General features: G+C 38.9%; 5 protein-coding genes across 5 annotated transcripts in view; 3 read left to right on the top strand and 2 right to left on the bottom strand.

The window, feature by feature from the left end:
* Positions 1-723, top strand: part of LOC129563112 (olfactory receptor 4K5-like) — a 972-nt gene extending 249 nt beyond the window's left edge. Inside the window, exon 1 of the mRNA XM_055436769.2 lies at positions 1-723. This exon is cut by the window's left edge and continues 249 nt beyond it. Coding sequence (XP_055292744.2) covers positions 1-723 — 723 coding nt within the window.
* Positions 724-9,526: 8,803 nt separating this feature from the next.
* LOC129562995 (olfactory receptor 4K1-like) lies at positions 9,527-10,462 on the top strand. Its single transcript, XM_055436564.2, has one exon. It carries the CDS (start codon positions 9,527-9,529, stop codon positions 10,460-10,462), a length of 936 nt encoding a protein of 311 aa, XP_055292539.2.
* A 2,469-nt stretch (positions 10,463-12,931) lies between these two features.
* Positions 12,932-13,840, top strand: LOC129563413 (muscarinic acetylcholine receptor M5-like). Its single transcript, XM_055437223.2, has one exon. The coding sequence runs from the start codon at positions 12,932-12,934 to the stop codon at positions 13,838-13,840; it is 909 nt and encodes a 302-aa protein (XP_055293198.2).
* Positions 13,841-29,939: 16,099 nt separating this feature from the next.
* On the bottom strand, positions 29,940-46,380 carry EMC7 (ER membrane protein complex subunit 7). Its single transcript, XM_055435470.2, has 5 exons — positions 46,090-46,380; positions 41,908-42,027; positions 34,453-34,591; positions 32,983-33,063; positions 29,940-30,414 (listed from the first exon to the last, which is right to left on the bottom strand). The coding sequence occupies exons 1-5, from the start codon at positions 46,320-46,322 to the stop codon at positions 30,262-30,264; spliced, it is 726 nt and encodes a 241-aa protein (XP_055291445.1). The 5' UTR covers positions 46,323-46,380; the 3' UTR covers positions 29,940-30,261.
* Positions 46,381-82,873: 36,493 nt separating this feature from the next.
* Positions 82,874-143,972, bottom strand: KATNBL1 (katanin regulatory subunit B1 like 1). Its single transcript, XM_055435469.2, has 10 exons — positions 143,825-143,972; positions 106,550-106,680; positions 105,595-105,635; positions 103,935-104,214; positions 91,171-91,289; positions 90,437-90,487; positions 90,256-90,345; positions 89,837-89,926; positions 87,814-87,907; positions 82,874-86,382 (listed from the first exon to the last, which is right to left on the bottom strand). The coding sequence occupies exons 2-10, from the start codon at positions 106,664-106,666 to the stop codon at positions 86,350-86,352; spliced, it is 915 nt and encodes a 304-aa protein (XP_055291444.1). The 5' UTR covers positions 106,667-106,680; positions 143,825-143,972; the 3' UTR covers positions 82,874-86,349.
* Between the last annotated feature and the right edge of the window lie 207 nt (positions 143,973-144,179).

Below are 144,179 nucleotides of genomic sequence, written 5' to 3'. Positions count from 1 at the left end.
CATTTTCTGAGTGAACACAAGACCATCTCCTTCAGTGGCTGCATAGCTCAGATTTTCTTCATTCACCTTTTCACTGGAGGGGAGATGACGCTACTTGTCTCCATGGCCTACGACAGATACGTAGCCACATGCAAACCCCTGCGCTGTGTCGTCACCATGAGCCGAAGGACGTGCACTGCTCCGGTAATGATCTCCTGGGCTGTGGGCTTGGTGCACACACTAAGCCAGTTGTCATTTACTGTGAATCTGCCTTTTTGTGGGCCCAATGTAGTAGGCAGCTTTTTTTGTGACCTCCCTCGAGTGACCAAACTTGCCTGCCTGGACTCTTACGTCATTGAAATCCTGATTGTAGTCAATAGTGGAATCCTTTCCTTAAGCACTTTCTCACTCTTGGTCAGCTCTTACATCATTATTCTCATCACTGTCTGGTTTAAGTCTGCTGCTGCAATGGCCAAAGCATTTTCTACTCTGGCTGCCCATATTACTGTAGTAATAGTATTCTTTGGACCTTGCATATTCATCTACTTGTGGCCCTTTACCACCTACCCTGTGGATAAAGTTCTTGCCATATTTTATACCACTTTCACTCCCATTCTAAACCCTATTATTTATACATTAAGGAACAAAGATATGAAGACTGCCTTGAGGAAAATTATGACCCATTATTTGAGGCCCAAGAAAATTTCTGAAATGCCAGTAATAGTGAGGAATTCCCTTTATTAAGACCAAATTCATTCAAATTCCACAAATCAATAGTCTGTTTATAAATATTTTCAACCTGCTTGCATGGTATATCTTAACTGTGGTGAAAATAATGAAGAAGATGATTTAGAGATATTTAGTGGATATTAAGTTTTTTCCCTGATATCATCTTAGCAAAAGTTACATATCCAAGAATATGAAAAAAAAATCATGACTACTGGTTCTGGAGATAAGTTATGGGATGGTTGTATATAGATAGCATAGATGCTTTAGTTATAGGTAAATATAAATAGGATGGGAAAAAAGAATGAGTAGCTGATTCTTTGGTGGGGATAACTTTAGACATTTTTAAAAATCTTATGAGTTTCCTAATTTACATGCCTAAGAATCAATATAGGCAAATAGTGTTCAAGAATCTGAAACTGAATTTTCCCATCCAGAGGACAGCAGCTTCACTGATTTAAGATAAGTGCATAAAATTAAGTGAAGATTCTTCAGTTATGAGATTTCTCCTCTAATATCAATTATGCCTATCCCATATTATTTTCCAATAATTAACAGTGCTTTAAAGTATGGAACTAAATATAATTGGAAGTTTACTTTTCAAATATTTAGTGGGCTTTCTCTGATCAGTTAAGGAAATGCCAGTTTCCTCTGAAATTACTAGTTGTAGAAGACAGGAGAATCTTTAAAGCCGACCAATTCAACACTGACTTTTCAGTCTGTTCTATAAGGAGCTGTGCAGCACTCTTTGTATGTGGGCCAAATAAAAAGTTCTTTGTTATAATGATCAATGTTAAACATACATCCTGGTTAGCAATCAGGACCCCACAAATGGATCTCTACCCTGGACTCTGGGGACAGTTAGGAAAATTATTACTGTTGATTAGACCTTCTAATTTTAATTTCCCAAATCTCTCAATTCATACAAGGCAAATAGATTATGGAAATATTAGTCTCTCTTTTATGCTGAGAATGAAAACTCTAATTTTGCACTTTATTGTTTGCTTTTTTAATTTATTGTAGCACTTTATTGTTCAGTTATACATTGTAATGTGAAGGCATTGGTTTTTAGTTTGGGTAAATTGATTTGGTAGGTAATTTTTGACATTGAAATCTATATGCCATATATAACATTGAATTAATCTTAAATTTCTATCTTAATGAACTTCTTGAAATAAAATGCTAAATATTAAGAAATGGAGTCTGAATTCCCAGAGTTAATTTCACAGCAGAAGAAATGTTCATGTCAGAGGACTCCAAATTTTGAATTTTTCCACATGGCCTCACTCACATTGTATGTAAATGAACAAAGTATCTTTACAAGGTCTTGCTCAAAGAGATATAAAGTGCTATCTATATCTCAACTAAGTTTTTGTAAAGAATGTCTGGAAAGCCAGCAATTTTTCTTGTAGTAGAGAAAAACACATTTTGTTCTTAATTCTTTATGTAATCTCTTTACAAGCTGCATATTCCAGGTCCTACCTTTAAATGTGGATGAAGTTCACAACTTTCTTAGCAGTAGATACGATTTCAGATAAGTTAGAAGAATTTCCAGCCAACGTGTGCCAAGAAAAAGAGCAATGGTAATAATTATGTCTGGTGTTTCCTTTCATCAGAAAAGGTAATAAGAAAGGTTAGAAGAAAATTACAAGTATTCCTCTAATAAAAAGTATTTTTCCTTTCTGAAGGAGGGCATGGCAACCCACTCCAATATTCTTGCCTGGAGAATCCCATGGACAGAGGAGCTTGGTGAGCTACAGTTCATAGGGTTGCAAAGAGTTGGACACTACTGGAACGACTTAGCACACACATATTTTTTCCTTAGCTCATTTCCTTTTTTAAAAAAATATGTGTATTTTTGATGTGAACCATTTTTAAAGTTTTTAAAAATGTCGGGAAGTCCTTTCTTTGTCTATTTCTTGACAAAGAAGCTATATGAGTTAACAGTTTAGCAGGAGAAAATCAAACAAAATTTAGTAACATACATACATGTGAGAGACCTGGAAACCTGGGTAACTCACCAAAATGGCTAAAACCTTCACCTAAATACTGCCTGCAGCTAAAGAGAAAAGAGGATGTTGGGGATAGAGATATGGTGAGAGGAAAGCAATTTACATGGAAATACAAAAGCAAATGTTTGGTACACGAATATTTGCTGAGCTGTGCAGAGACAATGGGACACTGAGAAGAATCTTAACAAACACTTTGCTGTGTTCCTCCCAGCTATACACCTAGTTCATATTATAGCTATCAAGGTGACAGTGTGTTGCAATAAGTCACTTCAGTCGTGTCTGACTTTGCAACCCTATGGACTCTAGCCCACCAGGCTCCTCTGTCCATGAGATTTTCCAGGCAAGAATACTGGAGTGGGTTGCTGTGCCCTTCTCCCGGGGATCTTCCCAACCCAGGAATGGAACCCATCCTTCCCAACCCAACAATGGAAACCTGTCTCTGCATTGGCAGGCGGATTATTATTATTATTATAGGCTTCCAGCTGGGAAGCCTATCAAGCTCCCTTCATGAAACAGATCCTGTCTACATTCTTGAGGCAGTTAAAGGGAATATCAAAGTTTCTTCCTGAGTCTTTGCATCTTACTTGTCTTCATCTCAAAATAATTCTCATGCCAAAGAAATATTTTGGGGTAGCAAATTGTGCTTCCCTACAGCTATTTTAACGATAATCATTTTTTCTTTTCCTGCAAGCGAAAGAAACTAATTCTGACCATTCAAAGCGCAAAGTTACTATTATAAGAAGTTAGTATAAAGAAATAAAATGCTGCCTTTTGTATCAGCTCTGAAAGGATCAAACCTTCACCACTGCAGTCACCTGCTGCCAGCGCGCCTGAGAGGCACTCGGAATGGAGAAACACTGGCAGCACGCGATGCTGTGGATGCTACCTCCAGATGGCCAAGATGCCCTTTGAAGGACAATTTTCAATGACCTCAGCTTCTTGTATTTTTCCACACATAGAAAAGCACTAAAAGCATTAATTTGATGTGTCTGTTCCTTTGTAATTAGCAGTAATCTGCTATTTTGTTTGACCACATGTTTTTCTCAGCAAAAGAAATTTGTACTCTGGCTCCTCCCTCACTTCTTCAGACAATTCCTCAGAGCTCTTTGAGACACTGTCTCCTGGGCTGTTCTCCATGCTTTTCTGGTGGCTCCGATGGTAAAGAATCCACCTGCAATGCCGGAGCTTGTGGTTCGATTCCTGGGTTGGTGAGATTCCCTGGAGGAGTGCACAGCAACCCACTCCAGTATTCTTCCCTGGAAAATCCCCATGGACAGAGGTGCCTGGTGGGCTACAGTCCATGAAGTTGCAAAGAGTTGGACTCGACTGAGCAACTAAGCAGAGCACTCCTGGGCTATAGTCTTCAGTAAGGTCCCTGAATAAAATTTAACTCACAACTTTCATGTTGTGCATTTTAATATTAGTCAATGTGTGTCCATATATGGTGTGTCCATATGTTTGGTTTGTAGAAATGTGTGCATGATAATTTTACCAATCTTATACTTCCCTTGTCAGGTTCTTAATCTTACACATATTCATCTATAAAAATAGTGTAATAATTTAATCATTGAATGCATTCCACCACACTAAGATATTATACATCTTTACTCTCAAATTCATGGATACTTGGGTTGTTTCCAGTACCGATCTCTTTCAATCAATGCTGCAGTACATGCCATTGTTCTTGTGTCCTTAGGCATGTGCACATTTTACTCGCGTTTGAGTACACACACACACTTAGCATATACACATGCAAAGTGATAGGAGAAATCTATTTCAATCTCATTCTTTAAAGATGACCATTTAAAACCTACATCTACATCACAACCTTTGGAAATCTAGACAACGTATTATATAAAATACAGTTGAAAAGACTTGTACACTAAAAAATATAGTCACAAACTCAAAGTAGAGAATTATTTTATTTGGTGGGAATGTTTAGGACTCCAAGCCTGGGAGACAGCATCTCAGTAGCTCTGAGATAACTTCTCCAAAGAGGCAGGAGAAGGAATCAGGCTATATACAAGTTTGCGGCAAAGTGGGTAAGCAGTCTGAACATCAAAGACTATTGTTAAGTAGTAAGGAAAACCAGATATCATGGGAAGATGCAAGGCTCAGGCTCACTGAATTCATTGCTTTCATATGCATCTCAGCTATCTAGGGCCAAATTCTGTTTCTAGGTTGTTTACATCCTTAATTCCTTGTTCACCATATGGAGTGGCAGGTGTGGCAAATGGCTATTTCTGGCATCCCCCCAGCTCTTCAGCAATTGCCATGCAGGGTAGGATGGTGGCATCTGCTGGATCACAGGCATTCTGCTCTGTTTTGGGGGCCTTCATCCACATTTGGAGCCCAGAAATCGCTGATGACTCAACATTTCTTATTTATTGATATGACAGGAGATATTTTCATTTCACAGACAGTTGAAATATTTTGGGGGAGAAGTAGATTTTTCATGTAGAAGATATGAGGGTGCCTTAAAATATTTGAAGAGACATTACGTTTAAGTGGGAGTAGGTTTTCTTTATTAAACTACAGATGGTAGAACCAGTTAAGCACTCTAACAATAGACTAAGTGTCCTGTGAAATAGTGGGCTCCTTGTGATTGGAGGAAACCACTCTGAGGCTGGGTGATCATTTGTAAGACAGTATGATTGTTTTCTTGGGCTTCAAAATCAGTGCAGATGGTGACTGCAGCCATGAAATTAAAAGATGCTTGCTCCTTGGAAGAAAAGCTATGACCAACCTAGACAACATATTAAAAAGCAGAGACATTACTTTGCCAACAAAGGTCCATATAGCCAAAGCTATGGTTTTCCCAGTAGTCTTGTATAGATGTGATAGTTGCACCATAAAGAAAGCTGAGTACCGAAGAATTGATGCTTTTGAAATGTGATGTTGGAGAAGACTCTTTAGAGTTTCTTGGAGAGCAAAGAAATCAGACCAGTCAATGCTAAAGGGAATCAGTCCTGAATATTCATTGGAAGGACTGATGTTGAAGCTGAAACTCCAAAACTTTGGCTACCTGATGTGAAGAACTGACTCACTGGAAAAAGATCCTGATCCCTGATGCTGAGAAAGACTGAAGGCAGGAAGAGAAGGGGATGACAGAGGATGAGATGGTTGGATGGCATCACCGACTTGACGGACCTGAGTTTGAACAGGCTCCAGGAGTTTGTGATGGACAGGGAAGCCAGGCGTGCTGCAGTCTATGGGGTCACAAAGAGTCAGACATGACTGTGCAACTGAACTGAACTGGACTGATGATTGTTTTACTGACAGAAAGTTCAGTTCAGTTCAGTTCAGTTCAGTCGCTCGACAGAAAGTTAGGAATTGAAAAATTACTTTGCTGACTAGGAATCAGAGATAAATTATCTTTTGCTTTCATACACACCAACTCGTTGGTAATAAACTTTTTACCTTTCTTTTCCACTCCTAGAAAAATTATTTTGTAAAACATAATTACTCCCACTGTTGGATGACATCAGATCTCTAAAGGGTGACTTCTCACTTCCCCAAAGAAATCAGTTTCCTGGATTGAGGATGGAAAGCTTTATATTGCATTGCCTTAGATATTGTAATTGTATAGTCTAGGACAAGAGGAGCAGAGCCTTCACTACTTCAGGACAAGAACTGAGGGGTATGCTTTTGCACAGCTCAGTTCAGGGACAAGTTTAAATGCATCAAGTCAAGAGTATATTGAAAATATTTTTAATATGAAGGGCAGCCAAGTTGATAATAATAGGATTAATATTTGATAAACAAAAGGAAGTATGATATAACCATTATCTGTCCCTTATATGCCATTTTTTTATGTTTTCTATTCAGAAGATAATTGGCCATTTGTTAAAATGATTATTTGCTATCACAATTTGCCTAGAATGAAGAAGGTGTAACTATATAATGGCCAGTAAGGGTATCCTTTACTGCTTTTGCTCTGCTGTTAGGCATACAGGTAATCAGCTATTGTAAGACAAAATAATGAAAACAAATTTATGCATGTTATGGTTTTGGAGATCTATTAACATAATTTAGAGATGGCTATGGATGTAACATCAACTTCTGTGTCTCAAACTTGGTTTTACACCAAGAATGAGGAAATTCTCCTATAGTGTACTTTGCATTTCGAAAGCATTTCTTCTGAAGTACATTGACAATGAAAAGGTGTATGATTCATTAATAACTTTCTGGTGCTCTGTGCCTAGCCCAAGGAATTGTGAGTGACTTTTATAAACTCCACATATTTCCATAACATAACCGCCTCTGAACTTAGAATTTTAGAGATGAAAATAGCCTTGGAAATAATCTAGTTCTACCTTCCATAGGCAGTCGCGCAGCTGAAAAGTGACAAAAGTTAGTTGTTCTTTTTTTTTTTTTTCACTAATGGGTACTACCTTAAAAATTAAGAAGAAAATGAGATATAGCATTGACCCTAGTCTATTCTACTTGGATTAAGAAATCATAGGGTGGAAAAGATTTTGTAGTTGTTTCCTGTATTTTGAAAAGTGAAATGACAAATCTTATCATCTATTAGATACTTTGTAGAAAATTTGGATATTTTCAGAAAAACTTTTTTAAAAGATGAGACGATCTTTAAAAATTGAATAAATACATGCTGTGATTCATGGGGTCGCGGAGAGTCGGACACGACTGAGCGACTGAACTGAACTGAACTGAACAGGTTATTAACCACTATGCTTTCCCTTCCTCCTCTTCCTTCTCCTCTTCTGCCCCCCTTTTCTCCTCTTCCTCCTACTTATTTTCTTCTTATCTTCATCTCTCTCTCTGCCTTTCTCCCTCTCTCTCTCTTTAATGTTATTCCACTAAATTATCATGATATTTGTCAGGCTTTATCTAGGAGACTGAAAGTTATATGAAGTCCATCATGGCCTCAAATTTTATATGTTTAAAATTAATAACTGTAGCTTTGTAGGCGGAGAAGGCAATGGCAAGCCACTCCAGTACTATTGCCTAGAAAATCCCATGGATGGAAGAGCCTGGTAGGCTGCAGTCCGTGGGGTCGCTAAGGGTCGGACATGACTGAGCGACTTCACTTTCACTTTTCACTTTCACATATTGGAGAAGGAAATGGCAACCCACTCCAGTGTTCTTGCCTGGAGAATCCCACGGACGGGGGAGCCTGGTGGGCTTCCGTCTATGGGGTCACACAGAGTCGGACACGACTGAAGTGACTTAGCAGCAGCAGCTTTGTAGGATCATTTTTAGTTTTAGAAATGGAATTTCTTTCCTTTCCAATGTTTGTTTGTCTCCTTCTCTGCATCGCTCATGTAAATACATGTTCAGAAAAGCCAACACTGGCCCAAATCTTCCACATGGAGAAGAGAATCACATAATGGAAGTTTGTAATGAGGTCAGTTCTTGCCTTTTTAATCTGTTTCTATTCTTGAGTAACTTAAGTTTCCGATTCCCCTTAAAACTAGAGATTGTAAATCAAATGCACTGAGTATTCTTTGAAAGGGTAGAATTTAGTGCCTCAACAATCAGGTTATAATCACATAAATTAAAGCTTCTAACAGTTTAAATATTTTTAATTGGTTAATTTATTGGTTCAGTTTTGCTTTTAAGCTTTTAAATATCTGTTGTATTAGTTATATCTTTCACTGAAGTATACAGGGTGTAGAACTTCAATCAGTATAGTGACAAATTAATACCTATTGTGTTGTGTTGGATACACAGGGCTAAAGCCAAAAATGTCTTCTGATCCACAAGAGGTTGTGCAGGGTTTTCTTCTGGGATCAAATGCCCACATGGTGCCCAATGTAATAAAGCAAAATGTCAAAAATCAATTTAGAGGCTATTAACACATTACTTAAATTTTCTCTTTTGAAAATCTATTATGTGTTCAAAATGTACCACATACAGTCATATAAAATATTTCCAAAAGAACAGACAGATTTTGATAAATCCAGGTGTGTCAGGCATGTTTGGGAAGAGACAAAAGGCAGAGTTGGAAGAGATTGAAGACACATAGGTGACTCATTCACTGCTGGTATTTATGCAGCAGAAGGTGAACTCTGATTAACTATTGTTCAAAGGATGAAAGGAACGTTCTTGATTTTCACAGAAACTTTCAGAGTATTACCATTGCCTCTTCTTTTGACATTGTCACAAATTGCTTCTATTAAGCTTTCTAAAGCACTGTCACTTTATGATTCTGAGTTTGGAGAACATTAATGTAATCCACTGGCATTACATTCAAGGCTAATTGCATCCATGATTTACTCCTAACCTACCATTCCCAACTTCATTTTTACTGTTTCTTAGCACACCCTCCTCCAGCCAAGCCACTGAACTCATGGCTCTCTGAGTATGCCTTTCATGTTTTCACCTTTGTAGCTTTAGTTCTGCTATTCCCCATGCTTAAAATAGCCGTTTCCTTCAGTTTTGGCTAGCAAATTACAAGCTTTTAACTAATTTTAGCTAAAATGATACATACCCCATGATATGTTACCTTACCACTTTGGCATAGTTAATTTCATTTTGCTAATATCTATGGTATTATTTCATCAGGTATTGTTTGCATGTTTCTGATTTTATATTTTTAATTTTAATACAAATATCTTACCTCTCTATGATAGGATCCATATCTAATTATCTTTGTTTCTCACTTCTACTTTCCACAGCAGTCATAGATGTTAAATACTAGTTTATTGACTATTTACATAGTCTCATTAAATTAACTTTTAATTGAAAACTTATCATATTTCTTTGGTATATATACTAGATAAGTGTCAATCATTGTGACATTTTCCTGATTTATTTTATTTAGGTAACAGTAGATTGGAAACATGGCTCACACAAATGAATCAATGATGTCTGAGTTTGTGCTTCTGGGACCCTCTAATTTTTGGGATCTTCAGCTTTTCTTCTTTGCCATCTTCTCAATAGTGTATGTGGCATCAGTTCTGGGCAACATCATGATTATTGTTATTGTTTCCTCTGACGCCCATTTGAACTCTCCTATGTACTTCCTGCTCAGTAATCTTTCTTTCATTGATATCTGCCAATCTAACTTTGCCACCCCCAAGATGCTTGTGGACTTTTTTGTGGAGCACAAAACTATTTCCTTTGAGGGTTGCATGGCCCAAATATTCCTTCTTCACAGTTTCGTTGGGAGTGAGATGATGTTGCTTGTAGCTATGGCGTATGACAGATTTATAGCCATTTGTAAGCCTCTACACTATAGCACAATTATGAATCGAAGACTATGTATAATTTTTGTGTTTATTTCCTGGGCTGTGGGTATTCTTCATTCTGTGAGCCACTTGGCTTTTACAGTGGATCTGCCATTCTGTGGCCCCAATGAGGTAGACAGCTTCTTTTGTGACCTTCCCCTGGTGGTAGAGTTGGCTTGCATGGATACTTACGAAATGGAAATTATGACCCTAACTAACAGTGGCCTGATATCACTGAGCTGTTTTCTGGCTTTAATTATTTCCTACACTGTCATTTTGATCACTGTCCATCACCGTTCCTCCAGTGGATCATCCAAGGCACTTTCTACATTAACTGCCCATATCACGGTGGTCATTCTTTTCTTTGGGCCTTGCATTTATTTTTATATATGGCCTTTTAGCAGACTTTCTCTGGATAAGTTCCTTTCTGTGTTTTACACTGTTTGTACACCCCTGTTGAATCCCATCATCTACTCTCTGAGAAATGAAGATGTTAAATCAGCCATGAGAAAATTGAGAAACCGTCATATGAGCTTCTGGAAAAACTAGGACACACCATGAAGGAACATAAATATGCAATGGAAATGAAAAGCCCCTACTGGATCACAGCATCAAGCCAATTATTTTTGCTAATGACTGGGGTTATTCAATTACAGAATTAGATTTTTTCACCAACTGCAAAGGAATTGAATAAAACCAGTTCTTGGTTTGCTATTTAATTTTGACCACTTTTTCATACTTTATAATTCTAAAGTACAAATTCTCTTGAAAATATTTAGTAACCTTTCAAAATATTTTATAAATAATTTAGAGATTCTAATCTACAAAAAAAGCTATTCATGTTACTAAGTTTGTGATTCTCTTCAATTGAACTTGTGTAATTTTTATGCCTTGTAATCAAAACATGCAAGTAAATTATGTTTCTGTTAGGCTCTATCAACTTATTCATAATATTTTTTCTATAAATTGACATGGTGGAAAAACATTGTTTTAAAACATAGATTTCACCTCACTTGTATACATTTCTTGCATGTTTTTTAGCTTATCTTTTCCTCACGTATTGAAAATTTTTTGTTATTTATAGATTTTCCTATCTGCTGCTATGTCCCAATAAATTTTTTCTGTTTTTTCTAGATTATTTGATATACATATCTATTCATTACAAAACTTTTTCTAGATATTTGTTGCTATCAGCAGCATACTTATCTATTTCCCTAGTCTACTTATTTTTAAGTAGAAAAAGTTAGTTATAATGAGTTCTACATTAGTCATAAAAAATTGCAAATATCTTTGAAATTGTCTGCAAATACATCAGATATAGAATATTTAAATTCACAGAAAAAGTCAATTTCTTATGTACCTAAAACATACAAACGCACAAAAATGACAAAAATTTTTTGGAAACTGGGGATCTATTCTTTCTTATTTCTTGGAAAACAGAAGAGAGAATGTAAAATTCTTGTAATAATGCTTTGCAAGCATGCTAAGTCGCTTCAGTCATGTCCGACTCTTTGCGACACTATGGACTGCGGCTTGCCAGGCTGCTCTGTCCATGGGATTCTTCAGGCAAGAATATTGGAGTGGATTGCCATGCCCTTCTCCAGGGAATCTTCCTGACCCAGGGATTGAACCCAGATCTCTTATTATTTCCTGCATTGGCAATCAGGTTCTTTACCGCTAGCACCACCTGGTAATAAAAGTTTTAAAATCTGTGCTGGAGAAGACTCTTGAGAGTCCTTGGACAGCATGGAGATCAAACCAGTCAATCCTAAAGGAAATCACTCCTGAATATTCATTGGAAGGACTGATGCTGAAGCTGAAGCTCCAATACTTTGGCCACCTGATGTGAAGCACCACATCATTTGAAAAAGACCCTGCTGCTGGGAAAGATTGAGGGCAGAGGAGAAGAGGACAACAGAGGATGAGATGGTTGGACGGCATCACTGACTCAATGGACATGAGTCTGAGCTAACTATGGGAGATAGTGAAGTACAGGGGAGCTTGGCATGCTGCAGTCCATGTGGTCACAAGGAGTCGGATGTGACTTAGCGACTGAACAACAAATTATTGTTTCATTCGCTGGCCAAAGGTTTCTTATGTACTTCTCCCTTTGCCTTATGAAAAAGGCCTTATAACAAAAAGACTAAATGTATTCTACAAAGAAAAAAGTTGCTTAACAGAAAATAGAAAGCCTGCAATTGTCATCACATTGGGTTCAGTATTTTAATTATATTTTAAAACATAACTTAGTGACTATGTGTTTAGATATTAACTCTGCATGATAAATCAGAGCCAGCTGAGTCTTAGATATAGATAGTCTTTTAGAACCATGATACTAATTATTAGCTAAGAATTCTTGGAACTTTAGACTTCAGGTCAAATTCATTTGTACAATATCAAACATGGTAATGTTCCTTTAACATGACTTTTTTTAAAACAAATTTTATATAGTGCTAAAACATTTTAAATATGTAATAAACATTAATGCATTCATGATATTGTTCGTAGTATTTTTTTCCCTTTTAACTCTGACTTGCAGGTGAAAATGGAGAGTTGCCAATAGTACCCTTGAAAAACTGTCATTTAGCTGCTCTGATCCTCAATAGTCAAATACTGAGGTAGAGGAGGGGTAGGTGACACAAGGAAAAATGGAGGTGAGGGAGAACAGTAGGAGAAAGAGGGAAATTAGAATTTGTGAGTGGTCATTTGATTTGGCCAGTTCCTTGTGCTACCAGAGACACATTCTTCCACTTTCTAATCATTGTTGGGTCTACTTGGGATTTTAGTGATTGGGCACAACCTATCACATTGAGTTTGATAAAATAATTCAAAAGTCGAAAAGTTAAAAAAATATTTCGCAAATATGACTGCATTAATTTCCACAAAAGTTTTAGTTTCTTTTTTTAGAAGTCTATCACAAATAAAGTCAAAAGAAAAATTAGGTGACAAGCAGTATTATCCACAGGGGTAATATCTTTAATTTGTAAAGAGGTTTTATAAGTCAGTAAGCAAATATCCATGGCATCCAGTCCCGTCACTGAAGCTGAGAAGAGAAAGTCAGCTCACCAGGCTCTGCTCAGGTCCTGCTTCCGCTGCTCCCGGCCCACCCTGGCCCAGAGGGAAAGGAACCAAGCCTCCTGGTCATCCTTCCGCAGGAGCGCCTCCATCACTGGGAAGCCATCCCAAGCCACCGGCCCAAGCGCTGAGTGGGCCAAAGCCGAGCAGCTAACCACCTGCAGCAGCTACCCCTCCTCAGAAGACGAGGACAAGCCCACCACCGATCCTGTCTTTCAAGTGGTTTACAAGAGTCAGGCCAAGGAGAGCCCAAGGGAAGAGGTAAGTGCTGAAGAGACCAAGCAGACTTTTGTGAATGCTCAAACTGAAAAAAACAACTATGACACCCCAAAATACTTCCTGTCTCCAGCTGCTGCTCATGGGCCCAAGAGTCAGAAGTGGGTGGCCTACAAGTTCCGACTGGTGGTAAAGGCTGAGGGGACCCATGACACCAACAACGGATGCCGCAAGGTAAAAATCATGCCGTGTTCCTTCCCAGTGTCCAAGGACCTCTCAACAAAAGGCCTCGATGCCAACCTCAGCCATCAGATGACCAAACGAAAGAGGATGGTCCTCGTCAAAGAGAGGAAAGCCGCCCAGACCCTGAGTGCGATTCTGCTGGCGTTCATCATCACTTGGACCCCTTACAACATCATGGTCCTCGTTTCCACCTTCTGCGACAAGTGTGTCGCAGTCAGCCTGTGGCACCTGGGCTACTGGTTATGCTATGTGAATAGCACTGTCAACCCCATCTGCTACGCCCTCTGCAACAGAACCTTCAGGAAGACCTTCAAGATGCTGCTGCTCTGCCGATGGAAAAAGAGAAGAGTGGAAGAGAAGTTGTACTGGCAGGGGAACAGCAAGCTCCCCTGAAAATAACAACTCCCCTCAAAGAATAACCACGATCAAGGTCCTCTGAGGATGGGCAGGCTGATTCTGGTTTCCTTTCCAAAAAGACATCTGTCCTTTTGAGTCCCTGAGAACTTTGTAAAGGATCAAGGTCTACTGTGAAAAGGAAGGAGTCACAGCTGCCACAATCGCTGCCATACTGAGTGACCCTTGTCTATGACCAGGACAAGAGTGTCTGACGCCACTGGAGCTTGCCACTGAAGCAGATGGGCAAACTCATGCCCCTTCAGAGGAAGAGGCACCCTGGGCCACAGTGAACAATGGCTGAGGGAGCTCCTGTCCAACCTCCCGCGGGGACAGCGAGAGCAGAAACCTAGTCACAGAGTTTGGTGCAGTATGTCCGTGTCTATGCAGTCGCCTCATCTCAGCGAAAACCAGAAAGACGAAGTCAGTGCCACCTGTTAACAAGAGTGATATTCAGCTGGTTTCCAGGACTCTATTTCTTTATAAACTGATCAGTATTTATTATGCTGCTATTATGTGTTCTGTACTGTGGTGTGTTTTCCTGTTCCTACAACTGAGCAAAGCTCTTGCTCCTCCCTTTCACAACTGATGCCACTTCCTGGTACCCACGGAGGCCAGGCTGGCCCCCACAGAACCACCCTTCCCCTCAGAGTCTCGGGTCTGGAAGGACACTGGAACCGGATCACACCCTGTCCTACAGAGGGGCCTCTATTCTGCTAAGAAAGATCACCAGGTCTCCACAGTCAATTATTTTGCTTTTACCAATGGAAACTTTTTCCTTTTATGCAAACAAATACTATGTATTCTAGTTTGTGCCCTTTTGAACCCATTTACTTAGCTTGTCCTTAGGAAGATTTATTTATGAAAGCCCTTTACTGGGGAAAGACCTTCTCCAGTCTGTTTAATCACAGTTCTCAAATAGTTTTCAGAAGCCTTATATTCTCATTTTTTCACAAAGCAAACCTGAGGCAAAATGTGCAAAACAAATTTGGTTTCCCTCCATGCTTTTGAACTTCCAGTCCTTTTGGTGGGCCCTCATCCAGACCCCCAATTCACACCCAGGCACAAGCAGGTCACTGTGAGGCTTCCAGTCAGAAGTGCTATTTAGAGAGACAGTGTGGGAAAGGCTGTTTAAAAAAAAAACAGATCTTTCAAATCATGGCTCAGAAATGACTGACTTATTCATTCATCTCCAAATTTCCCAAAACAAGAAGCCCAGAAAAATACAGTTGGGGTCCAGTAAAGCTGTCTATGGTCATTAAAAATGACCATGCTTTCTTTAAAAGCAAAAATGTAGGCTATAATAATATATAAAAATAAAGTTATCAACATAGGGAATTCCCTGACGGTCTAATGATTCGGGCTCCATACTTCCACTGCAGGGTGTACAGCTTCAACCCCTGGTCAGGGAACTAACATTCCACATGCCATGCAGTGTGGCCCAAAAGGAAAAAAAATTAATCAACATACATATAAGTATCAGGATTATCAAAAGAAAATTTTTAATTGCAATCTATGTAGATAAATAAACCAAATCTAAGAGTTTCCTTTGATAATTCTAAAAATTAACTAACATGCAAAACATTAAAACAATACAATAGGGCATAAAATTAACAGTCCACAAAGAAAGCAGCAGTATAGCACACAGCAGAGATTTTAAAGTTGAAGCACTTCTGTCAGACAGAAGCTCATATGTAACCTGTCGACTATAGCTGCTGCTGCTGCTGTTAAGGCACGTTAGTCGTGCCCGACTCTGTGCGACCCCATAGACGGCAGCCCACCAGGCTCCCCCGTCCCCGGGATTCTCCAGGCAAGAACACTTGAGTGGGTTGCCATTTCCTTCTCCAATGCGTGAAAGTGAAAAGTGAAAGTGAAGTCGCTCAGTCATGTCTGACTCTTCGTGACCCCATGGACTGTAGCCCACCAGGCCCCTCCATCCATGGGATTTTTCAGGCAAGAGTACTGGAGTGGGTTGCCAGTGCCTTCTCTGGTTGACTATAGCTGCAGTTGTATGTAAAAATCTCTGGACTTCTTTTCACCTAATGTGGGCCAGTTCTTTTTCAGCCTCCTTTGCAAAGGAGATGTAAAAATAGCAGGCTTCATTGTCCTGGGAATTTGGTAAGTAGATATAGGAGAGCTTCAACCTTCCACTGAAGAGTGAATTGTCCTCCTCAAGGGAGTCCCAAGAAGGCTTCACAGAAGTGGAAACCCAGAACTCTCCAGCCCTGTAGGAACTTAATGCTGAGATGGAACATCTTAGAAGCAGTGTAGCTGCTGAGTCTTTCTGAAGGACAGGTTGATGCCTGCCAAGAATTTGATAGAGAATATTAATGAACTGGCTCAGTTCTCCAAGACAGAGGCTCCCAGGTCTATAGGATGCCAACAGGGTGTGAAAACCTGTTCCACCAGCTTTAGATAAACAGTTGATTCTTTTAGTTTAAGGCTTTGACTCCTGACAAAAGTGAAAATCCCTCCAAGAGGATAGTGCTCTGAGCTCATTCACTGTTCACAATAGAGACAGAGATTGCTGCTGCTGCTAAGTCACTTCAGTCGTGTCCGACACTGTGCAACCCCATAGACGGCAGCCCACCAGGCTCCCCCGTCCCTGGGATTCTCCAGGCAAGAGCACTGGAGTGGGTTGCCATTTCCTTCTCCAATGCAGGCAAGTGAAAAGTGAAAGTGAAGTCTCTCAGTTGTATCCAACTCTTAGCGACCCCATGGACTGCAGCCTACCAGGCTCCCCCATCCAAGGGATTTTCCAGGCAAGAGTACTGGAGTGGGGTGCCATTGCCTTCTTCTGAGAGAGAGATTAAGCTAATTCAAACAAAAGGACACAGAATGGAGGGGGAGGGTTGCTGGGGGAACATCTTTCTCACTCCAAAATTGCCTAGAACTTAAACTTTTCAGTTCATCTTTTGTGAAAGTAATTGAGAGGCCTAGGTCTCCTTCAGCATGGGCCTTGGGAGGCAGCCAGTTATGCAGACTACCTATGTCCCTTAAAAAAGACAAAAAGGATGCCTTAAACTACTAGGGGAAGCTCTTTAGAATAGGGTTTCTGGTGGGGTCCTCAGAATGAATAGCTCCAACTGTAAACTATAGAGACCTGACCAGTGGATGGGTGGGGTGTGGGCCGACTTTGGATTTTAGGCCTTCTTATATCCCATCTCCAAAGCTCTGTCTGTGGTAAATTATGTGCAGCCTTGATTAGTTGCCTATTGGTTGCTGCCATGATGCTAATATTGTGGTTTGTTTCTCCTTGGTGTGAATTTGATGGCTTGTCAAGGAATCTGTTTTCAGTACAGTTTTTGGTTAAAGCCTTTTGTCAATATTCCTGGCTTCTGCTTTGTTGCTTTGGTGAATGTCCTTTGAGGGTGATGCTGATGTTTGGCTCTGTCATTGTGAAATCTGTACCTAACCTCTGGCTAGGAAAATACCATTGTCTCCTGTAAATACTGGAATTACAGCAAAGGATGTGGGAACTGGGCTGCTTTCCTGTATTGTACTAGCATTATTCTGGATATTAAAGAAATGTAACCACACAGTAGTCCAAGGCAAAGTGTTAAATAAGAAAATGGTCTCAGTGAGCTTGCTCGATCCATATATGTTAAAAATTACACACATACTCACGTGGCCTGGCCTTTTAGGAGAAGAGGGATTGATATATAATGAGGACACATGTCCCCCTTGTCACCTTTGTGGTTTTCCCCCTTTCCTCTCATTTACCAATAACCAAATTAAGATGAAATAATGCTGACAAAATTCCTATGACTGAAATGCTTCCATTTCCCTCCAGGACAAGGGAGATGAGGCAGGTCAGAATACTGGAGTAGCCTTTCCCTTCTCCAGGAGATCTTCCCAACCTAGGGATAGAACCCAGGTCTCCAGCATTGCAGGTGAATTCTTCACCAGCTGAGCCACAAGGGAAGCCCTTATGGCAAGCTATTTGTTCAAAAGGTCCTCTTCTTACTTTATATGTCCTTTGAACAAGCCTCATGTCACCAGATGCCGTTTAGCTCCTGCTGAGAGCAGTTCTCCAAAGAGTTCAATTCGCAGAGTTCAGCAATGATTTTCTAGAGAGTCATCCTGCATGAATGCATCTCAGTGGTATTCCAGTAATGGAATGGGTACTCATCTCTAACAAACAGCTGCTAATACTCAACCCGTTTATCCCCAATATCACTCACTGGGGAGCTGGTGCTTTTTTTCAGCAATCCCATATGTATCCAAAGACGGGTTTGTAGTCCAACTATCTTCAGTGAAAATTCATGACGCTACTGACCATGGTGTACTAACTACAGGCCAGTGCCCCTCTTGTAGTTTACAGTAGACTATAGTGGGAGACATTATGGCTGGAAGACAGGTTTGACCTGGGATTTGGAGGACTACTCTTCTCCCTGAAAAACTAGATAGCAATGACTGGAAATGTTTTTGTTGGAGCCATTGTACCCAGAAGTACAGCCTATCCTGGAGAGTCAGGGAAAAAAAAAAGAAAAACTATACTAGGTTTTGTTTTATAGTCATTTTTGCGATACAGTGATTAATAAAATAGCATATATTTGCTTAGAAAATTTGGGAAATAAATAAGCAAATAAAAAATTACCAGTAATTCTACTACCCAGAGATAACCTCTGCTCAATATCTAAGGGTCTCTCCTTGTAAACTTTCTGTGTACAGAAACAGATATTTTAAAACACACAGAGCTGCTGAGTACTGTTTGGCAATCTTAATGTTCCTATCTTGCAGGAAATATGACCACTCAAGTTCTTCAAGAGCAGAAAATCATAAGGCTTCAATTAACATGGGGAGCTCCTATCCATAACTAAATGTAGACTAAAAAGAGGTCACTTCTGTCCTTTGTCACCTCTTTTAGATGCACACAAATGCCCCAAACCTTTGTACCCTTTTTTCTTCACCATCTTCTTAGATTTAAGGACCACTATCCAGGCAACCTTACTACTCTTTTCTTTAGTTACTCCTTTGTTTCAGCAAATAATTATTTATCTCTGGGGGAACCATGGGATTACAAAGAGGAATAAGACACTGTCCCTGCCTCCAAGAACACAGACTAACAGCATGAAGGACAGAACAACAGTACAAATAGAATCACACCGATGTCTGGAGGCTTCCAGTGCTCCTCCTCCCCAAGCACATTTTCCCTCTCCAGGCCTCTTTTTTCCCTGCCCTTTGGTGCAGAGAGGGAAACTGGCACCAAAATCTGAACCAGGAGAAGTGGAACACTTATATGACTGAAAAGAGAATGTGAGTGAAGAATAACAAAAGGAAGGTGGATCATACCCAACATTTTACTTAGATGCTCTCAAGTAATTCTTTGGTCTTTTTTTCCCCTCAGTTTGGTTTCCAGGCCTTTCAGAAAGGAGTCTTGCCCTGTCTGGATCTAGCCTAAACTTCCTATTCCATAATCCAATCCCTTTTTAAGGTAGAGGTCAGGTAGGAATGCAGAAGTTAGAGAAGGTACCAGTAGGGTTCTGCAAGGATAGTTTCAAAATCAAATACATACAATCACACACATACTTACATACATAAAACGAAGCAGTGAGGATAGAGAAGAGCCTCAGGTTCAAAGTGGCAGCAGTTGGTTTGGAGTGGGAGGGCTGAGAGCATACTGGGAACTCAGAATCCTCTGAAATGCCTTGAAGAAGAGCATTTTCTTGGACCACCTTTTTACTTCCCTACAGATGCTGCTGCTGTATGTTGCAGCCACCCCAGAACTGTTTCAGTGGAGAAATTTAGTGTCTTCCCATCCCTCCTTGAGGACAGGATTGTTGTATCACTAGTACTGTAACATCCAGGATACCTTAGAATTCAGAGAAGGAAGTCAGGGAAGTAAAAAGGTGGTCCAAGAAAATGAAATTCTATAAGGGTGTAAGCACAGGCATGAAAAGGAACAACAACAAAAAAGGCTCTTATCCAAGCCCTACGGGCATCTGGAAGACTTCTGTCAAGGGTGATTTCCACACTAAGTCCTAAAGAAAATGTAAGAAGTAGACAAGAGAAAGGGGTAGGGGTGAGGTAGAGTTGAGAGGAAAAAATAAAAAAACCCAGAGGTGAGCACACATGTAGAACTTAAAGTGGGGAAATGAAAATTCAAGATTCATGCAGGAAGAAAGTGACAAGAAATGAGTCTGTATGGACCATGGTCAGAGGGTTTATCTTGAAGTCTATGGAGAGTGTACAAGGGATTTTTAATTAGGGGCTGACGCCATCACATTTACCTTTAGGTTTACAGTGTCTGAAGAAAGATCTTTAGTGTCGGAAGCTCTAGGCACCAGAAATTAGGACTAGAACTGCTTTCTCCTGGAAGTCAGTTTCTCTTGACTACACCACCCTCTTCTCTGAGTGTTTGGAAGGAGAGAAGCAAGTGCCCAGACCATGCCAACAGAGGGAGGCAGAGGGCGTGCAAGTGAATAGATGTAAGGCTGTGTATTGATGGTGTGCATGCGAATCTTCAGTCTTTTCAGTTTAGCTTGTAAGAGAAGCACCACAGGAAACGGTTAACAGGATTTGCTCCAGGTTACCAGCTGGTGAGTGTGGGAAAATTTTAACCTTTGTTTCCTCATCTGAAAATTAAAGTGAAAGTGAAGATGCTCAGTTGTGTCCGACTCTTTGCGACCCCATGAACAATAGCCCACCAGGCTCCTCCGTCCGTGGAATTTTCCAGGCAAGAGTACTGGAGTGGATTGCCATTAAGAATATTAATAATTACAGGCTTTCACTGAACACATATGAATAGGGTTAGTATCAATATTAAGTGGGATAATACACGTAAAGTGTTCTAAACAGTTTTAACTTATGAAGTAGATATTTCCTTCATTTTACAGACGAAATCTGTAGTCCATTTTGCATTTGATGAAACTGAGGCTTGGAAAGGTTTCTTTTCTAAGATCATATAATTAGTAAGTGATGAAGCAAGGACATGTGTTCATCCATTCTCCCTTAACTCAGAAAGTTCCTTGTGACCCATTCATTCAAGATGATATGAAGGCAACACAGCCCAATTTTTCACTGACTGAGGGAAAAGAAGGCAGCTTTCAGTAGATCAGAGATAATTTTAGTCAGCTCTGGAAAAGTACATAAGTTAGGACACATGGGAAATAGATGGAAAAACAGTGGAAACAGTGTCAGACTTTGTTTTTTTGGGCTCCAAAATCACTGCAGATGCTGACTGCAGCCATGAAATTAAAAGACGCTTGCTCCTTGGAAGGAAAGTTATGACCAACCTTGATAGTATATTAAAAAGCAGAGACATTACTTTGCCAACCAAGGTCCGTCTAGTCAAGGCAATGGTTTTTCCCGTGGTCATGTATGGATGTGAGAGTTGGACTGTGAAGAAAGCTGATCGCCGAAGAATCGATGCTTTTGAACTGTGGTGTTGGAGAAGACTCTTGAGAGTCCCTTATACTGCAAGGAGATCCAACCAGTCCATTCTAAAGGAGATCAATCCTGGATGTTCATTGGAGGGACTGATGCTAAAGCTGAAACTGCAATACTTTGGCCACCTCATGCGACGAGTTGACTCACTGGAAAAGACTCTGATGCTGGGAAAGGTTGGGGGCGGGAGGAGAAGAGGACGACGGAGAATGAGATGGCTGGATGGCATCACCGACTCTGTGGACATGAGTTTGAGTGTTCTCCGGGAGTTGGTGATGGACAGGGAGGCCTGGCGTGCTGTGATTCATGGGGTCGCGGAGAGTCGGACACGACTGAGCGACTGAACTGAACTGAACTGAACCGAAACTAGCTTAAGTAAAACACATAAACACTATACTAGACAGGAGACCCTGGTTCTATCCCTGGGTTGGGAAGATCTGCTGGAGAAAGGGATAGGCTACCCACTCCAGTATTCTGGCCTGGAGAATTCCACGGACAGAGGAGTCTGGCAGGCTACAATACATAGGGTCGCAAAAGTCGGACACAACTGAGCAACTTTCACTTTCAGACGACATGGCAGAGCTCCATGGAATGTAAGAGAAAGAACACAGCGGCACCAGGAAAGGATCTGAACAAAGACACAGTTCTCAGAATTCATCTTCCACTTCAGCTTGGAACCTGTTTTCTGTAGTGTGTGTGATAAAGAGCTATAAACATCATGCAAATTTATATGTTGCACACTACTTCTTTAATCCCTCAGTTTTCATTTCAAATTCCTAAGAGATAGCCTTTGGCCTAACCTGGATGGCAGGCCCACAAAAGCAGAGCCACACAGTACAAACAGAGCTGCTGGGACGACAGTTCTTTGGATTGCACTCTTTCCCAGGGGACAACCAATTACAGGCATAAGCTGGATGACAAGTCAACAGATGTACATTAAAGGAAAGAAAGCTCCTATTGTCAGAGTTTAGATTTTCCTCTGCCCTTTCCCACTGTCCAATTTTGTTGATTTCTCCATAAAGTATCAATTCTACCATTCCTCACATTCTGAGAATAAAATAATTTACTTTGGGGGATAGGAAGAAGTTTAAGAGACCAGTGCTGTGCTGTGCTGTGCCGAGTTGTGTCTGACTCGTTGCAACCCCATGGACTGAAGCCCACCATGCTCTTCTGTACATGGGAATTATCCAGGTAAGAATAGAGGAGTGGGTTGCCATGCCCTTCTCCAAGGGATCTTCCCAACCCTGGGATCGAACCCAGGTCTCCCACATTGCAGGTGGATTCTTTACCGTCTGAGCCACCAGGGAAACCCAAGAATATTGGAGTGGGTAATCTATCCCTTCTCCAGGGGATCAATTCCCCAGGAATTGAACCAGGGTCTTTCGTATTACAGGGAGATTCTTTAATAGCTGAGCTACCAGGGAAGCCCAAGAGACCAGTAGGTGTATATAAACCCTCCTAAAAGGTGACTTTTGCCCAATTTTTTAAGACTGCCAAAAAAAGTAAATCTCCTGGTCACTGGCACTTCACCATTTTGTTTACCATGCCAAGAAACTCTTCTTCACAAGAAACTAATTCCTTTTTGCTGTATTTAAGTCCATTTTGTTTTTCAGACTTTACCGAGGGGTACACAGTTCATCAGAATTTGCTTTAGAAAGATTATTAAGCATTTGAAAAATCCCCTTAGCACTCTTTACCAAACTAAAAAATTATAGCCACTTTAATCCTTCTTAAAGTATACCTAGTTAATATAGTCAGGAGTCAGTAGAATCATTTGTATAGAAAAGTATGAATATTAATTCCTGGCAGCTTTTCTCTAGACCTGCTCTATGTATCTTACTATAGAGGCTAACACTGGACACAGTACTCTTCAAATCAGATAAATGATAAGTAAGGGGTTAGGGTGCAGATAGTCGGGGAAGGGATTCAAGGGGCTTTCAGTGAATCCCTAAAAGAGCAACAGAATCTCCATAGACTTGAAACGCTGTCCAGCAGCTATTTACTCCCCCAATCTCTGGAGTTACCATGGTCTTTCTCCCAGTTGGGCATCTGTCATGCTCTTTGTGAGCCAGAGTCCTTAGACCATTGATTCTGCTTACCTGTAGCTCAGGATCACCTTCTCTGATCCAGTACCACCCAACTGACTGGCTCAAGTCCCACCCTCAGTCCAACCAGCTGTGGGTGAGAAGACAGGTCCATCCAGGCCTATAGAGAGACAAGTGCAAATGAAATTTTTCTCTTTCCTATGTATGATGCATACAATTTCATAACAGTGATTGCAAGGAAGTTTTCCTCATACATCTTCTCATGGTCCCTTATGAAGCACCTCATAACACTTTTAGAATGAATCCATTTCTTAATCTTCATGCCAAATTTTCATCATTTAATTTTAAATATTTTATAATTTTACTAGTTATTTCAAATGTTTTAAAATATCCAAATATATATAGTAGGAGCTCATTGAGTGGAATTACTTTATATATATATACACATACATATAGATATATATACATACATGGAAAATATTTATTTCAGCATTACCTAAGGAGATATAGATGTGAATCTTCAATTATTACTAGTTAAATTTTAGTGCAAGTAGATGCTTGTCAAAGTTTTCTGTTGTAAGTGCTGTGCACAGCTAGTTTTTTGGCTCTGCCCATTCCTCTTGTTTACCACCTAACATTATTAATTTACTCCTTCATCTTCCCAGGTTTGCCCAGGCTAGCCCAATCCTACCTGACTGAAGGCATTGTGAAAGGTTTCAGTTCTCTATGCTCCCATGATAAAGTTGTTACTGTGGGAAAGGAGACAAGTTAATACTGGGTGCTACTTGGGGGAGGGGGAATTCTTCCCTAAAATAGCTATTTTAGTATTTCATCTTTCTTTTTCAGGACTATTAAAACAATGTTCATAATTTATAGGCAACATATGAATTTCCCAAAATCTACCCTCCTCAAGTTCTCTAAATAATTATAAGTACTTATACCAATTAAATATTCTCATAAACCTTACAAATTAAAACAATAATTGACTTGGATAACAATAATCACACCTAAAATGCTAAAAGGAGAGCACAACTAGGTCCTGACTCAACATGCTCTTTGAATAGCACTAAAAGACTGGGTCACCAGCTTCTATTGTGTTCTCTGAAGTTAATGCTTAACAGAATTTTATTGGGTTAAAATACAAAATGCATATATAAGCCATCTTAAAAGTTGACTTTTTGCCCAATTTTTAAACAGTTGATCATAACCATGCAAAAATGTTACTATGTGACCTGGAACGTAATTTTTAAAAATGAAAATAGTTGTTTTAGTCTTTTCTTTAAGATATTTAATAAAAATATTTTCAACAGATTTTTTTTTTAGTTTCACACACACAAAAAAAAGCAAACAAAAAAACCCCCAAACTTTCTGAAAGTTTGAGTAACTACTTAAATGAAAAAGGTCTCCTTTATCATTATTGACCTTTTCGGGACCTTGAAACCCTTAAGTATACTGAATCGTTGCTTCTTCTCTCCTGTCAGAGGAAATATAAGAACAAAATGATTACATACTTTACTAGTTTGGGCATGTTAGGTAAAATACCTAATTTTTTCAAAATGTGAACCAGAGTCGAGATGAGTCCTGAGGTTTTGACTCCTGCTGCTGCTGCGAAGTCACTTCAGTCGTGTCCGACTCTGTGTGACCCCATAGACGGAAGCCCACCAGGCTTCCCCATCCCTGGGATTCTCCAGGCAAGAACGCTGGAGTGGGTTGCCATTTCCTTCTCCAATGTGTGAAAGTGAAAACTGAAAGTGAAGTCGCTCAGTCATGTCTGACCCTTAGCGACCCCACGGACTGCAGCCCACCAGGCTCCTCCATCCATGGGATTTTCCAGGCAAGAGTACTGGAGTGGCTTGCCATTGCCTTCTCCGTTTGACTCCTAAAAAACTGAAAATCGGGGAGCTGTTGATACATACCAGGTACTCAGAACTTCCTGACAAGAATGGGCAACTAAGATCTGTTTTGCACAAAGCTGCTATTCAGGTTTAATTTAGCAGAGGTGAAAAACTTTTAACCACAAAGTTATATTTAAAAGGAGATAAATGTAAACTGAATTTAAGAAATACTTTTAAAAAAGAGAAACATACTGTGTCGCCATGTGGGGAATAGCAAAAAGAACTCAAGGAAGTAAAAAGACAAAAAGTGGCACAAATCATACAGTTCTTAAGGATAAGAACTGGGTTAAATTATATTGGAGTTTTGGGTCTGAAAAGGAATTTACAGGTCTAATCCAAATCTCTCAGTTTTATAGATGAGGAAACTTGAGGCCCATTTATTCATTCAATAAACATTTATTATGTGTCTGCATACTCAATGTTGGAAACACAACAATGAACAGGACAAGAGATGGTTCAAAGTGGGAATCTGACCTGCCCAAAGTCACAAAGCAAGTGAGCAACTCAACAGGGGCTCTTTGCACTCAACTCCATATTGTCTACTATCCCATCATTTCTGCACCGTAAGCACACTAAGGATTTGATGAAGGGTCTGTGCAAAGATAAAAATTTTCATATATAACCAATAAAATACGATTCTATAGAGTTTTGCCAAGAGAATGCACTGGTCATAGCAAACACCCTCTTCCAACAACACAAGAGAAGACTCTACACATGGACATCACCAGATGGTCAACACTGAAATCAGATTGATTATATTCTTTGCAGCCAAAGATGGAGAAGCTGTATACAGTTAGCAAAAACAAGACCAGGAGCTGACTGTGGCTCAGATCATGAACTCCTTATTGCCAAATTCAGACTTAAATTGAAGAAAGTAGGGAAAACCACTAGACCATTCAGATATGACCTAAATCAAATCCCTTATGATTATACAGTGGAAGTGAGAAATAGATTTAAGGGACCAGGTCTGATAGATAGAGTGCCTGATGAGCTCTGGACGGAGGTTCGTGACATTGTACAGGAGACAGGGACCAAGACCATCCCCATGGAAAAGAAATGCAGAAGAGTGAAATGGTTGTGTGAGGAGGCCTTACAGATAGCTGTGAAAATAAGAGAAGCGAAAAGCAAAGGAGAAAAGGAAGAATATAAGCATCTGAATGCAGAGTTCCAAAGAATAGCAAGGAGAGATAAGAAAGCCTTCCTCAGTGATCAATGCAAATAAATAGAGGAAAACAACAGAATAGGAAAAACAAGAGATCTCTTCAAGAAAATTAGAGATTCCAAGGGAACATTTCATGCAAAGATGGGCGCGATAAAGGACAGAAATGGTATGGACCTAACAGAAACAGAAGATATTAAGAAGAGGTGGCAAGAATACACAGAAAAACCGTACAAAAAAGATCTTCACGACCAAGATAATCACGATAACAGGATCACTGACCTAGAGTCAGACATCTTGGAATGTGAAGTCAAGTGGGCCTTAGAAAGCATCACTACGAACAAAGATAGTGGAGGTGACGGAATTCCAGTTGAGCTATTTCAAATCTTGAAAGATGATGCTGTGAAAGTGCTGCACTCAATATGCCAGCAAATTTGGAAAACTCAACAGTGGCCACAGGACTGGAAGAGGTCAGTCTTCATTCCAGTCCCAAAGAAAGGGAATGCCAAAGAATGCTCAAACTACTGCACAATTGCACTCATCTCACACGCTAGTAAAGTCATGCTCAAAATTCTCCAAGCCAGGCTTCAGCAATATGTGAACCGTGAACTCCCAGATGTTCAAGCAGGTTTTAGAAAAGGCAGAGGCACCAGAGATCAAATTGTCAACATCCGCTGGATCATGCAAAAAGCAAGAGAGTTCCAGAAAAACATCTATTTCTGCTTCATTGACTATGCCAAAACCTTTGACTGTGTGGATCACAATAAACCGTGGAAAATTCTTAAAGTGATGGGAATACCAGACCATCTGACCCGCCTCTTGAGGAACCTGTATGCAGGTCAGGAAGTAACAGTCAGAACTGTACATGAAACAACAGACTGGTTCCAAATAGGAAAAGGAGTATGTCAAGGTTGTACATTGGTACCCTGCTTATTTAACTTATGTGCAGAGTACATCATGAGGAATGCTGGGCTGGAAGAAGCACAAGCTGGAATCAAGATTGCTGGGAGAAATATCAATAACCTCAGATGACACCACCCTTATGGCAGAAAGTGAAGAGGAACTCAAAAGCCTCTTGATGAAAGTGAAAGAGGAGAGTGAAAAGGTTGGCTTGAAGCTCAACATTCAAAAAACGAAGATCATGGCATCTGGTCCCATCACTTCATGGGAAATACATGGGGAAACAGTGTCAGACTTTATTTTTTTGGGCTCCAAAATCACTGCAGATGCTGATTGCAGCCATGAAATTAAAAGACGCTTACTCCTTGGAAGGAAATTTATGACCAACCTTGATAGTATATTAAAAAGCAGAGACATTACTTTGCCAACCAAGGTCCATCTAGTCAAGGCTATGGTTTTTCCCGTGGTCATGTATGGATGTGAAAGTTGGACTGCGAAGAAAGCTGATCATCGAAGAATTGATGCTTTTGAACTGTGGTGCTGGAGAAGACTCTTGAGAGTCCCTTGGACTGCAAGGAGATCCAACCAGTCCATTCTAAAGGAGATCAATCCTGGGTGTTCATTGGAAGGACTGATGCTAAAGCTGAAACTGCAATACTTTGGCCACCTCATGCGACGAGTTGACTCACTGGAAAAGACGCTGATACTGGGAAAGACTGGGGGCGGGAGGAGAAGGGGACGACAGAGAATGAGATGGCTGGATGGCATCACCGACTCGATGGACATGAGTTTTCATGAACTCCGGGAGTTTGTGATGGACAGGGAGGCCTGGCGTGCTGTGATTCATGGGGTCGCAACGAGTCCGACACAACTGAGTGACTGAACTGAACTGAACTGAATATGATAAGGGGAATATAGATATATTTATAATATGTTCAGATTGTGTTAAAATCTATATAAAATAATCACATATACTTTTTTAATTAGCATGGACGTGCTTTCTAATTTCTAGCTTATCACATATTCTATGTGCAAATTCTGACAATACAAATTTTCAAACTTTTGAACGTAATTTCTGCCCAAACATCTATGACTCTTACTATATTATGGCTCCTTTGAACTGCAACTTTAATTCAACTCATGCTCTGATATTTTAGCTATTTCAATAAATAATTATTTTAAAAGACCTAGTTCTACCATTAATCAGTTTATTCACCTTATTCATTCATAGCTTAACTAGTGTGGTAACTTTAGTGTATGTAATATAATCAGAGATACAGGTTTTAAAATGTCCTGAATCAGAACTTCTTTTTTTTTTTTGGCCAAGTCACATGGCATGCAGGATTTAGATCAGTATTTAAACCAGGGATAGAACCTGTGCCCCCTGCACTGGAAGTAGAGAGGTCTAATCCCTGGACAGCCAGGAGATTCCTTTTTTTTTTTTTTTAAATTGTTTTTAACTTATTTCTTCAAAAGAAAACTCAAATACCTCATTTCAAAATGAACAATGGCCAACAAAGACCCAGCACAGCCAAAATAAATAAATGAATAAATTTAAAAAATTTTTTTAAATGAACAATGGTACCTATTATAAGAAGGAAAATTAGAGTTTAGAACCAGTTCTTTTTTTTTTAAAACTTAATAATCCTAAGAAAGCAACAGGGGGGTTCTTTAACATAGGAGAAGATAGGAGCCCTACTAGAAGCAATACTGTGGCTTCAGAGTTCTTTAAACAATCCAAAAGAAAAGTTGCCATAACTTATCGAAATAAAAAGGTTTTGAGAGACTCCTCACTGCAAAGTAGTAATTTATATTCCTGTACCTCTGAGAATCAATAATGACAGGATTTGTAAGGACCTCTGCTGTACTACCAACAGGACAGCATGGAGCTGTGAGGCTGATTTTCCATCCTCAGACTCTGTAAGGCTCTCCTACTCCTGCGCTTCTTTCCCCTGGCCACTCACTCTTTGTTATTATTTGTGTTTCACTCCATACATAATAAGCTCTATTGAAGACAGGCACTGGGTATTATCCATCTCTGTACCTTACCTTGAATCACAGTATAGAGCTGATGTTCAATAACTGTAAAATGAAACCACAGATGGTAACCAGAATTTAAAGACTGATAACATCCACTCTCGGAGAAGGCAATGGCAAGCCACTCCAGTAAAAATATGGAAAATCCCATGGATGGAGGAGCCTGTAGGCTGCAGTCCAGGGGGTCGCTACGAGCCAGACATGACTAAGCGACTTCACTTTCACTTTCCACTTTCATGCATTGGAGAAGGAAATGGCAACCCACTCCAGTGTTCTTGCCTGGAGAATCCCAGGGACGGGGGAGCCTGATGGGCTGCCGTCTATGGGGTCACACAGAGTCGGACACGACTGAAGTGACTTAGCAGCAGTAGCAGCAGCAACATCCACTCCAATTCATACATCCACACTCTGAAACCAGCTGTAATAATAAAAATTAAAACTACACCAGGAACATGTGGTTCTACTTCAAACATCAGGGAATGTTAAAACTACAGGGCAGGACTAAGAATTTCAAACGGTCCAGTTACACAGAAACCCATGGTGCATGCTGTTCTAAAAACAGCAAGCATTCTTTTTAAACAGGAAAGGTTAAGTTCAAGCCTCAGATAATGAAAGACAGAAGAAAACTGTAAGGAATAAAGGAAACATTAAAGTGAAAAAAAATGACAAGATAATTTTATCTCTGGATTAAGACTTATTTTAATATACATAATGTATCGTACTTCATATAATTTATTAATGTCATTTTCTATAGGACACTGTAATTAATTCAGTGACATCAATATTGACCTCATACAGACAAAGGATGAAAGCTGGGTTTCCTTGTGTACCAAATACAAAACATGTGCTAAAGAGTTATCACACATAACAGTTATAAGAGATCAACTTTAAGGATGACTCAAGTTTACAGTAGTTGCTTCACATGGTTTTCCCTCAAGACATGGATGTCACCCAGTGTTACTGTGTTTGTGCAAATGCCATCTTTGGCCTGCCTGACTACCTCCTTTTGCCAGCCCCACTTTTGCCTGTTTTACTGCTGCCACTGCTAGATTTGCCAGATGATTTTGAAGAGAAGAGTCTTGTCATGAACTCAGAAACATCAGGCAATTCATGGTTGGAATTCAGCATATTCATTGACTGCTCCATCTCCTGTGGGAAGACAAAGCACATTGATATGAAAGGCACAGATTCTTCAAGTCATCTAGCAACTAACATTTCCATTAAGGAAGGAGGAGAGAAAGGTCAAAGGTACTGGTTCTGAGCAATGATGCAATGTCACACCCAACAGCATTTCAAAACCATGTTTCATGCTTCCCTTATATCACTCAGCATTCTGATCCTCAGTAAATGCTCAAAGTGTTGCCTTGGGTTTGATTCCATTTATTTTTTGTAAAGGGAATTTTCTCTGATAACAGACATAATGTGATTACATTCCTGTCACCTTATTTTGTTTTCTGATTAAAATACTTTAACAAGTATTTTTATTTATTTTTTTTGGGGGGGGTTTAATTAATTAATTTTTTATTGGAGGCAAATTATTTTACAATATTATATTGGTTGGTTTTGCCATACATTGACATGAATTTGCCCCGGGTTTACATAAGTTCCCCCTCCTTTAACAAGTATTTTTAAACTCATGCTTCTTCTAGATGCATTTAACTAGAATATCAATCTTTAACTATATATCAAGCTATCAGAAAAGTTTGAAGATAACTATAGTATTTCCAAGACTTGATTCCTAAGGGCCTTAGTAAATCTATGAACACTGTATGACTTGAGTGACCTCAGTTACAGCATCTAACGCAAGCAACACAAATGTTAAAATGTTACCATCACTGGCAGGACCTAAGGAAACAGTACTTTTATTCTGAGGTTTCTGTCCTACCCCTTACTGGGCCAACAATCTCTAAAGTACTGTCCTACTTTTGACAATATTAATGTCTGCTTCATTTGAATTTCATGTGACATTACAAAAGTGAACTCATAATTGTATTGGTTCGGACATGAAAAAAAAATAGGAAATACCCTATTATCTATCATTTAAAATTGAGTTTTTAATTCAATTATTAGCTAGGGCTTTCTCCCCAAAGGTAGAATTTATATATGAGTTTTCAAGGAGAAAATGCTTTAAATAAGGCCAGGAAAAGAAACACTATAAATATAAATCAGATATATTAACATCCCCTGCTGCTGCTGCTAAGTCACTTCAGTCGTGTCTGACTCTGTGTGACCCCATAGACGGCAGCCCACCATGCTCCCCCATCCCTGGGATTCTCCAGGCAAGAATACTGGAGTGGGTTGCCATTTCCTTCTCCAATGCATGAAAGTGAAAAGTGAAAGTAAAGTCGCTCAGTCGTGTCTGACCCTCAGCGACCCCATGGACTGCAGCCTTCCAGGCTCCTCCATCCATGGGATTTTCCAGGCAAGAGTACTGGAGTTGGTTGCCATTGCCTTCTCCAGTAACATCCCCTAGTAATCAAGAATTAAATGTATATGGTAACAGGTCTTGAACCTCTGAAAAATATATCCACTCTATTTTTGAATCTGTTCAATTCTGAAGCTCTTGAATGAACAACTTTTTATACTGTATACTTTGTAAAAAGCATTTTGCAAGAAATGAATTTTTAACCCAGTATGACTTCTAATGCTTCCTTCTATTGAAACCACAGAGCCTTAACAGATACAAGGATACAGGAGGTATGCTTTCTGACCAACACTGAGGCAAAGAAGCCAAAAACTTAGCAATAAAACATTTTGAAACATCATAAAGCACTCTTCTTTCATGACTTTTTTTTTGCCATTCCAGCATGGGATATATGCCTTTACAGAACTTAATCACCCAGTACCTCAGCAGACATTTTTATTTATGGATAGCTTATTTTTCCATTTAAAACACACACACAATCCTCTGATGGAAAGAAGAGTGCTTTATAAATCCGTTCAATTTCCTATATTTAACTGAGCTTGTTGACAACACAGGTGACATATAACCCATCTTTGTGTCCCCTGTATCCAAAACCTAAAAATTGACAATAAATATTTATTCAGTAATCAATAGGTATAAATACATCAGTATATTAAACACAACAGAAAAACTTGGAATTCAGGAGATGTATGTTGATGGTTTGGGGTGAAGAATAGATAATTTTTTTTTTTCAATTCTGAAGATTTTATACAGAAGCCACTATTTAAAAGAGACGAGATGGTGGCACTAAATTTGAAGCATCTTACTTGGCAACTCCTATTCCCCTCACCAAACAGTATGATCTTGTGGTAGAGTTTGAAAACCTCTATTCTATTTTTCTCCTGTGGTTTATCCAAATTTCTTTTGTGTGTCTGAACATATAAATTAAAGGTATATATACTCTGAAGAACTTTATAAAATAAAGGTAGATTATAAGAAGCTACCATTTAGTGAAATTCTTAGATTAGGTATACCAGAATCATTATGCATTTCAACTATTTAACAAGTGAGGCACAAAGAGGCAAGTATTAAATAGAATGTCTTAACTATATGAAGAGATCCAGGCTTTTATCAGACAGATCCAACTGAATTTATCTGGTCCAATGGAAACAGTTAAATACCAGAAACATATAATACTGTACCAATACAACCTGTAGATGAATTTGGCTTGGGAATTAGGTAAAGCTGGACAAATGCAAGCCATTCAGCCACAATGGATGACCAGGCATCAGAACATGGTTCAATCATCTTACCCGCCTCATGTCAGGATCACTTGTGTTGACCACTTTGGGCAGAAGCACAAATATCAATAATGGAAGAACCATCATCATAACCTGTGAAAGAAAAAAAATTCAGAAAATGTTTTTCCCACTTAACTGTAGAACAAAATCTGAACTTAACAACCAATGATGGGATAAAATATTGTAAATAGAATAAAACTAGCAATCACCACTTCAATTCTATTGAATGAGCCCTGCTGACAGCAGGGTGCACTGTTGTAACACAAGAGCTTTATCTATAAGTTTGTGTGGACTTTACACAGACACCTCGTTTCATATCTGTGCTGCCTATTATTTTGCAGAGTTCAGAGTTTTATTTAACACAAACAGTATGCAAACAGAACTATTTGTTCACTTTCTTCGATCTGCAGTCTGCCACTGAGATTGGTGATCGTGATGACCAGCTGAGCTTTTTCCAGACGACCTGCGGTTTTTGGAGAAAACAAAATATCCCCCTTCTAATGTACAATATACTACTAGGCAACTACTATAGCAGACAAGTTTTAAAAAATGACCTATGATCTTCTCGCATTGCATACATTCCCATGGAAATTTCAGAAATGAGAACACGGAAGATATTTCTCATTAGCTTTGGAGTCTCACTACTGATTTCGTCTATCCACTCTACCCTCCTGCTCCTTCAGGCCTAACTGCAGATTCCAGGTATTAATTTATTCCTCTCAAAGGATGTACAGCCTGAAACATCCCTACTTGTGATTTAAATAGCTATCATCAAGAAATATGATTAACACTTAGATAATTCTAAGGTAATAATTCAAGTTTCAAAAAACAGCAAAGAAAAAAGAAGTGAACTTTTTTCTGAAGAATCATGCTATTAGAATTTTATATTGGTGGATACCGTAATATCATTTCATGAAAATACCAAGTACTTAGATTACCACAGAATAACTTTTCTGTTCATTCCACATTCAAAAGAAAGAGAGAGAAAAAAAAATACGTGTCCCATCAAGAGGGCAATTTATTAAGTGATGGCCTAATGGCCATTAATAGCCTAATATGCAGGTAGTATGAAGGAGAGCTAACTCCAGGTGTGACTTACCACACATGTGACTTATCACATGACTTATTACATGTATGACTTATCATATGACTGTGTGTGTGCTTAGTTGCTCAGTCAGGTCTGACTCTTTGCAACCCCACGGAGACTTACCACATACTCATTCTATGTGAATTTTAAACATAACTATTTATCTAATTTCTGCTGTACATTTCTATGTCAAATCTACCATGCCATTCTTGATACTATTTTTTTCATTATGAAGTCCCAAAGCTATTAGTTTCTTGAAATTCAAAAACTAGTCACAATAATCCTTTCATCCAACAATTTGACCCCAGCTTTCTTATCACAGGGTTAGGATTTTTCAATTGCCTGTAAGCAAATTAGAGATTAATAAAGATACTTTATTGTAGCCTGATACATACCATTGGGTTCATCAGAAAGTCTGTCCAGCCCCAAGACTCCCTTTTAATAAAGTAAGAAGGTGGGCCTGAAGATTTCATTTGGAGAGGATAGGGCAGTCTGACCACTTCTGATGTTTTGATGTAATTCACGTATCTCGCTCTGATAAAGCAACATGAAAAAAGCATCAGTAATCCTATTATAAGCATTACTAGTTAAAAGAACTGCTTATAATGTATTAGCAATGCCTTATAATTACCTTTAGCTTTTTCCAGAATGCTTTGGGATTTAAATTTTTGATCTTGAAAATCTGATCAAAGTAGCTTCATCTATGTGTCTTATTACTTAGCAAAATATAGAGAAGAAACTAGATTTGGAATCAAGAGACCTAGTTTCTAGTTATAGATCTGTTATTACCTAGGCTTGCAAGTCTTAAGTTCTTAACTTTTCTGGTTATACCAAAAGTTTTCCTGGAATTCTTCCAGCTCTAAAGCTCTTTGATTCTATTTAATAATAAACTTATTTTCCTATAAATATATAAAAATTTTGGAATTTTTTGATTGAGATATGCATTATGGGGTATACCTAATTGCAAAGGGTATCTTGCAAGAAAACCTTATGGTTCAAGAAAGTCCTGCAACAGTGCCACAGGTGGTAACATTACATTTTTACCAGACATGCTATGAATTTTAATCACCCATGTCCACATATTTCAGTATACTTTTTAAAAATTGCTTCCCCCATTTCCTCTTATCGTTTCCTTTTGGAGCTTCTATTAGACAAGTGTTAGACCATTTTATTCTTTTATGGCGGGGGCCAGGGGGCAGGGGAACCTGTGCTGGGTCTTCATTGCTGAGAAGGCTTCTCATTATAGTGGCTTCTCTTGTTGCGGAGCACCGGAGATGAAGGGCTTCATTAACTGCGGCTGCTGGGCTCTAGAGCACAGGTTCAATAATTGTGGCGCAGAAGCTGAGTCGTTCCATGGCATGTGGGATTTTCTTGGATGAGGGATCAAACCCATGTCTCCTGCACTGGCAGGCGGATTCTTTACCACCGAGCCAGCAGGGTGGCCCCTTTTTCATTCTTTACTCCACATCTTGTTAAACTCTCACATCCAGAGTCCTTTCCTTCATCTGTATTGATTTCTGGCTAATTTTTCTGATCTTTCCTCCAACTTCTCAAACTTCTGTTCAGTTGCTCAGCATATCCATTGAGTTTTACATTCCAAAGCATACACTGATTGTAAAAGTTCATTTTTTTTAATATGGTCTATTTGGTATTATCTACTGGAAAAGACTCTGATGCTGGGAAAGGTTGGGGGCGGGAGGAGAAGGGGACGACGGAGAATGAGATGGCTGGATGGCATCACCGACTCTGTGGACATGAGTTTGAGTGTTCTCCGGGAGTTGGTGATGGACAGGGAGGTCTGGCGTGCTGTGATTCATGGGGTCGCGGAGAGTCGGACACGACTGAGCGACTGAACTGAACTGAACTGATGGTCTATTTTGGTATTATGGCAATAAGTATTTTTGTTTAAAGCATTTTAAATATACTTTAAACCATTTTATATAGTCTATATCCAATAGTTATACTATCTGGAGTTCTCAGGGCTTCCCTGGTGGCTCAGTGTGAAGATTCCACCTGCCAATACAGGAGACATGAGTACCATCCCTGACTTGGGAAGATCTCACATGCCATATAGCAACTAAGCCCAAGTGCCACAACTACTGAACTTGTGCTCTAGAGCCCAGGAGGCGCAATTAACGAAGCCCTTGAGCCCTAGGGCTGGTTCTCCACAACAGGAGAATCCATTGCAGTGAGAAGCCCTCACACCACAGCTAGAGAGCAGCCCGTTTGCTGCAACTAGAGAAAAGCCTACACAACAAAGACACAGCACAGCAAAAAGTAAATAAACAATAAAATTAGAGTTATCAGAGGTCTGATTCATCTGCTAATTCCATGGACATTGTTTTCTCGGGTATTTTTTATAAGTTAAGTAGACTTTACTTATGTGTGGGTGTGGACAGAGAGTATCTGCCTCCCGAGAGGTTATGCACTCGTCTCTGCCAGAGTCCAGGATTATGACCAGGGATCATCTTATTAATTTTTCAGACTGGAATTTTTTGGATCATGCAGGAAGTAATAAGTGCATACCCCAAATTTCAATGAGGGTATGACTATCAATTTTCAGATTAGATTTTTCCCTCCAAAAGCCAGGGCCAGGTTGGGAATCTGATCTCTTGGATTTCAGGCCAAGGGTCGAGGAGGGAATCAAGTCTCTAGTCTGACTCTGATTCCCAGCATGCCTAAAACTTGCCTTCCATCTACACACTGCTAATAAAATCTAAGTCTTTCGGTGAGAGAATAACAAATCCCCAAGCTGGGAAAGCAGTTTATTCTCTGGAGAGTTCCCTTACTTTGGGGGGAGTTATACATTTAAAAGGAAATTTTTATCATGTTTTATCCAGCATTTCTAAAATTTTTCATTCGGCCAAAATGTCAGAAATGGAAGTCACATTTATTTGAAACTGATTTATCATGCATACTTACAAAACATTGGTCAAGAATATTAGTATCTTATATAAGTCCTTCTTTGTTTTCTACTCTGTCACCAACCCCCCAATTATTAAAATGATAAGGGCCTTTTTTTAAAGCTATGCTTCAAGTATCCAATCATCAGGAATAAATCTGCAAATATGAATCCCATTGCTGCAACCAGTCCTTAAAAGTTAAAGCAGGTAGTAGTACTCTTTATTCAAGGTGAAAAAGTGAATAAAACTTTGTATTTTAGGGAAATATTTCTAACTGCTTAGACTACTTTATTCAAAAGGGGAAAAGATACATCCAACTGAATGCAGAGTTTCAGAGAATAGCAAGGAGAGATAAGAAAGTCTCCTTAAGAGAACAATGCAAGGAAATACAGAAAAACAATACAATAGGAAAGACCCTTCAAGAAAACTGGAGATACCTAAGGGAATATTTCATGAAAAGATGGGCACAATAAAGCAAAGAAACGGCAAGGACCTAAAAGAAGCAGAAGATATTAAGAAGAGGCGGCAAGAATACACAGAACTATACAAAAAAGGTCTTACATGACCCAGATAACCATGACAGTGTGGTCACGCATCTAGAGCCAGACATCCTGGAGTGCAGAATCAAGTGGGTCTTAGGAAGCATCGCTACAAACAAAGCTAGTGGAGGTGATAGAATTCCAGTTGAGCTATTTCAAATCCTAAAAGATGATGCTGTGAAAGTGCTGCACTCAATATGCCAGCAAATTTGGAAAACTCAGTGGTGGCCACAGGACTGGAAAAGGTCAGTTTTCACTCCAATCCTGAAGAAAGGCAATGCCAAAGAATGTTCAAACTACCGCACAACTGCATTCATTTCACACGCTAGTAAGGCTCAAAACCTCCAAGCTAGGCTTCAACAGCACCTGAACCGAGAACTTCCGATGTACAACCTCGATTTAGAAAAGGCAGAGGAACCAGAGATCAAACTGCCAACATCTGTTCGATCATAGAAAAAGCAAGAAAGTTCCAGAAAAACATATACTTCTGCATCACTGACTACACAAAAGCCTGAGTGGATCACAACAAACTGTGGAAACTTCTCAAACAGATGGGAATACCACATCACCTTACCTGCCTCCTGAGAAAACTGTATGCAGGTCAAGAAGCAACAGTTAGAACTGGACGTGGAACAATGGACTGGTTCAAAATTGGGAAAAGAACACGTCAAGGCTGCATATTGTCACCCTACTTACTGAACTTATATGCAGAGTATATCATGTAAAATGCTGGGCTAGATGAAGCACAAGCAGGAATCAAGATTGTCGGGAGAAATATCAACAACCTCAGATATGCAGATGATACCACTCTAATGGAGCCTCTTGGTGAGGTGAAAGAGGAGAGTGAAAAAGCTGGCTTAAAACTCAACATTCAAAAAACTAAGATAATGGCATCTGGTCCCATCAGTTAATGGCAAACAGATGGAGCAAAAATGGAAACAGTGGCAGATTTTATTTTCTTGGGCTCCAAAATCACTGAGGATGGTGACTATAGCCACAAAATGAAAAGATGCTTGCGCTTCAGAAAAAAAGCTATGACAAATCTACACAGCGTATTAAAAAGCAGAGACATCACTTTGCCAACAAAGGTTTATATAGTCAAAGCTATGGTTTTTCCAGTAGTCATAAATGGATGTGAGAACTGGACCATAAGGAAGGCTGAGTTCCTAAGAATTGATGCTTTCGATCTGTGCTGCTGGAGAAGACTCCTTGGACAGCAAGGAGATCAAATCAGTCCATCCCAAAGGAAATCAACCCTGAATATTCACTGGAAGGACTGGTGCTGAAGCTGAAGCTCCAATACTTTGGCCATATGATATGAAAAGCTGACTCATTAGAAAAGACCCTGATGCTCAGAAAAACTGAAGGCAAGAGGAGAAGGAAGCGACAGAGGATGAGAAGGTTGGATGGCATTACTGACTCAATGGACATCAATTTGAGCAAACTCCAGGAGATAGTGAAGGACAGGGAAATATGGCATGCCACAGTCCATGGGATTGCAAATAGACGTGACTTAGCAACTGAACAACAGCTTTATTCAAAGTAAAAAGAATAAATAAAGAATAAATAAAAATAAATTACAGTTTTTAATCAACAAACACCCCATAATAAACAACTCTCATTCCCTCCAGTATTCAGTTTTTTGTTTCTTTGGCCTGGCCACTCAGCTTGTAGTATCTTAATTTTCCAACGAGGTATTGAACCCAGGTTCACTGCAACGAAAGTGCTGAGTCCCAGCTACTGAACCCCAGGGAACTTCCAATATTTTCAGTATTTTTTAAAGACTCTCAAACTTATATAAAGTGCATAAAGTGGTAAATCTACAAAACCCCCTCCATGTCCACACTTGCAATTCTAAAATATATAAAAAGTCATGACACGTTCTTTACAGTTTAGATATTAACATACTAGAGTTTCACATATAAATATATATTTTTTAAATTTTATGCTTCTATAAAAACATGAGGAAGTCAATAGCTAATGAGGTTCAATTACTTTGAAATATCCATTTATTACACTAAAAATATTTATAAACATAATTGCAGGATACTACTTTAACTCAAGTTTTACCCTTGCTCTGAGTAGCCAATAGCAAGTAATATTAGAATCTGGACAAAGTAGAATATTCTAAGACAACAATTTAACTTCAAAAATATAGGAGAAAGTAATTTGTTTCTAAAGAATGTATTTTTCACAGAATCACAGTATTGGTTTCATAATAATACCAAGAATTTAAATTACACAGAATAACTGTGCGCACTACACATGCTAAAAGAGGAAAAAGAAAACTCTACCTGTCCATTATCAGGAGCTGTCATCAATGATATAACGGATATATGATATAAAGCTCAACACATGACTATTTTAATTACAGCATATTTACATATTATACTTTAAAAATGTTCAATAATCAAAAACAAAGTAAAGGAAGAAGGAAAGCATTTTAGGAGTAAACGCTAACTCAAATATAAATATTATGGTACAAATCAAACATCTCTCTTATATCAACTCAATCTGAGGTCTCCACAAATCAACCTAAATATGCTAGGCATGTGAAGAAAAGGTCAGTAATAAAATAGCAGTTCCTCTAACCTCCAAATTATTTTTGCCTTTGCATGACCTCTTTTTTATTACTGCATGCACGCTTAGTTGCTCAGTTGTGTCCAACTCTTTGCAACCCTGTGGACTGTAACCCATTCGGCTCCTCTGTCCATGGGATTTTCCAGGGTACGAACACTGGAGTGGGGGGGTCGCCATTTCCTCTCCAGGGGATCTTCCCAACCCCAAGATTGAACCTGAGACTCCTGAATCTCCTGCATTGGCAGGTAGATTCTTTACCACTGAGCTACCTGGAAAGATTTATTACAGCAGCATGACGTAATTTTGTGATAGCTCAAACAAAGAAGAGATATTACCATTTTAAATTGTGTGGTACTTGTCAATTTAGTTCAGTTCAGTTCAGTTCAGTCTCTCAGTCGTGTCTGACTCTCCGCGACCCCATGAATCACAGCACGCCAGGCCTCCCTGTCCATCACCAACTCCCGGAGTTCACTCGAACTCATGTCCGCAGAGTAGGTGATGCCATCCAGCCATCTCATTCTCTGTCGTCTCCTTCTCCTCCCGCCCCCAGCCTTTCCCAGCATCAGAGTCTTTTCAAGTGAGTCAACTCATCGCATGAGGTGGCCAAAGGATTGCAGTTTCAGCTTTAGCATCAGTCCTTCCAATGAACACCCAGGATTGATCTCCTTTAGAATGGACTGGATGGATCTCCTTGCAGTCCAAGGGACTCTCAAGAGTCTTCTCCAGCACCACAGTTCAAAAGCATCAATTCTTCGGCGATCAGCTTTCTTCACAGTCCAACTCTCACATCCATACATGACCACGGGAAAAACCATAGCCTTGACTAGACGGACCTTTGTTGGCAAAGTAATGTCTCTGCTTTTTAATATACTATCAAGGTTGGTCATAACTTTCCTTCCAAGGAGCAAGCGTCTTTTAATTTCATGGCTGCAATCAGCATCTGCAGTGATTTTGGAGCCCAGAAAAATAAAGTCTAACACTGTTTCCACTGTTTCCCCATCTATTTCCCTTGAAGTGATGGGACCAGATGCCATGATCTTTGTTTTCTGAATGTTGAGCTTCAAGCCAACCTTTTCACTCTCCTCTTTCACTTGTCAATTACAGCTCAGTAAAGCAAACAAGCAAAAAAGAAAACTGCTTCCTATACCTCCTGGTCAGATTACACCAAAGAGAGCACTATTGGCACGAGACTTATAACAAATAAATCAACTGGGCTTGTAACAGCAGAAGGCTAAATCTGAACACCGTGGACATCTTCACAACTGATTCTAACTTGAAAGCGGCCTATGGTATTTCAGAATTAGAGCCTGAATTAGTCCAAAATTTTCACTCAACTTCAAAGCATGTGTTCATCTATTTAGAAATTCTAAAAAACTTTTTCCTGTCTTCCAGCCTCTAATACTGTACTTTTTGTCATTATCATCCTCATTTTGAAATAAACTCCATGAAATTATCAAAATATCCCAATAAAAAACAAATGATAAATATTTTCAACTTAGAAAAGTTAAATTATTTCCAACTTTAATAATCGCATTTCAATTAAAACTTTCACGGTGCTTTTGCTCCTATAGTAAGTAATCTTACCTCTTCTCTATATAGTCATATCAGGAGTTTTAAAATAAATATTAAGTCAGAGCAGGATAAAGTTCAACTGTACAATATTATCAATGTTCAAATTAGAAGAATATAAGGATGCTTTAAATGGTTTAAGGAATACCTGCAGTTTAAACAAGAAACCTTTCAACCTTAACTATAAACTCCGAAAGGAATATATAATGAGGTATTCAGGAGCCTAGCCTCTGGTAAAAATTAAATCAGCTGTCCTTACCTCATTTTGCCTTTTGAAGTGATATCCACTCGGACAGGATCAAACCTGTAAGCTGGAGAAATAACTTCCACTACATAAGATCCAGAAGGTATATCATGAACCACAAAACTCCCATCCGTCCTGGAAAAATGAAATTATCATTATTTAGTCACTTATGATCAACAGTTTATTGCTTTGTTTTAAATCATCAGTTAACTCCCAAACCAAAATGACACAGTCTTTAGCAAAACAAAACAAACCCAAACTGGCAAGAGTTGTTCCACATTTCAGCCTCCATAATTACCCTGCATGGGTAATGAAAATGCCCCAGACCATTCCACAGAGAATCCTGACACAGAAAGCACTTCTAGTCCTTCTGCAGGATACAGATGAGAGGTGACAGGCGTACAGGTCCAACTCTAAAAGTCATGTCTTCATTCAAGGGAATGAATACGTTCCGTTCCGTCGCTCAGTCGTGTCCGACTCTTTGCGACCCCGTGGACTGTAGCCTACCAGGCTTCTCCGTCCATAGGATTCTCCAGGCAAGAATACTGGAGTGGGTTACCATTTCCTTCTCCAGGGGATCTTCCCGACCCAGGGATAGAACCCGGGTCTCCTGCATTGGAGGCAGACGCTTTAACCTCTGAGCCACCAGGGAAGCCCATGAATACGTTATTCCTACAATATTTGGGTTCCAATTTTGCCAAACCCCTCCAACAATTTCTTAATTAAAAATGGCTTTTTTCCCCTAGTTTTAATTTGTATTTTGTTTTTTTTTTTAAAAAAGGTAACTAAATACTGCTTGTTCCACTTGCTACAAATAGTTCCTATCTATTTCGGTTACTTCTTTTTGGCTATGTATAAGTTTAAAATGTTTATGGGAGTTAAAACCATATCCACTTTTGCTTTACTGATTTCTTCTAAACCTTCTAGACTAAGAAAACTACCCCATCCAGAACTAGTCATTTCAGGTTCACAGACCAAAATTAATTTGTTTTGCTAATGAGAAACTGCCATTCTGATGGGGAAAAAAGTTTATGATTCAGGAGAACAAAGATTCTAAAATGACTGACTTTATCAAAGAATTGCGTCTCATAATAATGTTAAAATAATGTTCCTTAAACATTATTAAGGCTCTTTCACAGTTAAAGGAATGATTCTGTCACATCCACCATGTTTACTAAAAAGTAAGAGGAAAAAATTCCCTAATATTTCAAAGTACACACTAAATTGAAACAGAGTTGAAATATAAATATCAAGTTAACTTATTTTTGGGCTGTATGTCTTCTATTTTCCCTCAGATCATTCTCCACCCTTCTCTCCCAACAGCAGGAAAGGAAGAAAACGAGCCTAGTATACTTTCCTCCCAGCTCTTTCCATGCTAGGCCCCCTAACTGGCTTTGGCGAGGCACCCAGCTCCTCTTTAGGTCGTTCTTTCCTCTTTTCTAGATTCCAATAACCTTTATTTCCTAGCCTCCATTCAGGCTTAGAGGTGACAATAGCCTTGAAGTTGTAAACTTTGGAGTACTGCTTAATCTGATTGTTTCCTAACACCATGGATACCCTGGTTAATCCTTTCATTAAACTTTCCTTGAATTATTCTGTTTCTTGATGGGACCCTAACTGAATGAATTTCAAAACTTTTTTCTAGGTCCAGAAAATAAGAGAATTCAATTAATTCCTGTGCAACACAAATAATAGCAGAACTAATGCCGGGAGTTGGTGATGGACAGGGAGGCCTGGCGTGCTGTGATTCATGGGGTCGCAAAGAGTAAGACACGACTGAGCGACTGAACTGAACTGAACTGAATGGCATAAACAAAAAGCAAATATATTTTTCATCCTAGGGTAAAAACTTAAAACTTGGTTTTTAAAATGTACTCTGCAATACACAGACCTGCTGGACTCTGATTTGGAGGAAGAACAAGCACATTAAAAGTATTTCTGAAGTAAGTGGGGAAACATAAAAATGGACTGGGTACTAAAAGACATTATTATTTATTTTGTGAAATCAATAACGGTACTGTGGGGTTTTTTAAGCCCTTATCTTTCAGAGATACATAACAGTGCTTTTACAAGTGAAATTATATTATGTTTAAGATCACATTAAAATATTCCAGAAAGAAAGTAAAGAAGGGCAGATAGAAGATATGAAATCAAACAGTAAACTGTGATGTGTTCCTGATATTGTTTATTTTAGCATATGTCTGAAGTTTTCCATAATAAACAGTTCAAAAAATTTATAGTATGTAATCTTACATAAAGCATAGCACATAATTTCAAAAAACTGAAAACTATCTAAATACCCCCAAAACAGAGGACAAGATAAATTAAGTTCACATACACAGTGATGAGAGCAAGAAGTGGCATGGGTAGTCTTCAGCTGAAACTCCCCTAATCTTCATTTGGTAAAGTCTCAAGTCACCTCCAACAAGCATAAACACAGTCAAAACTGCATGCTAGTTATGTATAACAGGTACAGGACAAATTACCTATCCCTCTTCCAAAATGGTTGTCACAATAAGCCCCTCATATTAATTCTCAACCTTTCTACATATAAATGAAAGAACACGAAATGGCACCAGAAGCTGCTCACAAAATATTAAATGAAAAAAATCAAGTTACAAAGCACTGTATATTGCATATTAGTATTATTTAAAATGTCATAAAATTCCAAAAAGATACAATAAAATGTTAAGGCTTGCTATCTCTATTCTGTTTATATTTTCTTCAATAAACAAATCACAAATTATTTTCAATAAAAATAATGCTTATTTTAAAAACTGTATATGGCAGAAGAGAGATCAAATGGTTAATCATGGCTAATTTTCTAAAGTTTAATGAGTTTTATTATTAAAAGATCATTTATTAGGGTAAAACTTCAAGAATGGCCTAATGCCAGAGTTTTAATGATAAACAGCACTTTAAAAATGATTGCAAGCTTCTCTTCATTATTAATTAAACTGAGTTTGAAATCCTCATTCAAAGGCACCCGGAGACTCTGAATATTTACAGAACAGTTTTAGAATTAAATTGTCTTGTTTCCAGATACCACTTGTTAGTATACAAACCCACCAGAGGAACACTTCCTTTACCAAATACTTTCAGTTAAAACTTTCACTTTCCAAGCAGCAATTGAAAGATTTAAAACATCATATTACATTTATGCCTGCTGCTGCTGCTGCTAAGTCACTTCAGTCGTGTCCGACTCTGTGTGACCCCATAGACGGAAGCCCACCAGGCTCCCCTGTCCCTGGGATTCCCCAGGCAAGAACACTGGAGTGGGTTGCCATTTCCTTCTCCAATGTGTGAAAGTGGAAAGTGAAAAGTGAAAGTGAAGTCGCTTAGTCGTGTCCGACCCTCAGCGACCCCACGGACTGCAGCCTACCAGGCTCTTCCATCCATGGGATTTTCTAGACAAGAGTACTGGAGTGGCTTGCCATTGCCTTCTCCACATTTATGCCTAGACATCTGAAAAGCAGGCTACAGTGCTAATAAATTCAACGTCTTTTAAATATAGGCTCAAATCCTATTTCTGCTCATTGCCAGACAGGACAGAAGAGCATAAACACTGTAGAGTCTTACATAAATGACAACAGTGATGTTGCAAATCCCTCGATAACTTCAAGTGTAAAAAAGAACAACAATCCCACTTCCAGGCAAAAAAGGTGCTTTGATTAGGGACTTCAGGGCCCATTAATTTTAGAAGTAGCAACATTAGCCTCCAGTCTGTGTCATCACTAGAAGCCCTGTGGGCTTTGACAATTCCCACTTGCTTAGCATCATTCTACACGACATGAAGCTACCGAAAGACTGAAATGAAGTGCGAAAAGAGGCCAAATTCCAGGGAAAGCAGATGAGCTGCAAAGGAAAGAATTCATCAAAAGACAAATAAAGGGTCCACCTGTCCCCAGGGCCCAGAAGTGTGTCCCCATCCAGGGCTAAAAGGGAGTTGAAGAGAACTGACTCCACTGCTCTCGGCCCTGGGACGAGCACCTGCTATCCTCATTTCTGCGCTACACGATCGGGAAGGGGAAAACGTCAGCCTGCCTGACAAGGTACCCCCGGCACAGACCGCTGGCGGCGCTCGCCCTTTCACCCTCGGACAGCGACGTCGTCAGGTTTTGACACTTAGCGCCCCCAGGGGGAATTCCCTTCCAGCTTCCATCCCAATTGCTTTCGCGCTGCCCTCAGGATGCTCACTTCAGAAAGCCGACGTGCTCTTCTCCGTCTACCAGCACTCGGGCCGCCGAGATCCAGTCCTGGGGTTTCACTCCAGGAACAACCGCACGCCCCTCAATTTTGAAGCGATCTCCAATGCCGACCCCACTCCCTCCTGACCCCTCGGTGGTAGACCCAGACACCTCCGAGCTCCGGGCATCGCTTGATAGTAGCAGCAGGAGGACGGAAAGGAAGGCCCACAGAGTGGCCGCCATGACAGCAGCTCTCGGCGGTCAGGCCGGTAGCCCCGGAAACCCTCCCCGTCTCTCGCTGCCGCCGCAGCCGCGCGCTGATGTCGTCATCTCTGCGCGCGGGTTCGGGCGCCCACTGTGGGCTCAAACCCTGCGCAGGACTGTCGGCCAATCCACTGGCGAGATGCGAGTGTTGCCGCGGCTTCCGCGCGCTAGAGAATGGAGGGCGCTGTGAGGTGCGCCACTTAAGGCGGCTGCCCACAAAGCCAAAGTGAAGTGTGAGTTGCTGTGGTCTCCACTGAGAGGGACAAGGATCATAGGTGTGTGTTGCCTGTTAAGTCGCTTCGGTCGTGTCCGACTCTTTGCGACCCTATGGGCTGTAGCCCGCCAAGCTCCTCTGTCCATGGAATTCTCCAGGGAAGAATGGGAGTGGGTTGCCATGCCCTCTTTCAGGGGATCTTCCCAACCCAGGGATCGAACCCTCATCTCTCATGCCTCCTGCATTGGAAGGCGGTTTTGTTGTTTTTTTTTTTTAATCACTAGCGCTACCTGAAAAGTAAAAAAAAAAAAAAAAAAATTAAGACTGAGAGGGATGAGAATCTTAGGTAGTGTCTGCAAATAAGGCTCTGATTGTGAAGAAAGCTGATCGCCGAAGAACTGATGCTTTTGAACTGTGGTGCTGGAGAAGACTCTTGAGAGTCCCTTGGACTGCAAGGAGATCCAACCAGTCCATTCTAAAGGAGATCAATCCTGGGTGTTCATTGGAAGGACTGATGCTAAAGCTGAAACTCCAATACTTCGGCCACCTCATGCGACGAGTTGACTCACTGGAAAAGAGTCTGATGCTCGGAGGGACTGGGGGTGGGAGGAGACGGGGACGACAGAATGAGATGGCTGGATGGCATCACCGACTCGATGGACATGAGTTTGAGTGAACTTCGGGAGTTGGTGATGGACAGGGAGGCCTGGCGTGCTGTGATTCATGGGGTCGCAAAGAGTCGGACATGACTGAGCAACTGAACTGAACTGAAGTCTAGAACAGAGCGTTTAAAAAGCCTTTGGAGATTCCGCCAGATGTGCAAGATGAAAAGGCTCCCGTTTGTGAAAAAGTTGGCTTAAAGCTCAACATTTGGAAAACTAAGATCATGGCATCTGATGCTGGGAAAGATTGAAAGCAGGAGGAGAAGGGGACGACAGAGGATGAGATGGTTGAATGGAATCACCAACTGGATGGACAAGAGTTTGAGTAAGCTCTAGGAGTTGGTGATGGACAGGAATGCCTGAAGCCACAGTCCATTCCTCCCACTCATTTGTTATCATGGTAAAGTATTCAAAACTTGATGAATTGTGTAATGTAAATAAATGCAGATAAATTCCCTTAAACTCTTTTTCTTTTCACCAGATGTAACCCTTAGTTAACAGTATGTATTTTTCCAGCTGTTTTTCTCTGCAGAGATGTCCGACTCTTTGCGACCCCATGAACCGCAGCAAGCCAGGCCTCCCTGTCCATCAACTCCCGGAGTTCACCCAAACCCATGTCCATCGAGTTGATGATGCCATCCAACCATCTCACCCTCTGTCGTAACCTTCTCCTCCTGCCTTCAATCTTCCCCAGCATCAGGGTCTTTTCAAATGAGTTACCTCTTTGCATCAGGTGGCCAGAGTATTGGGTTTCAGCTTCAACATTAGTCCTTCCAATGAACACCCAGGATTGATCTCCTTTAGAATGGACTGGTTGGATCTCCTTGCAGTCCAAGGGACTCTCAAGAGTCTTCTCCAACACCACAGTTCAAAAGCATCAATTCTTCGGCGATCAGCTTTCTTCACAGTCCAACTCTCACACCCATACATGACCACTGGAAAAACCATAGCCTTGACTAGACCGACCTTTGTTGGCAAAGTAATGTCTCTGCTTTTTAGTATGCTGTCTAGGTTGGTCATAACTTTCTGCAGATTTTTGGAGCCCCCCAAAATTAAAGTCTCTCACTGTTTCCATTGTTTCCCCATCTATTTGCCATGAAGTGATGGGGCCGAATGCCATGATCTTAGTTTTCTGAATGTTGAGTTTTAAGCCAACTTTTTCACTCTACTCTTTCACTTTCATCAAGAGGCTCTTTAGTTCTTTTCCCCTCTCTGCCATAAGGGTGGTGTCATCTGTGTATCTGAGGTTTTTGATGTTTCTCCTTGCAATCTTGATTCCAGCTTGTGCTTCATCCAGCCCAGCATTTCTCATGATGTACTCTGCATGTAAGCTAAATAAGCAGGGTGACAATATACAACGTCGATGTACTCTTTTCCCAATTTGGAACCAGTCTGTTCCATGTCCAGTTCTAACTGTTGCTTCTTGACCTGCACACAGATTTCTCAGGAGGCAGGTCAGGTGGTCTCGTATTCCCATCTCTTGAAGAATTTCCCACAGTTTGTTGTGATCCACACAGTCAAAGGCTTTGGTATAGTCAATAAAGCAGGAATAGATGTTTTTCTGGAACACTCGTGCTTTTTTGATGATCCAATGGATGTTGGCAATTTGATCTCTGGTTCCTCTGCCTTTTCTAAATCCCGCTTGAACATTTGGAAGTTCACGGTTCAGATACTGTTGAAGTCTGGTTTGGAGAATTTTGAGCAATACTTTGCTAGTGTGTGAGAAGAGTGCAATTGTGCGGTAGTTTGGCATTGCCTTTCTTTGGGATTGGAACGAAAACACCTTTTCCAGTCCTGTGGCCACTGCTGAGTTTTCCAAATTTGCTGGCATATAGAGTGCAGCACTTTAACAGCATCACTTTTTAGGATTTGAAATAGCTCAACTGGAATTCCATCACCTCCACTAGCTTTGTTCATAGTGATGCTTCCTAAGGCCCACTTGACTTCACATTCCAAGATGTCTGGCTCTAGGTGAGTGATAACACCATCGTCATTATCTGGGTCAAGAAGATCTTTTTTGTATAGTTCTGTGTATTCTTGCCACCTCTTCTTAATATCTTCTGCTTCTGTTAGGTCCATAAAACTCTGTCCTTTATTGTGCCCATCTTTGCATGAAATGTTCCCTTGGTATCTCTAATTTTCTTGAAGAGATCGCTAGTCTTTCCCATTCTATTGTTGTCCTCTATTTCTTTGCCCTGATCACTGAGGAAGGCTTTCTTATCTCTCCTTGCTATTCTTTGAAGCTCTGCATTCAAATGGGTGTATCTTTCCTTTTCTCCTTTGCCTTTCGCTTCTCTTCTTTTCTCAGCTATTTGTAAGGCCTCCTCAGACAGCCATTTTGCTTTTTTGCATTTCTTTTTCTTGGGGATGGTCTTGATCACTGCCTCCTGTACAATGTCATGAACCTTCATCCATAGTTTTTCAGGCATTCTGTGTATCAGATATAATTCCTTAAATCTGTTTCTCACTTCCACTGTATAATTTTATTTAGGCCATACCTGAATGGTGTAGCTGCTTTCCTTACTTTCTTCAATTTAAGTCTGAAGTTGGCAATAAGGAGTTAATGATCTGAGCTACAGCCAGCTCCTGGTCTTGTTTTTGCTGACTGTATAGAGCTTCTCCATCTTTGGCTACAAATAATATAATCAATCTGATTTCAGTATTGACCATCTGGTGATGTCCATGTGTAGAGTCTTCTCTTGTGTTGTTGGAAAAGTGTGTTTACTATGACCAGTTCATTCTCTTGGCGAAACTCTGTTAGCTTTTGACCTGCCTCATTTTGTACTCCAAGGCCAAATTTGCCTATTACTCCAGGTATCTCTTGACTTTCTACTTTTGCATTCCAGTCCCCTGTAACGAAAAGGACATCTTTTTTGGATGTTAGTTCTAGAAGGTCTTGTAGGTCTTCATAGAAATGTTCAACTTCAGCTTCTTCAGCATTACTGGTCAGGATATAGACTCAGATTACTGTAATATTGAATGGTTTGCATTGGAAACAAATAGAGATCATTCTGTCATTTTTGAGATTGCATCCAAGTACTGCATTTCAGACTCTTTTTTTGACTATGATGACTACTCCATTTCTTCTATGGAATTCTTGCCCACAGTAGTAGATATAATGGTCATCTGAGTTAAATTCACCCATTCCAGTCCATTTTAGTTCACTGATTTCTAAAATGTCTATGTTCACACTTGCTGTCTCCTGTTTGACCACTTCCAATTTGCCTTGATTCATGGACCTAACATTCCAGGTCCCTATGCAATATTGCTCTTTACAGCATCAGACTTTACTTCCATCACCAGTCATGTCCACAACTGGGTGTTGTTTTTGCTCTGGCTCTGTCTCTTCATTCTTTCTGCAGTTATTTCTTCACTGATCTCCAGTAGCATATTGGGCACCTACTGACCTGGGGAGTTCATCTTTCAGTGTCCTATCTTTTTGCCTTTTATACTGTTCATGGGGTTCTCAAGGCAAGAATATTGAAGTGGTTTGCCATTCCCTTCTCCAATGGACCACATTTTGTCAGAACTCTTCACCATGACCGGTTCGTCTTGGATGGCCCTACATGGCATGGCTCATAGTTTCATTGAGCTAGACAAGGCTGTGGTCCATGTAATAAGATTGGTTAGTTTCTGTGATTGTGGTTTTCATTCTGTCTGCCTTCTGATGGAGAAGGATGAGAGGCTTATGGAAGCTTCGTGATGGGAGAGACTGTCTGAGGGGGAAACTGGGTCTTGTTCTAATGGGCACGGCCACGTTCAGTAAATCTTTAATCCATTTTTCTGTTTATGGGCAGGGTTGTGTTCCCTCCCTGTTGTTTGACCTGAGACCAAACTATGGTGGAGAGAAGGATGATATTGGCGACCTCCTTCGAAAGGTCCCAGGCATGCATTGCAGGATTCAGTGCCCCCAACCCTGTAGCAGGCCACCACTGACCCATGCCTCCACCGAAGACTCCTGGACACTCACGGGTAAATTTGGGTCAGTCTTTTGTGGGATCACTCCTTTCTCCAGGGTCCTGGTGTGCACAAGGTTTTGTTTGCACCCTCCAAGAGTCTGTTTCCCCAGTCCTGTGTAAGTTCTGGCAGCTCTATGGTGGGGTTTAATGGTGACCCCATTAAACCTCCAAGAGGGCTTATGCCATACCCAGGTCTACTGCACCCAGAGCTCCTGCCCCTGCAGCAGTCCACTGCTGACTCTTACCTCCAAAGGAGACACTCAAACACAGTTCTTGTTCAGTCTCTGTGGGATCTCTGGGTCCGGGTGCACACAAGGTTTGTTTGAGCCCTCCAAGCATCTCTAGTGGACACAAGGGTTTCTGTTGGCCTTAGACATTGCCAATCTTAAAGCTGGCCTCCCAGAGAAGAGCAGAAAGAACTGGAAAAAAAAAAAAAAAGAGATACAAGTGTCAAGGGCTCTGGACCCCTTGGTGGAGAGTAGTGACACAACCTACAGGGACCACCCCATACTCTATTCTGAGTGTCAGAAACTGCAGCTTAGGAGTACTTTCCCTGAGTCTTCTGAAGACGGTCATTTCTACACATTTAAACTTTTGAAGAAGCAGAGATGTTTTAAAAAGATCATGTGCTCCAACACTCCCCACAAACACCAACCATCAAAATTATGCTAAATTATAAAGTTAAATTTCACTTTTCTCAAATGGTACAGAAATTCGGAAATTTACAAATACACTGAAATAAAAAGAGCTTCATTACAAATTTTTCCTGTTTTCTTTCACACATTTTTGGTGACCCTGCCTTGCTGATGCCTTAGGCACATGTTCAGTTTGATTACTATGTAATCAGTATTGGTCTTAATACTCCAGGTAGAAGCTGGAAAGTTTACTTTTTATGTGGAGCAAAGGGCAGTAGAGGACCAGTGGCACACTGTAACTGAGCTCTCTGTATCCTCATTTCTGCCTTTCTCTTTCTGTCCCTACCTTATTGTCACTCTAATACCAAACTATCCAATGATTTGACCCTTCAATTGCCTGGTTTATACCTCTCCAGAGGCATTAGAAGAATTGATTTTGAACTGTCCTGCTGAAGAAGACTCTTCAGAATCCCTTGGACTGCAAGGAGATCAAACTCATCAATCCTAAAGGAAATCAACCCTAAACATTCATTGGAAGGACTAATCCTGACGCTACAATACTTGCCCTGATGCGAAGAGCCAACTCACTGGAAAAGACCCTGATGCTGGGAAAGATTGAGAGCAGGAGAAGGGGGTGACAGAAGATTAGATGGTTGAATGACATCACTGCCTCAGTGGACATGAGTTTGAGCAAACTCTGGGAGATAGGGAAGGACAGGGAAGCATGGCCTGCTGCAGTCCACGGGGTTGCAGAAATTCGGACACCCTTAAAAGACTGAAGAACATACAAGAGGCATTAGATAGAGAGAAGCCTAAGTAATGCTTTCAGATGGTGTGAAATTCTGTTATCTCTGATGTTTTTCAGGTAAACCACAGGAATTGCATGGATATTCAACTCCAAATTATACAAGTTATTCCACAACATAGCATATAAAATAAACTATAATTATGAAATATTTTAAAAATATTTTGTACTAGACTAGCTCTGTTTGCCCAGTCAGATCCACTTTCTACCCTTCACTCCACTTTGTGCCTGGAAGGATTGCAAAAACTTGATTGCTTTGCCCTGTGAGTGCTTCCAGTTGGATTCAGCCAGTAGGAAGTATGAGTAGGACATCCTTTTCAGTTTTCTTCAATGTCCATACTTCCAAGAAAGTTTAACAAAGGGATAATTGACAGTCACCACTTCACATCTTCCATCTGTTTTCTCAAAGATCCTGACCCATGTGAATTTCAAGCTGCTGCTGCCGCTGCTGCCGCTACTGCTAAATCGCTTCAGTTGTGTCCGACTCTGTGCGACCCCACAGACGTTAGCCCAACAGGCTCCCCCGTCCCTGAGATTTTCCAGGCAAGAACACAGGAATGGGTTGCCATTTCCTTCTCCAATGCATGAAAGTGAAAAGTGAAAGTGAAGTCGCTCAGTCGTTTCTGACTCTTAGCGACCCCATGGACTGCAGCCTACCAGGCTCCTCCGTCCATGGGATTTTCCAGGCAAGAGTACTGGAGTGGGTTGCCATTGCCTTCTCCGGAATTTCAAGCAGACCTACTTTATTATGGAAAGTGATGTAAAAGTGAGAGGTGATCAGTTTATCCTTCAGGATTTTTGCTTTCTCTCCTTATTTTGCTGCCTGGTTCTTGGCTTCTTCAAATCATGGCCACAAGGGGGTGAGCAAGGATAGGGACAGAGGCAGAACTCTAAAACCAAACAAGGGATTATTTATAAATATTGGAAATATACCACAGAGGTTGACTCTGGGTTTTATCAGTCAGTTCAGTTCAGTCGCGGTTTCATAGGTAATATTTATTTTCTTTTTCAAAGAGTTATGTTTCTGATTTTTAAAAATATTTTATAATTACAAATATAAATATAAATGATTAAAATGTAAGGTTATCTGTAAAAAGAAACTAAAATTGCTAAATAATATATATATAATAGGATTTGTTTTGAACTCTTAAGATTTGAATCAGCCAAGAGGCAGTTGCCACCCTTACCCAGAGTTTTCATGATCACTTAATGTGGGATCTTTGGTGATAATTCTAATCTCTTTTCCACTGTCTCAGTATTCTGTCTGTTAGCATGTCACAGTGTCATGGTGCTTTTCAAACTATTCTTCACACTTTTGCTGTCATAGTAGGTTATGTGTGACTACAAAGTAATGAGGATCATACTTTTAGCTTCTCTTATGTTTAAGTCAATGGGTTTATTTTTAAAAATAAGAGTATACTAGCTGAATGCTTGGGAAACTTTAGCTGTGCTAATCCCCAAATACCCTGCTACTTACTTTAAGTGATTTTTGCCCTCTGGTTTTCAAACCTCATTTACTTCAAGTAGGTTAGCTAATCTTTTTCACTCAAGTAACCTGGAGCCAATTCCCTTAATATTTAAAAATGCCTATCATCCACTAGGACCTGGGGTTTGACTTTCTCAAGTTCCCTCTGCAAGTCTTCTGAAATGGACTTAGAGTTCAAGAGGCATCAAATTTGTCTTAATTCCTACAGAAATAAATCACAATGGAGATTTCACTTTTTTGTTTTACCCTAAATTCTCATCTCTTGCCCCACATTCTGTGAAAATGTAAGTATGAGAAAGTAAGAAAGTGTGGAAGATATGCTAAACAGCTTACAAATATGGGGAGAAAGCAATCATCTCTGACATTAAGAGGCAAAAATTTAAACATCCCTTGTTGTTCTAGCAAAAGTGCTCTTAATTTGCTAAAATATACATATTATTAACGTATTTGAGCAGTACTGAAAAAGCCGAAGTGTTAGAATAAAGAAGTTTTGTAGCGTTTAAGTGCCTTCTGTGCTTTTGGGCTCTTCTGGCCTGGTGGGCCCTCTCTGCAGTAGCTTGGGTTGCAGAGTAGGAGTGCTTGCTGCCCCACAGGAACCGAAGCTAAAGGGCTGACTCCAGGACCAGTCACAGGGCCTGAGAGGTAACTGCAGCTGAGCTCGAGGCTCACACAGGCCTTTGTAAGCCTTCCTTGTGCTTTCTGTTTTCTGCCTCACATGCCAACCCTTAGAAAGCATTTGCCCTCTATTTACATCTGCACATAATAAGTCTGAAAGCTGGATATTCTTCATGCCTTGATTTGAGTATTACTGCTTTTCAATAATTGTGATAATGCAAATGGCATAAAAGTTACCATCTTAATCATCAACTATACAGTTCAGTCGGAGAAGGCAATGGCAAGCCACTCCAGTACTCTTGCCTAGAAAATCCCATGGATGGAGGAGCCTGGTAGGCTGCAGTCCGTGGGGTCGCTAAGGGTCGGACACGACTGAGCGACTTCACTTTCACTTTTCACTTTCCACTTTCACACATTGGAGAAGGAAATGGCAACCCACTCCAGTGTTCTTGCCTGGAGAATCCCAGGGAAGGGGGAGCCTGGTGGGCTTCCGTCTATGGGGTCACACAGAGTCGGACACGACTGAAGTGACGCAGCAGCAGCAGCAACATACAGTTCAGTAGCGTTAAGTACATTATTTACATTGCTGTACAACCTATCTCCATAACTTCTGGAATCTGCAAAACTGAAACTCTGTACCATTAAACAACTCTCCATTAACCCTGTAGGCTTCCCTGATGACTCAGATGGTAAAGAATCTACCTGCAACTCAGGAGACCTGGGTTCGATCCCTGGGTTGGGAAGATCCCCTGGAGGAAGGCATGGCAACCCACTCCAGTATTCTTGCCTAGAGAATCCCCATGGACAGAGGAGCCTGGCAGGTTGCAGTCCATGGGGCCGCAGAGTCAGACACGACTAAGCAACTAAGCATGCATTAACCCTGCTCCAAGTCCCTGGGAACCACCATCCTACCTTCAGTTTCTGTAACTTGAATACTCTAGATAACACATGTAAATGAAATGATACAGTATGTGTCTTTTGCAACTGGCTTATTTTACTTAGTATAATATCCTCAACATTCATCCTGATTGTTTTTGTTTAGTCACTAAGTCGTGTCCATCTGTGCAACACCATGGACTGCAGCACACCAAGCTTCCCTGTCCTTCACCATCTCCCAGAGTTTGCTCAAACTCATGTCCATTGAGTTGGTGATGCCATCCAACCATCTCATCCTGTGTTGCTTTCTCTTCCTGCCCTCACTCTTTCCCAGCAACGGGGTCTTTTCCAATGAGTTGGCTCAATATGTCATAATTTTCTACCTTTTTAATACTGAATAATATTCCACTGTATTTTGTACTGCATTTCTTTTTAATCCATCTGTCGATGGACTTTGGGTTGCTTCCACCTTTCAGCTATTGTGAATAATGGCAGTATGAATGAGGATGTACAAATATCTATTCAAGTCCCTTCTTTCACTTTGTCTGAGTATATACCCAGAAGTGGGATTGTTGAATTATATGGTAATTCTATGTTTAATTTTTTGAGCAAGCACCATATTCTTTCCCTAGCAGCTGCATCATTTTACATTCCCACTAGCATTGCACAAAATTTCCAGTTTCTCTGTATCCTCCACAACACTTATTTTCTGTTTTGTTGTTGTTTTAAAAAGCCATCTTAATGGATGAAAAGTGGTTCTCACTGTGGTTTTGATTTGACCAGTGCTATGATCTGAAACCTGTATGCAGGTCAGGAAGCAACAGTTAGAACTGGACATGGAACAACAGACTGATTCCAAATAGGAAAAGGAGTATGTCAAGGTTGTATATTGTCACCCTGTTTATTTAACTTATATGCAGAGTACATCATGAGGAACGTGGGGCTGGAAGAAGCACAAGCTGGAATCAAGACTGCCGGGAGAAATATCAATAACCTCAGATAGGCAGATGACACCACCCTTATGGCAGAAAGTGAAGAGGAACTAAAAAGCCTCTTGATGAAAGTGAAAGAGGAGAGTGAAAAAGTTGACTTGAAGCTCAACATTCAGAAAACGAAGATCATGGCATCTGGTCCCATCACTTCATGGGAAGTAGATGGGGAAACAGGAAACAGTGTCAGACTTTATTTTTTGGGGCTCCAAAATCACTGAGGATGCTGACTGCAGCCATGAAATTAAAAGACACTTGCTCCTTGGAAGGAAAGTTATGACCAACCTAGACAGCATATTAAAAAGCAGAGACATTACTTTGCCAACCAAGGTCCGTCTAGTCAAGGCTATGGTTTTTCCAGTGGTCATGTATGGATGTGAAAGTTGGACTGTGAAGAAAGCTGATCGCCGAAGAATTGATGCTTTTGAACTCCGCTGTTGGAGAAGACTCTTGAGAGTCCTTTGGACTGCAAGGAGATCCAACCAGTCCATTCTAAAGGAGATCAGTCCTGGGTGTTCATTGGAAGGACTGATGCTAAAGTTGAAACTCCAATACTTTGGCCACCTCATGTGAAGAGTTGACTCACTGGAAAAGACTCTGATGCTGGGAGGGATTGAGGGCAGGAGGAGAAGGGGACGACAGAGAATGGGATGGCTGGATGGCATCACCGACTCGATGGACATGAGTTTGAGTGAACTCTGGGAGTTGGTGATAGACAGGGAGGCCTGGCGTGCTGTGATTCATGGGGTTGCAAAGAGTCGGACACGACTGAGTGACTGAACTGAACAGATGATCTGAATATCACCTCAAAATTCGTATGTTGAAATCCTAACTTCCAAAGATGATGGTATTAGGAGGTGGGGCCTTTGGGAGGTGACTAGGCCATGAGGATAGAGCCATCATGAATGAGGTTAGTGTACTTGTAACACACACCCCACAGAGATCTCAGGCTTTCCCACCATGTAGGGACTCAATAAAAAGATGACCCATCTATCAATCAGGAATTGGGACTGCACCAGTAAGACCATGTCAGTGCCTTGACTTTGGACTAACCAGTCTCCAAAACTGTTAGAAATAAATTTCTGTTGTTTATAAGCTACCCAGTCTGTGCAAGTTTGTTATAGCAGCCCAAAAATATTAAGACAGCTAGTGATGGTGAGTATCTTTTCAAGTGCTTATTAACTATGTGCATATCTTCTTTGGAGAAATGTATCTTCAAATCCCTTGCCTATTTTTCAAAAGATTTGTTTTTCTGTTGCTGAGTTATAGGAGTTATATATCTGGATATTAACTCTACCAGATATAGGATTTATAAATATTTTCTCCCATTCCATGAGTTCCCTTTTCATTCTGTTGATAGTATCCTTTGATGTATAAAAGTTTTTAATTTTGATATAGTCCAATTTATTTTTACTTTTGTTTGGTATTATATCCAAGAAACCGCTGCCTAATCCAATGTTATGAAGCTTTTCCCCTGTGTTTTCTTCTAAGAGCTTTATAGTTTTCTTACTGTCTTTTTGACCATCTTTCCACATTTGCTGGAAGATTTCTCTGCTTCCTGTAAGATCTGAATTACTCATTTCTTGATGAGTACAGTTGTTGGTTAAAGATTTTTTTTAAAAAAAAGCAAACAGTATTACTTTTGGAGAAGTCTCTCCTACTAGAATGAAGAATATTTCCTAGGTAGAGATTCTTCTAAAACTGACAGTGCTCTTGATTTTCCCATGCATACATATCACCTGGATTTGTTAAAATGCAAGGCTGACTGGGGCCTCGGGTTTAGAATCTCTAACATATTCCTTTCTGTTGCTAGCCTATGTCAGGGACAGCGGCAGTCACTGAAGTACGGCCCTCTGTTCATGGGTGGACTATGAGGATCCTCCAACTCAGATGCTGAAACACACATTCATTCTTTAGTTCTTACCACATGACAAACAGTTCCATAGAATTTCATATAGCATTAATTGCTATTGTGTTATGAAGAGCCATTAAAATGTGGTATCCATGAGCAACATTAGCAGAGTATTAGAGCTTACAATAAAAGCTTTACCATGATTTCAGAGAGCCCTAGGCACTCCTGCCTTTGTAGACCTCTTCCTCCATTAAAAAAAATAAGAAAAATAAATTGTAATTCTATTCTATGACAGCACTGATATAAGACAAATATAATCCAGGCAGATTCATTATTGTATATCCATTACTGTTTTATTTTCTCCTTATTTTAAAAGAAATCAAGACATTTGTGGGCTCCTGAAAGCATCCTGCACCCTAGGCACCGCGTCTACTGTGCCTAGCGCATGAATTGGCCTTGGTGTATGAAGATTCCAAACTAGAATTCCACAGGAAGACTGGCAGCTGCACAGGGCTTGGCAGGTTGTTGAGCTCCCACAGTGAATGAGCAGAGGCAGATAGAATTCCTACAATTTTCAGATGGACTGCTGTCTGAAACAATATGTCAGCAGTGCTGTGAGTTGGTCATAATTTTCAATTACTGCTCTTCCTACTTTTTGCTTGTAAAATTACTGTACTTTATCTGTTAGTCTGTGTGGGATTTATCCAAGAAAGTTTGATACAAATCAATATATTTTTGCCTATTAACTTTCCAAAAATCAGACTGTAAGCCTATATATTATTATAGTTCAAATGTCAATTAGTCTCCTTTTGCTAAACAGGTAGTTTCCCATGGTATAATTTTCAGTTATCAGAGCATCCTCATAAGTTCATATTCTTCTCTTAGAAAATAAATACAAGTGAAAACATGATTTTTCTTGTACTTTGTTTTATATCTGAAGAATCAACTTGAATGTTGAAAATGTCATCAGTGATAGTAGGAATCTAAATAGAATCACAGGCTAAAAAAGTGGTGGCAAAATATCTTGAATAGGTTGGTTAAGAGTGACAAAAAGAGATCACAATAATTTCAGGCAAGATGATCCATGAAAGAAGGACAAAAGTCTGGATGCAGCAGAGGAGACAAAGGAGAATGCTGGCCCCAGAGAGAGGATACTGGAGAAGGGACTGTCTCTTGGACATAGTGAACTTTTACCATAAACTGTAACTGAACTGCAGATTTTCTATGCTAGTAAATGCTAATATAGAATGTTGTTTCCATGTGTGATGAAAGCTTCTTTCACCCTGGCCAGTCTATCTGAATGGTCACAGTAGTAATTAACACTGGTCTTGCTTATCTTCTAAAATTTGAACCTCGTATCCCAGAGTACCAACAGCAACAAAGTCCTAGGAAAATGTCTCTTCCCAAAACTGGTTTAACGTACTAGCTTCTGCCTATATCTGACTCTCATTGAATCCAGGCCACAAAAAGTTAACACTGGTGGCAACCACACCACTGGTTATGGCACATTTGCTGTTTTTGTCTTGGGCTCCAGAACAAGTTCTAGTCTGTGGGAAAGGATGGTGAAAAGGAAATATATATCAAAAAGAAGAAATGTTAGAACTAGAAGTTCTTGGGCAGTGAGGACATGAATGTCCTTTTTTCTTTTGAGCTGCAAAGGAACAAATGAATCACAGGTACTTGATGTACAGTATATTTCTCATTTAGAAGAGACCGGTCAACAGCCATCAGGTTTTTAGAGGATCTGAACAATGCACAGAGAAAGTAAACATGTCAAACTTTAAATCCAGCTGCTACATCTAATATATCATACTAGTGACCTTAACATAAAAGGAACTTAGAATGCTTTAACAAAATGCAAGATCACATTCCTTTTCCTGTCATATGGGCCTCTATATTTAAATATAGAGTATTTAAGAGTACAAACTATTATAGTACAAATTACTATATATAAAATAGATAACCAACACGGACCTACTGTTTAGCACAGGGAACTATACTCAATATCTTGTAATAACCTATAAGGGAAAAGAATCTGAAAAATTATATATATATATATATCTCTGAACAACTTTGCTGTACACCTAAAAGTAACACATTGTAAATCAACTATGATTAATACATACATACATAAATGAATAAATGCCCACATGAGGAATTACTAAAATTTATTTTAAAAATATTAATCAATGAATTTAGTCCTATAATTCTAAGAAAATAGTCTGACAAGATGATGACCTGGCCATGGAACAAACAGTCTCAGAGAGGCATTCTGTGAACTTTGAGAAACTAACAGTCAGGGAGTTACTTTCTTAACCAAAGGTTTTGGCTGATTTGATTTGAGTAAGAAGTTCTGATAAGGGGATCAGAACTAGGACCCATGTATGGAAGCTCTAGAGAAATGGATTTCACCCCATTATAGGGAAGAACTTTCTAAGTCAGACAGAAAAGACTGCTGCCAGGAAAAGCCAGCTCTAGCAGAAACAGGCCACTTGGTGGAGATGCTGTAACAAAGAATTCAAGTAACATATGGTTTGTCCATGATGACTTTAATCTTGGGATTTTGTGATTCTTTATTTGGAGTCTGAACAGTTGTTGTTTTAAACTGCTTGAGATTTTATTAATAGTGGTTACAGGAAATATCTTTCACATGCCAAGTGAAAAAGAGTACTAGTTGTTATCACAAATAAACAATCAGGAAAAAAGAATGAGATGACAATCAGTTTCACTGTGATAGGTCATAATGCAGACATTGCCAATTAACAATTATTAACTGAATTTAGACAGGATAATGGTTTGGAATTCATGAATTATCATTTAGTCATTCCCAAACTACTGTGAAGCCCTAAGTAAGTCTATAAACTTGAGAATTATCATTCCTAAAAAATCTTCCCACTGTTCACAGACCCCAGTAATTTTCAAACTTCTTTGTATGTTGGAATCACTTGAGTAGATTAAAGATCAGATGGCTAGTCCCCACCCACAGAGATTCTGACTCAGTAGGTCTGGGGTGGGGCCCTGGGTATTTTCATGTTTACAAGCTCCCTGGGTGATTCGGATGGCACCCCAAATTTGGGAACTGCTTACCTATCTCAGGAGAAAGCATTTGCATTAAATAAGTAGTCTAGTAAAGCTCTTAGAAAACAAAGTATAAATGCTAAGCTTTGTTGTTTTAAGCAGAAGACATCCTGTGCAGCTGTTGTTAGCAAATTTCCAAAAGCAGAAATTAGTATGTTTATGTGTCAGGATGCGTCCCTTGTGGATCAGAATCCCTTGTGGGATTCCCTTGTGGTAAAGAATCTGCCTGCAAAGCAGGAGTCCTGGGTTCGAACCCTGGGTTGGGAAGATCCCCTGGAGAAGGGAAAGGCTACCCACTTCAGTATTCTGGCCTGGAGAATTCCATGGACTCTATAGTCCATGGGATCGCAAAGAATCAGACACGACTGAGAGACTTCACTCACTCACTCACTCATCAGGATACTAATTTCTCTCCAGCTCCAACTCAACACTCAAAGCATTGTAGGGGTTAAAAATACACACACAGCCTTTGAAGTCAAACGAGGGACTGAATATTGGCTGTCAATCATGAACACTGAGATTTTGGCTGTGTACTTCACTTTGCTGAGTCTCAATTTCTTCATGTGGAAAAAAAAGTAATTACAGTACTTGTCTCACAGGGTTGTTATGAGGATTAAATGAGATAATGGAAGTGAGGTTTTTATCACAGCAACAGGCATGTGGAAAGCACTAAATAAACAGAAGTACTGTTATTATGGTGACCAATCCTAGATGATTTCAGTGTGATCTTGCTGTGATTAATGCAGGATAAGAAACAGAATCAATATAACGAGCTTCCTGTGACCATATATATTTGTTTCAGGGGAGGGTGAAACATACATGTGTTTTCATTATACACACTACAATCAAACGTTTTATCTATTTTAAAGTAATTTTATCTTGTCTCTTCCATTCTTCATTTGTTTATATCACTTAGAAATAAACTCCCCTATACTCACATAAGGAGATCACTTTACAAAAGAAATTAATAGCCTAAAATGGCCACCTGTGTGATATACTAGGCCACACAGCAGACACAAGCTATGGAAATCCAAGATCTTAAAGACTAATTTTTATATCCCAAACAAAATTCTCCTCAAAACCAGAATGTTTTTTAAAAATAGATGTATAGTTGACTTATAATATGTTTCAAGTGTACAACATAGTGAGTCAATATTTTTATAGATTCAGAATGCTTTTCTAAAACAAAAAATAATCTTACAGCAATGAGAAGCTTACTTCCTAATTCCAGACAAAAAAGTGATAACAGAAATCAGCAAACAGTATTAAACATTGTTCTTTCAGCTGGAGTACTCTGACCCATTACATCAAAATGAGTATGAATGATTTTCAGATAAAGAATCTTCAGCAACTAGATTTCCAAAAGAGCAGTTCAATTCACCTATCCCAGACTTACCCGACTCTGGTTTTCAAAGGCCCCTAATCTTTTTCATTCCCAGACACTTTATGATTTTTGCATGGGTGAGAGTGGGGTTGAGGTGAGGTCAAAAAAGGCCCCAGAGCTAACAGAGGTTGATAGTGCTGACATCAGAATTACTGAGCTCCCTGATTCAATCTCTGTGTGGGAACTGGTCAGAGGAGCAACTGATAGGGTGTGACCAACAACATTCATGCCTGATCTACTAGGAGAAATACGGATGAGCTGTTGGAGGTTCCCCTCAGTTTTATTGTCATTATCAGCACACATCTATCAGTGAAACTGTAAAAGGTACTCTGCTGGCTACCTTATCGAGCAAGCACCTTCCATTAATTCTGCAACAAAATATGCTGCTGCTGCTGCTAAGTCACTTCAGTCGTGTCCGACTCTGTGTGACCCCATAGACGGAAGCCCACCAGGCTCCCCCATCCCTGGGATTCTCCAGGCAAGAACACTGGAGTGGGTTGCAATTTCCTTCTCCAATGTGTGAAAGTGAAAAGTGAAAGTGAAGTCGCTCAGTCGTATCCGACCCTTAGCGACCCCATAGACTGCAGCCCACCAGGCTCCTCCATCCATGGGATTTTCTAGGCAAGAGTACTGGAGTGGCTTGCCATTGCCTTCTCCGAAACTACTGCTACTTTATGTAAATTACTACTTTAGGTGATTTACCTAAATCTACCTAAATTTACCTGCCTCTTTCTAAACCTCAGATTTTTCCCTCTGTAAAACTGGGGATTGAGGGGACAGAGGAAGGTGGTTAGGCTAGCCATTATCTTTGGTTTGTTCTAGTCCTTCTGTTCCTTATCTTTGTCTATTTTCATTGTACAAAAGGAAGAAAAAAGAAAAAAAACTCTTAATAATTACAAATTGTACTATTCACTGAGGTTTAGAGAAACATACACACCCACTACTGCCTCAAGAGTCGAAAGGTTAGCTGACAGGATTAGGAACCACATTATTTTGAAGTTCCTTTTTTCACAATCCGTTAAGTTTCTGTAAGTCATTCAAAAGTGAATCATCATACACAACTGAGCAATGTCAACATTTGATCCTGAAAAAAATATGGCAAACTCCAAATTCCAAGGCAGAATGTCCTCCAGACAAGGATCTGAAGTAACTTGACAATTTTGAACCAGACCCCTGTGATACTGGAAAACAGCAAATGTTAAGAAATCCTTCCAACGCCACCTTTCTGGAAATGGCTTACTGCAAAGAACCAACAGTCTCCATAAGGGAAGCAAGACGCAGAAATTGGCTGCCTGTGTGCTCCATGGCATTCGATTCTTTGCAGCTCCATGGACTAGAGCCCACAGGACTCCTCTATCCATGTGATTTTCCAGGCAATACTGGAGTGAGTTGCCATTTCCTCCTCCAGGGGATCTTCCTGACCCAGCAACAAAATATAGTGTCTTACAATTCATGATCCATGTGTTAGGCAGCAAATCCCAATGGCAGTTAACAGGAGGGTTTGCAAACATGCTCGCTGACAGCATGGCAAGGTCCTGTTATAGGAATTCTATTACTGAGTGAATTGTCCCCACAGAAAAACAGGTGCGAGTTGGTGGTACAGCCAAGAATGGATGACTGATAAGTACAGACACCTGGGACTTACCCAAATGTTGTGGTTTAGTAAAAACACCCAGGAGCCACTTGTTTACTCATTTACTCAACAGCTTTGTGTTGAACGCTTCTTATTTAGGATGCATGGAACTGGTTGCTGGAGGTACAACGGTGTGATAAACAGACTGATCCTACCTAAGAGCTACTGACAAAAAAATAAATAAAATGCAGTATTGCCAATTTATGTACCATGGTAGCAGCAGTGCAGGGTACCCTCAGAGCAGACAGAGTAACACCTCATATGAACAAAAACTGGGGGAATTTCTTGGTGGTACAGTGGTTAGGACTCCATGCTTTCACTGCTGAGGACCCAGGTTCAATTGCTGGTGGGGGAACTAAGATCCCCTAAGCCACTGAACTGAACTGAAGCCACGAGGTGTGACAAAAAAACAACAGAAAAGTGGAAGTGAAGAGAAAACTAAGAATCAAAGGTTCAAGGAAGGGTTATTTTTGGAGGAGGTGAAGAAGGTAGTTGGAGGCAAAAGGCAGAGAATGGGGAAGGAATGTTCTTGGCTGAGGGAATAGCAAGTTTGAAAGCTTGGAACTGAAATTTCAGTGTGTCAGATGAACTGGGTAAAGAAAGCACAGCCCCTCAGTGCAGGTATGATGTCAAGGTGAGATGAGGCTGGAGAAGAAAGCAAAGCCAAGAAAATGAAGGGTCTAGTAAGCCAAGGTATTTTATCCTGAGGCAATGCACAACTGCTGACATGTTTCGAATCTTGATCTCCTTCCATGTTGGAAAGATCTCTGTAGCTATTTGCTACAAAAGATAAGGGAGAAGATTTAGTAATTTCCTTCATCTCCTCCCTCAAAGACAACCTGTCAAATAGGTTCATAAAGTTTTATCTTAGTATTTTCAAATTTACTAAAACCATACTAAGGTGCCGGGAAGGCCCACTGAGGTCATTAGCAGCACTGGGTGGAAGTGCTTCCATTTGAGCAGATTCTGAGCCAGATTGAAGAGGGTTAGGCATCTTTGCACGGTAGGTGTTGATACTTTCACCCCTTAACTTTATCAAGCCTGTCTAATCCTAAGTAACTGTAAAATATGGAGAACAGACAGCAGTTTGGTTGACATCAGTAATAAATAAAAACTATTTCAATTAGAAAATAAAGAATTTCTGTCCACAGTAAGCGTATAAAGGTTTTGTAGAAACAAATTTGGCATTTGACATATACTGCTTGAAATTTGAGTACAGAGACCATGTTTTCCAGATTCCTTCAAACTAATTAGCCTATGACCAAATATACCTACCAAAAAGAAAAATATAAACAAAAGCAACACACACAACCACACCCCTCCCTCCACAGGCTTTCTGCAACTTACATTTTAGCTTCTTTTTCCATGAACCTCCTTAGAGAGCAGACAGAGCCTTGCATATACCAGGTACATAGAACAGGGTCTTTTAAAAATGAAGATACGGTTTTAATACACACTACTTTTAAGTGTGTAACAATTTGTTGGCCAGAACACACTTGGTGATTCAATTCAGATTTCATACTCTCCCAAAGAGAGAGGTAAAGTAGTAGGAACTTCTGAAGAAATCAACCCAAAGGATCTTCAACATGGACCAGAGGCTCACCAAAGGGATCATAACTGTGCTGACTTCACTTTCCACTGCAAAAACTTGACATTTGAAATATACTATTTGAAATTGTAATCAAGCACAAACCTATGAGGCCTTCCCAGGAAAACGCCTCCATCTCCTCTGCTGCCTCTTGTCTCTTAAGAAAATTTTAGCCTCCTAGGCCTTCCCAGTTCCAGAGTACATTTAATCAGACAAGTGAGAAAATCTAGAAACAAAGGAAAACAGTCAAACATGGCAAAATAAAAATATTTAACCACTAAACAAAGTCAAGGATCTTTGGTTCCTCCTCAAGGGCTACAGATAATATTCTGAGTCACGTTGTTGTTGTTCAGCCACCAAGTTGTGTCTGACTCTTTGAAACCCCATGGACTGCAGCAGGCCAGGCTTCCGTGTCCTTCACCATCTCCCAGAGTTTGCTCAAATTCATATTCATTGAGTCAGTGATGCTATCTAACCATCTCATCTCTGCTGCCCTCTTCTCCTTTTGCCTTCAAACTTTCCCAGCATTGGAATCTTTTCCAGTGAGTTGGCTCTTCCCATCAGGTGGCCAAAATATTGGAGCTTCAGCATCAGTCCTTCCAATGCATATTCAGAATTGATTTCCTTTAGGATTAACTGGTTTGATCTCCTTGCTGTTCAAGGGACTCTCAACAATCTTCTCCAGCACCATAATTCGAAAGCATCAGTACTTCATTGCTCAGCGTTCTTTATGGTCCCTCTCACATCCACACATGACTACTGGAAAAACCAGAGCTTTGACTATATGGACCTTTGTTGGTAAACTAATGTCTCTGCTTTTTAAAATGCTATCTAGATTTGTCATGGCTTTCCTTCCAGAGAGCAAACATCTTTTAATTTCAAGGCTGCGGTCAATTGGAACCCAAGGAAATAAAATCTATCACTGCTTCCATTTTTTCCCTATCTGTTTGCCATAAAGTGATGGGACTAGATGCCATGATCTTTGTTTTCTGAATGCTGAGTTTAAGCCACCCTTTTCACTCTCCTCTTTCACCCTCATCAAGAGGCTCTTTTGCTCCTCTTCACTTTCTGCCATTAGGGTGGTATTAGCTGCATATCTGAGGTTATTGATATTTCTCCAAGAAATCTTGATTCTGCCTGTGATTCATCCAGCCTGGCATTTCACATAATAGCAGAGTGATGATATACAGCCTTGACGTACTCCTTTCCCAATTTTGAATCAGTCACCTGTTCCACATAAGGTTCTAATTGTTGCTTCTTGACCTGCATGCAAAACTTGTTAGGAGACAGGTAAGGTGGCCTAGTATTCTTATCTCTTTAAGAATTTTCCAGTTTGTTGTGATCCACATAGTCAAAGACTTTAACATGGTCAAGGAAGCAGATGTTTCTTCATCTGCTTCATGCTTTCAGAGAAAGCATGAAATTCCCTTGCTTTCTCTATGATCCAATGAATGTTGGCAATTTGATTCTTGGTTCCTCTTGCCTTTTCTAAACTCAGCTTGTCCATCTGGAAGTTCTTGGTTCATGTACTGCTGAAGCCTAGCTTGAAGGATTTTGAGCATAACCTTACTAGCATCGAAAATGAGCACTACTGTACAAGTAGTTTGAGCATTCTTTGGCACTGAACTTCTTTGGGACTGAAATGAAAACTGACCTTTTCCAGTCCTGTGGCTACTGCTGAGTTTTCCAAATTCGCTGACATATTGAATGCAGCACTTTCACAGCATCATATTTTAGGATTTGAAATAGCTCAGCTGGAATTCTATCACCTCCACTAGCTTTATTTGTAGTAATGCTTCCTAGGGCTCACCTTACTTCACACTCCAGGAAGTCTGGTTCTAGGTGAGTGACCACACCATCGTGGTTATCCAGGTGATTAAGACCTTTTTTTGTATAGTTTTTCTATGTATTCTTGCCACTTACTCTTTTCTGCTTCTGTTACGTCCTTACCATTTCAATCCTTTATTGTGAGTCATATCCCTTAGCTACTGTGCATATACTAAAACCCCCACCAGGTGGAAAAAGTTAACTGCATGCTGACCACAAACACATAGATCGCAGACCAATTGGAACAGAAGGTTGATACTGTTGATTTCAGTTTGCCTCACCACCAACCAATCAGAAGAATGTTCACAAGTTGGTCATACATCTTATAACCCTCTCCCTCACCTTGTCTTTAAAAACCTTTCCCTTAAAGCCATCAGGAGTTTGAGGCTTTTGAGCACAAGCTGCCTACACTCCTTGCTTGGCTGAGCTTGCAATAAAATGCTGCACTTCCCTTCACCACAATCTAGTGTCATTAGACTGGCTTTACTGCTGATGGGTGAGCAGATCCAAGTTTAATTCAGTGACAAAATGATTAACTGCTAACGTTGAAGAGTAAATGACAGATTCCTGGGCTTTTCAGGGTGCTCTGTGATACTCCCAACTTAAGCTACCATCCTTTACTTTTCTGAAAGAACAGGTCACATGGAAGACCTAAGACACAGGTTGGCACACAGCTGCCTTACTGCCCATGTTCTAGTCTTAATTTTCATTTTGTCATCTTAGGGAGAGCCAACATATTTCTTATGTTAAAATCTTAAACAAAGGGGAAAAAAGCACAAAATGATTGCAAGTTTCTTTTACAGAGGCTTCTGATGTCATTCTATCTCATTTTTTCTTTGTACTTGGCTCTTACAATCAAATTAAGAAATTGTAATTTGTGGTATTTTCTAATTTTCATGATATAAATACTCCCAACCATGACCAATGACAACTATTATGTCATGCCACTGAAGGGAGAGTTGGGATATGCACAGTTGACTCTTCCAGAAGTTAGTGCAAGCTGGTTGCAGCATACCAAAGGATATGATCATAGTTGAGTCACACCAACAACACGTCAGTCGAGTCATCCCCATTTAGGATCCAGTCATGGTAGAATAGATATGATCTTTTCCTGTGTGCCCTGCCCAAATTCCTGACTCCCAAAATTGTGAGGATAATAAGATAATTGTTTATTTTTAAGCCACTAAGTTAAACAGCTTTATTTGAGATCTAATTCACATACCATATAATTCACCCATTTTAAGTGTACAATTTAGTGGCTTTTAGTATATTAATAGAGCTGTGTGTCCATCACCAAAATCAATTTTAGAAAATTTTCATTACCACCCCCTCAATTCTACCCTCTTTAGCTGTCACCTCCCAATCCTTCCTTAAACCCTTTTCCTAGGCAACCAATAATCTATTTTCTACCTCTACGTATTTGCCTATTCTGGACATTTCATATGTCCAGATCATACAATGTGACTTTTGGTGACTGGACTAATTTACTTAGCATACTATTTTTAAGGTTCATCAGTGTTGCAGCAGATATGAATATATTATTCTTTTTTATTATCAAATAATATTTCATTGTATTAATACACCACATTTTATTTATTATTAGTTGGTTGGCGTTTGGATTGTTAATCCTTTATCTTAGTCCATCCAGGCTGTTATAACTCACAAATTAGGAATCTTGTTTTCATTTTGTGACCTTACTATATGGTATCCTAGTTACAAACAGAATGAATGACAAAAGGACTTTCCATACTACTCCTTAAAGATTTCCTGCTTTGTGGCTATATCTGAATAATGACTACATTTACATACACAAGGACAATGAGACAAGTTATCTAAATTAAATTGTGGAAAAAACAAAGTACTTTAGATATAACAGCAACACAACTGTTCCTTTTCTCTGCCTTAAGTCACAGGTTTACTAGAGTTATTTTAGCATCAACTTTCTTACATAGTTTTGCTCATATTTATTAGGGTATTGGTAGATTAGACCTGATCTTGCCATTTTGATGCAAAGGAGGTTTTGCAGAAAGTGGCAATCCACTCCAGTACTATTGCCTGGAAAATCCCATGGACAGAGGAGCTTGGTAGGCTACAGTTTATGGGGTTGCAAAGAGTCAGACACGACTGAGTGACTTCACTTTCACAACTTCCATAGTTATGGAAAAATATAAGCAGGAACACCTGTGATTTCTTGCTAAACTTAGCAAAATAAATTTTAAATGAAAAATTTCTTCTACCACCTATTACTGAAAAGGCGTGACACCAAGGGAATGGTTTTGTATATGAACAGAGATATATTTTAGATCTTATAGAAAAATGACTGCTATTAAGAACTGAAACTTCGCAGAAACTGATCAAAACATCCATACTTAATATGTATCCTAAAAATATTAGATACATGTGCTGGGAGAATAAAACATTATTTGAAGAATCAAAAAATTCACATATATCAGGGATGACAGTAATACCTAATTAAATGCCATATTCAAATGTCAAATTTTGTTTAGACTGTCCCACCTCCACTCTTCTTTCCCACCTCCTTTCTCTAACTATTTTAGGAGAGAATAGTTCAGTGGTTCAAAATCTAATTGTCTGCTTTGCCAGTTTGGGGCAAGTTAGTTCAATTCTCTGTACTTCTACTTCCTGATAAGGACAATTATAGAACCTACCATGTCATGGCTTGAGGACAAAATGAGTTAATACACATAAAGTGCTCAGATCACTGCTTGGCACACAGTATTCAGTAAGTGTTAGATACTATCATCATCTCCAGAAACTTTTTCTTCTGAGAGCCTTCAATTTTAATAAAGACTTCCAGAAACAGTGAAATATTTGTGTCCTTTAGTATTATCACTTTTTGATCTGCAATAAGACATAGATAAGCACAGTATCAACAAGAAGGCAAATGATTAGAAAAATGCTTACTAAAGTAAAGCTGCAAGTACCAGTAACTCTTGGGAGAGAAATGACAGGGGAAGAGAATTACTTGATTCTCATAACCCTCTGACTTGGCCAAACTGTCTTGGGTAAATAGACATAAAATGTTGGAAGAGCTCATGAATGGAAGTCAAGAGTTGCAAGTAGGAGTCAAAAATGCGCTTATGGGACACAATTACAGTTTTGCTGTTGCTTCACAGAAACAATGTTTAAGTTCCCTAAAAGTGCTGAAGGGATCACAAACTGAATCAAGAGACTCAGCAAATCCTGTTAGAAGGCAATGTATTCAATGAATACTCTTCCAACTAAAGTGTTGCAATATTTATAAATATAGAAACTTAAAACTTATAATCAACCAGTTGTTATGTATTTATTGAGATCTTTAATATCTTAAATATACCAAAAAAAAAGGCAGGGGGTAGGGGCAAGACCAGACTACAGTAAAGGAGCTAAGCTTATTAAGGATTTAGTTCTACTTCTGGCACAGCCTTCAGAAACATAAAAAGGTCTCAGCTGATGTAAAACATTGTCTAAATCTGCCTTCCCAAGCCAAATTTGACATCGCTTTATCAAGATACTCTTTCTCTGTGGAGTCAAAGCAGAAGTTATTATCATGAACCAGAGTTAATTATTATTTTGGGTACTGAGCTAAAGTCAGACCCATTTCTCCTAATTCACATATGTAAAACCTACTTCACTTGATAATATGAGTCTGTTTTTAAGTGTTAAATCTCAGGATCCCCTGAACCTAATCCAGTGCTCTTTCCCCTCTGTCACACTACTTGTGACTCTGCACATGCTAAGGAACAGCTATCTTTTGAATCTTTAACATTCAGCAATTTCATTTGAAATAGTTCAGGGAATGTATTTATTTCAGGCAAACCACACCCATACAGAGGGAATGCTTTTGGCATATGGCTTTATCTTGTACGTTAGGAATGCAATCTGCAGTCACTGAATAACCACTGTACAATGCCAATTTCGCCAGGGAATGACACTTTAGTTAAAATAGTTGTATTAGTGAGGTAAGTGGTAGATATACTTAAATACTATGATTTTACCTAATTTATATATCATTTTTAATAAAAGACAATAGTATCACAGACCCAAAGGAGAGCTGCAGTTTTGCTTTTACATACATTCACAATTAAAATATAACTTTCCCCTGAAAAGTCAAAAGTACCCATTTAGAAAGAATGTTGCTGCAACAATTCGGAAAAGAACAAGTGACAAACAGATACTTAGAATTTAACAAGCAAGCCATTACTCAGATGATACAGGACACAAGCACTGAGGGCACATGCAGCCTAGCAGATTTACAGTCTAAATAAATATGAACAAGGGTGCATATGACCTACAAAAAAGTCAAAGTAACATAAAGGAAGGTGAACAGAATCTTCATTTTTAGCAAAAATTTGAAGTATATCAGCTTCTTAAGGAGGAGAAGGCAATGGCACCCCAGTCCAGTACTCTTGCCTGGAGAATCCCAGGGATGGGGGAGCCTGGTGGGCTTCCGTCTATGGGGTCACACAGAGTCGGACACGACTGAAGTGACTTAGCAGCAGCAGCAGCAGCTTCTTAAGGGATAATTTTCATCGGTATCCAAAGGTATTAATGGCTGCTGCTGCTGCCGGTGCTAAGTCGCTTCAATCGTGTCCGACTCTCTGCGACCCCCTAGACGGCAGCCCACCAGGCTCCCCCATCCCTGGGATTCTCCAGGCAAGAACACTGGAGTGGGTTGCCATTGCCTTCTCCAATTAATGGCTAAATGAGACAATTATTAACTATAGGCACTATGTTTAGAGTAGACTTCTAGAACTTATTGATCTTATATAACTGAAACTTTATACTCATCGGACAATTATTCTCTATTTCCCTCTCCCTTCATCCCCTGGCAACCATCATTATTTTCTAGTTCTCTGTTTTTAAATATCTCATATAAATGGCAACATGTAGTATTTGTCTGGAAATTAGTTATCTCACTTATCATGTCTTCATGTCCAACCATGTTGTTGCAAAAGATAAAATTTTATTTAAGGCTGAGGAATATTCCATTGTATGTATACAACAGATTCATTTGTTTGTTAGTGCACATTTGAGTTGTTTCCTTATCTTGGCTATTGTGAATAATGCTGTACTGTGCACTTAATATTTTGATAAGAGGATATTTCTTGCCACACATTCACACACAAAAAATTTCCTTTCACACAAGGAAATTTTTGGAGGTGATGGATGTTTATTATTTTGTGACATAATAAATATCAAATTGTGTGTATTAAATGTTCAATTTTTGTACACCCCAATAAAGCTGTAAAAAAATTAAAATAAACTTAAAGATGATCTGGAAACAATGTAATCAAGAGTTACAGGGAGGGGAAATTCCTTGGTGGTCCAGTGGTTAGGACTCCATGCTTCCACTGTTTTTACAGTCATTGCTTTAGAAGACAGACCCTTAAAAACGTTGCTTAAATTTATGTCAGAGTGCTCTGCCTGTTTTCCAACAGAAATTTTATACCATCTGGTTTTACATCACTGTGATTTATGTGAAAGTGTTCTGCCAATCTTTCTTCAAGGAGTTTTACAGTATCCATTTTATTTTTGTATATGGTGTTAGAGAATGTTCTAATATCAGCTTTTTACTTGTACCTGTCCAGTTTTCTCAGCACCAATTATTAAGAGACTGTCTTCTCTCCGTTGCATATTCTTGCCTCTTTTTTCATAGATTAGGTGGCCACAGATAAGTTGGTTTATCTCTGGACGTTTTTTCTGTCCTGTTCTACTGATACGTATGTCTGGTTTTGTGTCAGGACCATACTGTTTTGATTACTACAGCTATGTAGTGCAGTCTAAGGACAGAGAGCCTGACGACTCCACTTTCTTCCTTCTCAAGACTGTTTTGGCTATTTGGGGCCTTTGTGTTGCCATAAAATTTTTTATTTTTTCTAGTTCTATAAAATATTGCACTGAATCTGTAGGTTGCCTTGGAAATTATGGTCGTTTTAACAATTTAAGAACATGGTACATCTTTCCACTTATTTGCGTTGCCTTCAAGTTCTTTCACCAGTATTTGAGTTTCCTGAGTACAGGTCTTTTGCCTCCTTCATAGATTTATTCCTAGGTATTATATCCTTTTCAAAGAGATGGTAAGTGGGTTTCTTTAATTTCTCTGATATTTCATTGTTAGAATATAGAAATGAAACAGATTTCTATATACCCTGCAAGTTTACTGAATTCACTGATGAGCTCTAATAGTTTTCTGGGTGGCATATTCAGGATTTTCTATGTATAGTATGAAGTCATCTGTAATTTTATTTCTTCTCTTCTAATTTGGATACCCTTTCTTTTTCTGATTGCTGTGGCTAGGACTTCCAGCTGAATAAAAGTGATGAGAGTTGATATCCTTGGCTTGTTCCTATTTTAGAGGAGATGCTTTCAGTTTTTTCATCACTGAGTATGATGTCAGCTGTGGGTTTGTCAGATATGGCCTTTACCATGTTAAGTATGTTACCACCATGCCTACTTTCTGGAGAGTTTTTATCATAAATGAACATTAAATTTTATCTAAAGCCTTTTCTGCATCTATTGAGATGATCATATAGTTTTTATTTTTGTTACTGTATGTGATACAATCAATGAATCACATTGATTGATTTATGGATACTGACAAGCCCTTGCATCCCTGGAATAAATTCTTCTACCACTTGATCATGGTGTATGATCCTTTCAACGTATTGTTGCAGTCAGTTTGACAGTATTTTGTTGAGGATTTTTGCATCTATGTTCAATGATGGTATTGCTTATAATTTTCTTTTTTGTGATATATTTGTCAGTTGCTATCAGGGTGAAGCTGGCCTCATGGAATGAGTTCAGAAGTATTTCTTCCTCTGCAATTTTTTGGGATAATTTCAAAAGGATAGGTGCTAACTTTCCTTTCTAAATGTTTGGTAGAATTCACTTGTGACGCCATCTGATCTTGGGATTTTGTTTGATAGAAGTTTTAAAATTACTGATTCAATTTCAGTTATTGTGATTATTTTCTGTTTCTTCTTGGTTCAATACTGGGATATTGTGCCTTTCTAAAAATGTGTCCATTTCTTGGAGATGGCCTATTTGTATATGGTTGCTTAGTTTCTTATGATCCTTTGTATTTCTGCGGTGTTGGTTGTAACTTCTTTCTCACTTAAGATTTTGTTCATTTGGGCCCTCTCCCTTTTATTTCTTGATGAATCTGGCTAAAAGTTTACCAATTTTATCTTTTCAAAGAACTAGTTTTTAGTTTCATTGATCTTTTCTATTTTTTTTTCAGTTTCTTTCATTTATTTCAGTTCTGATCTTTATGATTTCTCTGCTTCTATTAACTTTGGGTTTTGTTTGTTCTTTATTTAGCTGGTTTAGATGTTAAGGTTAGGTGGTTTATTTGAGATTTTTCTTATTTCCTGAGGTAAGTTTGTGCTGCTATAAACTTCCATCTTAGAAATGTTTTTGCTGCATCCCATAGCTTTCAAACTGTCATGTTTTCATTTTGTCTTTAGGTATTTTTTGACTTCCTATTTGATTTCTTCAGTGATCCATTTGGTTCTTTAGTAGCAATATTTAGCTACTGTTTTTTTGCAGTTTTTCCCTGGTAGTTGATTTCTGGTTTCATAGTGTTGTGGTCAGAAAAGATGCATGATATGATTTCATATCATATTTTCTTAAATTTACTGAGGCTTGTTTTGTGGCCTAGCATGTAATCTATCCTAGAGAACGTTCCATGTGAACTTGAAAAGAATTTGTGCATCCTGCTCCATTTGGATAGAATGCTCTCTACATGTCAATTATAACACTAAAGATAGCCATCAAATCACAAGCTGCTGCTGCTGCTAAGTTGCTTCAGTCGTGTCTGACTCTGTGTGACCCCGTAGATGGCAGCCCACCAGGCTCCTCCATCCCTGGGATTCTCCAGGCAAGAATACTGGAGTGGGTTGCCATTTCCTTCTCCAATGCATGCATGCATGCTAAGTCGCTTCAGTTGTGTCCAACTCTGTGCAACCCCATGGACAGCAGCCCACCAGGCTCCTGTGTCCACAGGATTCTCCAGGCAAGAATACTGGAGTGGGTTGCCACTTCCTTCTCCATCAAATCATAAGAGAAGAGAACAAAAGAAGGGGAAAAAAACACCTACAAAAAGAAATCCAAAAACAATTAACAAAATGGTGATAAGAACATATACATTGATAACTGCCTTAAATGTAAATGGACTAAATACTCCAACTAAAAGACATACAGAGGCTGAATGTATACAAAAACAAGACTCATAATTATGTTGTCTACAGGAGACTCATTTCAGATCTAAAGACACACAGAGTGAAAGTGAGGGGATGCGAAAAGGTATTCTGTGCAAATAGAAATTAAAAGAAAGCCAGAGTAGCAATACTTAGACAAAACTGACTTTAAAATAATGACTGTTAGAACTTCCCCAGTGGTCTAGTGGCAAAGAATCTGCCTGCCAATGCAGGAGACATGGGTTCAATACCTGGTCTGGGAAGACTCCACAGGCTACGGGGCAACTAAGCCTATGACCCACAACTACTGAGCCCATGTATCCGAATGTCTCTGCTCTGCAACAACAGAAACCGCTGCAAGGAGAAGCCCACAAACTGCAACTAGAGAAAGCCCATGCAGAGCAACAAAGACCTGGCACAACCAAAAATACATAAACAAAATAAAAACTTCTTAAAGGGAAAGTTACAAGATACAAAGGGCACTGTGTAATCATCAAGGGATCAATCCAAGAAGACCTAACAATTGCAAAGTCTTACCCAACAGTATGGTTTTCGACCATGGTACATTTATTATTTTAACACAACTCTTTGAAGACAGGTACTATACCTAACCTGTTTAACATCAACATGCATACAAGTAACCTGTTGATTACAGATTGCCTACTACCTCAACCAGCCTCAACCATCTTATTACTACTGGATATCTGACAGCTTAATGCCTCTGATTTAGCATCTGGAAACAATGACAGATAGTATTACAGATAATTTTAGATACAGCCTCAATCACACCTGTTAGTATTCATTAGGACATGAATCCACCTTTTTAATTTTCCAATAAAGTTTCAGGAAACTGGGAACTCCCCTGGCAGTCCAGTGGTTGAGACTCTGTTTCCATTGCAGTGGGCATAGGTTTGATCCTCAGCTGGGGAACTAGGATACTGTATGCTGTGCAGTGTGGCCAAAAAAGAAAAAAAAGTTTTAGGAAACTTATTTGAAATACGATTTATAGGGAGCTGTATAATCAGAATGACTAACAGGAAAAAAGAAATTTCTATTAGTCTTACTTGAGGAGAAAAAAAATTCCAGATTGAAGTTTTAATTTTGAAGCTCTGTTCTTTATAAAAATTTAAATATTTGTTAACTTTTAATTGCTGAATGTTTCAAACAGGTTTCTTTGGTATTTGTGTTTGGCTTATAGTGGTTGTACATATATTTCTAAACTATCAGTGTTACAATTTGCTTACATCAGTACTAGTAAATATTACCAGTATGTATTTGAGGAAGCTTTTCTTTCCATATATTCAGCTGTTGCTTTTTACTTAAAATAAGAGATGGAAAAGACTGATCAAGAGATAAAAGTAGCAGACATGAAACTCACACCACGTGTGATTTGACAAATGGGGGTGAACCAGCTGCTACAAGTAGCTCATGGAAGCTGTGTCTATTTTATAAATATCTTAATTAAAGTATTTGATTTCAAAGATACAATGGAGTTCCTCAAATATCATACTAGTCAACAGCTGAATTAACATTTTAAAAAGTACTAAGCTGTGTCATTTAAACACAAATCTTATAACTGAGTCCTCCCATATCAACTTATATTTGCAAAGAATTATCAGGTCCCACTACCTAATAAAAACAGAAAAACAAAGTCACATTAGTTTCATTTAGTTCAAATTACAAAAGTGTATCATTTTTTCAAGAAAATCTTAGAATGGTTTGGTATTTCTCTAAAACATTAGCTACTCTCTTGACTACATCAAACACACGTCAATTATTATAATAACCATAGTTTTCACTATTTAATTCCAAATTTACATCAATATTTAGGTAATAAAATTTACAGAAAATTACTTTAAATAATTTGACAAATTTCTAGTTCCGAAAAATTTTAAAGCAAACTTTTGCTGTATCATAGTTTGAAGATTAATCTAACTACATTCTGACTAAGCAGAAATTATTAAATTTAATAGACTAAGGCAACAATAACATGGCCCTGAATCAATACTATCAGACATTCTTAAAAACCTAACATGTTAAGATGTTTCAATTGCTATCCAGTCACCTTTAAAAACTAATTTTATATTTATTTTAAAACGCTCATAAATAACAAAATAAAAGAAGTCATGTAGTATTTTGAATGTTTAAAACTTAATTAGAAGGGTACTAAATAATTTTCTGTTGATGTTTTGCTGTTAGTTGGCTTTGAAAGTGCAAATCAAAGAAAACAAAACTATTCTAGGTTAAATCACCAAAAACTTTAAAAATACATGGAGAAAAAATGTTATTGCTTTTCTTTAAAACACTTAAATGGTTGTGAAAGCAAGCCAATATAAATTATGATCTCAGAATTGATGAAGATTAAGGACTTTCACCTAGTTAGTAGTGTAAACACACTAATCCATTACAGGAGAATGCTCATTCAATAAAAGTCATTTGTGTGTCTATTTGTAAGAAAACCCCACTCCCTTTATTCTCCATAAAGATATAGTAATTTTATGACTGACTATAGCATAAGATAATAGGTTGATCTTAGGCACAGGATAATATACATATATATGTATTTGAGTATATGCTTATCAGTATGTATAATTACTAGCTTTACCTACCTCTGTTTCTATTCACCATTGAGTAATGTTTTTCTCCATTTCCAGCATTAAGTTCCAGCATTTCTAAATTTCCTCCACAATAATGCAATGATTACTTTTTAATTAAGAATATAAAATCTGGGGTTTCCCTAGTGGTTGTGGTAAAGAAACCACCTGTCAATGCAGGAGACACAGGTTCAATCCCTGATTCAGGAAAAACCCACATGCTGCAGAGCAACCAAGCCCATGAGCCACAACTACTGACCCTGTGCTCCAGAGTCCAGGAGCTGCAACTACTGAGCCCACATGCCGCAACTACTGAGAGCCCAGGCTCTGCAACAGGACAGGCCACTGCAATGAGAAGCCTGTGCACTGCAACTAGGGAGTAGCCCCTGCTAGTTGCAACTAGGAAAAAGCCTATGCAGCAACAAAGACCCAGCACAGCCAAAAACTAAAATAAAATAAATCATATATATAAAAAAATACAGAATCTGAAAAACAATTATTTAGGTAGAAGAGAAAATTTTTCAGTTAGAAGCAACTTATTAGATGGACTATGTAGAAAATGTTTTAAGAGTCAGGTTATTCAGAATAGATTTGGATGGGGCTGAATCTTAAAAATAAAATCTTGGTTCTATACAGACATAACATTCATAGTATTGCTCAATGTTATGTCAGTTTCATAAATAAGGGCTGAACTGTTATTTACTCTGAAAATTAAGAATTGATGGTTACAGGAAATATGCTGTAGCAGAAGCTGAAATTTTGTTTCAGAATACAATCATTTAAATGAACCTATGTTTCTTTTCAAAATACAGAAGTTACATTCTTTTTCCTTATAAGTCTTCTTCCTAAAATAAAATTTTTTATAAAGTATATAATGATTAAGAATGGTCCCAAACAGAATCCTATATTAAGAATGCTTCAAAAGTAATTCTCAAACATTCCTTTTTTCCAATTTCCTCAAAGAAATTAATAGTAACTATTTTTAATGTATAGCTTTAATACACAAGAAAGTTTTTCAGTTATCTTCAAGCTTTCCCAGTATACAGAAAGTAAGAAACAATATACCAAATATCAGTATGTAGAGTATGAATCCAATTGCATTAAAAATATGCATACGTATAGAAGAAAATCTGAGAGGACAGACATAGTGTCCTCATCTTCCCTAGGTGGATGAGATTATGGGTGTTTTTTTTCTTATTCCATTTTCAAAAATAAGGATGAACTACTCTTAATTTAAAAAAGGAATTCTTTAAAAAAAACACATTATCTTGCATGACTCTCAATAGTTTTAAGATAATAGCAGAGGAGAAACACAAAACTTCAATATCAAGAAAATTTACGTATTTTACACATTACATGAAAATATCTTAATTTTGAACTTCAAAAATGGTCCTCACTTGCACAGATCTTGTGTGGAATGTATAAACCATACAATAGAAAAATAAATCTAACATCTTATAAGAATGAAACATTTTAGCTAAGGTTTTTATTTCATTGCAGCATGAACATTTACAAATCAATTTCATAAAAAAGTGAAAAAGAAAACTGGTTACTTTGATTCTAGAACTACTCATTTTTAGTCGCTATGCTATCTCAAAATAGCTCTGGATTACTACTTTCTCACCCAGCATATGCCCAAATATGCTACACCCTTGCATTTTTATTCCTAAGAATTAAATGTATATTACTGGTAAGGCTGGGTAAATGCTAAGTCCTGAGAACGTGACAGAGAACACGGACCCTGGTCTCATACAGCTATTAAATCTATCTGGGATGACAGATAATATTAAATCTATCTGGGATGACAGATAATAAGCAATTGCAAAGCACTGCTGCTGCTGCTGCTGCTAAGTCTCTTCAGTCGTGTCCAACTCTGTGCGACCCCATAGACGGCAGCCCACCAGGCTCCACCATCCCTGGGATTCTCCAGGCAAGAACACTGGAGTGGGTTGCCATTACTACATGCTCTTAAAAACAGAGTTGAGATGAAAATGTGGGCAGAGCCTCTAACAGCAGAAGAGGCTTCAGAGAATGCTTCCCAGATGTACTGTGTTTACACTGAGGCCTGAAGGCTAAGAAAGTGATAAATGGCTGAACCTCAGGAGAAGAGTGTTCTGACAAACATTTGCAGAGGAAGAGTAACGTTTTCCAAAAACTGAAACAAGTTCTTTCTAGCTGGGGCAATGGGAGGGGCAGAGAGGAGGTGGTACTAGAGAGATCCAGTCTGGAGGCTGCTGGAATAATGTAGACTAAAGCGAAAGTTGCTCAAGTCGTGTCTGACTCTTTGTGACCCCATGGACTATACAATCCATGGAATCCTCCAGGCTAGAATACTGGAGTGGGTAGCCCTTCCCTTCTCCAGGGGATCTTCCCAACCCAGGGATCAAACCCAGGTCTCCTGCATTGCAGGCGGTAATGGAAGAAATGAAGAGATGCAGCAAGATGAGAAAAATTTAGGGAGTTGCACCAACATGATTTGATGAGTGATTTGGAAATGATTCAAAGATGACTCATGAGTTTGTGGCTTGATAACTACTGATATCAGGAATATTCAAGGAGAATGGAAATCCAGGACTCTTGGTGGTCATGGCGGGGCGGGGACTGGGTGACAGATCGGTGGAAGGGAGTGGAGGTGGAGAATGAGGTCAATTATGGATAATATTTTATTTAGGATGTCTAAACGATATCCAGATGAATGTTTCCAGTAGGCAATTGGATAAATATAATGGATGAGCTAATATTTGGGTGTAGAGCAAGATATTAAGAATGATAAACATACAGTTCAATGTTTTCTCAACCTTTTAAAAATCCATGTCTATTTGATCAGTCAAAAAATAACCTCCCTCCCACCCCCAAATGAGAACAGTTAATGTTGACAGTAAGGATGCCATGGGAATAAATGATGCTTTTCAGGGAAATGGTAGCGTGAGAAAAGAGCTTAACACAGAACACTGAAGAATACCAATGTCTAAGAGAGAGGCAGGGAGGTCTCCAAAAGAAGAAACTGAGAAGTGAACTGGTTTCTTCCTTCACTGATTTCTTGTCCTCTAAGGGAAAAGGAATCTGGATGGCTAAGGGGAAAAAATAAGCATCTTTAAAAACCTCTTGTAAGCTTTAGAATCTGCCTAAAAGAAAGGTATTAACTTGCATTTCTCTTGCTGTTGTTGAGGCTAGGCTACAGTTGTACAGAGGGAAACAGTGAATGCACTGCAGGGCAAGTGGGAGCTGAGGTGGGTCCTCTTTTACCTGTTCAAATAACTTACACAGAGGTCTAATGAAGTTTTTTGCAATTTTTCTTTCTTCTCTTCCCCCTTTACATTCTTTCTCAAATGAAAGTAGAAGTGGATGCAAACTCTGCTTCTGATTTTTGGAAAGTGAAGACTAATTCCCATCCAGGCCCCAAGTTGCAAGTTTGCTTGATAAGTGTAATACAATAATTCTAGAAGCAAGTAACTAGAAATTTGGTGTATTTCATGACCCCCACAACAACTTTCTTACCCTAGAAAATATCTGGATCAACTCTTCTTAGCTTTTGTGTAAATCCATAGTGTCACAATGGTCTTGACCAGGTCTAGGATATTGAAAAAAAGAAATCCTGGTTTAAATCTGAATGAAAATACCAAATACTGTAAAGCACAGAACTTGAACAGTAGTTCAAGCATGTTTGGGGGCTGACTGCTTATCTAGACTCATAGTATCTCCCAACAGAAAACTTCATACTTTAGAAAATAGTAACTCTTCATATCAAAGAATATATAATAAGCATTGCTATAAAAAATACTGGTAGCTGTGGGGCTGCCCTTTCACAGAACTACTGATACTTAGTAACAATGTCTTTTCATGTTTTATGAGTACAGTCTATAAAAGAAAATACTGTGCTATATACTGTTTCATCTGTAATTGTACTGAATTTTTAGTAAAGCTTGATTTTAGCATTTACTGTCAAGTCAGTGATCTGACTCAGAGAAAATTACGATGACTACTACCATAATTTTAAATATTATATTAAGTACAGTTTTGGAAAATACACTCAGTATACTGGATATATGATATGCAGTATTTATTCTTATTGTTATCCTTGGTGGTGTTACTGAATCAATCAAGCCATATTACACATTAGAACCATAGAGTGTTTAAGGATGAACTTTTTATTCTATATGCCTGTTACAAAATAAAAAAAGAGGGGTAATAGTGTGTCACAAAGTTCTATGACAATTTCCATAGCTAGAAGAATTAAAAATTAAGGGCGAAAGAATAACATAGAAGTCAATACCTACCAAAATGTCCAGCAATACTATTTGCATCTGAAATAATTTAGAAAATAAAAGTCTGTGTCGAAAGTAGTGCATCCAAATAGATCACTCTAGTTGAGTCAACTGTTTGTGATTCTATTTTTTTTTTTCTTTAAATCAAAAAAGGCAACTGACATTACCATTTTGTTCTTAAATAGGAAGAAAAAATAACTGGGAATGACTACCAAAGTGTTAACTTAAATTTTGTTTTATCTCCTTAAGTAAATTTAAATAAACATTTAAATATAATTTCTATTATCAGCATTTAACAGCTAATAATCATTACTCAAATTAGATTCCATTGATATTAATTATATCAACAACTTGTCAAATACAGAAATGGTCTAAGTTTGAGAAAATTATTTCAAAGTCCAAATATATAGCTTTGAAGCCACACAACCATTTTTAAGGTTAGGACATGTACCAAGTAGGTTTAGGGGCATTAGGATTTAATTCCTCAGTGGCCCTTAAAATTCAGTGCTCATATTAATGATTCAAAGTGGGTACAGATATTTATATCCAAATTCTCCTACCTCAGGATTCATGTAAATAATGTATGTCAATTGCCTTTGAAATTACTGCCAAAAGATGTTTTTAAAACCATTGAATAATGCTTGCTTCCTTTTAACTTTTCTCTGAACACCCATTATAAAAGCATTTACTTTATCTCTAGGAGAAGCAAATTACTTAATTATAACCCTCTACCATCTCAAAAAAACTGAATAAGGTAGAAGAGATAGAAAGGCATAGAGACCTTGGGTAGTCCTTCAGTTAGATTGCTTAGCAGCACAGCAACAAGAGAGTGATGACAGACAGCAATTGTTCTAATCTAGGTCAATACAACAGCCAAAATACTTTGTAAACACTTTCTTTGGCTCTTTCTGGAGATCAACACTGTTCTGATTAAACAGCATGAGAAGGACTTGATAGCAATGTAAGGGTTCAACAATATGTTCTTATTTTTTATCCAAGAGTCTTAAAATCACCTGATACTAATCATAACCCAGTAACTGAGAGAGGTAGGTACTAAGGTAAACTGCAAAGGCCAAGAACAGAAATTGGGAGTGTGGGCCACTGAATAATATTTATGAGCTAAAGACTGCTGCCTTATATAGCTCTGAATATGTAAAAATGAAGTATTATCTACTATCTTTTAAGAAACTCAAACTCAGTATAACAGGGAAATACTTTTTCTTATGTTTCATTTGTATTTGAACCAATGCATTAACAAGATAATACCTTTTCTTACTGTTTCAGTTGTTGTTTGTACCTAATTTTTACTGAAGTTTGATTAATTCAAGTTTGGTTTTCAGAAGACACTGTTTAGCCATTGATCTTAACCAGAGAAAACTATAGTGACACAGAATTTTAGACACTACATTATCTTAAATATTAGATTAAAAGTCTATAGTTTCCCATGTGCCAATTATTTGAATTATCCTTCCAATGAAGGGTTTGTGTTATGCTGTACACACCATCTTCCTTGTGACCACGAGCTGAATTTGTGAGATGGATGCTTAAGGTGCAATCTGTAACCATGAACAGTTCTGTGTATGTGTATTACAAGGAAGTCCGTCTTTAGCCTCATTAGCACCATGTACCAACTGTAATAACTGGTTGAAACTGTTAGATAAGAGAGTGAAAACTAAACGAACAGGAACAAAGAAAGGTTATATTTCATCATCTTAAGGTCTCACAGAGATGATGCAGGTTTACAATTCAAATTTCCACCCCCTGAAAAATGACTTCTTAAATAACTCTGAAAACCCAGAAATGCAGTAATCTGAAATTATTCTAATCTAAAACCTTTAGAGAATAATCAATTACTACAACTGATATTCACTGTGAAGAATACATAGCTATATAAAATATAGCTACACAAAAATGAGTTCAGTGAAAAAACATTTTTAAAGCAAGAAGATGCATGTTTCAGAGTCACATTAGTAGTGGCTAATTGGTTAAATGCTAAAGATTTATATTCAAGTGCTTAAAAGGATTACTGCACAGAAATTCAATTACTAAAAGTCTTTGTTCAGATGCCTCTCAGGCTTATTAAAGATGAGACGATATGCAAACCACCAACAGTGGTATTTAAACCCCAATTACTTTCAAGGTAATGTATGCAGCTGTTAAGACATTCCAGAAGTGGGTTCTCTGATACTAAAAATGGTATTAAAATAAAAGAGAGACCTCATACAGTCTGCTGGCATTTCATACCAACCTTTGGAGGAGGTAGTAAAGTGTTGGAATTTAAAATACAAGGTCAGCACTAAGTGTAAACATTTCTAAAGCATTGTATGTAATTCTTTAAACATACATAGTGAAAAAAAGTAGAATTCATGTAAAATCAGAACTTAAAAAAGCAAAAAATAGAAATATTTAGTGAGTTTACTCAAATGAAGAAAACTTAAATGATACAGAACTGAAAATATCAGAAATCTATATACAATAAAAAGTGAATATAAATTAGTCAATTCCATAGACGTTTCCAGTTAAGCATTCATACACATACAGATTCACTTTTTTCTTATATATAGGAGTAACACATACATACATACATGACATGATTCTGGCAAAAAAAAAAAAAATCAGAGATACTAAAAATATTCTCAAGTTTTAAGAATGGTGTGGAATAAGTTTTAACAACGTTCTACATGAATGGAAACCCCTGATTTAATTCCATGATTTTATCATGCCAGAAGCATGGTTGCTTTTAATTTTCTTAAACAGATATTGGTATCATACACATTGGCTTATTAATAATTAAGGCATTTTGCATACACAGTATCTCAGTGTGAACAAAAAACTTTTAGTACTGATTATTTGCTATAATGGTTTAAACTTTCAAAGTCTTTTCAACATAAGAAAATAGTAGCTGCACACATTTAAGTGTTTTCTTATAAAACACAATCTTAAAAAAAAGTAATGATGATTGGTCTCTGTGATTCCTAGTAATAAGTCCTGTCTTATTTTTCACATAGTATAAATTATATTCTTATGCAGGATTGCATTAAGACCCAGTAGTTCTTAAACAATGTTACCAAATAACCATATAAATCCCAAACACAGCAAAGGTGAACAATCTTCGTAGTGCACTTTCACCTCATTGAAGCTGAAGTTGCTCCTTTTGGATCTTTTTCCACTTCAATGTGAAGTAGATCGGTAGCATTTCATTAGTGGTTTCATCATACATTTCTTTAAAGGAAAAAATGGTTTTGATTTCTTCCATAGTTCACAGGTCTCAGATGAGATATTTTTGGGGAAATCATATAGTCCAAGGATGTTTTGAATAGCCAAATGCTATAGATGAAGTCTTTCAGTGCAACTGTAATAAATAAGCATCTACATCCTTAAAGAATAAAACAGAAACATTTCATTAGCCAGTACTGTAAATACACATATACACACCCCATTTTCTTCTCCCTTTTTGTCACTTGTTTTGCCTTACTGACCCTTTGAGTGCAAAATATCTGCCCTACTCAACATTTTATATGCATTTTGGTAGCACACAGCATGTGCTCAGGAAGTCTTTGCAAAGTGCTTAGGGAATGTTCTAGTTTCTGTTATCAAACAACTCTGCCTTTACAGCTAAGCAAGATCATTACATCATTCACAGCAGTTCCTAGTGCTATGTAAATGCCAGGCCAGCTTGATGATGGCCATTCTGATTTCTACCCTCAAAAAATTACAGTGAGGGTTTAATATTGTTAAGAAGGTTTTATCATAGCTTAAGGTACTTCACAGAACTTTTAATCACTCAATATTGTTTGTAATAACAAATACAGTACCTTGGAAATTTCTAAAGAAATAATCTTTTCAGTTCTACTACTAAGAATACAAGGTACTTTCAGAATAATGTGATATATCATGTATTCTATTTTCTATCAACTTTTACTTCATTTTCCCTCCTGTTAACAAAAGAACCACCAATAAAATAATAATTTAAGAATTTTAGGAAATTGATTCTGTTCATAAAATTTTCATCATTAAGAATTCTACAGAGTAAAATTATACACATTGGTATAACATATTTGCTTGATACAAGATTATCCTTCCTTTTATGAAGGTATTTCAAGAAAAATTTTTAAGTCAGGCCAAGACATAAATCCTTTTTTTTAAGAATATGATATTTTTTAAACCAGAGGAAGTTTCTATATTTCTGGCTTAATGCCCATTTATATGATAGCAGTATGCCCCATATAAGGGTGGAAATATTTTTTAACAATGATTTACTTTGCAATTATATTTTAACTACCAATGTTTTCTGGAGTTTAAATATTAAAATCCAAAATAGTAATGTACTTTTTCCTTTAAGATCAAGCAAATCAATAAAGAACGATGTCAAATTCATACTGTGATTTGAACAATTTAACTTTCCCCTAAAGGTATGGCATTAGCAAAAGCCAAGTTAAAAATACTCCCAAATTATTTGACTACATTCCTCACCCCTTGCTTCCTGAGTATCACTGCCATTTCAGACGCCTTCTTAACCTGGGTTCCTAACTTTTTTCCAAATATTTTTCTATAACTGGAGAAAGGTCATTAAATACCTACTAGCATATATTTATGGCTGTATATAAAACACATTCAATGACTAATTCTTGTGTTCCTTGCCAAAGTCATATGCACATCCGGGAGCACCTTAAATGTTTAGAAATATGAAACTGACTTTAGACCTTATTAGAGTAGTATTTAACTGGATACTCGAATTAGTTCATTTATGATTGCATAATACTATTACAGTATTCCAAATTTTTAGTTAAGCTTAAATATAGATTACCTTGGCTATATTACCAGTATATCCTGGAACCAAAGTAAGATGGTTTTCCTGTTCCCACAACCCACTTAATTGCTGTTTTAAAATCTGAATATTTCTAGGAGAAAAAAAGAAGAAAAAATACAAATATAAGTTATGGACTTTGGTAGCTAATATACTTAATGAAAACAGCTTTAAAATTTTCAATTTTTCTTCAGGATAAAATTATACCATTTGAAGTCAAGCAACTCTTTAAACCAGTACATGTCAATCATGGAAATTAAAGGTTACTCAGTTGTTAAAGAAAGTAAGAAGGGCATTTGGGACATTTGGACGTCCAGTTCTTGGGTATGAAGTTGGGAAATCCTGAGAGCCTAGAAAGCAAATTATGGACTGAAAGAAAACTGTTGGGATATATATATATATATAGTAGTTTCATGATAATCTGGCTCCTTTGGCAGAACACCCACACACTTTCACATCAAGGCAATACTCAAACTATGATTATAATCCAGTTTTTAGAACTGTAATCATCCACACTGGATTCTTACGTTAATGTCCTTTGGCTATCTGGCCCAGAGAGCCATAGGATGCCCCCAAGATGACTCCACTCCTGGGTCTCAATTTTACTCCACCAAAGGTCATCTCTTTTTCTCTCTCTCACTCCTTTATAATGGATATAAGTCTGTGCTTTTGCCTCTCAAAATATATATAATGGATGTATGTCTGTGCTTTTGCCTTCCAAAAGGGTATGGTTCTGCCAGAACAATAGACACAGGGGTTACTGGGCTCTGGAATTCAACTTTCACATGTAACATTCCAAATATGAATAGTATCCCAATTTATTATTTCTCTGAAAATGAAGAGAATAGTATTATATACTGATAATCTGCTTCATTGACTATGCTAAAGCCTTTGACTGTATGGATTACAACAAACTGTGGACAATTCTTTAAGAGACAAGAATACCAGACCACCTTACCTGCCTTCTTAGAAAGCTGTATGCAGGCCAAGAAGCAGCATTTTGAACCGGACATGGAAAAACAGACTGGTTCAAAACTGGAGTATGTCAAGGCTGTATACTGTCACCCTGCTGATTTAACTTCTATGCAGAGCACATCATGCAAAATGCCAGGCTGCATAAATCACAAACTGGAATCAAGATTGCCAGAAGAAACAAAAGAAATGCAGATGATACCATTCTAATGGCAGAAAGCAAAGAGGAACTCAAAAGCCTCTTGATGAAAGTGAAGGAGGAGAGTGAAAAAGCTGACTTAAAACTCAACATTCTAAAAACTAAGATCATAGCCTCTGGTCCCATCACTTCATGGCAAATAGATGGATAAAAAGTGGAAACAGTGGTAGAGTTTATTTTCTCGGGCTCCAGAATCATTGAGGATGGTGACTGCAGCCCAAGAAATTAAAAGATACTTGCTCCTTGGAAGACAAGCTATGATAAACCTAGACAGTATATTAAAAAAGAGAAGTCACTTTGCTAACAAAGGTCCATACGGTCAAAGCTATGGTTTTTCCAGTAGTTGTGTACAGGTGTGAGAGGTGTACCATAAAGAAGGCTGAGCACCAAAGAATTGATGCTTTCGAACGAACTGTGGTGCTGGAAAAGACTCTTGAGAGTCCCTTGGACAGCAAGGAGATCAAACCAGTCAATCCCAAAGGAAATCAACCCTGAATACTCACTGGAAGGACTGATAAAGCTCCAATACTCTGGCTACCTGATGCGAAGGACCAACTCACTGGAAAAGACCCTGATGCTGGGAAAGACTGAAGGCAGGAGAAGTGGGTGACAGAGGATGAGATGGTTGGATGGCATTACTGACGTGCATTTGATCAAAATCTGGGATATAGTGAAGACCAGGGAAGTCTGGAGTGCTGCAGTCCATGGGGTTGCAAAGAATTTGGACACAACATAGCAAATGAACAACTGATAATCATAAAATAAAATTATCACCTAAGTTAATCAAGCTATTTTCCTGAAGAAAAAAAAAAGTCTTTAGTAACATGAGTTCATCTTTAAAAGTATACTCACCCATCGTTCACAATTTCTGTTTTGGATGACAGTTCTGACCACCACCTTTTTATGACTGCTTGAAGCCAGTTTAAACCAACTATGATATATCTGAAATGATATTTTGTTAAAATTCAAGTGTTTTCATCCAAGAAGCTTTTAAAAAAGATGATACTCTACCTGCCTCAAAAAATGCATACACACTGATTAAAAAACACACGGACACACCTTTAAAAATTAATTTTTCACTACTTTCACCAAACTGTATTTTAAGTAACATGTTTACAGATAGTTTTCTAATTGTTTTTTAGTCAGTCTATATTCTTAAAACAGAAACTATGTATGTCTCAGGGAGCTCAAACTACCATTATGTACTTGTAAGGCACAAAATCAAGGATGCTGAAAGAGAAAAATGAATTGAGGTTCAGATTAGCACTTACTCTTCAAATCTGCTTTTAAGTAGTGACTTTACTAGAGGCAACAAATCTACACAGCAGCCAAGTGAGATGTACTGTTTTTCTTCCTGTAAACTAAAATAAATAAATACTAAGTTATAAAAATATGAACAGGTTGTAATCTGTTCTTTAAACTTCCTTTTTTTCTGAAAAATACTCTTCTTACCTGTTGGTGAGCACGGGAAGGCAATCTACCACAACTCCAAGGTCCTCTATCCTGTGGGGACAAAACTGCTTAGAGAGCTGACTTCCTTATTTCCTTTCGTATTACAAACATCACACTGCTTCTGAGAAATTTGCTCACTCAACAAATGATCTGAGTGTCTATGATGAGTCAGGTGTTAGGGATAAAGCAGTGAGCAGAGAGACAGCGCTTGCATTTCAGTGCATGTGTGAGTATGGGAGGAGGGGTGGAGAGGGCAGCAACAGACAACAAACAAAGTACACAAAGCATGCTGATGGCGAGAAGCACTGCGGGAAAAATAAAACGGAAAAGAGGGACAGAGAGAAAAAGTTTATGTATGTAAATAAGGTGGTCAAGGAAGGCCTAACCAAGGTAACATTTGCGGAGACAGACACAGTGAGAAGGAAATGGTTAAAATTTTCACTGAAAGGGTAAAAGTTTTACTGAAAGGAAATTTTTTCAAAGATTGGTTTTTGCATAATGGTATATCTTAGTTTTATAGATACGAATCTTAGAGAAGGTAAAATGTTCGTTCACATTGAACCAATGGTTTTCTGTATTTTGGCTAATTAGACTGTAGATAAATAAATTTGAAACATTGTGAAAAAATTTTAAACACAGGAAGTTTAAAATTTTAACCAGTATAACATAAAAAAGCAGAGATAATACATTGGAAATTACTTTTACTGAACAAAACCATTAAGGGTCACACTTACCTTACCAAATACGCTACAAGTTCACTAATACTTCTCTTTCTCCAGAAAGTTAAAGCTACATTCAATCTCAAATTCCTGCTGAACAAAACCTGTGCCATTGTTTCATGGTCCTGAGAAACCTGAAAGGCAGTAATCTAATTTGTTTAAAAAGCACATCGAAGTATGACAAAAAATCATCTTTTTCAATTATTCTGGTAAACATATTTTAAAATTAGGCAAAGGTGATTCATTTTACTGGCCCACAAAAAGAAATATTTCAGTGAACATAGTAAACAAATGATCTGAAACAATTTCAGTTCAGTTCAGTAGCCCAGTCGTGTCCGACTCTTTGCGACCCCATGAATCACAGCACGCCAGGCCTCCCTGTCCATCACCAACTCCCGGAGTTCAGTCAAACTCACGTCCATCGAGTCAGTGATGCCATCCAGCCATCTCATTCTCTGTCGTCCCCTTATCTTTCCTCCCCCAATCCCTCGGAGCATCAGAGTCTTTTCCAGTGAGTCCACTTGTCGCAAGAGGTGGCCAAAGTATTGGAGCTTCAGCTTTAGCATCAGTCCTTCCAATGAACACCCAGGATTGATCTCATTTAGAATGGACTGGTTGGATCTCCTTGCAGTCCAAGGGACTCTCAAGAGTCTTCTCCAGCACCACAGTTCAAAAGCATCAATTCTTCGGCGATCAGCTTTCTTCACGGTTCAACTCTCACATCCATACATGACCACTGGAAAACCATAGCCTTGACTAGACGGATCTTTGTCGGCAAAGTAATGTCTCTGCTTTTTAATATACTATCTAGGTTGGTCATAACTTTCCTTCCAAGGAGTAAGCGTCTTTTAATTTCATGGCTGTAATCAGCATCCACAGTAATTTTAGGACCTGTTAATTTTTTTATCAATACTTTTTCTTATTTGTTATTATTTCCTTTTAAATCTCAATAATTCATAGAATAAATTATTTTTACTCACCTACAAACCTAGGATTTAATTTATAATGTGAATTAAAGGAAAAGGTAACTATACAGCCTAGTCATTATCAACTAAACAGGATGAATAGGGAATCACAAAAATTCACTTTTATGACAAGATTTAAATTCATTCATTTTTTTCCATATAATTAAGGTAACACATTCCTGGATCATCGAAAAAGCAAGAGAGTTCCAGAAAAACATCTATTTCTGCTTCATTGACTATGCCAAAGCCTTTGACTGTGTGGATCACAATAAACTGTGGAAAATTCTTAAAGGATGGGAATACCAGACCACCTGACCTGCCTCTTGAGAAACCTGTATGCAGGTCAGGAAGCAACAGTCAGAACTGGACATGGAACGACAGACTGGTTCCAAATAGGAAAAGGAGTACATCAAGGCTGCATATTGTCACCCTGCTTCTTTAACTTACATGCAGAGTACATCATGAGAAACGCTGGGCTGGATGAGGCACAAGCTGGAATCAAGACTGCCAGGAGAAATATCAGTAACCTCAGATATGCAGATGACACCATCCTTATGGCAGAAAGTAAAGAAGAACTAAAGAGCCTCTTGATGAAAGTGAAAGAGGAGAGTGAAAAAATTGGCTTAAAGCTCAACATTCAGAAAACTAAGATCATGGCATCTGGTCCCATCACTTCATGGGAAATAGATGGGGAAACAGTGGAAACAGTGTCGGACTTTATTTCTGGAGGCTCCAAAATCACTGCACATGCTGACTGCAGCCATGAAATTAAAAGACGCTTACTCCTTGGAAGGAAAGTTATGACCAACCTAGACAGCATATTAAAAAGCAGAGACATTACTTTGCCAACCAAGGTCCATCTAGTCAAGGCTATGGTTTTCCAGTGGTCATGTATGGATGTGAGAGTTAGACTGTGAAGAAAGCTGATCGCCGAAGAATTGATGATTTTGAACTGTGGTGTTGGAGAAGACTCTTGAGAGTCCCTTAGACTTCAAGGAGATCCAACCAGTCCATCCTAAAGGAGACCAGTCCTGGGTGTTCATTGGAAGGACTGATGCTGAGGCTGAAACTCCAAAACTTTGGCCACCTCATGAGAAGATTTGACTCACTGGAAAAGACTCTGATGCTGGGAGGGATTGGGGACAGGAGGAGAAGGGGACGACAGAGAATGAGATGGCTGGATGGCATCACCGACTCGATGCACATGAATTTGAGTGAATTCCGGGAGTTGGTGATGGACAGGGAGGCCTGGCATGCTGCAATTCATGGGGTCGCAAAGAGTCGGACATGACTAAGCGACTGAACTGAACACATTCCTGTTGCAAAAAGTTCAAGTAGCACAAAACTGTATAAAATAAGTATTTTCTACTTATCCACAAAAATATTTATTTAACTCCTGAGAAGTAATCACTGTTAACAGACTGGTAAGTATCTTTCCAACCACTTTCTAGACAAAGACAAATTAGGCAGGTAAAAAATCAAAATATTCTAATATCTATATTTTTGAAAACTTTGTTTTTTCACTTAAATAATATGAAACATTTTTCAATATCAAAACACAGGTCACTAGAGAAGGAAATGGCAACCCACTTAACTATTCTTGCCTGGAAAATTGCATGGACAGAGTAGCCTAGTGGGCTACAGTCCACGGGGTTGCAAAAGAATCAGACACGACAGTTACTAAACAACAACATCAAAATATATCACAAAACCATAGCAATTGAAACAGTGTGACACTGACAAGAAGACAGACAAATAATAGCATGTTAAAGAAGCTTCAGATACAGACAAATGTATATACAACTAACAATTTATGACAAACACCACATAAACATAATTAAAAATTTTTTTAATAGATCAGATAAATTGAATGTCCATTTGGAAAACAATGAATGTTGACACTACTTCCTGACATAAAAAAACTTAAACTCCAGATGTAGTATGTATCAAAATGTGAAATAAAAACACTTTTTGAAGGAAAAAAAACAATAACACATAAATCAGTCTCATTTTTAAGAAATAAATTACATATTGGCCAGTCTTTATGAACCACAATTTTAGACTGATTCTGGTAATTACCTACTAAAACTGTGCATCAATGAACACCTTATGTATGTAAACATGTACACTTGTACAAAAACTTCCGTAGGATTAATTTTAGAGCTAGAATAGCTAGATCCAATTTTTTTCAATAACAGATTAAGATAAAATTCATATAACAAAAATTTATCCATTTAAAATGCACAATTCAGTAATTTTTAGTACATTTTCAGAGTTGTACAAGCACTACCATAATGAATTTTAGAACCTTCTCATCATTTCCAAAAGAAACCCTGGACTCCATTCTCCCCTCTCTCCAGCTATTCACAACTATTAGTCTATTTTCTGTCTCTATGAAAGTGAAAGTCACTCAGTCATGTCTGACTCCTTGCAACCCCATGGACTATACAATCCATGGAATTCTGGAATAGGTATGCTTTCCCTTCTCCAGGGGATCTTCCTAACCCAGGGATCGAACTCAGGTCTCCCACATTCCAGGTGGATTCTATACCAGCTGAGCCAGCAGGAAGCCCAAGAATAGTGGAGTGGGTAGACTATCCCTTCTCCAGCAGATGTTCCTGACCCAGGAATCAAACCAGAGTCTCCTGCACTGCAGGCAAATTCTTTACCAACTGAGCTGTACCTAATGATTCACATAAACTGAATCATATATGATCTTCTTTAATGTGTGGCTTCTTTCACACAGATATTTTCAAGATTTATAAAGAGTGTAGCATATACTGGGATTTTACTTCTTTTTAATGATCAAATACTATTCTATTATATGGCCTGTGAGATTTTATTTATCCATATTTAGGTGATGAACAATTGGATGGTTTCCACTTGGGGCTATTAAAAAGTGTTATGAGTATCCAATAAGTATCTGTGTGGACTTTTCAATTCTCTTGGGTATATACCTAGGAGTGCAACTGTTGAATGAAAAGGTTGTGTACATTTGAACTCTGACAAAATAATATAGCATCACTTTTAAATTTAGGTTTTCAGAGAAGGGACTAGCCAATCAGGGAAAAAAGCCTGAAACAACAAAAGAACAATTAATAAACCTATTAGTTAAGCACAGGGTTAATGAAGGTTTGTGGAAAATAGTCAAAATGGGAGCTAAGTAAAAGGGGGGCCTTTAAAAATGCCACACTAAAAAAAATGTGGCACTAATACAAATGTACGACTGAAGCTTTTTTTTTTTATAGGCATTTTCACTAAGAATGTTTACTTCCTCAGTTCAATTGAGAATCCAATGCAGGTCCCAATCTAGGCCACATTTCTGGACCATATAGTTACATGTTCCTTTTCTTCAGGGTATGTAGTTTCTTTGGTTTTCTAATGTGTGTGGGTTTCATCATCTCTATAACTACATGAAAGAAGGGGCAGTGTCTGTTTTTCACCCACCAATCTGTTTTTCAGAGCCTCAGAATACACTGCAGAGCAGGGAGTCATCAAATAAATATTTGTGAATGAATTAGTATGAGAGCGATCCTCAATGTTAACACTAAGGTTTAGGTACCACCTGTTTTTCCAGGGATCATGAAAATTCACTACTAAGTCAAATTCTCCTTGAATGCTCTTTTCTCACAGATACGAAAGACACTTACTTCACCTCTCCTAGCATTCAGATCAGTTCAGTTCAGTTCAGTCGCTCAGTCGTGTCTGACTCTTTGCGACCCCATGAGTCACAGCACGCCAGGCCTCCCTGTCCATCACCAACTCCTGGAGTTCACTCAAACTCATGTCCATCCAGTCAGTGATGCCATCCAGCCGTCTCATTCTCTGTCGTCCCCTTCTCCTCCCGCCCCCAATCCCTCCCAGCATCAGAGTCTTTTCTAGTGAGTCAACTCTTCGTATGAGGTGGTCGAAGTACTGGAGCTTCAGCTTTAGCATCAGTCCTTCCAATGAACACCCAGGATCGATCTCCTTTAGAATGGACTGGCTGGATCTCCTTGCAGTCCAAGGGACTCTCAAGAGTCTTCTCTAACACCACAGTTCAAAAACATCAATTCTTCAGCGATCAGCTTTTTCACAGTCCAACTTTCATATCCACACATGACCATGGGAAAAACCATAGCCTTGACTAGACGGACATTGGTTGGCAAAGTAATGTCTCTGCTTTTTATTTTTATTATTATTTTTTTTTAGGTAATTATTTTTTATTGGAGGCAAATTATTTTACAATATTATATTGGTTGGTTTTGCCATACATTGATATGAATTTGCCCCGGGTTTACATAAGTTCCCCCTCCTGAACCCCCCTCCCACCTCCCTCCTCCCTTTATCCTCCCTCTGGATCATCCCCGCATGCCAGCCCCGAGCATCCTATAACATGCATTGACCCTGAACTAGTGATTCGTTTCACATATGAAAACATACGTGTTTCAATGCCATTCTCCCAAATCATCCCACCCTCACCCTCTCCCATAGAGTCCCAAAGACTGTTCTATACATCTGTGTCTCTTTTGCTGTCTCGTATACAGGGTTATCATTTGCATCTTTCTAAATTCCATATATATGTGTTAGTATACTGTATTGGTGTTTTTCGTTCTGGCTTACTTCACTCTGTATAATAGGCTCCAGTTTCATCCACCTCATTAGAACTGATTCAAATGTATTCTTTTTAATGGCTGAATAATACTCCATTGTGTATATGTACCAAAGCTTTCTTATCCATTCGTCTGCAGATGGACATCTAGGTTGCTTCCATGTCCTGGCTATTATAAACAGTGCTGCAATGAACATTGGAGTACACGTGTCTCTTTCAATTCTGGTTTCCTCGGTGTGTATGCCCAGGAGTGCGATTGCTGGATCATATGGCAGTTTTATTTCCAGTTTTTTGAGGAATCTCCACACTGTTCTCCATAGTGGCTGTACTAGTTTGCATTCCCACCAACAGTGTAAGAGGGTTCCTTTCTCTCCACATCCTCTCCAGCATTTATTGCATGTAGACTTTTGGATAGCAGCCATTCTGACTGGTGTGAAATGGTATCTCATTGTGGTTTTGATTTGCATCTCTCTGATGATGAGGGATGTTGAGCATTTTTTCATGTGTTTGTTAGCCATCTTTATGTCTTCTTTGGAGAAATGTCTGTTTAGTTCTTTGGCCCAGTTTTTGATTGGGTCACTTAGTTTTCTGGAATTGAGCTGCAGGAGCTGCTTGTATATTTTGGAGATTAATCCTTTATCAGTTGCTTCATTTGCTATTATTTTCTCCCATTCTGAAGGCTGTCTTTTCACCTTACTTATAGTTTCCTTTGCTGTGCAGAAGCTTTTGATTTTAATTAGGTCCCATTTGTTTATTTTTGCTTTTATTTCCAATATTCTGGGAGATGGGTCATGGAGGATCCTGCTGTGATTTATGTCGGAGAGTGTTTTGCCTACGTTCTCCTCTAGGAGTTTTATAGTTTCTGGTCTTACATTTAGCTCTCTAATCCATTTTGAGTTTATTTTGGTGTATGGTGTTAGGAAGTGTTCTAGTTTCATTCTTTTACAAGTGGCTGACCAGTTTTCCCAGCACCACTTGTTAAAGAGACTGTCTTTTCTCCATTTGATATTCTTGCCTCCTTTGTCAAAGATGAGGTGTCCATAGGTGCGTGGATTTATCTCTGGGCTTTCTATTTTGTTCCATTGATCTATATTTCTGTCTTTATGCCAGTACCATACTGTCTTGATGACTGTGGCTTTGTAGTAGAGCCTGAAGTCCGGCAGGTTAATTCCCCCAGTTCCATTTTTCTTCCTCAAGATTGCTTTGGCTATTCGAGGTTTTTTGTATTTCCATACAAATTGTGAGATCATTTGTTCTAGTTCTGTGAAAAATATCTTTGGTAGCTTGATAGGGATTGCATTGAATGTATAAATTACTTTGGGTAGTATACTCATTTTTACAATATTTATTCTTCCAATCCATGAACATGGTATATTTCTCCATCTATTAGTGTCCTCTTTGATTGCTTTCAGTAGTGTTTTATAGTTTTCTATGTACAAGTCTTTTGTTTCCTTAGGTAGATATATTCCTAAGTATTTAATTCTTTTCGTTGCAACAGTGAATGGAATAGTTTCCTTAATTTCTCTTTCTATTTTCTCATTATTAGTGTATAGGAATGCAAGGGATTTCTGTGTGTTGATTTTATATCCTGCAACGTTACTGTAATCATTGATTAGCTCTAGTAGTTTTCTGGTAGAGTCTCTAGGGTTTTCTGTGTAGAGGATCATGTCATCAGCGAACAGTGAAAGTTTTACTTCTTCTTTTCCAATTTGTATTCCTTTTATGTCTTTTTCTGCTCTGATTGCTGCAGCCAAAACTTCCAGAACTATGTTGAATAGTAGTGGTGAGAGTGGGCACCCTTGTCTTGTTCCTGACTTTAGGGGAAATGCTTTCAGTTTTTCACCATTGAGGATAATGTTTGCTGTGGGTTTGTCATATATAGCTTTTATTATGTTGAGGTATGTCCCTTCTATTCCCACTTTCTGGAGGGTTTTTATCATAAATGGATGTTGAATTTTGTTGAAGGCTTTCTCTGCATCTATTGAGATAATCATATGATTTTTATTTTTCAGTTTGTTAATGTGGTGTATTACGTTGACTGATTTGCGGATATTGAAGAATCCTTGCATTCCTGGGATAAAGCCCACTTGGTCATGATGTATGATCTTCTTAATATGCTGTTGGATTCTGATTGCTAGAATTTTGTTAAGGATTTTTGCATCTATGTTCATCAGTGATATTGGCCTGTAGTTTTCTTTTTTTGTGGGGTCTTTACCAGGTTTTGGGATTAGGGTGATGGTGGCCTCATAGAATGAGTTTGGAAGTTTCCCTTCCGCAGCAATTTTCTGGAAGAGTTTGAGTAGACTAGGTGTTAGCTCTTCTCTAAATTTTTGGTAGAATTCAGCTGTGAAGCCGTCTGGACCTGGGCTTTTGTTTGCTGGGAGATTTTTGATTACAGTTTCAATTTCCGTGCTTGTGATGGGTCTGTTCAGATTTTCTATTTCTTCCTGGTTCAGTTTTGGAAAGTTGTATTTTTCTAGGAATTTGTCCATTTCTTCCAGGTTATTCATTTTATTGCCATATAATTCCTGATAGTATTCTCTAATAATCCTTTGTATTTCTGTGTTGTCAGTTGTGATCTCTCCATTTTCATTTCTAATTTTATTGATTTGGTTCTTCTCCCTTTGTTTCTTGATAAGTCTGGCTAGTGGTTTGTCAATTTTATTTACCTTCTCAAAGAACCAGCTTTTGGCTTTGTTGATTTTTGCTATAGTCTCTTTTGTTTCTTTTGCATTTATCTCTGCCCTAATTTTTACAATTTCTTTCCTTCTACTGACCCTGGGGTTCATTTCTTCCTTTTCTAGTTGCTTTAGATGTAGAGTTAGGTTATTTAGTCGACTTTTTTCTTGTTTCTTGAGGTGTGCCTGTATTGCTATGAACTTCCCCCTTAGCACTGCTTTTACAGTGTCCCAGAGGTTTTGGGTTGTTGTGTTTTCATTTTCATTCATTTCTATGCATATTTTGATTTCTCTTTTGATTTCTTCTATGATTTGTTCGTTGTTCAGCAGCGTGTTGTTCAGCCTCCATATGTTGGCATGTTTAATAGTTTTTCTCCCATAATTGAGATCTAATTTTACTGCATTGTGGTCAGAAAAGATGCATGGAATGATTTCAACTTTTTTGAATTTACCAAGGCTAGATTTATGGCCCAGGATGTGATCTATCCTGGAAAAGGTTCCATGTGCGCTTGAGAAAAAGGTGAAATTCATTGTTTTGGGGTGAAATGTCCTATAGATATCAATTAGGTCTAACTGGTCTATTGTATCATTTAAAGATTGTGTTTCCTTGTTAATTTTCTGTTTAGTTGATCTATCCATAGATGTAAGTGGGGTATTAAAATCTCCCACTATTATTGCATTATTGTTAATTTCCCCTTTCATACTTGTTAGTAATTGTCTTACATATTGCGGTGCTCCTATGTTGGGTGCATAAATATTTATAATTGTTATATCTTCATCTTGGATTGATCCTTGGATCATTATGTAGTTTCCTTCTTTGTCTCTTTTCACAGCCTTTGTTTTAAAGTCTATTTTATCTGATATGAGTATTGCTACTCCTGCTTTCTTTTGGTCTCTATTTGCATGGAATCTTTTTCCAGCCCTTCACTTTCAGTCTGTATGTGTCCCTCGTTTTGAGGTGGGTCTCTTGCAGACAACATATATGGGGGTCTTGTTTTTGTATCCATTCAGCCAGCCTTTGTCTTTTGGTTGGGGCATTCAACCCATTTACGTTTAAGGTAATTAATGATAAGTACGATCCCGTAGCCATTTTCTTTATTGCTTTGGGTTTGAGTTTATACACCCTTTCTGTGTTTCCTGTCTAGAAAAGATCCTTTAGCATTTGTTGGAGAGCTGGTTTGGTAATGCTGAATTCTCTCAGCTTTTGCTTGTCTGTAAAGCTTTTGATTTCTCCTTCATATTTGAATGAAATCCTTGCTGGGTACAGTAGTCTGGGCTGTAGGTTATTTTCTTTCATCACTTTAAGTATGTCTTGCCATTCCCTCCTGGCCTGAAGAGTTTCTGTTGAAAGATCAGCTGTTATCCTTATGGGAATCCCCTTGTGTGTTATTTGCTCTTTTTCCCTTGCTGCTTTTAATATTTGTTCTTTGTGTTTGATCTTTGTAAATTCGATTAATATGTGTCTTGGAGTATTTTGCCTTGGGTTTATCCTGTTGGGGACTCTCTGGGTTTCTTGGACTTGGGTGATTATTTCTTTCCCTGTTTTAGGGAAGTTTTCAACTATTATCTCCTCAAGTATTCTTTCATGGTCTTTCTTTTTGTCTTCTTCTTCTGGGACTCCTATGATTCGAATGTTGGAGCGTTTAACATTGTCCCAGAGGTCTCTAATATTGTTCTCATTTCTTTTAATTTGTTTTTCTTTTTTCCTCTCTGTTTCATTTATTTCTACAATTCTATCTTCTAGCTCGCTTATCCTGTCTTCTGCCTCTGTTATTCTACTGTTTGTTCCCTCCAGAGTATTCATTGTATATTGACTCTTTTTTATTTCCTCTAAGTCCTTATTAAACCTTTCTTCCATCTTCTCAATCCTTTTCTCCAGGTTATTTTGTCTCTGCTTTTTAATATGCTATCTCGGTTGGTCATAACTTTCCTTCCAAGGAGTAAGCGTCTTTTAATTTCATGGCTGCAGTCAGCATGTGCAGTGATTTTGGAGCCTCCAGAAATAAAGTCCGACACTGTTTCCACTGTTTCCCCATCTATTTCCCATGAAGTGATGGGACCAGATGCCATGATCTTTGTTTTCTGAATGCTGAGCTTCAAGCCAACCTATAATAACTATAATGTTATGTATCCATTAATTGGGCTTCCTTGGTGGCTCAGTCAGTAATATCTTTGTATGGTGAGAGATGATAACTAGACTTATTGTGGTAATCATTTCAACATATACAGCAATATCAAACCACTACACTGTATACCGGGAACTAACATAGTGCTTTATGTCTATTATATATAAAAAGAAATGCATAAACACATAAATTCCCATTTTTGAAAGAGATGGGAATACCAGACGACCTGCCTTATCTATTGAGAAATCTGTATGCAGGTCAGGAAGCAAGTTAGAACAGCAGACTGGTTCCAAATAGGAAAAGGAGTATGTCAAGGTTGTATATTGTCACCCTGCTTCTTTAACTTATATGCAGAGTACATCATGAGAAACGCTGGGCTGGATGAGGCACAAGCTGGAATCAAGATTGCCAGGAGAAATATCAATAACCTCAGATATGAAGATAACACCACCCTTACGGCAGAAAGTGAAGAGGATCTAAAAAGCCTCTTGATGAAAGTGAAAGAGGAGAGTGAAAAAGTTGGCTTGAAGCTCAACATTCAGAAAACGAAGATTATGGCATCCGGTCCCATCACTTCATGGCAAACAGATGGGGAAACAGTAGAAACAGTGTCAGACTGTATTTTTGGGCTCCAAAATCACTGCAGATGGTGCCCACAGCCATGAAATTAAAAGACGCTTACTCCTTGGAAGGAAGGTTATGACAAACGTAGACAACCTATTAAAAAGCAGAGACATTACTTTGCAAACAAATGTCCGTCTAGTCAAGGCTATGGTTTTTCCAGTGGTCACGTATGGATGTGAGAGTTGGACTGTGAAGAAAGCTTAGTGCCAAAGAATTGATGCTTTTGAACTGTGGTGTTGGAGAAGACTCTTGAGAGTCCCTTGGACTGCAGGGAGATCCAACCAGTTCATTCTAAAGGAGATCAGTCCTGGGTGTTCATTGGAAGGACCGATGTTGAAGCTGAAACTCCAATACTTTGGCCACCTGATGCAAAGAGCTGACTCATTTGAAAAGACCCTGATGCTGGGAAAGATAGAGGGCAGGAGAAGAAGGGGACAACAGAGGATGAGATGGTTGGATGGCATCACCAACTCAATGGACGTGAGTTTTGGTGGACTCTACGAGTTGGTGATAGACAAGGAGGCCTGGAGTGCTGCGGTCCATGGGGTCGCAAAGAGTCGGACACGAATGTGCAACTGAACCGAACTCATAAACAAATAAACTCACAGAAAAAGATAGGATTTCTGATTACCAGAGGCATGCATGAGTGGTTAAGGGGGAACTGCATGAAGATAGTCAAAGGTACATTTCTAGCTGTAAGCACTAGCAATGTAATGTATAATTTGGTAAATACAATGAACACCACTGCGTGTTACATATAAAAGCTGTTATGAGAGCAAATCCTAAGAGTTCTCATCACAAGGAAAAGAATTCTTTTTCTATTTCTAAAATTTTGTTATCTATACATGATGAACGTTTGCTAAACTTAATGTGGTGATCATTTCATGACATACTTAACTCAAATAATTAAGTGTATACCAAAGGCTGTATGTCAATTATATCTCAGTAAAACTGGAAGGGAAAACTGTACAAATGTTATCTAATTACATGGAAAAATATTAAAATTTATTAAACATAAAAACCAAGTTATCGAACAATATGTATAATATGAAAAGACACATCAAAAATTTAACATTGCTATCTATAGATGTTGAGTTTATGGATAATTGTTTCCTTTAGGTTTATTTTCCATAACATATACAATAAACGTAATATGTATTTTAAACTTACGTGTTTATAAATTTTTCATCAAACCATTCTTTCAAATGACTTTTTAAAAATTTGTTTTCCTGAGTTATAATTTACCTACCATAAAACTCACATATTGAAAGTAATTCAAAGATTTTAAATAAATTTATGTATGGAGTTGTGCAACCATCACCACAGTCCAGTTTTAGAACATTTCTATTACCGAAAACAATTCCCATAAGCCTGTTCAAACAACTAACTTTGCCTGAGCCAGAAGAGCAGCAAAACTAAGCAGGTTTGCCTAAACTGAGTTTCCAATGGCAATTTTGACAGCCCAGCAAAATGTGCCTGGATAACTGGCTCCGTGGTCACTTTTTTATGCAAGATTTCTGATCTTTTCCCTTTCTTTAAATCTCCACTGGCTAACTTGCCATTCTGGAAATTTATACCAGCTTGTCAATCATTTCATTCCATCTGAGACATCCCTAACTTAGAAAAATGGAATAAACAAGATTCAAATTTGGTTAATCTAGAAAACTGTCGCAGGGAGTTAAAATCTCTCAAATAGTCTCAATTCAATAAACAGTGAATTATTTTACTAGTAGACTATAGGAAGGAAAAAGCCAATAATTTTTTTTTAAAAGTTAAGTTTATATAAATGACTTACCTCAGAAAAAAAGCCACTATATTTTGATGATGGGCTTTCTGTCTGTGAAGAACCAGAATCACTGGAGTTAATCAAATATGTTCGACTATCATGCCGTAATTTTTCAGGGAGGTGGCCTGCACAAGCCAGTTCATTTTCTTTATTTGCCATGACACAGCCCCCACTTTTAGGGGACTGCTTTTTTCTGTAACAAGGATTTTGAATAGGATGATGAACTTTCTTTCTTCTGTAGATCACCTTGCGTAGTTTATCTGGGCTTTTCACAGCTTGTCCAACTGTTCTGTAAAAAGAATTGATTTTCTTAAATGATAAAGAACCATATGAAAAGCTTTAAAAGTTTTTTAAAGAGACAGACTTAGTAGGCCATATTCTGTGATCACTATCTACTAAAAATTAGAAGCAGAATCATTTTAAAAAATGTTAAGTCTTAGATTGAAGAGAAAAATAAAAGGGAAATTACAAACTATCCGGAAAGTAATGAAAAGGATGATACTTTGTACCAAAAGAAAAGGAAGCATCATAATAACTAGATGCTTTTAAAATGAAATGTTACAAGGCATTCACGAAGTACGAAAATTAAAACAATTTCTATTCACTTAATCTTTTTCTAACAAGGTGACACAATAATTATGTAAGTCTGAATCATGCAAGTCTGAATATATACTTTAATATAAAAGAGAACACTTATTTTGATTAAGCCAAAATATATTTAATTTGTTTGAATAAGATAAAACAATAGAGAGCACATCTCATGGTTTAGTAGAGTGGCTCTCAAACGTTTTGGCCTCAGGATGCTTTGCACTCAAATTACTGAGGTTTCAAAAAATTTTGGGGGGAGCAATATCTACTGATATTGGATGAATCAGAAATTAAAACAGAAAGTTTGTTAATTAAAAATGATAAACTCATTACATATTATATAGAATATTTTTAAAAATCCTTTATTTTCTAAAATAAAAAATATAGTGAGAAGAATGGCACTGTTCTGCATTTGTGCAAAATCTCTAATATCTGGTTTAACAGAAAACAGGTGTATCTGTTTCTGTATTCAATATCTTATATCAAGTAGCCTCTGAAAAACTCTACTGTACACTTGGAACAGAGTGAAAATGAAGGTTAACAACGTCTTAGTATTTTTCCCCAGAGGAGGAAATGGCAACCCACTCTAGTACTCTTGCCTGGAGAATCCCATGGACAGAGGAGCCTGGCAAGCAATAATCCATAGGGCCACAAAGAGTCATAGGGACATGACTGAAGCGACTTAACACACATGCATTGTTATGAAGACAGTTTTGACACCATAAACTCCTTGAAAGGGCTTTAGGGACCTCCAGGTTCCCAGATCATACTTTGAGAACCAGTGTTTTAATGGAAAATGCCTTTGGTGTTCAGCAGACCTGCAAGTAAATGCCGTTTTCACCACCTTCTGGGTGTATAACCCTAAAGAAAGCCAAAAAAATATTTTTTTTTCCACTCATCACCTGTTTGGGGTAATGGTACCTATCTGTCTTATACTGATATGTTAAGCACAGTGTTTGGCACAAAGGAGTTGCCTGACAATAAATTATCATACTAATACACAGTAATTTTTTCTCCTATTTTCACTCTTATCCAGCTTTGAGTATTTGCTTTTCCCCACAAATTTCACATTAGTTCTTACCTAGTTATGTAAGCAGCCAACTGTTTTGGAGATTTCTTAACCTGAAAAACACAAGTAGACAGTTGCAGCACATTTAAGTTATTTAACCAAGCTATGTAAACTCTGTGATTGCTGTCAACAAGTCTGAAATTCAAGTTAAACTTTTCAGATAAAGCTATTTACTATACTGATGCTGTACTTTCAATTATTAGTTACGACAACACTGTATGTATTTTTGACAATGCAACATATCTGTTTGACTAGTTTCTATGCTACTAGTCATATATTAGATATGCAGAGTGCTAAATAAATGGGTTGAATTTTAATATGGTTTTAAGAAATTGTATCAGTGCTAACAGGCCTTGCAATGGTGAACAAAAAGCACTTCTGTGATTCCTCTAAAATTAAACTAAAATATTTAAACTGTATCATATCAAAACAATAGAGTGGCCAAAAAGTTTTTAGATTTTGGAATATAAACAGATTTCAATTTTTTATTAATTCTACCTAATTTTGGCAGATTAAGCAAAACTATCACCCTCCCATTTACTCAGAACTACCCACAGACTTAACTGTTTAAACTGTATCAAACTGAATGGCTGTGTTTCCCTGAAATTCCTATGTTCAAACCCTAAACCACCCCCTCCCCAGAGTGATGGTATTAAGAGGGAGGGCTTCCAGGAGGTGATTAGATCATGAGGGTAAAACCCCATGAACAGGATTAATGTCCTTATAGAGTAGAGAATTCTCTCTCCTTCTACCATGTGAGGAGGGGTAGATGGCAGCTATCTATGAATCAGGAAGTAGATACTTATTGGATACCAACTCTGCTATGGCCATGATCTTGGACTTCTCAGCCCCTGAAACTGTGAGAAATACATTTCTGTTGTTTATGAGCCATCCAATCTCTGGTATAATGCTGTGGCTATCTAAACAGACTGAGATACTGTCTTAATCCTAGAAACCATGGACTTACCTCCTTCATGTTCTTATTAGTGAAATTAGAGATCCTTTTTCTAGGAAGATCAATGGAATGATCCTCAGTATTATTACAAAAGTTGCGTTTTTTAACATTGTGGGTTTCAGATGCCATAATCTCTTAAATACCTAGACAAAAAATAAAAATAATAAACGGAAAATACAAAAAGCAAATAAGCCTAACCTATTCCTTAGCACACATAAAAATACAACAGCTCTATGCTGCTTAAAAAAGGCTTACAAGTACAGCAAAGGACATAAAGGCATACCTCAATTTATTGCACTTCACAGACTTTTTTTTTTTTTAATTCAAAGTCTGTGGGAACCTTGCATCAAGGAAGTCCATTGGCACCATTTGTCCAACAGCATTTTGTTAACTTCGTGTCTGTGTCACATTTTGGTAATTCTCACAATATTTCATACCTCTCCATTAGTATATTTGTTACAATGTTTTGTGATTATGGCTCTTTGATGCTACTACTATAGTTGTTTTTGAGCAACAAGATGTGTCCACATAAGGTGATAAACTTAATTGATAAATGTGTGTGTTCTGACTGCTCCACTGACTGGCAAGTCCCATCTCTCTCCCTATTCCCTAAGGCACAACAATATTGAAATCAGGTTAATGAACAACCTTACCATGGCCTCTTAAGTGTTCAAGTAAAAGGAAGAGTCACAAGTCTCTCCCCTTAAATCAAAAGCTAGAAATGATAAACCATAGTAAGAAAGGCATGTCGAAAAGTAAGAAGACTAAAAGCCAGGCCATGTGTACCAGTCAGTTAAGTTGTGAATACAAAAGAAAAGTTCTTGAAGGAAATTAAAAGTGTCATTCCAGTGAACAGATGAATGGTAAAGTGAAAAAGCCTCATTGCTGATATAAAAAGGTTTTAGTGATCTGGATAGAAGTTCTAACTAGCCACAAAATTCCTTTAGGCCAAAACCTATTCCAGAGCAGGGCCCTAACTCTTTTTAACTCTTAAATGCTGAGAGGTTAAAAAAAAATCCAGAAGAAAAGTTTGAAGCTAGCAGAGGTTAATTCATGAGGTTTAAGGGTAAAAGCCATCTCTCTGACACAGAAGTGCAAGGCGAAGCATTAAGTGCTGCTGTAGAATTGCGGCAAGTTATCCAGAAGGATCTACCTAATTAATGAAGGTGGCTATACTAAATGACAGATTTTTCTATGGAGATGAAACAGCTTTCTGTTGGAAGACGATGCCATCTAGGACTTTCATAGCTAGGAGAGAAGTCAAAGCTTATCTTCAAAATTTCAAAGGACAGTTTGGCTGTCTTGTTAGGGGCTAACATGTTCGATGACTTTAAGCTGAAGACAATGTTCATTTACCATTCCCCAAATCCTAGGACCCTTAAGAACTACGCTAAATCAACTCTACCTATGCTCTCTAAGGGGAACAAAAAAGCCTGGATGAAAGCACATCTGTTTACAACATGGTTTACTGAAGTTTATAAGCCCACCGTTGAGACTCACTGCTCAGAAAAAAAAAAAGACTTCTTTCAAAATATTACTGCTCATCCACAATGCACCTGGTCACCCAAGAGCTCTGATGGAGATGTACAAAGAGATTCATGTTATCTTCATGCCTGCTAACACATCCATTCTGCAATCGTCCATGGATCATGAAGCAATTGTGACTTTCAAGTATAATTACTTAAAAAAATATATTTTGGAAGGCTACACAGCAGAGTAAACTGAAAACCTGGAACAGATTCACCATTCTAGACACCATTACAAAATATTTTTGATTTATGGGAAGTCAAAATATCAACAATAACATGATTTTGGAAGAGTTGATTCCAACCCTAATGGACAACTTTGAGGGGTTCAAGACTTCAGTAGAGCAAGTAACTATAGATGTGGTGGAAATAGCAAAAGAACTGGAATTAGAAGTGGAGCTGGACGATGTGACTGAACTGCTACAATTTCAAGATAAAACTAACAGATGAGGGGCTGTTTTTTCTGGACGAGCAAAGAAAGCAGGTCCTTGAGATGGAATCAACTCTTGGTGAAGACGCTGTAAAAAAAGGTTGAAATGACACAAAATAATTTAGAATATTGCACAAACTTAGTTGATAAAGCAGTGGCAGGATTTGAGAGGACTGACACCAATTTTGAAAGAAGTTCAGCTGTGGGTAAAGTGCTATGAAACAGCACTGCATGCTAGAGAAAATGTCTGTGAAGGGAAGAGTTAATCAGTGTGGTATATATCACTGCTGTCTTATTTAGGAAATTGCCACAGCCACTCCAACCTTCAGGATCCCCCTCCCTGATCAGTTAGTAGCCATCAACGTTGAGACAAGAACTTCCACCAGCTAAGAGATTATGACTTGTCGAAGGCTCCAATGATGGTTAGCATTTTTTTTTAGCATTAAAGTATTTTTATTTTATTTTTTTGACCAAATTACACAGCTTGCAAAATCTTATGTTCCCCATCTGGGTATGGAACCCGTGCCCCATGCAGTGGAAGCACAAAGTCCTAATCACTGGACCACTGGGGAATTACCAGCAATAAAGAATTTTCAAGTTAAGGCATGTACATTTTTTTGACATAATGTTATTGTACACTTAATGGACTACATGTAGTACAATGTAAACATAACTTTCATATGCATTAGAAAACCAAAAAGTTTGTGTGACTTGCTATATTAAGGTGGTCTGAAACCAAATCTGCAGTATCTCTGAGGTCTGAATGTAGTTCTAAGTTAAACATTTTTTTAAAGCCTTAAACACAGAAGGAAGCACAAGGCAGGGCATTCCAGAAAATTAAAATTCTGTTCTCATTCTTAAATTGCAAACGGTTACAATAATATGGCATGTACTTTTGACAACACAACATGTCAATCTTCCAATTTTCCTTATCACAAGCCGTGTATTAAATTTAAAGTTTATGAAATCAGGTCTAATAGTAGTGGTATCTCGACTGTCAAACACATTCAAGCCTAAATTCCTGGAATCAAATCACTGGGTCATATACAACCATACGCAGTCAGGGGATCCAAAATTGGATTATATATATCTGAGTTGTTTTATATCTAATCTTTAATTTTTTCTTTCATTCATGTAACTAGCTCTCCAGAGTTTTCTTCTACTTTTGAAAAAAATAACCTGCACCTTGTTACTCCTCCAATTATATTCAAAGGGTGGGAAAAAGATGCTGTGACTTCATTTATTGTAGGGGCTTTCCAGTTAATGCTAGTGGTGAAACAGCACTGCAGGAAACGCAAGAGATACAGGTTTGATCCCTGGGTTGGGAAGATCCCCTGAAGTCCGAAATGGCAACCCACTCCAGAATTCATGAATGGAAAATTCAATGGATGGAGGAGCCTGGTGGGCTAGGCCACGGGGCCGCAAAGATTTGGACACGACTGAGTTGTCTTTATTTCCATTTATGTAACAGAGGAAATTAGTAATTGTCCCATTTGCACTCAAGTTTCACACAGCAAATTTATTTCAGGTCATGGCCTGAAACCCAAGTTTCTTCCTCATCTTTTATACATTTACTGAGTATATGCCAGGCCAAATGGAGACCTTGTTCTACAGAATTATTTAGGAAGCTTTTTGAAAATACATCTTTCTGGGCCTAATTTCATGAAAACTACTATTTATTTAATGGCCACACTGCATAGCTGGGGGGATCTTAGATCCCCAACCAGGAATAGAACTTGGGCCTTCAGCAGTGAAGTCATGGAGTCGTAACCACTGGGCCACCACGGAGTTCCCCTGAACCCTAATTTCAGCCTATAACTCAGCAGGTATCAGGAAAAAAGCCCAAAGCAAGTATACATTTAGGAAGCCCACAGGTATTTCCAATGCACATTCTTAGTTAAAAAAAACTGACCTAGTTGAACTGAATTTTCCAAAAATATGTACAAAGACATGAAATTCTACAATCAATTTCAAGGTATTCTAAAATTTCTTGCTGCTAATTCATGACAGCCCACCCACTTGTGCCCTCAAGTTCAGGAACCTCTAGTATGAGACTTTTATAAAAGCAAATAAATGACTGCAGTATGACAATAAGCACATTGACAGAGGGGCACCCATGCAAGCCAGCAAGGCTCCACTGAGGAGAGTCTTCCAGGGCAAATAGGACACAGAAAATAGCACGTGCAGAACTGAAAGGCATGAGCAACATGATTTGTTTGGCAATCTCTTAAGTAGATGCATGTGACTAGAGCTTAGGCTGGAGGTGAGCTGCAGCGGAGTGATAAGTGAACCTGGAGAGACAGGCAGAAACAAGACAGTAAAGGGTCTTGGCCACAGAGTTTTTTTCTTTTTTTGTAAGGGGACTTTTAAAGATGATGGACTGAACACATGCAATTACATTTACTTTTCCCTGAAATCCTATTACAATGACAGTAAGGAAGATTTAAAGGCATAACTGCCAAAAGGACAAAGAACAGAAGATGAGGTGATGGCAACATTTTGGAAACGCAAAGCTTTAGGGATAAGAAACTTAGCAGATCTGAGAAAGTCAAATCCTAAAGCATCAGTGAGGAAAGATGAAAAGCAGAATTTTCCAAAGGTTTAGAAACTGGCAATACTGAGGGCCTTAAGAAGAGGGATAAAGGTGCACTTGGAAACAAGTACAATGAATGAATATCCATTTAAGACACAGAGCCCTAGATCTCCTTCCACATTCCAGTAAAAGTCTGGAGCTTTACCATATGGAAAACCTAAAACAGTCTTTGCGATAGGAAACATCAGGCACAAATGAGGGTGAGAGGAACATATTCTAAACAGGGGGATCAAGTGAAAGTTTATATATTAAATGTTAAGACCTCTAACTTTCTACTACTTGCCTCAGAGGCTTGCAGCCAGGCTTAAATACTCCAGAGAAGAGTATAGAAGATGTTTCTTTGGGAACTCCAGTTAGTCCCAGAGGAAAACACACACAAACACACCCCTAAAAATACTGACATCAGTGATGGTCAAAGTCCCCAGAGAACTGTTTTATATCTTGATTATGATGGTAATTAGGATAAATTTCTGCTGCATGTAAAATATCTCAATAAACCCAACTTTCAAAAAAATCCTCACGAGATAAGAAGAAACTGCATCCATGAAACACAAATGAGACAAAAACAAACTGACAAAGACTCCTGGAAATTAAAAATAGGATGTAGTAATTGAGTTGGCAGAAAAACTCAACTGAAGTTGGAAAAGAAGTTGAGGGCATCTCCTAGAACTTAGGGTAAAAAGATTAAAAAGTATATATATACAAAAAACCCAGATTAGCTTATAGGCAGCAACATCCAAATAAACAGAATTTCAGAAAGAATACAGAAAAAAACCAAAAGAGGAAATAAAAGAAATAACTGAAAACTGTTCACGGTTGAAGAATATGAATTCTCAAATTGAAAGGGCACACTAACAGTCAGCACTGTTGATGAAAACAGACCTACAAGGCACATCACTGTCACATTTCAGAGCAACAGAAAAGCCAGAGAAGCCATGAAAACATGCAATGAACAAATTAACACCCCCTACCAAACCAAAGCAAGCCACATACAAATGCTAAAGGCATAGAACAATACCTTCAAAATTCTTACGAAACTTAAATTTTTATATCCTGCCTAAACATCACCTGAGTGCAAATGCAGAAAAAAAAACATCTTCAGAAACTCAAAGTTCCAAAAATGAATTCTTCCTGTACCAATCTGAGAAGTCATAGGAAAAAATTAGAAATACAAGAAATGGAAAGCCAGCAGGGGAAAATGACAAGAACCATTCTCATGACGGTTATGAAGAAAGATCCCATGATGAAGGCTGTGCACCAGAAGTGCACAACAACTGCATCAGGTTAGCAGACTGAAGGGAGACGTCTTCACATAAATGAAATTGATTTATAGCACCTGGGGCTCATTAGAGAAGAGACGAGAGAACTGAGGGAGAGTCACAGGCAGCGGCACATATATCAAGTACCAAAAAAAAAGAACTGTCAACCCAGAATTTCCTGTGTGGGAGAAATATCCTTCAGGAGTGAAGGAGAAACCAAGACATTATCAGATAAAAGGAAATTAAAGAAGGAATCTTAGAACAACAAGGAGATAAAATGAAAATGATATGTTACATTATGTTTGATGGTTGAAACAAAAATTATAACACTATTTGATGTAGTTCAAAATACATGTAGTGGAATGTTTTAAGACAATTATGTGGTTGCAGGGAAAGACAAAGAGACATAAAGGGAGGTAAAGATTCCGCACTTCACTCAAGCAGACTATGATAAAATACAGATGTGTAACATAATACCTAGAACTATTTGCTAGAAGCTACTGCTACTGCTATATCAAGAATTACACGAAAAAATAATATAGATCAATCAAGATGTAATGTTTAAAATGTGTTCAAATAATTCATAGGCAAGAAAAAGAGAAACAGAAGATATTTGAAATGGGAAATATAATTAGTACTTTTCATTTCAAGATCTCAAAACTGTTTACCAGTCTTTCTTAATCAGGTACAATATTCTGGTCAACAACATAGGAGCTTCTAATGTTAGACAAACTGTCTTCCCTCTGCACTCGGAAATAAGTTTCAGCTAAACTACAGATAAAAACATAAGAGTCAGAGGATGGGGTCAGGTTTAAAGTCAGTCAGGTTTAAACACACAAGTGATAAGCTGGAGTAATAAATATACAGATAACTAAGGGGAAAAGCGGAAAAGGCAATGGCAAGCCATTCCAGTATTCTTGCCTAGAAAATCCCATGGATGGAGGAGCCTGGTAGGCTGCAGTCCATGGGGTCGCTAAGGGTCGGACACGACTGGGTGACTTCACTTTCACACACTGGAGAAAGAAATGGCAACCCACTCCAGTGTTCTTGCCTGGAGAATCCCAGGGATGGGGAGACTGGTGGGCTTCCATCTATGGGGTCACACAGAGTCGGACACGACTAAAGTGACTTAGCAGCAGCAGCAAGGGGAAAAGGGGAGGAGTGGGATGAATGGGGAGATTGGGATTGACAAACATACACTACTGATCAGTTCAGTTCAGTTCAGTCGCTCAGTCATGTCTGACTCTGCGACCCCATGAATCACAGCATGCCAGGCCTCCCTGTCCATTACCAACTCCCGGAGTTCACTCAAACTCATGTCCATCGAGTCAGTGATGCCATCCAGCCATCTCATTCTCTGTCGTCCCCTTCTCCTCCAGCCCCCAATCCTTCCCAGCATCAGAGTTGTTTCCAATGAGTCAACTCGTCGCATGAGGTGGCCCAAGTATTGGAGTTTCAGCTTTAGCATCAGTCCTTCCAATGAACACCCAGGATTGATCTCCTTTAGAATGGACTGGTTGGATCTCAGGAGTGGGTTGCCATTTCCTTCTCCAGTTACTTCATGGCAAATAGAGTAGAAAAGGTGGAAGTAGTGACAGCTTTCCAGACTTTCAAGAGTCTTCTCCAGCACCACAGTTCAAAAGCATCATTTCTTCAGCGACCAGCTTTCTTCATAATCCAACTCTCACATCCATACATGACCACTGGAAAAACCATAGCCTTGACTAGATGGACCTTGGTTGGCAAAGTAATGTCTCTGCTTTTTAATATGCTATCTAGGTTGGTCATAACTTTCCTTCCAACTCAGTATAAATTAGATTAACTAATGAGAACCTACTGTGTAGCACAGGGAACTCAATTCAATGTTCGGTGGTGACCTGAATGGGAAGGAAACCCAAAAGACAGGGAATATACATATGTGTGTACATACAGTTCATCCACTTTGTTGCACAGAGAAAACCAACACAACACTGTAAAGCAATGATACTCCAATAAAAATTAAATTAAAAAAACAAACACACAAGAAGTCACAATGAGATACTGAATCACAACCACTTGTATGGCTATAACAAAAATGACAACCAATAGCAAATGTTGAGAGGGATATGGAGAAACCGATATTCCCACACATTACTGTGGGAGTGTAAAATGATACACTTTGGCAGTTTCCTAAAATGTTAAATATAGATTTACAGTGTTGTTGTTGTAGTTTAGTCATTAAGTTGTGTCTGACTCTTTGCGACCCCATGGACTATAGCCCTCCAGGCTCCTCTATCCATGGAATTTCCAAGGCAAGAATACTGGAGTGGGTTGCCACTTCCTCCTCCAAGGGATCTCCCTAACCCAGGGATCAAACCTACGTCTCCTGCGTCTTCTGCAGGCGGATTCTTTACCACTCAGCCACCAGGGAAGCCCTAGATTTACTGTATGACCCAGCAATTTCACATCTACATATTTACTTGTGAGAAATCAAAGTTTTTCATTGTTTGTTCTTCAGTCGCCCAGTCGTGTCTGACTCCTTGCGACCTCATGGACCCCTTCAACATGCCAGGCTTCCCTGTCCCTCATCATCTCCTGAAGTTTGCTCAAGTTCATGTCCATTGCATCGATGATGCCATCCAGCCATCTCATCCTCTGATGCCCTCTTCTCCTTCTGCCCTCAATCTTTCCCAGCATCAGGGACTTTTCCATGAGTCAGCTGTTCACATCAGATGACCAAAATACTGGAGTTTCAGCTTCAGCATCAGTCCTTCCAACGAGTATACAGGGTTGATTTCTCTTAAAGATTGACTGGTTTGACCCCCTTGCTGTCTAAGTACTCTTGAGAGTCCCTTTTGCACTATGGTGCTGCTCTTCTCCAGCACCACAGTTCAAAAGCATCAACTCTTCAGCCCTCCACCTTCTTTACGGTGCATCTCTCAAAACCATACGTGACCACTGGGAAGACTATAGCCTTGACTATATACAAACCTTTATCAGATGAGTAACGTTTCTACTTTTCAACACTCTAATTGTGTCTTAGCTTCCCTGCCAAGAAGGAATTGTCTTCCGATTTCATGGCAGCACTCACCATCTGCAGTGATCTTAGAGCCCAAGAAGAGGAAAGCTGTCACTACTTCCACCTTTTCCACTCTATTTGCCATGAAGTAACTGGAGAAGGAAATGGCAACCCACTCCTGTGTTCTTGCCTGGAGAATCCCAGGGAAGAGGGAGCCTGGTGGGCTTCCGTCTATGGGTCACACAGAGTCGGACACGACTGAAGTGACTTAGCAGCAGCAATGGGGCCGGATGCCATGATCTTAGTTTTTTTAACACATAGTTTTAAGCCAACTCTTTCACTCTCCTCCTTCATCCTCATCAAGAGGCTCTTTAGTTCCTCTTTGCTTTCTGTCCTCAGACCATGGGAATTCCTACGCAAGACAACTGGAGTGGGCTGCCTTTTCCTCCTCCAAGGGATTTTCCTGACCCTGGATCAAACCCGTATCTCCTGCATCTCCTGCATTGTAGGCGGATTCTTTACCACTGAGCCACCAGCGAAGCCCTAGATTTACTGTATGACACAGAAATTTCATTCCTGCATACATACATGATCATGAGGAATGAAAGTTTATGTCCACACAAAAACATGTGTGCAAATATTCAAAACAACATTATTCAGAAAAGCCAAAAAGTGGAAATGACCCAAATGTTTATCAACTGGCGGATAGAGTAAAAAAAAAGTAGTATGCCTGGAACATTCAGTTCAGTTCAGTCGCTCAGTCGGTCTGACACTTTGCGACACCATGAATCACAGCACGCCAGGCCTTCCTGCCCATCAACTCCCGGAGTTCACTCAAACTCATGTCCATCGAGTCGGTGATGCCATCCAGCCATCTCATTCTCTGTCATCCCCTTCTCCTCCTGCCCCCAATCCCTCCCAGCATCAGAGTCTTTTCCAGTGAGTCAACTCGTCGCATGAGGTGGCCAAAGTACTGGAGTTTCAGCTTTAGCATCAGTCCTTCCAATGAACACCCAGGACTGATCTCCTTTAGAATGGACTGGTTGGATCTCCTTGCAGTCCAAGGGACTCTCAAGAGTCTTCTCCAGCACCACACTTCAAAACTATCAATTCTTCGGCAATCAGCTTTCTTCACAGTCTAACTTTCACATCCATACATGACCACTGGAAAAACCAAAGCCTTGACTAGACGGACCTTGGTTGGCAAAGTAATGTCTCTGCTTTTTAATATACTATCTAGGTTGGTCATAACTTTCCTTCCAAGGAGCAAGTGTCTTTTAATTTCATGGCTGCTTCAGCATCCGCAGTGATTTTGGAGCCCAAAAAAAATAAAGTCTGACACTGTTTCCACTGTTTCCCCATCTATTTCCCATGAAGTGATGGGACCAGATGCCATGATCTTCATTTTCTGAATGTTGAGCTTTAAGCCAACATTCTTCACTCTCCTCTTTCACTTTCATCAAGAGGTTTTTGAGTTCCTCTTCACTTTCTGCCATATGGTTGGTGTCACCTGCATATCTGAGGTTCTTGATATTTCTCCCGGCAATCTTGATTCCAGCTTGTGCTTTATCCAGCCCAGCGTTCCTCATGATGTACTCTGCATATAAGTTAAATTAACAGGGGGACAATATACAACCTTGACGTCCTCCTTTTCCTATTTGGAACCAGTCTGTTGTTCCATGTCCAGTTCTGACTGTTGCTTCCTGACCTGCATACAGGTTTCTTAAGAGGCAGGTCAGGTGGTCTGGTATGCCCATCTCTTTCAGAATTTTCCAGTTTACTGTGATCCACACAGTCAAAGGCTTTGGCATAGTCAATAAAGCAGAAGTAGATGTTTTTCTGGAACTCTCTTGCTTTCTCCATGATCCAGTGGATGTTGGCAATTTGATCTCTGGTTCCTCTGCCTTTTCTAAAACCAGCTTGAACATCTGGAAGTTCACGGTTCCTGTATTACTGAAGCCTGGCTTGGAGAATTTTGAGCATTCCTTTGCTAGCATGTGAGATGGGTGTAATTGTACAGTAATTAGAGCATTCTTTGGCATTGCCTTTCTTTGAGATTAGAATGAAAACTGACCTTTTCCAGTCCTGTGGCCACTGCTGAGTTTTCCAAATTTGCTGGCATATTGAGAGCAGCACTTTCACAGCATCATCTTTCAGGATTTGAAATAGCTCAACTGGAATTCCATCACCTCCACTAGCTTTGTTCATAGTGATGCTTTCTAAGGCCCACTTGACTTCACATTCCAGGATGTCAGGCTCTAGGTGAGTGATCATACCATTGTGATTATCTTGGTCATGAAGATCTTTTTTGTACAGTTCTTCTGTGTGTTCTTGCCACCTCTTCTTAATATCTTCTGCTTCTGTAGGTCCCTACCATTTCTGTCCTTTATCAAGCCCATCTTTGCATAAAATGTACCACTTGCCCAAGGTCAGGGGCAGCGGCCGAGAGGAGCTACCCCAGGCCTGAGGTCAGGGGTGGCGGCTGAGAGGAGCTACCCCACTCCTGAGGTCAGGGCGGCGGCTGAGAGGACATTCCCCACGCCCAAGGTAAGCAGCAGCAGCTGCGATTTGCTGGAGCAGCCGTGAAGAGATACCCCACGAGCAAGATAAGAGAAACCCAAGTAAGACGGTAGGTATTGCAAGAGGGCATCAGAGGGCAGACAGACTGAAATGATAATCACAACAAACTGTCAATCTGATCAAACAGACCACAACCTTGTCTAACTCAATGAAACTAAGCCATGCCGTGGGGGGCCACCCAAGATGGGCAGGTTATGGTGGAGAGGTCTGACAGAATGTGGTCCACTGGAGAAGGGAATGGCAAACCAGTTCAGTATTCTTGCCTTGAGAACCCCATGAACAATGTGAAAAGGCAAAATGATAGGATACTGAATGAGGAACTCCCCAGGTCGGTAGGTGCCCAGTATGCTACTGGAGATCAGTGGAGAAATAAATTCAGAAAGAATGAAGGGATGGAGTCAAAGCAAAAACAATACCCAGTTGTGGATGTGATTGGTGATAGAAGCAAGGTCCAATGCTGTAAAGAGCAAATTGCATAGGAACCTGGAATGTTAGGTCCATAAATCAAGGCAAATTGGAAGTGGTCAAACAGGAAATGGCAAGAGTGAACGTCAACATTCTAGCAATCAGTGAACTAAAATGGACTGGAATGGGTGAATATATCTACTACTGTGGGCAGGAATCCCTTAGAAAAAAATGGACCAGCATCATGGTCAACAAAAGAGCCCAAAATGCAGTACTTGGATGCAATTTCAAAAATGACAGAATGATCTCTATTCATTTCCAAGGCAAACCATTCAATATTACAGTAATGGAAGCCTATGCCCCAACCAGTAACGCTGAAGAAACTGAAGTTGAACGGTTCTATGAAGACCTACAAGACCTTTTAGAACTAACACCCAAAAAAGATGTCTTTTTCATTATAGCGGACTGGAATGCAAAAGTAGGAAGTCAAGAAACACCTGGAGTAACAGGCAAATTTGGCCTTGGAGCACGGAATGAAGCAGGGCAAAGGCTAATAGAGTTTTGTCAAGAGAATGCACTGGTCATAGCAAACACCACCTTCCAACAACACAAGAGAAGACTCTACACGTGGACATCACCAGATGGTCAACACCGAAATCAGATTGATTATATTCTTTGCAGCCAAAGATGAAGGAGCTCTATACAGTTAGCAAAAACAAGACCGGGAGCTGACTGTGGCTCAGATCATGAACTCCTTATTGCCAAATTCAGACTTAAATTGAAGAAAGTAGGGAAGACCACTAGACCATTTAGGGATGACCTAAATCAAATTCCTTATGATTATACAGTGGAAGTGAGAAATAGATTTAAGGGACTAGATCTGATAGATAGAGTGCCTGATGATCTCTGGACGGAGGTTCGTGACATTGTACAAAAGACAGGGACCAAGACCATTCCCATGGAAAAGAAATGCAAAAAAGCAAAATGGCTGTCTGAGGAGGCCTTACAAATAGCTGTGAAAAGAAGAGAAGTGAAAAGCAAAGGAGAAAAGGAAAGATATAAGCATCTGAATGCAGAGTTCCAAAGAACAGCAAGGAGAGATAAGAAAGACTTCCTCAGTGATCAATGCAAAGAAATAGAGGAAAAAAACAGAATAGGAAAGACAAGAGAACTCTTCAAGAACATCAGAGATACCAAGGGAACATTTCATGTCTGGAACATTACTCAGTAACAAAAAAGAAATGAAATACTAATACATGTCACAATATGAATGAACCCTGGGCTAAGTGAAAGAAGGCAAACACAAAAGACCATATATTACATGATTCCATTTATATGAACTGTCCATACAAGTAAAATCTGTTGACACAGAAAGTAGATTAGCGGTTGCCTAGGGCTGGATTTAACTTCTGCAGAGTACATCATGTGGAACGCTGGGCTGGAAGAAGCCCATGCTGGAATCAAGACTGCCAGGAGAAATATCAATAACCTCAGATATGCAGACGACACCACCCTTATGGCAGAAAGTGAAGAGGAACTCAAAAGTCTCTTGATGGAAGTGAAAGAGGAGAGTGAAAAAGTTGGCTTGAAGCTCAACATTCACAAAACTAAGATCATGGCATCTGGTCCCATCACTTCATGGGAAATAGATGGGGAAACAGCGGAAACAGTGTCAGACTTTATTTTCTTGGGCTCCAAAATTACTGCGGATACTGATTGCAGCCATGAAATTAAAAGACACTTACTCCTTGGAAGGAAAGTTATGACCAACCTAGATAGTATATTAAAAAGCAGAGACATTACTTTGCCAACCAAGTTCCGTCTAGTCAAGGCTATGGTTTTTCCCGTGGTCATGTATGGATGTGAGAGTTGGACTGTGAAGAAAGCTGATCGCCAAAGAATTGATGCTTTTGAACTGTGGTGCCAGAGAAGACTCTTGAGAGTCCCTTGGACTGCAAGGAGATCTAACCAGTCCATTCTAAAGGAGATCAATCCTGGGTGTTCATTGGAAGGACTGATGCTAAAGCTGAAACTCCAATACTTTGGCCAACTCATGCAAGGAGTTGACTCACTGGAAAAGAATCTGATGCTGGGAAGGATTGGGGGGTGGGAGGCGAAGGGGACGACAGAGAATGAGATGGCTGGATGGCATCACCGACTCGATGGACATGAGTTTGAGTGAACTCCAGGAGTTAGTGATGGACAGGAAGGCCTGGTGTGCTGTGATTCATGGTGTCGCAAAGAGTCAGACATGACTGAGCGACTGAACTGAACTAAACAAAGAATCTTTACACTATACATCCCACTTTGCTCTGTGTCATGTGCATTTATTTGGTAATAAATGATCAAGACCATCCTCAAGAAAAAGAAGTGCAAAAAGGCCAAATGGTTTTGTGAGGAGGCCTTACAAATAGCTGAGAAAAGAAGAGAGGTGAAAGGCAAAGGAGAAAAAGAAAGGTAAAACCATTTGAATGCAGAGTTCTAAAGAATAGAAAGGAGAGATAACGCCTTCCTCAGTGATCAATGCAAAGAACCAGAGGAAAACAACAGAATGGGAACGCCTAGAGAACTATTCAAGAAAATCAGAGATACCAAAGGAACACTGCATGCAAAGATGGGCTCAATGAAGGACAGAAATGGGATGGACCTAACAGAAGCAGAAGATATTAAGAAGAGGTGGCAAGAATACACAGAAGAACTTTACAAAAAAGATCTTCACGACCAAGATAATTATGATGGTGTGATCACTCACCGAGAGCCAGACATCCTGGAGTCTGAAGTCATGCGGGCCTTAGGAAGCATCAATACAAAGCTAGTAGAGGTGATGGAATTCCAGCTGAGCTATTTCAAATCCTAAAAGATGCTGCTGTGAAAGTGCTGCACACAATATGCCAGCAAATGTGGAAAACTCAGCAGTGGCCACAGGACTGGAAAACGTCAGTTTTTAATCCAATCCCAAAGAAAAGCAATGCCAAAAAATGTTCAAACTACTGCACAATTGTACTCATCTCACATGTTAGCAAAGTAAAGCTCAAAATTCTCCAAGCCAGGCTTCAACAGTATGTAAACCGTGAACTTCCAGATGTTCAAGCTGGATTTAGAAAAGGCAAAGGGAGATCAAATTGCCAACATCTCTTGGATTACCGAAAAAGCAAGAGAGTTCCAAAAAAACATCTACTTCTGCTTTATGCCAAAGCTTTTGACTGTGTGGATCACAACACACTGTGGAAAATTCTTAAAGAGATGGGAATACTAGAACACCTGACCTGCCTCCTGAGAAAACTGTATGCAGATCAAGAAGGAACAGTTAGAACTGAACATGGAACAACAGAGTGGTTCAAATTGGAAAAGGAGTATGTCAAGGTTGTATATTGTCACCCTGACTATTTAACTTCTATGCAGAGTACATTATGCGAAATGCCAGGCTGAATAAAGTGCAAGCTGGAATCAAGATTGCCAGGAGAAATATCAAAACTTCATATACGCAATTGACACCACCCTTATGGCAGAAAGCGAAGAACTAAAGAGCCTCTTCATGAAAGTGAATAAGGAGAGTGAAAAAGTTGACTTAAAACTCAACATTCAGGAAGCTAAATCAAGGCATCTGGTTCCATCACTTCATGGCAAATAGGTGGGGACACGGTGCAAACAGTGAGAGACTTTATTTTGGGGGGCTTCAAAATCACTGCAGATGGTGATTACAGCCATGGAATCAAAAGACGCTTGCTCCCTGAAAGAAAAGGTACAACCAACCTAGAGAGCATATTAAAAAGCAGAGACATTACTTTGCCAAAAAAGGTCCATCTGGTCAAAGCTATGGTTTTTCCAGTAGTCATGGATGGATGTGAGAATTGGACTATAAAGAAAGCTGAGTGCCGAAGAATTAATGTTTTTTGAACTGTGGTGTTGGAGAAGACTCTTGAGAGTCCCTTGAACTGCAAGGAGATCTAACCAGTCCATCCTAAAGGAAATCAGTCCTGAATATTCATTGGCAGAACTGATGCTGAATCTGAAACTCCAATACTTTGGCTACCTGATGTGAAGAACTGACTCATTAGAAAAGACCCTGATGCTCGGAAAGATTGAAGGCAGGAGGAGAAGGGGATGGCAGAGGATGAGATGGTTGGATGGCATCACCAACCTGATGGACGTGAGTCTCAGCAACCTTTGGGAGTTGGAGTTGGTGATGGACAGGGAAGCCTGGCATGCAGCAGTCCATGGGGTCGCAAAGGGTTAAGACATGACTGAGCAACTGAACTGAACTTTCCTGGGGTACAACACAGGATTATCCTTTTCCCCAAGAGTATTTAACAGTGTTATTCAAATAGTTAAAAGCACTTATTGAGGTTTCCAGGTGTTTCCTAAACTCCATTTGATAATACAGGCAAAGAGAATAATCTGAAGTAGGACTAAGAGTAGTCGAAAGCAGTGGTTAGAAACTGGAAAGGACACTCTTAACGAAAAAAGAAGAAAAGGAAACAGGCTTCAAGAGAATAAAAGCAGAGAAGGGTAAGAGATACTGAGAAGAGACCAAAATACTGATAACTATTCTGAATTTGGATATAGGGGAGCATGTTTTCTTAAATCAAGACAATCAAGTGATTGCTTATGGGTATTTTCTTGAGAAGGTAGAAAAATGAGTGGCATTGTAGAAGCTGAAGGAATGAATTCCTTTTATATTATATAATACTCCTACTATTAGGATAATCTTACAACAGCTATCAAACCAAAAGACTAATTTTAAATATTACTTAGATACTTCTCATCTACTCACAACGATGAGAAAAGCTCGTCATACATAAATGAAACATGTCTGGACTTTTGTCTCCAATAAGTTACAGCTCAAGATCAAATGAAACTTAAGCTTTCTTTTTACATCAGTATGCTACAGCATATCAATTATCTGCACTGTGTTGAACTCTGCAACTTAACTAGGCAATTTCATTCCTCACCTTGAAAACTTCGCATAGGTGTACATAGAATTATAATAATTATTATTCCTTGTATCAGTGATTCTCCTCCAATCACCACCACAGAATCACTCATCACAAACAGCATGAATTGCATTCCCTCAGAGTCTTGAGGCTTAAAACTCATCACTTTATAACCCTTTATAGTAGTTAGATATAAAGAGGCTTTCAAATTTAAAGCTTCAGCGTAATATTTTTTTTTTTCACCTAGAGAGATCAAGTAACTTGCCCAAAGGGTTAGGGCTAGTTAGTGGCAGAGTGTACGGCACAGAATCTATGCTATTCTACCACATCTTTGATTTCATTAACGGAATCCAATTCATTCCCAACTACAATAGAGTTACCATTTTCAATCCTGAATAGTCAGATAAGATGAGAACTTTTTCTGAGAAGAAGACAAGAGAGGGACAAATGAACATAAATTATAATGGAGCCTTACCTTCCCTTATCCTATAAGGGCAACCTCTTCTTCTCTCTTCCAGGGCCCATTAGGGAGTTTAAAGGGCTTAAAGACAAATCAGAGGTTTCCCCAAGAGATGGATGCCACACACAAAATGAAAAAGAAAATGAACATGGACTTTTTCCCTCAAGAATTTCCGTGCAGGAGAGAGGAACATAAGGTAAACTGAGATTTTATGGGGCGGTCTTTAGGGCCTGGAGATGCTGATTCTTTTCTCCTAAATCCAGTTATCATACTCTAAATAAATGTTTTGGTATCTTAAGTCAAATAATGGAATTTGGATCAGGTTAAAAAACAAGGTGATAAAAAAGGAATTGAGAATGCCAAAACTGACTGAAATGGGATCAGTTACTACTGAATATTAAAAACATTATTTTCAAATAATGTCTTGTGAAGTGGAAGAAGGTTAAAAAAATAACAGTATTATAAAAGGCAGGATAGAAAATTAAAAGTATAGTATAATTCTGGTTTTTCAAAAGCTATATGTATATAATCAATACATTCAAAAGAGCGTTATTAAAATATTAACAGAAGTTATTTATGCTGGTAGAATTACAGGTAAGTTTTTTCCCTTCATTTCCACACTTCTGTATTTTCTACTATGAATATGAACTATCAGGAGTTTGAAAAATATTCTAACTTAATGAGGTTATAAAAAGAAGTCTTATAAAAAAGCAGCTAAATTATATAACTACCTTATAGTAAAAAAGTGAGAAAGGTGTAAATGTCAACACAAAGAGGTAACATTTCATAGGAATTTACCTTTTCCAAAATTAGGGCAACTCCATCCAACTTTCTCAGTTCTTGCTTTCTCGCTTCACTTAGGACTTAGCTCCTACACACACTTTTTTTATCTTCATTGTCTCCCTTTGAACTGATTCTTCTCTTCTGCTTTCAAACTTGCTCAGGTTTCCCCTATCAACTTCTATACTCTTTCTCTACCTCTCTTTCCTGCCAAATTTCTACAATGAGTGCTTTTTAGCTTCCATTTTCTCTTTAACCCTTTATAACCTTGCTTTTATTCCGCCCGCTTATCGGAAAAAACAAAAACAACTGAATCTTCAGGGTTACTTGAAGCTGTAAGGGAGGATTTTGGACCACTGATGATGCCCATTGAGGTCAGCCACGCCAGCTCCACAGACTCGGCTCGTTCTTCACCACCACCATCAGCCTTTTCATCACTTCATCCTCCCCACCCTCAATCTTCCTGTTCACAGGACACAGCACTACCTTGATTCTCCTTGTTCCCTTATTCCTTTCTGACACCTTTTCCTTTATCAACTCTCTTCTCTCTACACTAAAATTGGAAAAATATGCTTTCATAGCTTCAGTTTTTTCCATAGGTCCAGACTCTCTAACTTCTATGTGTTTGACTTCCTGATCTACCATTGCTAGGTCCAAGTCAATACACCTCGAACAAACCTCTGTGATCTCGACCAGTGGTGGGCCAAATGGCTCCCCTCCTAGCTGCTGCTGCTGCTAAGTCACTTCAGTCGTGTCCGACTCTGTGTGACCCCATAGACGGAAGCCCACCAGGCTCCCCCGTCCCTGGGATTCTCCAGGCAAGAACACTGGAGTGGGTTACCATTTCCTTCTCCAATGTGTGAAAGTGAAAAGTGAAAGTGAAGTCGCTCAGTCGTGTCCGACCCATAGCTACCAAATATTAAATTACTAGCATCAAATTTCTCTCAGACTGGAAACCTAGGAGTTATTTTGACTCCTGGCTCCTTCCTTTGAATCAATCAGTAAGTCTTTTTTTTTCTTTCTTTTGATCACTCCTTGGTATGCAGGATCTCAGTTTCCAGAGCAGGGACTGAAGTCAAGCCCCTCACAGTAGAAGCATGGAGTCCTAATCACTGGACTGCCAGCGAGGTCCCAATCACGATGTCTTCTTGAATCTTTCTTCAAAGTATTTCACGGATTCATTTGGACCTTTCATTTCCCAATGTCAGAACACTAAGCCTAATCACACTAAGTGATTGAAGCCAATCACTTCAAGCCTATTTACTGTATGGATTATTTGATTTTCTTGCCTTCAGTCTCTTCCAGTCTCTACAAATCAGTCTTTGCAAGCTATGATGTTGATGGTAAAATTCCTAAATCTCTAAAAATTTCCTATAGTTTACTACAGAATTTCCCAAATTATGTTTAGAGTATCCACATAGATTTTAGTGGATATTTTACTCTGTTCACATAAGTTTAGATATGTTAGATGTTAAATTACTGCTTGGAAATTAAATACATTAAAAAGCCTCTGAGGGACCCTGCATAATTTTACTTAACTGATTCCCAAACTCAGCCACCATCCTACTTTTTAAAAAAATTTAAAATTTTGACCAATACATATAAAATCTGAAAGATGCTGATGTTCCAAGGAAGAGTTTGTAGAATTGATTTACTACATCAAGACTAAACTATTTATCTAAATATTGAAGGTCTCCATAGTCATAATAATAGTATCATATATAACCATCATAATGATACTATTAGAGATTAATACTTTTTTTAATTATAAGGAAAGCTGAGCAAAACATTCCTTACTATATTTTTTACATGGGGGAAAGGGAGGTTTTCTGTTGAAGGAGGGAGGTTTCATCGCAATAGTGGTAATGAAATAATGGTAATATAATTAAAAATAATACCCTTTATCAAAAGCTTACCACATGCTAGCCATAGGCACTGTAGCTACATATTACACCCTTTCTATAGTCTAGAAAACTGAAGGACAGAAAGATTACACAATTTGTCAAACAGCAAAAAAGCAGTAAGAGTTAGGACTAGAACTCAGGCATTCCGTCACCACTGCCTCCACTCTTAACCAATTAAACTGTGTCTCAACTCATAAGAGTTATTAAGGGCAAATGAACAGAGAGACAATGCACATTTTAATCACTTTCGATCTCGTGATCTACAGATCAGAATTTATTCTATTCTCAGTTTTCTCAAACACAAAATAAGACTGTTGCAAAGTTCAAAATAAGATTATATGCAAGTTACTACTGCTATTATCACTCATATTTCTGTTAAGTGTAAACATATATGACTCTGGTATTTTGGAAGGCAAATCTGACAAAACTGTAGAGCAATGAACTATGACCATACCTTGTCACTCAGTTTACAACAACCATACAATTTATCATCCCAACCAGGACACATCTGAGAATAAAAGAAAATACTACTAAAAATTATTCTGGGTCAAGAGGCATAAACCATCCCAAGCAAATTAGGATGTATGGTCACCCTCACCTTGGCCCAGTTAAAATGTTTATTTTTCTAGATTTATTTTCTGTACCAACTACTCAGTAATAAAAAAGGAACAAACTATTGAAAAACATGATGCATGAGTAAGTTTCAAATGCATTATGCTAAATGAGAGAGACATTCAAAAGGTTACATACTATACTTCATTTTTGATCTTCTAGATGAAGCAAAATTACAGGGAAACAAAAATATCAACATTTTGCCAAAGTTTGAAGAAGGGAGATGTTGCTGCAAAGGGATGAGAGGGTGCTTTTCATGGTGAGGGGCACACTCTATATCCTGACTGTGGCAGTATTTATACATCTGTGCGTAAGTCAAAGACCACATAAATGGTACGTCAATAACCTGACTTGAAAAAACTGCAGTGCAGAGCACATGTCATTAACAGCTTTTCACTAGGCTCCTTGGACACTCAGAACTTGTTTGATGGAACTGAGAAATAAGGCTCACTGGGCTCACATCCATTCTTTTCTCTCCAAGAAACTGAGGTCCACACTTCAGGCCTAGAGGTTCCAGAAACATTCTTCAAAGCATCTGGAATATATATCTGTTTTGACAGGTGATTACTGAGGCCTGCCCTGCTGGCTTTCTCTATATTCTACTCATCCACGTGGGCTGTATCCAGCCCTGAGGACACAAGATGCCCTCGATGCCTTCCCTGTGCAATGATGTAAGGTGACTGCCCGCACTCGGAGGCCAAAGGACGTTAAAATCTTAACCTGCAAAGGCCTCCAGGCACCTCCTGCCGCACTCAGCTGTCTAGAAATCTTTCTCCTCACCATGCAGTAGGAATTACAACTCACCATCTGGGTGAAAATTTAAAGACTCATTCAACCTTAAAGGCAAGTGTAGCTAAAAGATTAGGTCAAACAAACCCATGTTCACCTTCCCAGCTTTCCCACTTACCCAGCTGCTTGCAAATAGCCGAGCCTCATTTTACCCTTCTATTAAAGTGAAAATGTTTGTGTATTTACCTGCTTGACTCCAAAAAAAATCAGAAAACCTGTAGACATAAGAGAATCTAAATATATAAAGCAAGTATTAATAGTCATAAAGGGAGAAACTGACAATGTAGTAGGGGACTTCAACACCCTCATTTACATCCGTGGACAAAATTATCCAGACAAACTCAATAAAGCAACAGGGAGCGTATTAGTATCATCATGATCAAAATATACTAGTTTTTTAAGGCTAATTTTTAAAATAAAGACAAGTAAGCTATGTATTCAATTCAACATGCATTTACTGAGAACCTACTATGTGTCAAGACATATGTGTTTGCCTTGACTTCCCCAGCAGTCCAGTGGTTAAGACTCCATGCTTCCACCGCAGGGGGTGAGGGTCTGATCCTGAGTTGGAGAACTAAGATCCCACATACTGTGTGGCCAAAAAAAAAGTATACACCTTATTTCTCAAGAAGTTCATAGCTTGGTGGGAAAGAAAACCAATAAATATAAAACAATTAAATAAAAAACCAATAAATATAAATATAAAAAAATATAAACCAATAAAGAAAACCAATAAATATAAACCAATAAATATAAAACAAATTGTCTTTTTTCCTACTGCTTAAAAGGAAAAAAAAAAAGCAGTAGCAGCCCATCTAATGTGAGGGGCAGTGAAATACTCAGAAATATGTCTCAGGTTACACTAGATCTGAGTTCCAAAGAGAAACAAGAAATTGTGAAAATGAAATGAAGGAAAGCTCCTAATTAATGAACCATCGTAAAAACAAAATAACCTTACAAATTCAAAAATCAGTATCTAGAGCTTTCCTTATTTCTGTTTTGTCAGTTCTCCTTCAAAAATGGTTATTTAATTTAAACATGAATAGAAAGCAAAATAAAAGATTCAGAAGCTGATGGGAAACTTCACAATGAATAAATCAGGTTGACAACATCCAAATCACTAATCAACTTTATCATTACAAAGAAGGAGGCAACCGAACACTATATGCCTCCTGATGTCCCAATGACGTGATACATAAATGAGAAATACTACAAAAGACTACTATTAAGTATTCTTGTCAAAAAACCTAACCATATTTAACCTGAGTGCAAGCCTCAATTATCTGTTACCAACTACCAGTTTAGAGGAAATACAGAGAGGAACCTGCTAAGCACTATAAGGATGGAATTATAAAATATCCACAATACAGAAATTTTTTAGGGCACAAAACTCAGTTTCCTCAGCAAATTCTTTGCAAGGAAATAAAGAGGAGGAATCTGCATATTACGAGAGGGTGTGTCAACCAAATCCATCTGTCCAGTTTCTAAAAGCTGTTAAGACGCGTAAGAATCAGGGAAGTTTGAATACCAACCGGATATGCGATGTTAAGGATAATTGTTTACAACTCTAAAGTAACTAACATGGCTCACATGGTAAAGAATCCGCCTGCAATGCAGGAGACCCAGGTTTGATCCCTTAGAGAAGAGCATGGCAACCCACTCCAGTATTCTTGCCTGGAGAATTCCATGGACAGAGGAGTCTGGCAGGCTATAGTCCATGGGGTCGGAAAGAGTTGGACACGACTGAGCAACTACACTTTGACTTTCAAACTTCACACATTTAAAGTGTATGTACGGGATTTCCCTGGTGGTTCAGTGGTAAAGAATTTGTCTGCCAATATAGGGGACACAGGCTCGTGTCCAAGAAGATCCCACATGCCGTGGGGCAACTAAGCCTGTGTGCCACAACTACTGAGACCACACACTCCAGAGCCCATGCTCTGCAACAGGAGAAGCCACCACAAGACGCCTGAGTACCACAACCAGAGAGAACTCACACACAGCTAAGAAGACCCAGTGCAGTAAATAAACTTTTAAATGAAAAGTTACAAAAAAATACAAGTGTACATACATATACATATACACCCATTAAACCATTATCAACAGTGACCCTATCTTTTGCCTTCAAAAATTTCCTCTGTCCCTGTTTAATCTCTCCCCAACAACTTGATCTGCTTTCTGTCACTATAAGCTATTTTACGTTTTCAAGAATTTATTGGAATTTATATAATTCCATCCCCTTTTTTGGAAGGGGACAGTTTCTTTCATTCAACATAATTATTTTGAGAATAATCCATGCTATATATACATACTCTATTCTTTTTTATTGCAGAGCAGTATGGATATCCACAATTTGTTTATCCATTTACCTGCTAATAGCTATTTGGATTGTTTCCAGTTTTGGCTATTACTAATAAAATTGCTATGAATAGTCATGTATGAGTCTTAGGATGAACAGATACTTTCATTTCTCTTGGGAAAAGACCTAAGGAATGGAACAGATATTATGGAAGGTAATAGCTGGTACGTTTAACTTTAAAGGTTAAACATAAACTTTAAAGGTATGTTTAACTTTATAACAAAATCACCAATCTTTTTTACACTATTTTACATTTCCAACAGTATATGAGAATAAGACATTATTATTTCTAGTTGAATTGTACTGTGGTTACATCTTTTTTTAAACGAGTCTTGCAGAGATATATACATCATACTGTGAAAAGAGATGATATATAGGATTTGCAAAGAGAAAGAGAAAATCAGTGAAATAAGAAATAGTAGTAATTGCTGAACCTGGGTAACTGAGATGTTCATACCACCAACCTCTCTATTTTTCTATGTGATTAAACTTTTATGTTATAAGAACTAGTGATTGAATAAGCAAAACTTATATGTGGGCTATATATATTGCAATGCTCTCAAAGACACAGTTAAAATGGTATGTCCTTGTTCTTTGGGCTAGAGGTGGTATTCCTTTAGTGACTGTAGATGCAGTCAGCTTTGTCTCAACAATAATACCTTCCTTCAATTAAAAATAAACAAATGAAAATAACACTGTGCAAGTCAGGTGGGGTGGGAGGAGACAGAAACAAAAACAACTGTGCACAGAAAGACTACATCCTGTCCCTCTCTCTCTCACTCCACAATCCTCGATTTGGGAGAAAATGAAGTCTGCAGCATAAAAGGAAAAAAAAAATAGAAATAAACAGTGATAAAAATTTTCTCTCACTTTATAATATTCCATGAAACACTGAAATGCTTCTACAGAGGTGAACTGCACAGGTGGGGACCAACTGAGAAAGTTTTTACTTTATATGCCCTTTATACTAAATTTTGCATTTCATGAAAAGGTTACTTAGTTTAAAACAAATTAAAATTAAAAATTTTATTTCAATACCAATAATTCAACCATCAAATAATATTGTGGTGTTTTTCTTCTTATGCAGTTAGTTTTATATATTGCATTTTGTTATTAACATATATTTTCCTATACATTAAAAAGTCTTCTTGAAAGTGATTTAAATTAATATATATTTTATCACGTGGATGCTGTTTGTTTTTATTTTTGCTACTACAGAAAATACTTGATGAACGTCTGTATACATAAGTATTTGTACATATTTTATTCCTTTGGATAAGCATATTACTGGGCTGAAAAATATGGTTTTAGAGCTCTTCAAATATATAGTAAGAACTCTTTCATATAATGTGACTGGGAATGGTGGCTGATCATCTAAAATCATTTAAAAAATCATTCTTGAGAATTCACACACAAAAAAAGTGACAGACGTATACACATACCTTAGACATTTAAATTTAAAATCTAAAAATAATGCATACTCATCATCTATGGCTTCTACTTTGGATTTCTTTAAAGTAGATCAAGAACTCATTGATACAAAGCATCACCAGTGCAAAATCCTAAACTGTTACAGTTTTACTTTACTTATCTTTAGCTTTCTACCCTACACTGATTTTGACAGGAAGTTGTTGAATCACTTGCCTTCATCCAGTCTATCCAAAGTACCCTCATCAGTTTTCACAGAAACAATGTTTTTAAACTCCTATTTTAAATTTTCACATTTTCTAAGGTGGGTGACTAGGTAAGTGCAGCAAATGTGGCAGAGATGGACAGCTGTCCCCCAGACCCAGACTTTGGCCAACAGAAGTAGAAAAAGAACTCTCTCAGCACTCCCAGTAAGAGAAGACTCTGTATTATCAATTTTTCCCTTTCAAAATTTGACAGATAATAAACTATGTTTTAGTTTGCATTTGAAATATTTAATAGGTTATATTTTTCTACTGTGATAAAACTGAAACGACTTGGCAGTATTTGGTAATGGGGAAACAAGTCCTGGAGTCAGACTTCCTGGGTTGGAGTCCTGCTTTAACCATTTACTAGTTATGTGATATTAGGCAAGTTTCTTAACCTCCTATTTTCAGAGTAGAGTTATGAGGATTAAATAAAATAATCCACTTTATCACAATGCCTAGCACATGGTTAATCACTAAGTAAATGTTAGCTATCATTGAGTTACAGACAAATATCACTAAGAAAGCTGCCTCTGTTGTGAGAAACAAGACTCATGGTGTCAGCAAATATTAATACTAGTTCCTAAATTGGTTAAGTTTCTGTCTATGTGGACATGAGCACAGGGAAACAAGAGACACTAAAAGGATAACAAGCTCTTCCTGAAGAGTGGTATTACAGCTGAATTCTTTTTTCCTTGTTTATGTCTCTACAATACTAAGATTGAATCATTTTCTTTGGCTTATTCTTCTGTATCAGTTTTCCACAGTTTAAAAAAAATTACATTTTAAATAAAAGAATTGTTTCTTTTTAAACATAGGACAATACGGTTAAATAGGAAATATAAGTTTCTTAAGCTTTGAAACACACAAATTCTAAAGTTATGTAAAACAACACAAAATAGCTGTAAAATTTATGACTTGAATCACTTTAGGCAGAAGAAAAATCTCAGTATTACCTACAATTACATCACAGTAACTAGCAATTTCCTGCTTCATTCCTGCTTACAACCTTAAACTTCCCAAACTTTCCTACTGTAAAATTCTCACCATCATCATCATATTTACAGAGAGAGAAACACAAGCAAGCAATTATAATAGATTATGTTAAGCATAGTGATATCATGTATCTAAGAGGGGGTGGGGTGGAGTTGCTCTCTGAATTAAAAATATGAAATAGAATAGAATGGCTTAGAACAAAGATACTTCAAGAGTCATTCTACAGAGAGTAACGATAGATTCAAGGCCAGGAGGACTCATCCAGTTCAATACTCCACTCAATGAGTGTTTTACTAAATTTTAATCAACGTGTAAGACACATTTTCATAACTATTTCAACAGGGGTGTTCAACATAAAGGGTGTGCTAAACAGACCATGTGACCCTGCGGAGAGCAGGCACAACTTATCACAAGTAGGAACTAAAAACACATGCATTTTAATGTCAAGCCAGATTAAAAAAAAGATTACATGATTCCCTAAATGTGACCTTCATTTCTCAGTATATTTGGGTGGGGGTGGGAGTGGTTTAGAAAAGGCAGCAAACATTTGTACTACTCAAAGTGACAAAGTGGTCACTGGCAGAGTAATGATACATTCTGTTGACTTGTTTCATTTCTTTTGAAGCCTTGTCATTCCTTCTAGGGGACTTCCTTGTGGCTCAACTGATAAAGAATACGCTAATCTGATTGAAGGTTAACATTTTGAAATATGTGTCAATTAGAGGGGGTACAAACTGGAGCGGGGGAGAGAGGAGGTGAACAGTGATGGGAGGAGAAAAAAGCAGCACAGAAACAGGCACAGCTGGTGCTTACTCACGCACCATCCGGGGAAAGGTGCCTGGTCAAGCTGTCCAGATTCTCCTCTATACTTTTAGGATTATTCCTATCGAGGAAACGGATTTACCAAGTTACCAGAGCCTGATATTATTAAATATTCAAATCATAAAACTTAAGTACTCTCATTCTGATGCCATGTTCTTAACAACTCAGAACCCCTAGTAACTGGAGTAAACCCCAGGGGCTTTTTTATTTGCTGGGTGATTCATCACATTATCTTCTCCTAATTCAGTTTCCCATGGAAAGCTGGTATGAGAGAAGTCAAATTCAGGAGAGAGGGGCAAGCATGAAAATATAGATTTCTGGCAATTCAGTGGGTACGACATGATGATACATGATTTCAATCAATTACACCAAACAGAATTCCAACTCTCTTTTGACTAACTCATCCTGAAATAAAAATTACAAAATTGATACTCAGTGGGAATTACCATTCCTACCACCAACTCCTCAGTTTTAATAATTAAGTCCCCTCAGTATATATTAAGGAACTAAAATTAGAAGTGGGAAAAAATAAAGTTAGCTATATTCTGATAACTAGGTCTTTGTTTATCATCATCTTTATTAACAGTTTTGGACTTACAGTTTTTTCAGTGACTAGTGCCTTTTACTAGGAAGTTGGCACGGGCCGGTGGAGGTGGGAGAAATAAGGTACAGAACAGTATTTTATGACCTAGGTAAAAGATGAAGTGTACATGAGTGATTACTTACATATTCACTGGGTATCTTTGGAAGGATACACAAGAAATTGGGGACAAAACTCATTTCAAGAGACAGGATATGTGTGGCTGGGGGTAGTGAGGTGAAAGGGAGACTTCCTCAGACTTTTAAAATTTTGTATCGGAGGCAAGTATGGTGCTTTACTTTCAATCATTAAAAAACTGAAGCACAGTTAATTTACAATGTTGGGTCATTTTCAGGTGTATAGCAAAATGATTCAGTTTTATATATATATGATTCATGTATATAATATATATTTTTTTCAAATTCTTTTCCATTATATTAATAAGTTATTACAAAACATTGAATACAGCTTCCTGTGCTAGAAAGTAGGTCCTTGTTGTTTATCTGTTTTATATATAGTAGTGTGTATATCTTAATACCAAGCTCCCAATTATGTCCTAACTAAATTAAAATGTATTATGTATTACTCTTCTTCGGAGAAGGCAATGGCACGCCACTCCAGTACTAGAAAATCCCATGGATGGAGGAGCCTGGTGGGCTGCAGTCCGTGGGGTCGCTAAGGGTTGGACACGACTGAGCGACTTCACTTTCACGCATTGGAGAAGGAAATGGCAACCCACTCCAGTGTTCTTGCCTGGAGAATCCCAGGGACGGGTGAGCCTGGTGTGCTTCCGTCTATGGGATCACACAGAGTCGGACACGACTGAAGTGACTTCGCAGCAGCAGCAGCATTACTTTTCTTATGGCTATATAAACATCCAAAACTTTGGGAAGACGTAAGAGTTTCTTAAACCACGCAGATAAATATCTTAGCATGTTTTGATGAATATCCCTTACTCTGTTAGAATATTCCATTATTTTTCTGGAAAAATTCAGAGAGGAAAAACACTCTAATCCTTTCCAGTTGTCTTCTTAAACTCAGAAATGTAAATATATATACACATGTATAAAATGTCATCCTTAAGGTGAAGGGTCCTTTCTGAACCCTTGTTTAGCTACTAAAGATATTTCTGATGCTTCTAAAATAGTCTCTATGTATGTGAAAGAATATACCAATAAGACACACAACTCTCAAAAAAGACAAGCTAATACAAATTAATTTTAACACCCTATCTTCATGATTTGGGACTAGGGTTACCAGTCTGTAACACGATTCTAATTTTGAAATCAACAGAGTGAAGTATATGCTAACATCCTATATATTAGGGTAGCTGCCCTTTGAAAATCAAATGAAGAAATCAACAGATGATGCTAGCCAGCATCCTTTTATAGCAATGGTTTTTAATGCTTCATACACTGGAATCCTTGTGAGGCTTACAGTACCCAACTGTCAGTTACAAAGGTTTGTTACCACCATTATCTCCTAGGCTGAAAGCAGAACATACACTGAAGGTTGAAAACACTCCCTTAGGCAACATTCCCTTCTCTTAGGGTACACTCCCTTCCTCAGCAGAGGAATCACATACTGCTTTAAGGAGATACAATGACTTCTGGGTCTCAGACTTAAGTGTAACTAAATTTAACACATAAGCCTCATTTTAAAAAATAAGTAAAGATCACTTGTCTCAATGTTTCCCCTAAACTCTGGACTCATTTCTTTAACCTTTAAAAGTCAGTTCCACATGGATGTCTAACAGTCATCATTCTTGAACTTAACATACTGAAAACAGAACCCTTAATATCCACCCTCTCAAATCTGCTGCTCCTAACTTCCTAACTCAGTAAATGCAACAATCATCTTCAGTTGCTCAAGCCCAAAGCAAAGGATCCACCCTTGACTGCTCTTTTCCTAAATGCCCTACTTCGAATCTACTGGTTCTGCCTTTATAATACACTCCCAAACTATCCATGTCTCTCCGTTTTCATTATCATCACCCTGCATCTAACTACCATCATCCCTCTCTTGACTATGGTATCAGCTTCCTCCTAAATGCTCTAGTCACACTGGTCTGTCCTTAAACATGGAAAGCTCATTTTCATTTTGTGGCACTCCTTCTGGTTAAACTATCCACCGCTGCCGCTAATACACTCTCAGGGCTGCTGCTTCCCAGCAGATTCCAAGATTCCCCTGACTACCCAGTCGAGGAAAGCCCCGCTCTCACCTCCAATCAGTCTCTAGCAGTACCACACTTTCCCTCTCCACAGCACTCACTACTATCTGAAACTAACTTGGTTACCAGGTTACTGTCCATGTCCTCCCATTAGACGGTGGGCTCCATGAGACCAGAAACCATGTTCGCTGTGTCAAGAATAGTGCCTGATATATAGTGGGGACCTAATAAAACAGCTGATAAATGTAGGAACATATCTAAAGAAAGTGCCCCAACTGTGGTAAACACTAAAACTGTGTTATATTCCAGTTCTTCTTTCAGATACATGATAGGTTTATATCTGCCCATCACCCTCAAGTTAGGCACGGTAAGATAACTTGCTCAGTATTCCTGAGCAAGGATAACACAGAGTCGAGATCCCAGACAACTGTTCACAAGTAACATGAATTGAGAAGAAATAATTCTTTGTTATTTTAAACCACTGAGATTTGGTGGCTATTTGTTACCGCAAAATAACAAAGCCCAGGCTTCCCTCGTGGCTCAATGGTAAAGAATCTGCCTGCCGATGCAGGAGACTTGAGTTCAATCCCTGATCTGGGAAGATCCCACACGCCATGGGGCAACTAAGTCCATGCGCCACAGCTATTGAGCCTGTGTTCTAGAGTCTAGGAGACACAACTACTGAGCACAATGTGCCCTCAAGCCCGTGCTCCGCAACAAGAAAAAGCACCACAATGAGAAGTCCCTGCATCACAACTACACAGTAGTCCTGCTTGCTGCAACGACAGAAAGCCCTGCTCAGCAATGAAGACCCAGCACAGCCAATAAATAAATAAAATTATATATATATATGTGTGTATAATAATAGCTAGCCCATCCATACTGATAAACCATCCAAGCAATGTTGTGGGCACAGAAGACTCCTCAGAGTCCCTTGGACTGCAAGGAGATCCAACCAGTCCATCCTATAGGAGATCAGTCCTGGGTGTTTGCTGGAAGGACTGATGTTGAAGCTGAAACTCCAGTACTTTGGCACCTGATGCAAAGAGCTGACCCAGCTGAAAAGACCCTGATGCTGGGAAAGATTGAAGGCAGGAGGTGAAGGGGACGACAGAGGATGAGATGGCTGGATGGCATCACTGACTCAATGGACATGAGTTTGGGTAAACTCTGGGAGTTGGTGATGGACAGGGAGGCCTGGCGTGCTGCAGTTCATGGGGTCGCAAGGAGTTGGACACGACTGAGTGACTGACCTGAACTCACTAACTACTCAACTAATACTACTAACTATACATAATACACAGGTACTTAATTTTTTTCTGATTAGGCCTTAGTTTCCAAATATGTATGCCAACAAGGAGAGAAAAAACTGTTTATGTAGAGTTTAAAGGATTCTTGTTCCTTGATGTTATTTTTCAGTAAATTAATAAGTCAGCCAAACAATGAATGCCACCTAATAAAGGCTTCTTAAGAAAGTCTGTCAGCCTCTCCTTATCTGAAAACATACTTTCTAGGTAAGAATAATTTTTTTTTGTTTCATTGTTATCTACACCAGCTAGTCAATAATGAAATAATCAGAGTCCAGGAAATTCTCTGGCAGTCCAGTGGTTAGGACTCTGGGCTTTCACTGCTGACGGCCTGTGTTCCATCCATGGGTAGGACAAAGATCTGGCAAGCAGTGGGGTGGAGGTGGGGGAGCAGTTAAGAGTACAGGTCACTACAGAGAAAAGACTTGGACAGATTAGAAAGGTATGTTGGCTAAAATGCAGAATCACGGAATGCTGGGTCCAGGATTTTGGAGTCTGTAGACAAAAAAGACTTACTGCAAAGTTTTATATAGGAACCATATGATTAGAAATATTCCTGAAGATTATTTTATATGGTAGCTGTAGAATCAGAATGACCAGAATAGAAAAGCCAAGGGTGCTGGTATCATCCATGCTATGCCATGAGTCCTCCATAGATGAAAGGCCAAATTTTAATCAACATATATGATTTAGTTTTGCAATAACACTAGCCATACTGTTAATAATGTTATTAAGTGGTACAGGGAATAGGCAAGCACAGATTTTTGCAAGTAAAAGGAACACTGAAACGTCAAGCTGGCACCAAAGTAAGGCCTGGTGATAGACAAAACTGCACTTTGTGAGCACGAGGGGCAGTCAGGACAGTAATTACTTATTAGTTCTGAAAGGCAGTCAAGTGAACAATGGATGCTTTACAACACCTAGGAGGTATGTTTATATTGTAGGAATGACTGGGTTGTAATCAGGTGGATTTGCATTCTGAGTTCTTTCAAAGCTTGTCTTTTCTCAAAAACAACTCATTCCTTCACTCATTCAACAAATATTAGGTACATGAAAAAGTGAAGTGACAGTGTTAGTGGCCCAGTCATGTCCGACTCTTTGTGACTCCATGGACTACAGCTCACCAGGCTCCTCTGTCCATGGAATTTTGCAGGCAAGAATACTGGAGTGGGTAGCCATTCCCTTCTCCAGGAGCTCTTCCCAACCCAGGGATCAAACCTGGGTCTCCTGCATTGCAGGCAGATTCTATACCGGCTGAGTCATCTACTAATTACCATTCTAGGCACTGGGAAACAAAAGTAAACAAAACAAAGATCCCCTGCCTTCCTGGAGCTTGCATTCGAGCAGCACTTAAAATTCCATCCTAAAATTCCACCCCCAATTTTGTTATACGGGAGTAGCTTCTACAAATGCCTTTGGAAGAAATCACTTATGATCTATGAGTAACTCACGCTAAGATGTGAAAGACGAATAGTCTTCCGGTGGAAACTACAAAAGCAAATACTTCACAGATTCACAGACTCTTAAGAGCTAGAAAGGACCTTGGAGATAATTTCAATTTACAGATAAGATTAAGGGATTTGCCCAAGAACGCTCAGCCACTAATAGGAGAGCCAGGCTTAGAACTGTGACTTTGTGTTACAGCATTTCCTATATAACACCAAGCTGCCTGTTTTAAGATTATACTAAAGAGAAGGAATGCCAGAACGGGCATTCACAATTCATATATAGGTGGGAGGTTTCTCAGTGACTTGTCCAAAGGCAAGACAGAATTTTAGGCAGTGTGTAACACTGAAGGAGAGAGAGAGGTGATTATAGCGAAGAAAAACCGGGGGGAACTTTCAGAAGTTTCTTCCCATCTCTACCCTCATCACGTCCCAAGAACAAAGAAAATACAAAACTTCTCCAAAGGTAATGGATTTGAACTGCTAGTGAGAAGATGCCAGGGGCGGGGTGACAAAAAGTACTAAAGAGTCAATGGTAAAAAAGCCAAATTATATCCTATCCAATTTGAAAAGCATATATTCCCAGTAAAAGTACCATTTGTATTAGCTTTAAAGGTTTTTTTTTTTTAATTTACTTTCCTATGTTTTCCAAAAACTAGCAGATTAACTGGCATATATCAACAAATACAATGATTGATAAAACAGCAATGTAATATTGACTGATGTGATGTACTGAGGCATCTCACCAGCGGACAAGACTTTCTAAAGATAACTCCTCCTCCTCTGAGAGAATTACATTCGCCTCTTGCTTATAAATTTTGGCAATCTATACATTAAAAAAAAAACAAACTAGTCATTTAATCTTTCAAAGATTCATGATCAACAAACTTAAGCCTTACTTAGTATTCTAAAAGAAAACGTATTTTTAAAATGGAGAAGGAAATGGCAACCCACTCCAGTATTCTTGACTAGAGAATCACAGGGACAGAGGAGCCTGGTGGGTTGCCATCTATGGGGTCACACAGAGTCAGACACGACTGAAGCAACTTAGCAGCAGAAGGGGAAAAACTTGCTAAGAAAGAACTGAAAAATAAGCTTAGTACAAAAAAAGAAAAGTTAAAAAAAGAGGAAGATTACTAATTATAGGAGTTATAGGAAAAATGAAAGCTGAGAGGCATCAAGGATCCTCATTAAAATCTCATTATCTGTCTCTGTAAATAGCAGTTTATATACCTAAGATGCAAAGTATTATGAGAAGCCCAGTTTTTAGATTTTTTTTTAATGTGGACAATTTTTTGAAGTCTTTATTGAATTTCTTACAACACTGCCTCTGTTTCAAGGGGTTTTCTGTTTTTCCTGTTTAGCTGCAAGGCATGTGGGATCTTAACTCCCCGACCAAGGATCAAGCCTGCACCCCCTGAATTAGAAGGTAAAGTCTTAACCACTGGACTGCCAGGTAAGTCCCAAGAACCTCATTATTTCAGTAGCTGCACCATTATTTTAGCTTCCCAAACTTAAAATCTTGAAGATACCATAAACTTTACCTCTATTCTTTCCTATAGTTAATCAGTCAACATGATCTAATAAGTCCTCCTTCAAAATGTCCACAAGGGTTTCTCTTGTGGCTCAGCTGGTAAAGAATCCTCCTGCAATGCAGAAGACCTAAGTTCGATCCCCAGGTTGGGAAGATCCCCTGGAGAAGGGACAGGCTATCCACTCCAGTATTCTGGTCTGGAGAGTTCCATGAACTGTACTCCATGGGGTTGGGACGAGTGGGACATGACTGAGCGACTTTCACTCAAAATGCTCTTTTGAATACAAAGCAGATATTTCCAACTTCAAAAAAACACACACAAAAGAAGCCTGACCATTAAAAAAGAACATTTTCCAAAGAATGAGAAATATTTATGATATGCTGAGTCAAAAAGAAAAAATCCCCACAAGGAGAAAAGTGCATAATCCTAGATTTATAAAGAAAAATAGCAATCACCATTAAAAAAAATTTGAAAAGAACCACCACAAGAAAATGTTAACAGTTGGTCTTCCTACTTAGGGGATTTTATAAGTGGCTTTCCCTCTTTTCACACTTTCTTTGCATTTCCTAAATTTCCTACCATGAAAATACATTATTTTCAAACTTAGGAAAAATATTATTTAAACCATAGTCTATTTCACCACCTGTGCTTTCTCAGTCGTTATCTGACTCTTTGCAACCCCATAAATGTAGCCCACCAGGCTCCTCCGTCCATGGGCTTTGCCAGGCAAGAATACTGGAGTGGGCTACTATTTCTCAATTCTCACTGTTCCTATCCTAATTCCTTACAGCCTCTCCTTCCCCCAAGACTCTAGCAATAGTTGTCTTCTTGAGGTATCTGAAGCAGCTTCTCCCTAACTTTAAAATTGCTTGTACTCCTGCTCTGAAAATTCATCATTCATACTTATCTAAAGCACATGGAAGCAGAGGCTAGCCATGTAAACAAAGCTTTAAAGAGGGTTTCTCAACCTCATCAGCACTGACATTTGGGGTAACTAGTTTTCGTGTCCTGCTGCAGGACATTTAGCAGCATTCCTGGACTCTATCCACTGGATGCCAGTGGCACCCCACCCCCCAAGTTGCGACACTGCCAAATGTCTCCAACGGGCAAAACTGCCAGTAGTTGAGAATCACCATTTAAAAGTTTGTAAACTTCTAGTACCATCTCTCTCTCTGCTTTACATTTATGTCAGACCTAAACTTCTGTGACATATGGGTCTCATATAACACTCCTGGCACTCTTCTGCCATAATCTTCTCCTCAGTAGGAACTTTCCAAAGAGACCAGACTTACTGTTCCCTAGAAAAATCATTTTCACTCCCAATTCCAAATCTCTGAACATACTGCTTCCCCACTAAAATTCCCCATTCATATTATTCAAGGTCCTGCATCCCATCTTCAGTTTGGGTTCTCAGCAGAAGCCTTGCTGATCTCAGTCCAGTTCACCACACACCCACTGCCCTCATGAAGAAAATCTCATGTATCTTTTTTTTGGTGGTGGTGGTGGTTGTTAATTTTATATTCCAAACTAGACTAACTTCCCTCAGGTTTTGCTGCCCTGGCACATTTCTTTTGTGTAACTAATTGGGCCTAACAGTGCTTGGTAACTGATGAATGAAATTTAAATGCTCAGCTGTAAATAAGTGAAAACGGTTATTTCTTCTGAAATGATTTTGCTTTTGAATTCTATTTCTTGTCATGGAGTTACTATTTAAGCTAATTCAGTAAGTTTTCAGAAACATTAATATACAATGGTGTATTTTAAGGAATACATAGGTTTCAAACTCTACACTGTTAGGAAATGATACAAACTAATTAAAACTATAAACTACAACACAAACTTAAACTTTATACATTCTATTTATCTTAAAATAGCCAATGGATTTTTTGCTTAATGCACAAAACTTAATCACGTCCACGGGAGAACTCGATATCATAGCGAGTGCAAGTACACCAACGCACCTCACAGGAATATGATCTCGCCAGTAGAGAGAGGTAAATGAAATGAAACTGCTTTGTAAACTGAAAAGAACCACATGTAAAGGAGGCAGTAGAGGAATATAGCTAAAAGAGTGGAGCCGGTTTGCTTGCATCCCAATTATATTAGCTGTGTAATCTTGCACAAGTCACTTTTAACTTCTCTGTGCCTCAGTTTCCTCCTTGTCAAAACGGGGATAATAACTCTGCCCAAAGCAAAGTTCTCAAAACAGTGCTTGGCACACAGAAAGCACAAAATAAATATTAACCAATGTTATTATTATAACATTAATTATTGGCCAAGTTAAAGCCTCAATGTATAAACTTCTGATTGAAGTCTGAAGTTGTTTAAAAAAAAATACATAACGAAATAAACTATAGAAACTGAAGCTATTAGGTAGACTAGTTTCTCATAATTTTTGCCAAGTGCTAAACTGATGATTGTTACAAACCTAATCTGTTACAATCCTTTTTTTTTTTTTTTTAAGATCTCAAAGAAACTGACATAGACACCTCTGTTTTCAAGGAATTTTACGAGCCACAAGAAAACAAATCAACTCTTTGTTTTCTCCATAGTTAAGCCAATTTAAGAGCGTGGTAAAAGCCTAGGTACAGTTACAGAACAACTTTTCAGAAAATACAATGAGGTTTTTAAAGTTGCAATCAGCAATTCTTATGCAGTTATGTCAAGTTTTTGTCCTGCTGAACAAAAGGTTATGTGTCAGGGAAGCAAGGACCCGGCAGAAAATAAGGAAATGCCACTGCCGGGCCTAGGCGGCTCTCGGGAAAACCTGTCCTCAAACACTGTGGCTCAGACGCCGGCGTCCTTCCCCCTCCGCGGGATGCACACGTCGGCTCCACCCGAAGATAGATAAGTGACAGCAGGCTCCGTCCACGCCTCCCCCGGCCCAGACCTCTCGCGCCCACCCGGCGGCCTCCAGGACCTGCCGCCCGACCCTCCTCGCCACGGCAGCGTAGGGGGCTCCACCGGGCACCGCCGCCTCGCCGCCCCGACCCCCGCCCCGGCGGCGCCAGCGGGCCAGGCCGCGGGGAGGCCGCCGCGGGGCCTGCAGGTGGGCCCAGGGCGCGGTCAGGCCCGGCCCCGGCAGGGCAGCCGCTGGCGCGGGGCAGGCGCAGGCCCGCTCGCCACTTACCGGCGCCTCATGGTACCGCGGCGCCTCCGCCCAGCCCAGGCGCTGACCGACTGCCCCCGGCAGCCCAGACTGTCCCTCGGCTCCCCGTCCGAGATCCAGGAACGGCCATTCAAACGCCGCCGCGCGCGCGGCCCGCCGGGATAGCTCCCCCTAGGGCTTCTTGGAGGCTCCGCCCAATGCTGGCTCCGCCTCTTTCAGGTGGCTCGGGTTGGAGGGAGGGGGAAGACAACTTGTGGCCACAGTGCCCCCTGGCGGCCACAGGTACGCAGTATGTAGTCGTGCTATGTATGATGTGGCAATACTGCTGTCGGAACTGACTTGTAAGAGTTAAAGAATGACCACGCGATGGTGACAG

The sequence above is a fragment of the Moschus berezovskii genome, chromosome 9, assembly GCF_049115385.1.
Source record: "Moschus berezovskii isolate FMDL1 chromosome 9, NW_MosBer_1.0, whole genome shotgun sequence".
Lineage (NCBI taxonomy): Eukaryota > Metazoa > Chordata > Mammalia > Artiodactyla > Moschidae > Moschus > Moschus berezovskii.
This window is presented reverse-complemented; position numbering and strand designations above follow the sequence as displayed.

What these genes read in the sequence shown, in the direction of transcription:
- LOC129562995 (XM_055436564.2), top strand. Translation starts at nt 9,527, where the DNA reads ATGGCTCACACAAATGAATCAATGATGTCTGAGTTTGTGCTTCTGGGA.
- LOC129563413 (XM_055437223.2), top strand. Translation starts at nt 12,932, where the DNA reads ATGGCATCCAGTCCCGTCACTGAAGCTGAGAAGAGAAAGTCAGCTCAC.
- EMC7 (XM_055435470.2), bottom strand. Translation starts at nt 46,322, where the DNA reads ATGGCGGCCACTCTGTGGGCCTTCCTTTCCGTCCTCCTGCTGCTACTA. An exon ending in GAGCACGTCGGCTTTCTGAA is followed by an intron (nt 42,028 to 46,089) that starts GTGAGCATCCTG and finishes TCATTTTTCCAG; the next exon opens with GACGGATGGGAGTTTTGTGG. An exon ending in GTGATCCTGACATGAGGCGG is followed by an intron (nt 30,415 to 32,982) that starts GTAAGATGATTG and finishes GTCTTCCCACAG; the next exon opens with GAGATGGAGCAGTCAATGAA.
- KATNBL1 (XM_055435469.2), bottom strand. Translation starts at nt 106,666, where the DNA reads ATGGCATCTGAAACCCACAATGTTAAAAAACGCAACTTTTGTAATAAT. An exon ending in ATAGTGGCTTTTTTTCTGAG is followed by an intron (nt 91,290 to 103,934) that starts GTAAGTCATTTA and finishes ACTGCCTTTCAG; the next exon opens with GTTTCTCAGGACCATGAAAC. An exon ending in CTTAAAAGCAGATTTGAAGA is followed by an intron (nt 89,927 to 90,255) that starts GTAAGTGCTAAT and finishes ATATCATTTCAG; the next exon opens with ATATATCATAGTTGGTTTAA.